This window comes from Cannabis sativa, chromosome 4 (assembly GCF_029168945.1).
Source record: "Cannabis sativa cultivar Pink pepper isolate KNU-18-1 chromosome 4, ASM2916894v1, whole genome shotgun sequence".
NCBI lineage: Eukaryota > Viridiplantae > Streptophyta > Magnoliopsida > Rosales > Cannabaceae > Cannabis > Cannabis sativa.
The window spans coordinates 18,418,588-18,529,198 of NC_083604.1; the positions used below are offsets into that span (position 1 = coordinate 18,418,588).

The window sequence follows — 110,611 nt, forward strand, 5'->3', positions numbered from 1 at the left end:
TGTTCATGATAGCCCCGATCTCATTTCTTGTATTTTTGATTGTGGCAGAGGTGAAGATGAACTTAGAACACTTATCTCCCTCCTTGATCTAGGAGACCTGAGATCTTTTTTGCCAATAGAGGGCCTTCTGTCTAAGAGCTTCGTTAAGGGACCTCCTGGTTTCCAATTCCTCGGCCCAAACTCTGGGCCCAACAGGAAGAACCTGAACGCGGTTCAGCTGACTCTCCAATTGGGCAATGCGGGAATCGAATTGCCCAAAATGGTTTCTACTCCACTGGCTAAGAGCAAGGCGAGTGGCCCCCACTTTCTTGAAAATTCTAGCTGGGGCCCAAGCATGAGACAAGGAGCCCCAGGCATTCTCCACAATCAAATCACTACGGGGGTCTCTTGTCCACCAGGCCTCAAACCGGAAAGGCCTAGAGGGTTTAGCGTCCTGGCACACAGTGCTGATACACAGGGGCCAGTGGTCCGAGTTGCAAATGTGGTAGGACTGGACAACTGCCTTCAAGAAAAGACCAAGCCAGTCCCCATTGACCAAAGCTTTGTCAAGAGCTGACTTGATATGAGCTTCACCATCCCGATGGTTGTCCCATGTAAGGCTTTCCCCTTTAACTGGGAGATCAATTAATCTGATTCTATTGATCGATCCCGAAATGAACGGAAAGAATTGATCTCTCCCCCTCAAACCAATCCGCTCGGAGCTATTCAGCACAAAGTTCACATCACCAAGAATCAACCAAGGCCCCCCAAACTTGAGGCCAAGCTCCATTATCTTTGTCCAGAAAATTTTCTTTTCATTAAAGTACGGGGAGCCATACACACACGACAATAACCAGGGATAATGGTCGAGGTCCGAATACACAATACTAGAAATATGGTTTTTCGAGATAGATACAGTCTCAAAAGTAAACCCGACCTTCCAAGCAAGAATAAGCCCACCTGCACCGCCAACCGTAGGAACAATAATATTAAAATAAAAGTGCAAGCTTTTCAAAGAATGTACCAAAAAAGCGTGATCGCTTTTGAGTTCAGAAATGAAGATGAAATCAGGCGAGCACGACCGAACTAGGGCTTTAACTTCTAGAACTGTAGAGGTCTGCCCCAACCCTCTACAGTTCCAAGTAATGCCTCTCATTGCTCCTGTGGATGAGGGTTTTCCACCTCCTCCACAGGGGTAACAATGTCAATAGGAGCGCCTACAGCAGAGCCCAAATCATCAATGAGAACATGATTCTTCTTCGAGATAGCAATATCAGCCAGTCTAGCTTTCCTCTTCCAGGTCGTGAGTCTCTTGGATTGGCCAGTAGAGACTGGTTTATCAACATGCTGTGAGCATCTAGCAGAGAGATTATTGGTGGACACTAAGGTGCTCTCATCATCCATAGACGGCTCATCCGATTCACCAAATCCATCGTGCTTCCCAGACACAACTGGATTGATGCTGCTTGGACCAACACCACGAGGGAAATCCCGAACCACACTTTTCACTCTTCTCATGGTCCATTTAGGTACAATTTTCAACGAATGATTATCAACGTCTAGCCGTCTCTTTTTAACTGAGGTGGTACTTTCATTAGTCTCTGAAGATGGTGGAACACCAATGTCACAATGACCCGCTTTTCTCTTAATTGGTCCTTGTGATGCGAAAGCAGCCAGTTCTTGAAGATAACCTTCTTGAGCTTGAAAAAATTTTGATAGGGACCTCTTCTCATCAATATGATCGGAATGATCTTGGCCTATAATAGACAATTTCGAATCACCTTCACCATCTGAGTTTATCACACTATTTTTATCTCGAATATTGATGTCATTCGGCCCACTGCCTCCCATATCATTTTTATTCTCATAAAAATCTGAGTGTTAATGTTGGTAAGATCAATTCTCGGCCCACTTGGAATTTCACAATTCTTAAAAAAAAGGCCCATAATCCTTACTATTCTTGTTACCATAATTCGGCCCACTACACACTCCATCCAGCTGGCCCACAGCCCCAGTCAAAGCCCACGCGTTGACCACACAATTCAAACCCTCACTCACACGGATACCCATATACTCACCTCCCCCATTACCATTCAAATTATCTTTTGTAATGGATAAAGGGGCAGACGGCTTTTCTAACTCCAGGTGGGGTGAAAGTGAAACAACACCCAAATAAGCACCAACTCCCTCCGTTGCAGCAGATGATCTCGGTTGCCACGCCCTTAGAACATGGGTACCACCTCGTCCCCTTGAAGGCTAGCCCCGCAAAGATCTCGAGATCCCCTTTCTCATAATCGGAGTAGCAGTAACAGGCAGGTCCTTCGCAACCATCTCTGTCACCGGTGACTAACGCACTACTCCAACTGGTTTCAGGCCGTCTCTAATCGCCACTATCTTGTTCCCTTCGTCCATAGCAGGTGAGGTTCCACTCTTACCAAAGAAGCAGTTGGCATAGAATGAGTGGGTATTCATCCACGGTCTGAACAACGGAAAAGGGGAACCTTTGTCATTCAGCACCATGACCGGAGAGGTAAGATTGCAGTCCCTCCTTTGGTGCCCCAACAAGCCACACATATAACAAAAGTTTCCCAATTCCTCATATTTGAGTTGAATCCACTGGTTAACTTCATTGGAAAGTTTGAAAAAACAACTGCAACACAGCGGCTTGCTAACATCCACCTCCACCTAGACCCGAATCCATATCTTCCAAGTGAGAGGCTTTGATTCGTCCAGTTCAATAGACACAACTTTACCCGTCAAAGTCCCCAACAAGTTAGCATTGACTCTGGAGAAGTAGTCATGGGGCAGGAAGTGAATTTGGACCCAAAAATGGATCGAGTTAAAAGCCAAAACATTGACACCAAACCCAGAAGACCACGAGAGAAGCACCAGCATATCCCCATTCTCAAACATAAACGGAAATGTGTTAGAGCCATAAAGTAAACCATCTGTAGGCTCCACTTTAACCTGAGTTTTCCAGATACTTGAGCAAGCCTTCTCCACATCCTTAGCAATAAATGTTTTGGATGAGAGTATTTTGCCAAAGAGGCAAATTTTAGGTAGAACCTTGGTAGTCACCACACTGGGGGCAAGTGAAATAGATACCTCATTTAAGGAGAGGCATCTACCTTGCTTCCCACCAGAATCACCAACAACCTCATCCATTGTCATAAATACGATAACATCCCAATCTCTGACCAGCCTCAGGGCAGGTGATGCCCTTTCTTTAGACTCTGTGGGCCTCTCAACTTGGTTGGCCTGTGCAGCCCATCCCCTTGCCATTAGTTCAACAAGGTGGGGGTCAAATGAAGGAGTTGCACGGTAGGTCTTCTTTGTTCAGGCTAGGTTTGGATTCTGGCTGGTATACAGTACAACTATAACGACAACCTCAACCTCATATGGTTTCTTCACAAAGGATGACCTACGTCCCTCTGGCAAGGTGTCTGGGACAATATATGTCCAAGAAGCTGGAGAAAATTTCCTCCAACCCCGATTTAGTTCCCAAATGAACCGACCGTAGTTTTCTCCTCCAATCCGATTAGAGTGGTGGTGGTGTTGGATTTTTGGTTTAGGAGAACCACTGCTGACTTCCAAGTCAAAAAAATTGCTCAAAGAGCTGGCCAGAGAATGGCAAGACAAAGAATCACTTGCTTGGAATGCGAGTTAATCTTCAAAGAGAAGCTTGAGTATATCTACGTCTATCTAGTGTTCACCTCCCCAATAGTCGCACAGGTTCATCTATGCAAAAGGGAAATGGAGGTGAACATTCAGACAGCATAAAGACCATACGGGCAGCATATAATCAGGGTAAAAACACCTTGAATAGACCAGTCAGGTTTCCTAACAGATCTAAAATAACCTATTCTACAAAAAGAAACCATTAAGCCCTAGTTCTTCATGTTCTTTAAGACCCATATTCCAAAATGTAGGAAGCAGAGCTAAGATTCAACCTTTTCCAGCTAAAAACCCTACATTTATCTATCCTAGCATTCTCGTGCAACCGTTGAGGTTGGGTTTCCCTAAACCCATGGCATGGAGGTTTTTTCACCTCCAACAATGGTGTAAAATCAAAAACAAATAACTTTTAAAGAGAAGAGAGAGGTTAAAGAACTTACTCACTGGGTGAATCCTTGGGTGAAGCTTGGACGAAGGCAAAGAGATGGCTGATTTTCTTCTGCGCGGTGGGAAGACGAAGGAAGAACACGAGGAGGGAAGCTTTAAGTTTTCTTAGAGCTCATCTTGATTTTTCTCTCTGGAATTTTTCAGGAAATGAAAATGAAAGTAAAAGGATTTGAGGAAAGAAAAAGCTTTTATATAGACCTCATTTAATTTAATTTCCCCTAAAAAAATTAAATAAATGGGAAATTGATTCCTAATAAAATCCTCATGAGGAAGTGAAAAGAGCAAAAAAAAAAAGGCAATTATGGGGGAGTGCAATCGTCAGCACGATCTCTCATAAAATGAGCTTTAAAACAGTCATAATGAGAACTGACATTTAATGGTCAATTGAAGAGATTGAAGTTTGACTGTTCACTTCCGCACGGTACAATTGCCAAGGCACTAACCATGTGAAGCTCACTGCCTCCCAGCACTCGTACAGGTATCAAAAGTCCCCATCCGGACATATATTTCTATGGGGACTTGGAGGGAAATATTATCCTAAAGTTGCACATCTAATGTGGCACTTACACGTGGCATAATCTAAGCTAGCTATTAAACATAACAACGATATTTTGGGTAGAAGCATGTTTAGAAGGTCCCATATAGAGCTAACATCCATAAGTTGTAGATGTTCCATAAAGCATCTATCCGGGTTATCTACCTACTGACCAGGGAAGATAGGAGCAACACCTTGCAAGGGTGATTCTACAAGCAAATCCCATAAAGAAGACAAATCTTGTAGAAGGCCTGGTCGGGTAGTAAATATGCTAGCCAAAAGAAATGCTGCCAGGGATACCAAACAAGGCTACGCAAGCCTTGATTTCTTGTTCAACAAGCTTCCACAAATATCTCAAACTCAATCCTACAAAGTCAAATCCAGCAAATCTATTTGAGAATAAAGGAGATTCAACAGATCGTAACTATACCCTAGAATATAGGGATATTTATTTTTTGTTCACTCTTTTTATAAGGTAAAATGTAACAATTTTCCCCCTATAAATAGCGAATGAATTCACAAGGAGAAGGGACCTAGACCTGAAATCGTACTTACACGTGTAAGAGCACTTTGCTGAAAGATATTCTCTGTAAATACTTTGAGAGTCGTAGCTAGATTTAACTTTGTCTTCCTTAGTGATCTGCCTGGTATTATCTCACAAGCAATACAACTAAAAGAGGAGTAGGTCAATACCTATATAAAAAAGGGTCGAACCTCTATAAATTTTGGTGTCTTTTTTATTTATTTATTATTCTTAACTCCTTATTGGTGATTAATCGGTGATTATTTAACTCCGAGTCACTTGGCTATCTTTCAGCCGACAACAACCTTTATTAACTAATTAGTTAAATAATAATTAAATCTTTTATATATTATATATAAATATTTATTCAATTCTTAATTCTTAATAATTATAAATAGAAACTTTAAATATAATAATTTATTAATTTAAAACCAATTTATCATACTGAACAAATAACAAATAAGTCTATATTCTTTTGTCTTCTCAATATAGCTCAACTTATTAAAAAAATTTAAAATATGACAAAATCAATTTTTAAATTTTAGCTAATTAAATAAATCAATTAATTGAGACATCAACGTAATATTACCCTGAGTACTGTGGGGATCATGGGCCTATGTAATCAAGCTCCCAATATATATGTTGTGAATTTTTCACTAATATGATCACAATAATCAATGATCCTCTAGTCTACATTGAGTAGGGAATAAATTATTGTTTCACCTCTCAATATATTTTATCCTTTAAACACTTAGGATGCGTTTGGTAACACTTTTTCAATTAATTTTTTGCTTTTTAATTGAAAAAGTGAAAATATTTTCCAAAAACATGGTCTATAAAACTATTTTCACTTTTTAATTTTTAATTGAGAAATAAAATTTTAAAATTTTTGAAAACAAAAAAAATCATTTTCAAAATTTTTTTAAATATTTTTTTTTCTTAGTCAATATTTTAGACTCTGGCCCCAACCTAAATCTTATTAGGACCTGGACTCCGGCCCCGGCCCCAATCTCGGACTCAAACTATGGTCCCGACCCAAACCTAGACCTAGACCCGACTTAAATAAAATCAAAAAATAAAAATGAAAATAAAGTTATAGAACACACTTTTATTTTTTGTTTTTAAAATTAAAAGTGGCTATAAAACACATTTAAATTTTCTAAAAATAAAATTTTAGAAATGAAAGTGGTTATAGAACACATTTTAACTTTTATTTTCTGTTTTTAAAATTAAAATAAAAGTGGTTATAGAACACATTTTAATTTTCTAAAAAAAATAAAAAATACAAATTTACTTTCATTTTTATGATTAAAAAATTTAAAAATAAAAGTATTACCAAACGTCCCCTTAGTTTCTTGTAAATGATATTTCTAAAAAAAAACTAATATAGTTACCAAAATGAGTGCTCTATCATTTATCGTATTTGGCCAAGCTTAAAGGAAACTATCATTTCACTTCTAAATAAACATAAAAGCTATAGATGACCATATCTATGATTAACACACCCACTCAATGGAACTATCAAGTTCCTAAGATGTAAGTATGGGATATACCGATGGATAAGCTAGTAATGAACAAGTCAAAGAACTCAAACAATACAATCAACTTAAACTTTAACAATCTTAGGATTGAGATCAAATTAATCTATGATCAACATAGTTATATAACAGTAAGTTTATGATATCTTTTTCACTATTATTGTTGGTCCAATGTTAACCACGTACATCCAATATATGTTTACTTTACTAATGTCCTAGAAAAGATATTCTACTTGTCTAAGTGTAAGTAAACTATACCGTTGATTATCACTGATGAAACTCAGGACTAAATAGTTTCAAGTATATAATCACAATTATTTTTCACTATGGTGACAACACTATAATCGTGAATAACCATATATTCAGAATTTAGCAGAATTTATATATTAAACATATGATCATGAAATAAGCATGTAAACAAAGCATATGACAAGGTCAAAATATGATTTATAATCTTTATTGATAATAAATAAGATTACATTGAAATTGAATTTTATTTAGAACATAAACTCTAACAGAATTAATAAGACATCCAACAAAAAAACAAGTACATAGATAAGACTTAAGAAAAATTTTTGAGAAATTTCACTTATTCTCATAGAGATAGTGTTATAGATATATATAAATCTTAAAAAAAAAACTTTATTAAAAATTATCAAATATAACCACATATATGTATTTATATTTAAGAAATAATAATCCATGAAAATAATTAGAAGCCTTTGTTTTTTTTTTATCTACAATACGTAGAGAGAGAGGGGGAAGAGAAAAACGTATAAAAGATTAAATTGTAACAATAAACTATACATTTAAAAAAATTTATTTATGAATGTGAAAAAATAAATAAAAAGACGTAAAATTGAATACAAAATTAGAAATAATCGTACACGTCGCAATCATCTACTTCTTGTTGGGTTTTATGCCCTAAATAAAACACTTTACAATCTGATTAGTTATCAATATAAGAAATTTGAAGTGATTGATGTTTGCATGAATTTTACATGCTAATGGTTTAATATGTTTGATATGTTTATTACATTCATACACATAAAATCAGTTAAATCCAGATCATACGTTTATTCACAATTACAGTATCGTCAACATAGTGGAATGTGATTGTGATCATATGAATCAAAAGACTTGGTCCTTGTTTCATCAGTGTTATTGGATTTACACTAATGTGATAATCAGCGATGATGTGTACTTACACTTGGAGTAAGTGTTATGTTCTTTCCAGGATATTAGTAAAGTATACTAGTTTCGAATGTATGGAGTATACATTGGACTGGACCGATATTGCAACTAAGTTAAGATATTACAAACTTACCGTTATATATATCTTTCCAAGTCAATATCAGTAGTTGATCTTAAGATTAAAAGAATCTAAATCCTGATATGCTTAGGCTCAACTCAGGAGTGCTATTCATGTTCTTTGATTTATTAGTTAAGCCTACTTTTGGGTCAGGGTGATTCGTATATTTTGGGAACATGATAGTATGATTGAGTGGGAGTGTTGAACATAAATATGGAATCTATAGCTTCTACTGGTGTATAGAAGTCAAGTGATGATTCCCTTCGAGCTTAGCAAATAGAAGTAAATGGATGAGCTCTTGTTTAACTGACTAATCATTATATCACTAAACACTATTTACAGGTAGCTAAGTGTTTTAAGGGGCAAAATACATTGAGGGGTGAGAACGGTAAAGAAATCCCATCTCGATGTAGATCATCTATATAGAGGATCTTTAAATCATAATAAGATTATAACAATGGTTAAATGAGATAGTATATTGATATCGTGGAACATACAATATGCTCTATATAAGTCTGAGAGTGCAATTCTAAGTTCTAAGAGTGGATTCAACGAAGAATTAACAAGTAGGAATTTACTTGGTAAATTTGGTTCACTTATTGGAAGCTCAGCATATAGATCCATGGTCCCCATTCTAGATGAGAACATTCTGCTTGTAAGACTCATTAATTGATTCGTGATTGATCAATTATAATTCTAAAGTTAGATTATGTCTAATTTTATGAATTTTCACTAAGCAGGGGTGAAATTGTAAAGAAAAGAGTTTCTAGGTTTATTTATTTATAAATGGACTTTATATGTCTAATTAATAATTAAATTAAATGACAATATTATTTAATAATCTATTTTAGTTATTAAATAATTAGTTTTGGCATTTAAAAGGTTAGAATTGGAAAATTGGCGTTTTTGAGAAAATAGAGATAAAATTTGATAAAACTACAAAATCAAGTGAGGCCCACTGTAACACCTGTTGGGTTTTATGCCCTAAATAAAACTCATTTCAATATAATCAGATTTACTTATTAATATAGATCAGAAATAACATTTAATGTTGCATGGTTCACATGATTTATTTCATGATTATATGTACATAATGTATAAATTCATCTGAAACCCTTTTCACATACTTGATCCTGTTTATTGTGTCGTCAACACATTGGAAAGTAAACATGACTATGTGAATAAAGTTTCCTAGATTTATCAGACACAGGGTATTACTGATATGATAATCTACAACAAGAGTTTACTTGTATTTGGAGAAATACTATGTTCTTTCCAGAACATTGGTTAAAGTAAATCTCAGGTTGGATGCATGGAGTATGCATCGGAAGGGACCGATATTGAACTTTGACTTAGATTTAATTAAACTTACCGTAAAATCTATTCAAGTCAATATCGCCTAGTTGATCCTAGATCAAATGATCTTAATCCTGTTATGATTAGGCTCAATCTTGAAAGGCTATTCTTGTTCCTTGAATTGTTAGTTAAGCCTACTTTTAGGTCAGGGTGATACGTACTTTTTGGGAACACGGTAGTGCAATTGAGTGGGAGCGCTAGCATAAACATGGAATCTATAGCTTCTATCTGGCGAATAGTAAGCAAAGGATGATCACCTTCGAGCTTGACCAAACGAAAATAAATGGTGGAGATCTCATTTCACATAAGCTGAAATATCATTTATACGGGGTCAAGTGTTTTAAGGATAAAATACATAGTAGGGTGTTACGGTAATTTAATCCCTTTACTGTGTAGATCATTCATATAGAGGATAATTGATCACATTAGGATTATAACAATGGATAACTAATGATGTGTCTATATGGTGGAACATATAGAGCATTCTATATACTGAGAGTGCAATTCTAAGTTCTATGCGTGGATTCAATGAAGAATTAATAAGTCAGTGAATTTTAGTCCTAAATTCTTGATCTACTTATTGGAAGCTCGGTTATATAGACCCATGGTCCCCCCACTAGTTGAGATAATATTGCTTGTAAGACTCATGTACTTGGTTTTGATTAATCAATTATAATTCACAAATTAGACTATGTCTATTTGTGAAATTTTCACTAAGTAAGGGCGAAATTGTAAAGAAAGAATTTTAGGGGCATATTTATTAATTATGATACTTTGTATGGTTCAATTAATAAATATGATAAATGACAATATTATTTAATAATTATTTATAGTTATTAAATAGTTAGAATTGGCATTTAAATGGTTGAATTAGAAAATTGACGTTTTTGAGAAAATCAGATGCAGAAAAGATAAAACTGCAAAATTGCAAAAAGTGAGGCCCAAATCCACTTGTATAGGGCCAGCCACTTTTGTAGGAAATTTAAACTGATATTTTCATTATTTTAATGCCAAATAATTCAAACCTAACCCTAGTGGAATGCTATAAATAGATAGTGAAGGCTTCAGGAAATTTACACTTAAATTTTCTATTTTTCCTTCAGAGAAAAAACTGAGCCTCTCTCTCTCCCTATCTTTAGCTGCCACTTCTTCTCTTTCTTGTTCATTAAAATTTCGAAATCCTTAGTGTATGAGTAGTGCCCACACACAGCAAGTGATACCTCAATCATAGTGAGGAAGATCGTGAAGAAAGACTTTCAGCAAGAAGGAGGTTTCAGCATCAAAGATTCAGAGAAAGAGATCCAGGTTCAGATATTGATAATGCTCTGCTACAGAAAGGAATCAAGGGCTAGATATCTGAACGGAAGGAGTCATATTATTCCGCTGCACCCAATGTAAGGTTTCCTAAACTTTATATGTGTTTATTTCATCGTTTTAGAAAGTTCATATTTAGGATGTTAATAAACATACTTGTGAGTAGATCTAAGATCCTGGTAAAATAATTTCCAACAACACCATGGTCGGCCACTTAGATGAGGTTTTTCAAATTAATATTTTTATTATTTTAATGCCAAATAATTCCTAACCTAAACCTAGTAGTTGCCTATAAATAGAAAGTGATGGCTCAGTCAAATATAAGTTTTCAGATCATCTTTCTGACAGAAATTTCTCTCTTCAGAAAAACTGAGCCTTCCCCACTTTCTATACCTGGTCGAAACCCTCTCTCCTCTTTTCTCCTTCATCAATTTCGAACCCTAGTGAGAGAGTAAGTGCCCACACACAGCAAGCAGTAACTCAATCATAGATTGGAAGACTGTGAAGGATCAAACTTGAAGAAGAAGGACATTCGGGCTCAGATCTTGATTATACTCTGCCACAGAAAGGATACAAGGGTTAGAGATCTGAGTGGAAGGAGACATTAATTCTGCTGCATCAATGTAAGGTTTTCTTAACTTTATATGTGTTTAATTTATCGTTTTAGAAAGTTCATATTTAGGGTGTTTAAACAATATACTTGTGAGTAGATCTAAGATCTTGGTAAAATAAATATTCCAACAACTGGTATCAGATCCATGGTAATTGATTTACTTGCATGAAATTTGGACTTTAAAACGATTTTTTGTTTGTTTTTGGATGGTATCATGTTGTATTGAGTGTTATTTGATGATTGATTGATGTTTGTAAATTTTCGTGAAAAATAATTGCGATTCTGTTTCTGGAATTATTTTTATTGGATATTATGGAAAAAGTTAAGCAAGTTACTTTTTTACAGAACTCAATTTCGATTTAATTTGAATTAGTTATGATTTTTTGAAGATTCGGAAAAATCAGAGTTGTGCTGAAATTTTCCTGCGATCGCGAAAACTGTCCGTACAACTCACAATTTTTTCGTTTTTCTTCGTTTTTTCATGCTTTTTCATGGAATTAACTTCCGATTTTTTGTGTAGTTTTGTATTAATAGATTTACTATTCCTAATTCAATTCTAATTATCATTATGAATTAATTTAATATTTTTTTTAATTTAATTCAAGATATTAGTGTAATTTGAATTTGAAATCAGTAAATATTTATCTTTTTACTTAATAATCTATCTTATTTTTAAAATTTGATTATATCTTATCTTATTTTTAAATTTAAGGTCAGATTTTAACTATTTTAAAATTATTTTTTTTTAAAAAAAATATTTTGACCTTATTTAAATTTAAAATAAGATAATTATAATAATGTAATTTTAAATAGATGTAAGATATTTTGCTAACTTTTAAATTTTGTTATTTTATTTATTTAAATTAAATTTAAAATTTGAAAAAGATATTTAATTTATCTTTTCTAATTTTTATTTAATTTTTATTTATAAAATAACATTTAATTTTTAAAAAGTAGTCAGCAAATTTTGAAATGATATTTAGGTTGGTTGAAACCTAATTTTTCAAAATTGTAGGTTTAATTTTAAATTTTTTTTTAAATAATTTCGAAATTTAAATTTATAATTTTTTTTTATTTTCGAAATTAAATTTTTTTTTAAATTTTATTTTTCGAAAATTTAAATTAAATTTTATTTTTTATTTATTTATTTAATTATTAATTTCGAAATTTATTTATGTAAAATTAAATAAATCCTACTTCCAACTATCCAGCTAACCTTGTTGCAGGAGTATGTGGTTTTAGCTTGTGTGTAAGTTTTCAAAACCTATTATTACTTGATTGCAAATAGCCATGGTTACCTTTTGCCAGATCTAATTATCTGATGGCTCTCTTGGTCAAGTTAATAATTTGTAACAGGTAAATTTTACAATCTTCTTTCATCTGTGTATGACCTAGCAACATGATAGGATCCATCCAAGTGTGTACCTGTGTGAGCCTATGTGTTTATTTTATAATATAGATGCATATAGGTTGTTGCTAAATAAAATGTCACACCATGATAGATTTTATTTAGGTCCATTTAGTTATTGGACCTATTCAATTAATAACAGTTATTTATTTTAAGGTTAAATTCCTCTCTTTTGGGCCTTGTGTGAGAGTTGGGAGCCATAGAAGTGGGTACGACATACTGAACCCAGCACCCCCTCACATGAACTACCCCAATTGTGAAGGCCCATTTGCCTGATTTGAATAACTGTACTAGGTTAATTATATTAGTTTGACCTAATAAAATTGAATTAGCAACATAATTAACTTTTAAAATATATGAAAATTTATTTTCATTTTAATATTTTAAAGTTAATTTTAAGAAAAACACTTTTAGTTTTAGATATTATTTCTAGACAAACTATTTGTAACTTTCTTGTATTTAATTAAATAAAGAATTTTAACTAACTAGATTCTTTCTCGAGCTTATTTAATTAAATATTCCTATTTAAGTTATAAATTAGTTGTATCAACTGATTTTTCTTATCTAACTTAAATTTGAATATTTGATTTAAATTTTAAATCAAGTTGAGGAATCCTAGGCATTAGTTATTAAAGATTCTTAAGATATTTTTTAAGTTAATATCTTTTCGAATATTAACTTAAAATGGAATATTTTAGATATTTTTTAGGTTAATATCTTTTCGAATATTAACTTAAAAAGATATCTTCAAATTAAGTGGTTATAACTTAATTTTTTGATATTTAATTAAATCTAAATTTGAAATTATTTAAGTTTTAGATTTTTTCTATATAACTTAAATTAGATATTTTTCAAATTTTTGTTGAAAAGATACTTAGTCAAATAAGATATTTTCTAGATAGTAATTTCTAGACTACTTATTATTTCTAATATTTAAATAGGAAAATATTATACTTTGTGAAATTAATTATTTAAATAATTAATTTTGGTACAATTTTATTAAGTATATTTTTCCTAGTATTAAACTAGAAATAAATAACTAAGCCTTCTCTACACTTAATTATTATTTCTTGAATTTAATACATTTAATTAACTTGAAAAATCTAAATATCTAAGTTGATTTTCATCATGATACTTAAATATTTATTGATTTTTCATGACACTTAATTAAATAAAAAATTATTTTTTAAGTTGAAATTTAATTTTTCAACTTAAACTTAAATAATTTTCCATATATATTTTTTCTTTATTTTCTTAATCAATTTCGAAAATTGCATTTTATTTATGCAATATTTTTTGAATTTATTTTGAAAAATAGATTGAGTTGTAAATTAATTATTTATTTTAATTAAATCTTAGACCAACTACAATCAATGATTTTTTCATTTAATTGATTAATTTAAAATAAATGAATTTAAAATATATATATATATTATTAGAAATTGAATTAATTAGTCAAAAGAATATCTAGATAGGTGATATTTTTGCTTGAAGTATTTCTTTTCTATTTTTATTATTTTCGAAAATTGTATTTTTTATATACTTTAAATTTTCGAACTCAATAAATATATTCTCAAAGGAAATTTTTAAGTTGCTAATTATTTAATTTAATTCAACTTAAATTAATTTCCTTAATATTATATTTAAGATTATTACTAAGATGGAAATAATTAATTTTATTTCAATCACCATCTAAGTATAATTTTATAAATATTATATTAAATTCTTCCTTTAGAATTTCAATTCTAAAATTTTGAATTTAATGAGAATTTATTTATTAAAATAATAAAGAAAATACATTTTAAAGAATGGGCTTTATTATTATTAAGATATTCGATCTCCATTATGGGTTTTACACCGCGTTTGTTTTAGTGAGTAATCCTCCCTAATGGAGGAATGTTCATTAGCAATTTCGCACCGTTTAATCTCGCATGATAAGTAGTTTGTAAGTGTTTTATATGGTATAGATCACCCTAATGGTGGCGACCATATTTGACTTGCAAATTGCGAAACAATGGTAGAAGCTCATGAGATAGAATAGCCTTGACTCTCGCCTAAACAGGACAACGCTGGATTTCAATCTTGATCGAATAAAAGGTTGCTACAATGTTTAACATTTTAGATGAGCTGACAACTCTATTCAATAGATGGTAGCTTTGACTCTCGCCTAAACGAGACACTGATATCAGTTTGTTGAAAAACCTTGGAAATTATTTAGGATTGAATTTTTAAGTATTTTCTCATATCATTCCTACTTGCTATGTGCTTATAATTTCTCAATTGATTTTGTGTTAAACCATTATTAATTTCTATTTGTTGATTTCTATTATTTTGTAGTATTCTGTATTATCAAAATGAATCCCATGTTATCACTGTTGACTGAAAACAAGCTGAATGGATCTAACTTTAATAAGTGGAATGAGAACATTAATATTGCTCTCATAGGAGAAAGTGTCTTGTTTGTTTTAACTAAGCCGTCACCTGAAGTGCCTGGGGATAATGCATCCAATGCTGTGAAAGAAAAGTATGAGCGTTGGCAGAAAGCAAATGACAAAGCTCTATACTTTATGCTTTCTAGCATGGTTGACACCCTCAAAACTCAGTTTTCTAAAACCGAGAAGGCTGCTGAAGTTATGACGAAGTTAAATGAGCTATTCGGTAAGGCATCACTTCAGTCACGCTTTGACGCGACTAAGAAGTACATTAATGCACGGATGGAACCTCATCAAAACGTGCGTGACCATGTTCTCCTCATGTTAAGTTATTTCCAAGAAGCCCACGATCATGGTGCTGAAATGGACAGTGCTACTCAAGTAAGTCTTATCTTGAATAGCCTGACTTCAGCATTTCTACCATACACATCAAATTATGTCATGAATAAGAAGGAAATTGACTTTCATGAATTAGTCAATGACCTTTAAACTTATGAAAATTTGATTGGAGGACCCAAGAAGAAAGGGAGTAAACCTCATAATCCTGGGAATGGTAATGGGACGATAAAACCTGAAGCAAATGTTGCCTCTGCTTCAAATCCCAAATCGAAGAGGAAGTGGAACAACACCAAGAAGCGAACTAAAGCCATGAAGAATAAAAAGGCTGCTCCTTCTGGTGATGCTACACTTAAAGGAAAGTGTTTCTACTGCAATGAGAAAGGTCATTGGAAACCCCAGTGTCCTAAACTTCTTGCAAAGAAACAAGGTATTTCCATTTATAAACTTTAAGAGTTTTAGTGAATTATTATCCAATTGGATTTATGATTCTGGACTAACTTTGTTTATTTGTTTTCTTCTTCTTATAGGCCAAGCTACTTGAACTCAGATGAGTTGGATCGGCAAAATTTGGACCAAGGGTGAAATCGTCCAGATGAAGATGAAGCTCTTCAATTTATTTTTGAATTAATTGTTTTAGTTTAAAGACAATTTGGATTTCAAATTTTAGTTAGGGATATTTATCCCTGTTTTTCTCATATTGTTGCAATACATTTTTTATTTTATTAGTAATAAAGTATTCTTTATTTTCGAAATCACCATTGCAAATTATGAGATTGAGCTTCATTTATTTTATCTTCATCAACATTTACCATATTATATTTATATGTTTGTATGTGTAAGCGTTTTTATTATTGATGCAAATTCTATAATATTTACAACTCTTCATAGAGTTATATTAAATAAACACTAGAAATTATTTCTATGTTTATCAATAATTGTTAATTCTCATACAATTATTAAGAATTTGTTTAATAAAAGGATCTTTTGATCTGATAGGGGTGGAGAAAAGTTAAGAAAACTATGTAGTTCAACGATCTTTTATATCTAATGAACTCTGGATAGTATTCAACTCCACATAAACTCTATCACACTAAGAGAATCATGATCTTTACAACCTTTAGGGGTGGATCATAATCTCTATATACTTAGGGGTGGAGGTTATCCATAGTACCCTATATGTATATTCTTAGGGGTGGAGTCCATTCCACAATTCCCTATGAAACACATATCTTGTTTAAACATGGAAGTAATATAATGAGTCAGCTATTGTCAATATAAATTCTTGATCTTGATTGTATGTTCCATTTCATTTTTACTGTTGTAAGTAAAAGTTTGATACCTTTGAAAGTTCTTTGTTAAAGTTTCACACTACCTTACTTGAGTGGGAGAATTTTAAAGTTCTATACCCATCTTCATTAGGTTGACAATTGTGATAGGTACTTAAGAACACTACTGAAAAGCAAATCTAACAATTCACATGGATAGGTATAGCTTATCAGAATTATGAGAATAAGATAAAGAACTCTAGTTCAGTCCATTCGAATGACTTGAACCAAGAATTCTTAATCCTCATAAAATTTTATGGTATTTTAATTTTGATTACTTTATCTCTGGCATGTATTTTTCACTTCAAAATACTAGTCTGCTATGTTGATGACTTAATCTTAACTTAAAGTTTCAGACTAATACAAAAGTCACAACTAGGTAACTCTCTAAACAATCAGAGGTTAAAAGTATTATTTAACCAGACATCTGCTATTGAGTGGGAGCTATCTGAGATGTAATCAAATAGGGAATATTAGAAGATATTCAAGAAAGATTTATGAAAGTGATCTATATGTCAGATATTAAGGAACTGTGTATCAGTTATCCTTGTATCTCACCATCTAATTTCGAGATTCTATGAGATGGTGCTTACTTTGGGGGTGGAGGAATTATTGAATAATAATTCAAGCTCTACCAGAGAAGAATAATAACTTTGTGTATTCGAAATCCAAGAAAGTTATATCACTAAAGAAAAGTCTACACTGTATTATCTCAATTACATATTTTAAAATATGAGAGATATGTCTTCTGTTAATTTAGATGTACTTTTAAAACAGTAAAGATTTCAGTATCCCTTGATGAGTAAAGCATATAGTAAAGGATGTTTCATAAGTGTATTTATGAACTAGTTTCCAGAAGTTTGGGTGGATTCAAATATACTACACTTGATCTGAAGATCAAGACATCAGATTGACCTATTTGCACAGTTTGTTTTATATTAGTGCAAGTGGGAGTTTGTTGGGTTTTATGCCCTAAATAAAACTCTTTACAATCTGATTAGTTATCAATATAAGAAATTTGAAGTGATTGATGTTTGCATGAATTTTACATGCTAATGGTTTAATATGTTTGATATGTTTATTACATTCATACACACAAAATCAGTTAAATCCAGATCATATGTTTATTCACAATTACAGTATCGTCAACACAGTGGAATGTGATTGTGATCATATGAATCAAAAGACTTGGTCCCTGTTTCATCAGTGTTATTGGATTTACACTAATGTGATAATCAGCGATGATGTGTACTTACACTTGGAGTAAGTGTTATGTTATTTCCAGGACATTAGTAAAGTATACTAGTTTCGAATGTATGGAGTATACATTGGACTGGACCGATATTGCAACTAAGTTAAGATATTACAAACTTACCGTTATATATATCTTTCCAAGTCAATATCAGTAGTTGATCTTAAGATTAAAAGAATCTAAATCCAGATATGCTTAGGCTCAACTCAGGAGTGCTATTCATGTTCTTTGATTTATTAGTTAAGCCTACTTTTGGGTCAGGGTGATAGGTATATTTTGGGAACATGATAGTATAATTGAGTGGGAGTGCTGAACATAAATATGGAATCTATAGCTTCTACTGGTGTATAGAAGTCAAGTGATGATTCCCTTCGAGCTTAGCAAATAGAAGTAAATGGATGAGCTCTTGTTTAACTGACTAATCATTAGATCACTAAACACCATTTACAGGTAGCTAAGTGTTTTAAGGGGCAAAATACATTGAGGGGTGAGAACGGTAAAGAAATCCTATCTCGATGTAGATCATCTATATAGAGGATCTTTAAATCACAATAAGATTATAACAATGGTTAAATGAGATAGTATATTGATATCGTGGAACATACAATATGCTCTATATAAGTCTGAGAGTGCAATTCTAAGTTCTAAGAGTGGATTCAACGAAGAATTAATAAGTAGGAATTTACTTGGTAAATTTGGTTCACTTATTGGAAGCTCATCATATAGATCCATGGTCTCCATTCTAGTTGAGAATATTCTGCTTGTAAGACTCATTAATTGATTCGTGATTGATCAATTATAATTCTAAAGTTAGATTATGTCTAATTTTATGAATTTTCACTAAGCAGGGGTGAAATTGTAAAGAAAAGAGTTTCTAGGTTTATTTATTTATTAATGGACTTTATATGTCTAATTAATAATTAAATTAAATGACAATATTATTTAATAATCTATTTTAGTTATTAAATAATTAGTTTTGGTATTTAAAAGGTTAGAATTGGAAAATTGGCGTTTTTGATAAAATAGAGATAAAATTTGATAAAACTGCAAAATCAAGTGAGGCCCACTATAACACCATGGCCGGCCACTTAGATGAGGTTTTTCAAATTAATATTTTCATTATTTTAATGCCAAATAATTCCTAACCTAAACCTAGTAGTTGCCTATAAATAGAAAGTGATGGCTCAGTCAAATATAAGTTTTCAGATCATCTTTCTGACAGAAATTTCTCTCTTCAGAAAAACTGAGCCTTCCCCACTTTCTATACCTGGCCGAAACCCTCTCTCCTCTTTTCTCCTTCATCAATTTCGAACCCTAGTGAGAGAGTAAGTGCCCACACACAGCAAGCAGTAATTCAATCATAGATTGGAAGACTGTGAAGGATCAAACTTGAAGAAGAAGGACATTCGGGCTCAGATCTTGATTATACTCTGCTACAGAAAGGATACAAGGGTTAGAGATCTGTGTGGAAGGAGACATTAATTTCGCTGCATCAATGTAAGGTTTTCTTAACTTTATATGTGTTTAATTTATCGTTTTAGAAAGTTCATATTTAGGGTGTTTAAACAACATACTTGTGAGTAGATCTAAGATCCTGGTAAAATAAATATTCCAACACTTCTCAATATGAGACTTAAAAAATATATAAATAATTACAAGTTAAAAATTATTCTTATTTATAATTAGTTCAAACTTAACATTTTATATATGTATATAATATATTTGAGATTATTTAGACTATTTTTAAATAAAAGTTCTACTATAATTATAATATTTAATACCAGTAGCACAATAGATTGATATTGAGTAACTTTATAATTTATTTGTTAGAGTTGTGTGGGTTGATTTTTAATAAAAAAGGTTAATTTATTTTTGACATAATAAATGATTTTTGTATATATTTTTAGGCAATTCAGTACATATTGTCTCAAATGGTCATTCTTGTACACTTTATTTGTAAAAAAAAAAAATTATTACTTAAATATTATTTTTAGCATAGTAAAATATTCATAATTTTAAAAATTTACGGATAACTTTAAATAAGTACTACTACAATTCATTTTTTAACAAAATAAATAATATTCGTCAATAAAATATTAATGTAAAGACACAAAAATTACAATTATAATTACAATATCTAATACCAGTAGTAGGGTAATACCATAGATTGATGTTAAGTGACTTTATAATTTATTTGTTAGAGTTGTGTGGTTTGATTTTTAGTGAAAAGATAATTTATTTTTAACATAATAAATTACTTTTGCATAGATTTTTGGTAAGGGATATTGGCGGCTAAATCACCCAAACATTAAATTTTTTTACACTTAACCATAAAAACTAAAATTTTGACGGAAAAACCTACTAAACTCAGTTTCTGTTTTGCTCTACACACTTCCATCCAAAAATCTCAATTAAGTGCCACATAGGACTATCCACGTGTACACAAATGTACATGTAGCAAATTTTTAGTGGTCCACGTAATATTACTTATTAAAATATTATAAAAAATAATTTAAAAATTATAAAAATAAATAAATTATAAAAAATATATATTTTATTTTATTTTTTCTCTTCTTTCTTTTTCTTCTCCTTTTCTTTTTTTTTTTCTTTTCTTCTTCTGCTATGTGCGAGACCAAACCCCCTAACCCTACCATTTCTTCTCTCTCTCTCTCTCTCTCTCTCTCTCTCTCTCTCTCTCTCTCTCTCTCTCTCTCTCTCTCTCTCTCTCTCTCTCTCTCTCTCTCTCTCTCTCTCTCTCTCTCTCTCTCTCTCTCTCTCTCTCTCTCTCTCTCTCTCTCTCTCTCTCTCTCTCTCTCTCTCTCTCTCTCTCTCTCTCTCTATTGCCCCGCGACGCTGTCCAGACGAAGATGAAGCTCGTGATGAGCTTCGGTGCCGTTAAAAACCCCCAAACCAGAAAAAATTAAACTCTCCATTCTGTCTCTACGATAGACGCAGAGCACCAAGCGAAGTCTTCACCATCGTCGATCGAAGCCCAACTGAAGCTCCAACCTCTGTCGACCTACGTTGACCTGCTTTGTCTGCCCTTTCTATCGATGAGAAAGAGAGAGACGGTAAAAGAAACGGGAGATCAGGGACATGAGAGGGAGTGTCATTGGGGGTTTGGGCTTCTCGGGGTTGGAGATAATAATGGCCCGTTTGGGTTGAGGATTGTCGACGATAGCTCCTCTGGAGCTGGGAAAGGCTACTGCACAAAGATGAGGGTTAGGGTTTCGGTGGGTGTGGTATGTGGAAGATGAATGGATTTCAGCAGAAAAAGATAAAAAGAAAGAAAAAAAAAAGAATAAGAAAAAAGAAAAGAATAAAATAAAATAAAGTATTTTTTTATAATTTTTTTATTTTTAATAATTTTTAAATTATTTTTTATAATATTTTAATAAGTAATATTACGTGGACCACTAAAAATTTTCCACGTGTACATTTGTGTACACGTGGACAGCCCTATGTAGCACTTAACTGAGATTTTTGGATGGAAATGTGTAGAGCAAAGCGGAACCTGGGTTTAGTAGGTTTTGCCGTCAAAATTTTGGTTTTTGTGGTTAAGTGTTAAAAAATTTAAAGTTCGGGTGGTTTATCCGTCAATATCCCTTTGGGTAATTCAGTACATATCTTCCAAAAGGGTTATTCTTTTTTGTGAAAAAAAAAAAACACAAGAAATGTTGCTTACTGATCACATAAGTAAATTGTTACATGAGTACTTATAAATTTATGACAAGTATTTATCCACACACGAACTCCATTGGGACTAGTAACAGATTTTACAGTACATGAATTACCCCATTCACATCACACGAAATAGCATAGCACACTTTACTTATAAATTTTTTTACGGTACTGTAAATTATTGAAGTTTTTTAAAATATTTACATGTAGTTTTAAATAATATATATATATACTAAAATGGACCTCTTAAGTAAAATATTTGTACATATTTTTAAGGGATAATTTTACAATTACACAAAAATAATAAAAAAAATTATAAAAATACGATTGTACGAAATTTTAAATATTTTTATAATTTTTATGATTTTATTTACAGAAAATATAATTTTTTGATGTATTTTTATGTTGTACTCCTGTTAATTTTTTGTTATTTGTATGTTATTTTTTATTGCAGTTTTGATATTATTTAAATATTTTTATGTAATTTTTTTATTTGTTTTTGTTTTACTTTTTTAGAACATCGTAAAATTGTAAAGAAAAAAAAAACTCTTAAAATGTAAAAGTGTAAAAAGTTTACAAAAAAATAATATTTTATGTAATTATCTTTATTTTTCAGGTGTTCTCTAATGAAATATAAATGTGTATATACTTCAACAATTATCGCTTTAATTAATTACAAAAAAAAATAAACAAATAGTAATTTACATTGTACAAATGTATCAAAATTAATGGTGTAATTCAATCAAGGACCATCATCTTCCTCACCCATCAAATTACAAATATCTGAACACTCCACCAGACTGCATGCACCAAAACAAAATATCTAATTATACATATTCACGTCACATACATAAATATTAGAATTCAACATTCTACCATATCAAGACCTAAATGTTTGTTTGTATTAATTAGTTAATCCCAACAATTTTTTTTTAAAAAAAAAAAAAAAATCTCAACCACCAGCACTAAAAATAGCAAGCATTTTAGTAACCTCAATAATTTTTTCGAGAATTATTCCATATATTATTTTTTAATTTTTTTTTAAAATTTACGGTTTGAGTTGTTTCGGTGGTTTCTCCAATAGTTTCTATGTGAATTACTATACGGATTTTAATTGCGATTTAAGTTACTCCGTTAGTTGCTATAATCGTAGTTGTCAACCAAGAGACCTCCTAGTAGTCCCAAGCTGTTGAGTCTGGGAGAATTCGAATCAAGCAAGAATGTCTAATACAATTCTCGCCACTAGACCTTAATCCCTAAAGTTTTTTTTTTTTTTTTTGCTAAGACTATTTAGAAGAAAGAAACAAAGAAAATGTTGAAGAAAATAATATAAAAAATTAAAATTAAAAAAAAAATTCTCATGCTTGATATAAAAAGTATTGCACAAAAATAAAAAGTTGGTTCAACAAAGTTTTTACTATGATTTTTTTTTTCTACACTTACTTCTTTCCCCATCAAAATTAACTTCCAAACATAGCCTAAATTGAAAATCAAAAGACATATAAATTGTCAAGTATACTAAGAGGAAAAATGTACCAATAACGACGGCTTCGAAATCCTTCCTTGAATACAACCAAAGGTCTGTAAATAAGATTAAATCAATAAGGTTTGATTGATTATTGTCTTTCTTTTTTCAGTCATACCAAAAAGCTTTGATCTCTTCTCTTACAACATAGATTAATCACAACAAACGACATGAATATGTAAGGAAACGACAAGAGATTGAAGAACTGATACCTCCTAACATTGAAAGGGCCTTCTCCTGGAGATCCTTCTCCACCTCTAATGCAGGTAGTGACACACTTGATGGTGCAGGACTCTGCTTTCCTCGATTTCGGCTTTTGAATTCTTGGTTTCTTGCAATCATTTGGCAAGACACACTCCCCAGACAGCAGCTGCGGTATGTTCTCTAGTGTCTCGGCCTCAGGAGGAGCCTCGGCCCCGGCTGCAGCTGATGATAATGATGATGCCACCAAGGCTGCAGCTGCAACTGCAACAAAGCTCGACTTAATGCTTTTGAGTATGCTGCTGCTATTGCATTTGCTGCTGCTGCTGCTGATGTTGATGATGATGCTCTTGTTGATGCAGCTCACTCTTCTGAATACTAGTGAGGAAGCTCTTCTGAAGTAGAGATTTGGAGCAGCAGCAATAGTAGTTGTAGGGCCATGAATTAGCATTTCTTTCTTTTCCCGTTGCTCTTTATCTTATGGATATTCAATCCTGTTTTAATCAAAGTCACCAGCAAAGAGAGAAAGACCCTTTCTCTAGGAACAGCCATTTTCCCCTTATCTCTTTACCAAGTGGTCCCCAAAAGGTACTCTTTTTTATTTTTTCTTGTTCACAAGTCAAGAGGACTGCGTCTAACAATTCATGTACGTGTCCTTAGTCTTCACCTTACGTTACATATACAAATATTAGAAACATTAGGAGAAAATAAGGATCATTTGTATAATACAGCTGAGCAAATGTCAAAAATTGTTCTCACTGTTAATTAGCCATATCACAAATGTATAGGTTTAATGGAATGAATCTCTTTGATACAGCTATTAGTCTCATATACTTTCACATTTATTGCTTTCTTAATCACTTGAGAATGCAATGAGGGACTGATTTTAAGGAAATATAATCATAAAATATTGTAACTCTGCTTTTTTTATTCATATACACTTGTCCATAAATAAAATATATTATATGTAACCCATCTACATTTGAATTTACAGAAATAAAAGGCATTACAAGTGCTATTATAAACCAACATGTATCTGGGGGCAGTAAAGATATGTAGGTAGAAAGAGAAGAAAAAATGGTAAAAAAAAAAAAAGTAAAGCATTGTATGCTTCTCTATACAAATAGGAAAAAATGGCTTCGCCCTGGAGGATCATGTGTTCTTCTCTAAAACAGATAGTGCTGGAGTCAAATAGTTATTGGCTTTGTCAGGCAAATGTGCAACCTGCATTTTGAATAACAAAATTAGAAAGACATAACATTTGAGAGAGATCTTTTTAATGATATTGGAAAAGCTGCTGAGTATTGTCCACTCACCAGCTCATAGAGTCCCTTCCCCTGCTCAGCAACATATTCATAGCATACCTGCAATGAGTACGATACGAATATCCATTAAGAGGACTAGACTATGCTTACCGAAACCCGATTTATTAACATAAAGAAACTGAAAAAAAAAACTTAGTTTTGCTCACATCAAAGCTCTTGTTCCGTGCAGTGGAATCATGCAATGCCTTCACACAAATATCAGCTACATCCGCGCAGCTGATTCCCTGATTATATTGAGAAAAGATGTTTAAGATTTGAACTTCAATAATGCTAAATTAGTGTGTACAGTGTTGGTTAGAGCTAGAAGTTTTATTATCAGATGAAAAAAAAACACAAGATGACTCTTACTTGTGAAATCCTGTTTCCTTGATCAAATATGAGTGCACGTTGGCCACCGGGTTCTTCCTGCATTTTACCAAAAAATAAAAATGAGTTTTATGCTCTCAATGAGCCATATCTAAACATTTGTATGCTTGTCTATCTATGTAACTATGCTTCATTAAGAAAGCAGTTAATGAGCAAAGTAGTCTATGTAACTACCTTAAGGGGTCCAGGACGAATAATTGTATATCCAAGTCCTGATTTTCTCAATGAATCTTCTCCAGCCTATAAACATTGAGAGAAAAAAGAAAAACATTATACGAGGACAACTTTTGTAAGTTATATGTCACCAAATTTTTTAAGTGTAAGGAAATAGTTTGCATAGTAAGTTTTAACAAAAATCAAAAAGCTCACCCTCTTGGCTTTAAGAACCTGCTCCCTTCTGGTAGGGTCTAATCCTGATCCAGTACATGAAACTAGGATAAAGTCCGTTTCTTGCCCAGTCTGCAGAAAATCAAAATACCTTAAAAAATTTATTAAAATTGAGGAGAACATACATACTTCACTGAAACACGTGGTTTAATTGAAAGGAGAAAAAAAATGAAGAACAAATAGTACATATTGCTCCTGATGCCCTTCTGACAAAGTAATTAATTTGATTTACAAGTAGGGCTGTAGAGTAGTAGTTTTAGCATGTTGTCAAAAAAATGAGAAACCAAAACATATATAACATCCAATACAGAACACTCATCAATGAAATGATTAGGAAGAAAACATATAATGTGCTTACAGGTAAAGCTTTTATGTATTCCAATATAAGCTTAAAGCTTCTAGGGTCTTGCTTAACTCCTGCTGCAGGCCCTTCTGCAGGTTTCTGTAGAAGAATATTAAAGAGAATCAGCTGAAATCATAAAATGTTTCTACTTTTAGTTTCCACAGTGGTGAATAAGTAGTTTCAACCTCAATCAATTACTAAACATGTGTCATGCTGAAAAAATAAATAAATGCTAAGGTTAATGTATACAAATATGTTGGAATTGGAAACATAATCTTAATTTTCTTTCAAAAAGAAAAAATAAATGTCTTTTGTCAAAATTTGAGGACATGTAAACGTGTAATTTTGTGTATTCTCAGAGAGAATAAAGGCATGCCAAGGAAGTTAAAATGATGAGATTACTGCTTTGTCTTAAATATTTGATAGAACTGAAAAACAATTCCAAAGATTACGCTAAATATGTTCATTTTCATTCATTCAATTTAAGTATGTAAATGTACTCTCAAGTAGGCAGCATGGCAACTCCATAATCTCAGAACAAAGTACAAACCTGCTTTCTGGGTTCAAAACGTATGGTTAATGTATGTATAAGAAATGGATCTAGTGGTGGATCATCCGGTTTCACAGGGCGAAAGGATGAAAAGGGTACCCTCACCTGCCAATTGTAGGGATGATAGAATTATCAAAATTGTGGTCATGACCAACCAAACATACCAACAGAAGAAAAAATAGAAGAATTTGGTGGCATAAAAGAAACAACACCTTACCCTACAAAATCCTACTTTTGTGGCAAATCGTGCAAAATACAATTTACTTTGAGATGTATCTGCTAAGGGACCAGCCTCAAGAATTAAAACGTAAGATTTTCCATTCCCACCAACAGAGAGAACCAGACCTTCATACCTATAAATCAAAGACAATTTATATACTTAACACCTAATGGCTAAGGCAAAAGTATGAACACAATAGAGAATGTGAACAATGCTATACATTACATACCTGTCAAGAGTCCGACCCAGAGGAAGTGAAAGCCTTTTCGTCAGCTCTACATAGCCTCCTCGACTGAAAACATAACCTGAATAAGGAAAATCAAATTAAACAAAAGTTATTTTAGTTGCTTCAAAATAAACATGAATGATTGATCAAAGTAAACATGGCCTGAGTTATATAATAAATTTTTAACCTGAGAAGACAGCTTCTCCAGTCTCTGTAAACTCAAACTTAGCATCCATTCCACCATCATACTTAGAAGCAACAACATCCTGGAAATAGGTGCCCTGACGAGCTTCCCACCCAACCAATGAATCTTCGGACTTGAACTTGGCAAGGCAGAGCTTACTTTTGCTGCTTTTGCCAGCTCTTAGCTGAGCAAGCTTATTGTTATAGTCCTGAATAAATGTAAGAAATTTTTAAAACCAAATTGGTAAAGTAATACTGAAACAAACCCATGAAAAGAAATGTGGGCAAGAACGAGTACCTGAAACGCTTTACTAAGGTTGTAAACTCCGCGCTGATCGACCCTAAAGAGGTCTCCAGTAATGGCGGAGCGAGCAGTAGCACAGTAGATGATCTTGCTGCAGCCTTCGACAGCATCCACTAGTGTGGAGGGATCACCTACGTCCCCAACAACAATCTCAACCGACCTAGGAAGCATGTCCACCACTTGTTCATCTGCCTTTCTCACCAGGGCCTATACACAATGTTAGAAAAATATTTGAAATGAATACTCAAAATTGACAAATCATAGTTATCCCTAGAATTTTGTTCTTTGTTATTGGATTTCGAATGAGTTTATTTATTATTTGAATTGATTATTACTCATCATCAAAATCACTTCAGCACATAATTCTAAAATCAATCATCAAAGACCAAAAGAACAAACAACAAAAAGGGTAATTGAGAAACCTTGACAGAGTAGCCTCTGAGCATGAGCTTACGGACTACAAGGCGTCCAATGCGAGAAGTGGGCCCAACGACGAGAACTGTGGTGTTCTGGGCACCAGGAATGGCAAACTCGCACATGGGTCCTTCCCTAATGAGAAGAGCATCAAGTGCATCCCTCTGGTCTGCTCTGCTGGTGCTCGAAATCTGGCCCAGTCCAGAGAACTTACGCCAAACCTCATCGAACAGCTGACGGGACCGCCGACCGAGTCCGACAGGATTCACATCCTCAAGATCCAGACGAAGCTGCTGCTTTTGCTGCTCTTCTTGAGCAACAACACTAGTAGTAGTAGTTGTTGTAGCAGAAGAAGAAGAAGGAAGGGTCTGTTGAGTTTGGTCTTGATTTTGAGGTTTCTTCTTGTCGTTTTTGTTCTTGTTTCTCTTCTTGTTATTGGGTGGTTTATTATTATTACCAGAAGTGTCCGGAGAAGAAGAAGAAGAAGAAGAAGTGGTAGCTCTGGGGACTAAAATAGAATGGTGGGATCTATGGCTGCTATGGCTATGGCTGTGGGAGATAAAGGAAGGTGCCCAGTTGGGAGTATTGGGCAGTGACAACGTTGTTGGCCTCAATCCCATCGATGAATATCTATGATGATGATGATGGTGATGATGATGATGGGGGCTGGTGCTGCCGTTGACGGTGGCTGCCGTAGCAGTGGAAGTCATTTTTCTCTGCAAGAGACACTAGAATCTGTGATACGTCACTACATTAAGATTCTGATGTTATATATGTATAAATGAGATTGGATAATGTTAATCTGAATGGAAATGAAAGAAATTTTATATTTTCTGGAGTTGGAGTTTGGAAATTAAGAAGGTACGAATGGTTGGAATTGGTGACAGTTGGGAATGGAAGTTGGACCACACACCACACACTTATACACATTTGGTTTGGTTATCCAACATGAAATAACCAATTAGCCACGTAGAGTTGCTCTTTTTCTCCCGTTTCACTCGCACGTGCCAACTATTCAACACTAATTTATTTATTTTTATCTTCAATAGACTAGTATTATTTTATGCTATAGTAAAGCTTAATTTGCTAAGATTAAATTTTGGTTTTGCATGTTTACTTAGGGAATTATGATAAATGATATGATATTTATACATTGTTTATTAAATTTTGGAATGGAAGGAAGTAGTGAGGCCTACACAAGGCCGGCCCAAGCATTTTGGGAGCTTTGTGCGAAATTTTAAAATTGGGCCTTTAGGAAAAAAAAAAAAAAAAACATGTACATTAAAATTACAATTCTATTAGTAGCTTTTTTAAAAAATAAATAAATAAATTGCTTCATAAATTTTCAATTAAATTTTTTTTTATTTATGTATAAATAATAGGAAAAAAAAGAAAAAAAAAATAGGCCTTTTTTTCCAAAAAAAAAAAATGGGCCTTAAAAAAATAGGGGCCTTGTGCAATGGCCCAAGCTACCCAATGCTTGGGCTGGCCCTGGGCCTACACAAATTAGGGAAAAAATAAAAGGAAAGGTTTTCTCCATTTTTATAGGGAATAAATTTTCTTTTGCTAATTTATTTTTATTTTAATTTTAATTTTATTAATTAAAAATAAAATTGACAAATATACCCTTAAAAATCTATAAACAAAAAATAATTAGATCTTTTAACAATAATAATTTTATTAAATTAAAGCATTCTGATTATCACCTCGAGCCATGATCTAGCTCGGTCTCATAGTGAGAATGGGAATAGCTTCAGCCTTAGCACCTCTTCACTCACTCCTTGGATCTTAAAAGAATCGCTCACCTCCAAGAATGAATGGAGATGGAGGTGAGGATCCTTAGTTGGCATCCCGTTGAACTGCCCCACGGTTTGGAGCATTTAAAACATCACTGGCTTGAGCTCAAACTGTAGTGCTTGTATTTCAGGCCTCACAATGTCTGGGTTGAGCTCATTAAACATGGGGGCAGCCAAGGGCGGAGCCAGAACGAAACACTTAGGGGGGCCAATTATTTAAAATTTATATTTTGAAGAAAATATTTTTATAGAATTACACATCACAAAAATTATTAATAAATACATGTTTGGATATAATTGTATAATTACTATGATATTAATTTCATAATTAAACGGTCTAATAATTATATTATATTTTAAAATAAATGGTATATTTATATGTAAAAATATAATTACATATCAATTTTTATTGTATTGTTTAGTAAAATAATTAGTAATTATATATATAAAAAATTATATTATATAATAATTAATATTTAACATAGAATATTTTTATAATAAATTTTTATTATAAAAAAGTATTTAACACAAAAAAAATTTAGTAATTATAATAAATTTTATAAATATTTTTCAATATATTGTACATTAGTAATTAATTAGTCAAAACTATTTTTCCTTCCAAAAATATTCATGCAAAGTGTTAGAGGTATATTATATTTTATTTTCTTTTTCTAGATAAAAAGATTTTTTTTTTTAATTTCTGTAAGGAGAGATCAAAAAAATCATTTTGTGTAGCCATAATAGAAATTACAAAATAATAATTTCCATAAAAGAAAAAAATTCTATTAGATATGGAATACAAAAGTACTACATGTAATTTTAGTGACCTGTTTTCTATTTACTAAATTATAATTTTTAATCATATATCTCCAAAAAAGACTCACAATAAGAGTATCTTTAAAAAATTTTTAATAAATTAATAATATCATCAAGATACATAAATATTTGTTGAGAAATTGAGGGGGAGCCATGGTCACCCCAACCCAAAGAATACCTCCGCCCCTGGGGCAGCATATTCCCGTATAGCCCTTACTCGATCATCTGCCAATATGATGGGATTAACAATTTATTGGGCAATCCCATCATCATCAAGATTCTCAGCCATGATGTATCAGCCCTTAGCCTTATGAACCCATCTTCTTCTTCGAAATGTGCATTCAATCTCGGGATCAATAGGAGCAAGTTCAAAGTCCTCTTGTTGGTTCATACACTATAGATACCTGAGATTTCAAAGAACAAACCAGCAAGATCAAAAAAAACACAAACATAGAATGTCAATTAGTTGATAAAACATAATTTAGAACTTAAAGTCCCCGGCAACAGCGCCAAAAACTTGTTGTGAAAAGTATATTGATTTATAATTGCGCAAGTGTACACAATCAAAAATAAGTAATACAATGATAAGTATATTAGAATATTTTTATTTATGGAAATTATTTTCTAATTAAGGAAATGATTTTCTATTTAAGGAAATAAATAAATAATTGATTTTCTGATAAATGAATATTTTATATTCATTAAATCTGGATAAAATCAATTATGTAATATTCTATATATGGTCAGATTTCTATATTCATTACCTGATTTGATTTCCTGAATTAATTGTCAAAATATTCTGACAATTAATGTGGCGCGAATGCGATGGAGTATCTCACCTATAAATATAAGGTCTCGGCCCCGAGCTCCTCACTCATTCTGTTCATAACAGCAAAATCCATCTAAAGAGAGTTGAGAGAGCGAGGAAGCCCGATTACCCACATCAACCAGTTTCCCTTGCAGATCAAAGCTTATGTGGGTTTGAAGCTCAAGAATCAATGGCTGGAGGTATTTCGATCCTTATTCATAGTGTATATATGTTTGATTTAATTCCGCAATTTATACATAAACATATATGTTTTAGTCTATACATATAAATTGTCTAACAGTTGGTATCAGAGCGGTTTTTATCTCTGCCTTGATTTTAGTTTGAGTTTCATATATATATATATATACTCGTATATACAGTGTTTATATATATATATATTTAATTCAGTGTTGATATATATATTTATTTTCGTTTGTGTATATATATTTATATATTCATATTCATTCAATCCCAATTATATATATACATATATATTTTCATACATATATACTTGTTTATTCATTCAGTTCATATATATATATATATTCATATACATATATATATATTTTTTCTTCATTTCATTACGTATATATGTTGTATATATATATATTATTTATATATCTAAATGCTATATACAAATATATACATATATACATTTCATGTTTATATATATACATACAGTATTTTTATTTTTCTGTATATATATTTATATATATATTGTATATGTATTAATACATTCATATATTAATATAGATTGTTCTAAGCATGAAAATCCACTTTGAAAAAACAAAGAAATCTCAAAATTATTTTTCAGAAAATTTTGGTGATTTTTAAAGTCTTTGTTTTATGTATTTTCGATGCATAAAATCTATATGAATGTCTTAATTTTTGCATTTAGATTCATTTGGAATTGATTTCATGATTTTTGGAAGTTTAAGGAAATTTTATCATGTCGTTTATGGCAGTGTATTTTTCAAAAAAAAAAAAAAGGAAAAAATTTCGATTTTTTTTTTTTTATATATATATTTTATTTATTTGGAAATATAAATTATTCTCCTATTGTTAATTTAGTCAATAAATTACATTCATTAATTTCCATTTTTAATTTAATACATATATTTAGAATTAATATGTTATTTAGTATATTTCGAAAATGGAAATTTGTTTTAATATGGTAATTAATTACATGATTTATTTAGGCATGTAATAATTGTGCAATTTGTATAATTGTGCATTTAATTATTTATTACCAAATTTATGTAGTTTATTGTTTAAATTAATAAAATTTGAAAAATCTCGCCATTAAGTATAGTCTTTAATTTTGCATTTAATTCATTCCATATAATTAATTGTACTAATTTGTATAATTACCTTATTTATACAAATTAATTATTAGTATAAATATTTAAGATATTATATGGTCATAAATGCATAATTAATTATATATTATGGAATTAAGCATTTAATTTATTATCATACAATAATTGTATTAATTTGTATTTATTTGGCAAATTTATGTTTAATGCAATTAATTTAGATTTGTATGATTTAAATGCTATACATAAATTCCTTTTATAGTGCTAGATATATTTAGAAATATTCAAACATTAAGATAGGTTGAATATTTTATATAGCACATTAAGTTTCATAAAACTTCATAAAATATTCATAAAACTTCCTAAAATGAATAAAATATGAATAAAATGTAAGTAATTTTGTGGTTTGACATAAGAAAACATGAATTTGGGACAAATGCTCATATCTAGAACGGTTTTTAATGATCTTCTGGACGACCACACTAGGAGCATTAATCTCGGTGATTTGCCTACTATGTTAATAACGAAATTACTTTTAGGTAGAGCCCAATACCTAATGTCAAAGTGAAAATATAATTTTATATAATTAGGGAGTAGCCACAACATCCTTATTTGTATAAAATTATATATTAATTAAAATTCACCTTAATGGACATAACTTGTAATTAATTATATAGGTATAATAATTTTACCCCACAGAGATTTTATTATATTTGTATAATTAATTAGGATAATATGTTAAATTAAATTCTCTTAATTTACCCCACAGGGAGTTATGGGGATTTAATTTAATAGTGTTATCACAAATTTAATTAAAGATAGATAATAAACCTTCATTTTCCAAAACTAATTGTTTAATTAAATCTATCATAAAGTTCATCTAATTTTATTAAATTTAAAATTTAGCCCACGGGCAATTTTGGATTTAGTAAAATTTTAATCTTCAATTTATACTTTGGTGTCTAGTGAACCACATAATTTTAAATAATTAGGGAGTAGCCACAGCATCCTTAATTATATAAAATTATATATATTAAGTGGATTAAGATCACATAATGGACATGAATTATGTGAACATAATAATCTTACCCTACAGGGATTTTATTATATTTACATAATTAATATGTTAAATTAAATTCTCTTAATTTATCCCACAGAAAATTATGTAGATTTAATTTAATAATTTTATCATAAAGTATAAAATTTTGAAACATTTATAAATAATTAAGTGTTTCATACCTTTCATTGAGATAGAAATATTAAACTTTAAGTTTTTCATAAATTGTGTAAATCTATCATAATCTACATCTAAATCTAATCTTATTAAATTAAAAATTTAGCCCACAGGCAATTTTTGTTTAATAAGATTTCATATGTAAGCATGTTTATTCATTGGTAAAAACATGATTCATTTAAACCTCAAAACTATATATGTAATTTTATTACATCACTATTCATAAATTTCTTCCATAACAGTAGAAATTTTCAAAATTTATTCTGATAATTTCATCTAGCATATACAGTTTTTACTGTATAATTAAGAAAAATAAATCACACTTTATTATCACCAATAAATTTTAATTTATTGTGTATGAATTCATTCTAATATAGTTAATGTGATTATTAACACATAGTGGATTATTTTAGATTGTTATTCCACATTCATAATTTCTTGCAAGGTTTACAAATAAACCTAAGAAAGTCAGTAATTGTGAGCAAATCTTATCCACAGACAAGATAAGTTCTCACATTTAGAAGTTTAAGGAACAAACAATATAGTAGTGGCTTTGTTTTAAAATTGGCAAAGACCTTTATGTTCCAAGATTCTATTGAAACTTGATTTAGACACATTTAGAGGTCTTTACTACAAATGATGTCACTCATAAAGATATGCAAGTTCAATCTGACAATAAGAAATGTGTTATTAATAAGAATTCTTCTACATTATAGCACCAAAAATTATGGAACATATCTCCATAAATAGAATAAATGTTAGTAAATGGTGGGGATCTTCATTACACTAGATTTTACTAACTTTATTTAGAACTTGTGTGAATTTCATTAAGAATATGTATTCCAACAAGTCAAAATCGGTGCATACTAGAATTCTATCATATTAGAAATCATACAAGTCAATTAATTTTGAAGACATGGACTCAAATTTTGCATCTCTTTTTTAACGATTACTCACATAAATAATTTTTCTACAAAAGTATAGATTTATATGTTTCAAAGACATTTAAATCTTAAGTAGAGAAATGGTGCATTTTGCATATTAAGATAGTGAGATCAAATATAAAATGGAGAATACTACATCAAAATTCGTGAGTATGGATAAACTCCCAGTGTATTTGTAAAGTTTCTTTAAAAGCATGGGTTCATTGCCCGATACATATGCTTGGTACACCCAAATTATAGTGTGTAACAGATTTAAGAAACTAAGCATTTTTTGGACATGGGGTGGAGCCTACTCCAATCTTTCCTAAATCTTTCTCTATTGATACTCTTCAATGGGGTGTACATATCGAATCGTGTTTTAACCAAAGTTGTTTCTCAAACATATTTTGAGTTGTGATAAGGCTGAAAACCGACTTGATGACATGTGCACATTTTATAAATACCCATATATAGTTAAAATGCAATTGTCAAAGAAAAGATCTGGGCCCAAAACCATAAATGAGCATATTTCATTTGAAAGCTATAAGGTTTAAGGGTTACATATTTTATTATCCATCTCACATCACTAGAACTGTGGAATTAAGAATTGACTTGATCAGTGGGAGTGATCAATTTAGGAACCTAGTTTCTGAGAAAGATCATTCATATTTTTTCAAACTTCCACCTCAAGTGATAGATTAATTATGATTCACAACAACCCTTAAGGTTAATGGTTATTGAGAATTCATTAATAATCTACAAGTCATTGATAAAATTCTAATAAGTTATGTTATTTAGTAATTGCTTATAATTTCTAAAATAACATGCATATTGAACCATTTGCTCTTTTAAGAGTTTGTTGGTCCATCCTTAAGATGACTTATTAGAACAATAAGATCAATGTTTTCTAGTGATTACTTTTTGTACAATAAGAGTTCAACTACAATATTAATTTGAGACACAAATTAAATTATAGAATGATAAAGAATTGAAGTTGTAGTACAACATGCCATGAATGAAGAAATGAATATCTTAAAGAGCAATAAAGTTTATCTTTAGTAAAGTTGCCTAATGGGGTGGAGAACATTAATTAAGCATAAGTTTTTTCACCAATAATATTCATTAGGCAACATTGAGAAACATAAAGATATAAAAGAATATTCATTGCTAAGAAGTTCATTTTGAAATAAGAATCAATAACAAAGGAGATTTACATTCTCACTTGTTTTTATAAATGATTCTATTATAGACCTTGGCATTTGTTGCTCGTTTCAATTTATTAATCAATTCCAAACAGTGAACTAGAGGAGAAGGTATACAGACTGCCATAAAATTTTTCCTCTAATAGTGGTGAACATATGCAAGCTTAAGATGTCTACCTATAGATTAAAACAAACATCTCACAAATTGGTATTTTCATTATCTTTTCCTTTAGATTTGAAAAGAGAATTATGAAAATAATTATATACCAGAAAGTTAGTGGGAGTAATGTTTGTTTTATGCGTAAACAATATGTTACTTGCAAATGATGATAAAAGTTTTCTATATAAGTTGAAATAATTCATATCTCAAATTATTATTTTGAGATAATGAATATAAATAACATGTATAATTTTAATTAATTAGAGAGTAGCCACAGCATCTCTGATTAAATAAAATTATGTATTATTCATTTGATATAACTTTTATCTTTAAGTGTGATAAATTCAACTCGAACCAGCATCTGAAAAATGATCTGGAGTGAGAATAAATTAAGAACATTCATTTGCTTCTATTTTAGAAGCCTAATGTATGCTCAGGTGTGCACAAGACCCGACATTGCTTATTCTGTCGGAATGTTAGGAAGATTTCAGAGTAACCCGGGGATAGACCACTGGAAAGCTGCAAAGAAAGTAATGAGGTATCTTCAGGGTACTAAGGATTACAAACTGATGTTCAAACGAACTGACAATCTAGAAGTAGTTGGCTACTCGGACTCGCATTTGCTGGTTGTACCGATTCACGTAAATCTACATCTGGTTACGTGTTTATGTTTGCTGGTGGAGCTGTGTCATGGAGGAGTAACAAACAAACTTTGACTGCTACTTCTACTATGGAGGCTGAGTTCGTTTCTTGTTTTGAGGCTACATCACATGGTGTATGGCTAAAGAGTTTCATTTCAGGCCTTAGAGTGGTTGATTCCATTGCAAGGCCGCTAAAGATGTTCTGTGACAATTCAGCTGCTGTTTTCATGGCTAAGAACAACAAAAGTGGAAGTCGAAGCAAGCACATCGACATTAAGTACTTAGCTATTAGAGAACGTGTTAAGGAAAATAAAGTGGTCATTCAACACATTAGCACTGAATTGATGATTGCCGATCCTATGACAAAAGGCTTGCCACCTCATAAATTCAAGGATCATGTAGAGAACATGGGACTTGGTTCCCTTATGTAATTTGTACAAATAAAGTTATTATTAATGAAACTCTTATTTTTGATTTTCTCATATTTATGCGCATCTTAATTTTACATTTGAGAAAAATTTCAGAGGACCTGAATAAACATAAGGTTTAGGGTTTATTCACTTAAGTACATTGCCACATAAAGTACATTGTTATATAATAAATGTATTGTAATACATGGAAGATAATACTCGATTCATAATGAGGACATGTCGCTATGATTCGTATGTTTATTATATAATGAGGAACGTTGGGTTTGAATATTTTAGTTTAAATGCTGACCAAGTGGGAGAATATTAGAATATTTTTATTTATGGAAATTATTTTCTAATTAAGGAAATGATTTTCTATTTAAGGAAATAAATAAATAATTGATTTTCTGATAAATGAATATTTTATATTCATTAAATCTGGATAAAATCAATTATGTAATATTCTATATATGGTCAGATTTCTATATTCATTACCTGATTTGATTTCCTGAATTAATTGTCAAAATATTCTGACACTTAATGTGGCGCGAATCTTGATGGAGTATCTCACCTATAAATATAAGGTCTCGGTCCCCGAGCTCCTCACTCATTCTGTTCATAACAGCAAAATCCATCTAAAGAGAGTTGAGAGAGCGAGGAAGCCCGATTACCCACATCAACCAGTTTCCCTTACAGATCAAAGTTTATGTGGGTTTGAAGCTCAAGAATCAATGGCTGGAGGTATTTCGATCCTTATTCATAGTGTATATATGTTTGATTTAATTCCGCAATTTATACATAAACATATATGTTTTAGTCTATACATATAAATTGTCTAACAGTAATCAAAGTTCGTATCCATAGGGACTTTCACACTAAATAATGCAAAATCAACTAAAAGCAATTCAAAAATTCCAAGTAAAAATAAAGCAAAGTAACCAATTAATTCAAGAGAAAAATTCTTAACCTTAATTCTAGAGTTTAGAAATAATGTTTTAAGCTAGATAAACTAAAAATAAGAAGCCAAAAGTAAGTAAAGTTGTGAAAATTTCAGATTTAGAAAATAGACTTGGGTGGTTAATTTCTCACTGGTATGTTCCAGTTGATACAGCAATGACTTAGCAATCCTGGCAGAGTTAACAGATTTCACAAAAACCAACAAGCTTTTTCCAAAACCTGCAATATACTATTCATAACCTCAACAATGTATTCCTACACTAAATCAGGTCACAAACAGTCCAATATAGCATCAAATCTTTAGTTATGCAAGGTAGCAAAATATCCCTATTTCACTACTAATTAATACATAAAAGAAAGGTAAAAATCATGCATCAATTAGATGGGTTCAACTAGGTCTTACTTTTCCAAGTAAGATCTAGCTTACTAAATGTTAAATCTGGCCAAAAATTAACATTCAATCAACATTTCATCACATCCAATTGAACAAAGATAGGATCACTTCAATCATTGTAAATTAAAGCACTAGTTCATACAAAGGGTTTATAACCACCCAAATCTCAAAGATCTTAGTTCATATCTAAAATTAAAAACTTAAAACCAGAAAATAATATGTTCATGGAGCTAAAGAGAACAACAAAGAGTAGAAAATGATACAAAATGGAAGAGAAGAGCAAGAGAAATGAGTTGGTGAGCTCAAATCTTCTCTTTTGAGGTTGCCTTCTTCTCCTTCTTCTTAGTCTTCGTCTTCTATTCTTTGTACTCTCTTCCTTTCTTTTTTTTTTTTATGTACTTCCTCTGAAATTTTCGTACTGCCCCCTTCCTTCAAGTGCAGCCACCATTCATTGTTCCTCTCTTTTCTTGGCTGCCCCCCATTTAGGGTACTAAAGTTTACTCTAATTGGAAATCCAAGTCATTGTCCACTTGCCTTTCTTTTTCCACATATTGGCTGAGTCATTGTACACATTTTTGCCACATAAGCATCCTTTATTCTTCATTAACGCCAACTGAAATTTCTGCCACAATACACTTACTGGGCTGGCCAATTGCTACGCGATAACTGCTATAGCAATGACAGTCAGCAACAAGCCTTTTCCTGCTCTTTTTCTTCTTGTCCCAAACATTTCCCAATACCCATTTCAGCCTTTTTTCTGCTTAATACACACAAAAACAGCAACATAAGTTTATTTAATACTTACTAACACACACACACTTCCATTTATTATAAAAACACAATAAACTAAACACAATTACATAATATAGACACTAATTACTCTATTATTTAGTTTAAAATTCAAGCTTAAAAATATCAAAATAACTCTAAATCTTAGAGTTATCAACCAACTATCCGCACAGACGTCTGCATAGAGACTTGAGGGGCAAATGTTATCCTAATTTTTGCCCACCTGACGTGGCATATCTATGTTGCCAATATCAGTGCCACATGACAATAGAGCTCACTAACAAGAAGGCCAAGTCATTTACTTAGCACTTCAACCAACATAGGGTCTGAGTACTCATGCGTGATGACGAAGTGACGAACCAACCACCTCAAGGGGGTCGGTCGGCCACCCCTGGCCGATCCTATGGCTAGCATAGGCCAACCAACTTTTAGACATCCCATGGTCGGCCAGCATGCATCCTGCAGGTGCATGGTCGGCCAACCTTTGGCCTAATAGAATTTTGGTGCTCAACTTTCATACGTGGATAGTAAGCCAGACCACGAATTAGGCCTTAATGGCCCCTAAAAATAGAGTAAAAATATCTATTTTTGAGGGGTATTTTAGTCATTTGTATTTTATTAATTTAATATGTAAACAATAGCTTATTTTACCTATTTCTAAAGGATTTAAAGAGTGTAAGCTCTCTTATATAAAGAGTCTTAATCAAACCCTAAAATATTATATTCTAGAAGGGGTGGAAGTCTAAATTTTGTAAAAAAAAAAAAATAGAATTTATTATAAATATTATAGTTAAATAGTTTAAATGTTAAAAATATTATAATAGGGACTTACATATAAAAATAAAATTATTTATAAATATTAATTGCTAAAAAAGATCTTATTAAATATTTAAATTAAAATTAATTATTATAAGAAAATTATTAATTATGATTAATTTAATTCTAAAAAAAATGAATTTTTACCTATTGCTAACCTGTTATTACAAATCAAAAAATAACTACTTACTAAATTATTGCTTTTATTAAAAACTCAATGCCAAAAATAATAATTCTCGTTTTAAAATTATAATAATAACAAGAAATTTTTACACCAAAAATCTGTTTTGCACATTTTATTACTATTTTACCCCTACACGCCTACATCAATATTTTTACTTATCATCTTTCTTTTATTACAATAATACCACTTACACATTATTCACATGCACAGACACGTGTGCCATTCCCATCACACATCAATCAACTCCCACTCTCTTTCCTCTCTTTTTTCCTTTTCTTTTCATTTGATTTTCGATTTTCTTTTAGTTTTTTTTTTGTTTGGAAGATCAATAACCTCCATTGTTGAAGCATAACTACCCATTATTCATCACGGTTTTTTCCCTCTCATTTTTTGTTCTTCCAAAAATTTTCAACTCCCACTCAACCCACGATTCCTCACGTTATTTTCCCTCTCAGTTTATTCTTGTTTCCAATTTCTTTATAAAATGGCCATCACTCGTTCATCCTCATCTCCTTCCCCAGTTCAGAAAAAAAAAATCAAAAATGGGCTTGAAATCTTTAGCTAACAAAGCAAAGGGTAAACGTCCGATTGTTGAAGAGGAGGATTCTGATTTTGATCCTCCTTTGACCAAGCGTGGGAGGCCACATACTAAGAAGACATCGAAGCTCAGTGTGGAGGAGCAAATGGTTGAAGAAATTTCTAGTGAAAAACCTACTGTTGCTGCCGAAGTTTGAACAGAGGTTGGTTTTCAGTTTCATTTTCGTTTCCCCATTTTTGAACATTTTAGTGTTTTTCCAGATTTTGCGTTTTTTTGTTCATTCTATTTTTTGAGATTTTAGGGTTTCCTTTTTAAATTTTCGTTTGATGTTGTTTAATCTTTTTAGGTCTTTATTGTTGTTTTTGAGCAATTTATTTTGTTCTTTTCTGGGTTTAGCTTTTAAATTTCATTGTGTTTTCTTTTTTTACAGTGTTCGTTTGTGTTTTAGGTTCTGTATTTGTTTTCGTTTTAGTGTGTACAATCAGTTGTCTGTAGTTTCTTATTAGTTTTTTTATAGTTTAATGTTGTTATGTTTGATGTGTTTTTGGATTTTCATTAGGTCTAGTTGTTTTCTGTTAGTTTTTAGGTATCAATATGATTTCAGATGTTTGCAGTTTATATTTGTGTAGTTGTAGCTGTTTGGTAGTTTTTTTTTTGTTTTTTTATAGTGTTATTTTAGTTTCCATACTGCATTATTCACAATTAATAATTTATTGTGGCCATTTTGGTTATGTTGCAGGTCTGGGACTACAAATTTAGTCCATCTGATTACTATAGATCTAAATGTATTTGCACTAGTCTTTTTTCTGTCATTAATAATATTAAGAAAACTTTGTCTTTTAATTTACTGTCCATGTTTCGTGAAACTCAATTTGGTCATTTTTTAGATATGTCTGAGTTTGTTTTTCATCCCCAAGTTGTACATAGTTTATTACTGAGGGAAGTTGTCCAGACCAATCCTAAAGAGTTTTGGGCTAAGGTTGCTGGCCGTTGCATACGGTTTAGTGCTGAGGAATTTTATTTGATTTCTAGAATTGATTGTTTCGGTGATTGCAACAAGTTGTTGTTTTCACAGGAATCAAATCAGTTGGTAGAAATCTATTTTCGTGGTGTAAAAACCATTGACCACAAAGCTATTGAGGATGCTTTTTTGGGTAGTAGGTGGGGTTTGGATGAGTCCCTTGGATTGAAAATGTCTGTTTTGTATTTTATTCAATGTTTTCTTCTTAGTAATACTCCTGATAAAGAAGTATATAGGTTTGATCTAGATGTTGTGGATAGCGGTCGGTGGGACGGGTATTGTTGGGGTAGGAATCCTTTGAATTGACTATTGATTCATTCAAAGGTAAAATTCAACATGGTATTATAATGAAAAATAAGAAGGTAGAGAAGGGAGACCAGTATGATGGTTGGTATAGGGCTTTGGGATGTCCTTGGGTTTTTACTGTTTGGTTTTATGAATGTTGTCCTGCTATGGTCAACTCTTTCTGTAAAAGAGTTTCATCCACGATTCCAAGAATTCTGAATTGGAGCAACACCATAGTCACCAAAAATCCAACTCTTCGAGACTTGAAGGGCAAGATTTTTGATTTGTCGTTGAACAAGGTAAAATACAGTTTCTTTACTGTTTGTTTTCAGTTTTATTCCGTTGTTAATTTTTTGTTTTCTTAATTGTTTTTTTTTCATTTTTATATTCTGATTGATTATGATGTTCAGATGAAGATCAAAAACATGTGTCCTACTGATGAAGAGAGGCAGAAGCTTCAACTTGACGGTTTATTTCTTGATGAGTCTATTGATGACCGTGGTGTAGCGAAGCAATCATTTGAGAGTGGGTCATCTTCAAAGAAATCTGATTCAGAGGATATTGATTTGATGAAATCTAAGTTGGAGATGGTCATTTCGAATCAAGCATCATTGGCTGAAGACTTCATATCCTAGAGGTGCTTTGTTGATCTTAATTTCAAGTCTGTAATGACTGTAATTAAGGATATTCAGGAGAAGGTTAATGCCATTCATTGTCGTCCTTCTGATGAGGTATTTATTCATAGTTTATTGTTTCTGGTTTTTCGTACTTTGTTTTTAGTTTCTTTACTGTTTCATTTAAGTTGCATTTGTGTTGTTTGAATCAGGGAAAGTCATCTGATGAATTAGTAACTCAAGATTCTGATGATGATGGTGATGATGATGATGATGATGATGATGATGATGATGATGATGATGATGATGATGATGATGATGATGATGATGATGATGAGGATGATGAGAAGGAACTGCCTGATCCTGAAAATATTGATTTCGACTCTGATGATGGTCATAAGTTGGTTAAAGATGGTGGTGATGCTGATGATGCTGATAAGGTTGTTATTGATGTTCCTCCTTCTGATGTGAATCCATCTGAGGCTGTTGGAGGCAGTGATGAGAAGGCTAAGGATGTTGAGAAGCCAAAGGGCAATGAGTCTGGATTAAAGGGGGACAATTTCTTTGATGGGTTAAGCCAGCTTGAAATAGATGATGATCAAGTTGTGTTGGCTGGCTTGGAGGCTGTTCGTAAAATCCATGTAAGTTATCTTAATTTGTTTGCAAGAAAATTAGGTTTCTTTTTGGTTGCTTAATCGTTTTCTGTTTGTTTTGCAACTGTTTAATTTTAGTTTTTGTTTTTTAGGTCCCCCAACCCAATCCAGATGTTGCTGGTCAAAAGTCAGTTGCCCTTCATACTGATGAAGAAACTGAGGACACTGTCTCTGATACACCTCTGTTGGATAAGAGGAAGCGTGCTCCGGCCTTGAAATCTCCTTTTGTTGATTTCGGGTCGGCTGATGTGGGGAGCACTCCAATGGAGTTAATGTCCTCAGGTTCTCAATCAGCTGGGGATGATAGGGATTTTAAAATGGTTACTTATGTGAAGGGCCTTTATGCTCTTAATGATTCATTTGCTGATCATGTATCTCCTGAGATTGAGGCAAAGTTTGACGCGTGGATTGGTCAACGCTTGCTTAAACATCCTAGGTGACTGTTTTTATTAAATCTGTATTTGTATTCTGTTTTATTTTTCAGTTTTATTTTGGTTTTATATTGTTTTTTTGTTGTTTGTTTGTTCTTTTAGGCATTACAATTGTTATGTTGATGGTGCGAAGAAATTTTCCCTGGGTTTTAGGTTAGGTGTTGATTATGTGGAGGATAAAACATGGTTTTATCATTTGGCTACCTGCGACATGTTTATAAACGACTCGGTAAAGTTTCCATTTTCCATTATAGGTTATGATAGTTGGTTTTCAGTTGCTTTTTAAATGTTTTTAAGTTTAGATACTGTATTAAAGTTTTTAAACAGTTGTTCAACCTTTTGATTTGTGTTTCTGTGATGTTTTTGTTTCAGCATATGAACACCATATTCTATTACCTTAGGAAAAAAGGTAAATATTCTTCTGCTGTGAGGTTGAATTTTGCGACAACTGATTGTCTCTTTGATGATTCCATCCAAGCTTTGTACCACAAATTTAACAAAGCCAAGTCAATGAAGACTAAGATGTCGCACATTCACGCTGCCCACCCAATAGCGCATTACATTCGAGGTTTGCGCATTCCGTGTTCGAAGCCTTGGTATGAAGCCGATCATGTGTTATTCATCATCAATCTAAGGAGGGAAAGTCATTGGGTGTTTGGTCGTCTTGACTTGAATGAAGGGATTCTGTTTCTGTATAATTCTTTGAGGACTGCGAAAATGAATGTTGCAGCTAGGAATGCCATGAAGGCTTACTCTGTGTTGCTCCCGTTGTTTTTTGATCTCTTTGGTTTCTGGAAGAATAGGTCACATGCTCCTGCTTTAGGTTCTGACCCTACAGCTCCTCTAAGAATTGTGGAGATTAGTGGTTTGCCGTCTCAGCAGAAAAAGTGAGTTGTTTCTTTTAAGTTTATTTTATGTTGTTTTTTAGTTGCTAAACTGTTTTTTCCTTTGTCTGTTTTATAGTGATTGCGGAGCATATGTGGCTGCATTTGCCGAGTTCTTCATTCATGGAAAAGATGTTCCTGCGGATTTTGACATCGAAGTTTATCGTACTCGTCTTGTTGCCCTTTTCTTCTCATATGGCCAAAGGAAAATTTATGAAAGCATTGATAGCGAGGATGAGAAGCAAAGCAAGTCTTCTAAGGCTTCCAAATTGAAAAAGTAGGGTCTTTTAAGTTGGTGACAATTTGGTGTTATTGGTTGATTATATTATCAGACAATAGTTAGTGTTATTGGTTGAATATAGGTATCATATTTGGTTTTATACTCTGGATCTGGTTTTAAACTTTTAGGATATTTGACATTAATCTTTATATTATGTTTATTCTATATGTTTGTATCAGCAGAAGTTGTATGTTTTTCTAATTGTTCAAGTTTTTATATACAGTCGCACAACTATATAGAAACTATTTTCCAACTATATACAAACAATGTACTTGTATTTTAAAATTAACTATCAATGTATTTAATTCCTTGTTTTTCCATTGCTGCTTTTTCCTTTAACTACTTATGTTTTATCAATTCTTATCTGACTTTTTTTTTAAAACTTTAATAAAGAAGTTATTTTTGTACTAAATATTTAAGAAGTGTCAAAACTGTAACAAAACGATTTTGCAACTATTACCAAACTGTTTAAATTTTTTAAAAAACAAAATCCCATGTGTGTAGAATATAACACATCATCCTGTTTGAATTCTCACACAGAATTAAACAATTCAAATAATTCAGATGTATCTATTTTATTGCTTGATTGTTGCATGTCTTTCGGTTGTGCCCGTGTTGACCACATTTGTTGCACCTGTTATGTTTCTTTGTATCCCATTCAGATAAAAACCTTCGTTTCCTTGGTCTTCCGGATCTTATTTTCTGGTTTGGTGGCAGAACAATGAGATCTTTTATGTTTTGTGGTACATCCCATGTTGTGTGATTGTGTACTGGATATGTTGAGCCGCTGTATGTTTCAAGCCATGTTCTTGTCGTGTAATAACCTGAACAGTAGTTGTAAACATTCAAGTTCATCTCTTTTATAATAGCAAGCGCATCAGACACGGTAACTCGTCAAGTTGGAATCGGTTGCAACTGCATGTTTTCTCCTTGAGGTTGATGACCCATGATCTGGTTAGTTCTACGACTTCGAACATGGTCTCGTTTATTGGCTTTACCTGCGAATTAAGTAACTTTATAAAATTGTTATTATGTATAAAAAAAACTGAAAATAAACTAACCGTAATGCAACTTAAAAATTTAAGAGATTTTTACATTTTCTGTCAATGAGTCCACAAAGTTGTTGACTAATTTCTTCTCTGCTGTAGGTGTTAAAAATGTTGTTGTTTTCTGTGCCTTTTTCCTGTTTGTGTATGTCCATTGTTGTATCAAAGCTCTCAATGACTCCATCAGTGTTGTGATTGGTAGCTCTCTAGCTGCTAAGTTTGCTGCATTTAGAGATTCAACAATGTTTGAAGTCATAGTTGAATACCTGTTGTTTTTGCAGTGGTATCTTGACCATTTGTGGTATCCAACTTGTTGTAAATATGGTCTGATATGGATGTCCAAGCTGTCCAACTCGCTCATATGGTATTCAAATTTCCTCTCTGTGTATGCTCTGGCTGCAGCGAAGAATGGTTTATCCAGCTTGCTTGCATTCTTCTTGAATGTTTCTTTTAGGTTGCTTAACAGGTGGTATACACAATAGCAATGCATGATTTCTGGAAATACATGAGCAGCTGCCTTAATTATGCTCTCATGTCTACCTGAGATCAAGCATTGTTCCTCTCTAATCCCATATGTTTCTTTTACTTTTGTGAAAAACCATTTCCATGAGTTGTTGTTTTCTGAATCCACAACAGAAAAAGCTAGTGGAAAAATGTGGCCATTTGCGTCTTGTGTACAAGCAGAGAGCAATGTACCTCCATATGTTGATTTAAGGAAAGTTCCGTCAACAACTATTATAGGTTTGCACTTCTTCCATCCTTTTATTGAAGCATCCAGTGCGACAAACAAGTACTTGAAGCTGTTGTCATCCTCTGTTTGCATGTGCACTATTGTTCCGGGATTAGTTTTTTGCAACATGTGCAAAAAACTGGGCAGCAGCTTGTATGATTCGTTGGCTTTTCCTCGTAATTCTTCTTGCGCGTGCTCTTTGTTTCTCCATGCTTTCATGTAGTTCATTCTCACCCCATACTTGTGTTTCATTTCTCCTCTGATGTCTTGTGGCGTTTGAGTTGTTTTTATGTTGGTAAACAGTGGCTTGATGTAGTTTCCAATCAATTTCGTTGTAGCTTGTCTTTTGTCGGCAAATCTTATGTTTAGATCACAAGTGTGTATCACCTTCCTGTCGTACTTTCGAATGATGAATGACTTTGTTGGCCCGTTTCTGGATGTCGTTAGTGCCCACTTGCATTTTGGATCCAAACAACAAATCTTGTATGTTCTTGCACATGATTTTTTCACTTTGAATTGGAAGTTGTTCCTAATTGCATAGAAACCAAGCACACTCTGGAGTGTTTCTTTGTCTTTGTATATTTGTGCTTCTTCTATTTCAGGATGTTGCGGATCTGTGATTAGTAGTTCGTCATAATCTGTGATTTCTGGTTCCCTGTTTTTGTTGTTTTCCAGTTGCTCAACCATCTCCTCTGCCACAAGTTTTGCATAGTCCATGAAGTCAAAATTTTCTCCCCCATCTTCCGGTTCTGTAGCTTCAATTGTATGTTGTTGATTTGTTGAGTCTTCTGTTGTTGATGCATTGTATTCGATCGGTTCGAAGGCGCTTGTATGTGTAATTAATGAATTGTCATTTCCCAAGAATGATGCATTGATGGTTGTTGTTGGGTTGCTGATGACATTCACACACAATGGGTATGTTGTGAAGTCGGGGTCCTTCAGTTTGAATTGTATGTAGAAATGCAGGCTTTGATCATCATTTATCCTCAATGGTTGATATCCTTCCTTCACTTGATATTTCAGTTGCAAAACAGTGTTTTCTTGGTTGCATTCCAGGACATCTTTGAGTGTCTGTTGTAAATCTTCATAGTTACAATTGGCTGAAATGTAATGTCCACTGGCTTCATAATTTTCATAATTCATTCGATCATCGAATTGTCCATTGTAGAAGACTAGGAATGGAATGTCTTTCCTTTCCTGTGATTTTGAAATGGTTATTAGTGCAAGGCAACGAATTTAAAACTGGTTTGATTCTGTTATGAAATAGAGTACAAACTTACTTCTATTTCTGTCCCTTTGTTCAAGCATTGTATTTCATGTCCTGATTCCTGCTTTTGCCATTTTTATTTTATTTTATTTTTTTACTGTTAATAAACTATAAGGAAACGAAAATAAAACTATTAAGAAACTTCAACAAATATTTCAGAAACTAACTATTTCTCGAACTGTTTTATCCTTTCTCTTTTCCAAAATAAATTCCTGCAAAAAATGTAATTAAACTATTATTAAATGATTATGCAACTGTAAATCAACTTAAAAACCACAACTCTTTACTCAAAATTACATAGTTGTTTCTCATTGTCACTTTTCATCATGTTTATTTGAATCAGATCAATTTCCAACTATTATAAAACTAATTTGCCACCATTTACATAAATCGTACCTTGTATATCTGCTAGCTTTTGGTACACGTCAAGTGACACTTCTTCATAATTTGTAAACCATTTTAAAACTTTGAATTCGAATATCTTGCTTGGCTGATGAATTTGATAATATAAAGGCTTTTGAGGCCAAGGACGCTCCGCCTTATCTATAACGATATTGCAACTTTAAGGCAACGCAAAAAATTAAAAAAAGCCTTATTCGTATCATGTGGTTCCTTAATTAGAATCAGAGTTTGTTTTTTGTTTTTAAGAATCTGAATTGTATGTTGTACACCAGTGAATCAACCAGAATGCAACTGTATATGATGTATATCATTGTTGAAAAAAATTTCATTCCATACCTTTTTTTGGATTTGAGGGGGAGCTCCAGATCTGTTTAATACAGATTTACATTGCTTCAATCTGGATTTTCGAGGCTCGATTGAGTGATTTTGAACGATAAAAACTGAAATCAAATGTTTAATTTTAGTTTCTTCACGGTTTTCTGGTTTTTTTTTTTTTTTAATTTTCTGTTTAGATCCTTGGAGTTGTTCTTTTCCAATCAAAATTCGCCGAAATTTATGGTTGTTCTACGCTCGATCTGGTTTCATTCTGATTGCGTAGCAGACTGGATCGATGGAGGTTTCTTCATCGTCTCCGTTCGTGACGTGCGGCTGAAGGTATAGGCCAGGTGGTATTTTTGTAATATTTTCAATGTGGGCTGTATAAATGTTGATTGGGCCAGCCCACATTAATATTGTAATATTTTACCCTTTCTGGAATTTTTCTGTTCTTTTCCCTAATAACAATCCTCAAACTTATTTATTAAATATATATGCAAAAAATTCATTATCCATTGGAGAAAACTTTAATATGAATAATTGCTCTCATTTTTTTTTAATACAACTAGCTAAAATATTCTAAGTGTATTTAGAAATGATTAATAGGCAATCTTTAGCTAGTCATTCAAAACAAAACATTTGAAAAATCCACTAAGCTTCAAATTAATTTAGTAAACGACACAAGTAATCGAAAGCTTTCCCTTTTTTCATTTAATTAAACTGTGGACTGATGCAATAAACATGACTTAAAAATTAGCAAAAAGGAAAAAATGTGACTTCTACAAAATAAAGAGAACAAAAAACTACTTATTTCTTCTATCTTTAAAATACGGGGGAAATTCTACAAAATGGGTCAATATACTTACTGAAAGGAAGAGAAAGGAGGAAACTTTTATAAAGAGAAAAGGAGACAAAAAATATGTAAACTACTCCTCAAACTTTCTCTGTATAAAATATAACATTTTAGACAGATTAAGACAATTATAGTACACTTGCCACCATGGGATGGCATCTTCACAGATTACTACCAGACCATAAAATCAAAGAATCACCAAATTGGGCTACCAGGCAGATTTGCATCAGTGCTACACAATTTCGCCGATAGAGCAAGGCATGGTTAGCCGTTGTCGAAAGAGGAAGGACAGCTTCAGTTCATATTACTTCACTTGTTTTCGTTTTTTCCTCTCTAGGGATAATCTTCTTTGTGTCAACTAAGATGATAATGATGATAACCAGGAAAGGAGAATATTTCCCAAACAAAGCAAACGTAAAAACTCTGTTGAGTGATGCAGAGTGTGATGTCGTCGTCATCCCCTTCCAACCAACTGTATAATCTTCATTCCCACTGTTTCTGCAGACTGCCCGGTTTCCAGCAGTTAGCAAGGCAGTAGAAAACTATTGTCATTTGTCAAATCTTTCCCCACGTTCTGAAGGGTTTCTCAGAAACACTAATATTTACAATAACAAATTCGTTTGGTTATCCAGTATTGCTTGTAAGCTCGGCTGCTCTCTGTCTCATCATCTCCATCACAGCAGCCCTTCTTCGGGAGTCTGACTGCTGCTGCAGCCTCCTCAAATGTTCCTTCAAGTCTCTGAATAAAATAAAATTATAGTTTTTAAACTTTTGACAATTAATAAAGACTAAAAACAAATACGAAAGAGAAGAGTGAAGCAAAAGCAATATCTTTTTAGTAAGAAACCAAATCCCACTTCCATATGGGAGAGAAAGACTTTTGATTATTAAAAAAAAATAAGAGCTTAAGTCATGTACCTGCAGCGTGGTACGTGGCACTCAGATTCTTTACAAGCTCGGGCATGAAGTTGGAGGAGATACCACATTCTCTTACAGAGGACACAGCCTCCAGAAGCACGTGTTTTGCATTGTATCCCATGACGGAAAAGTCCCTTCACCTTCCGACAATTGGGGTACTGACATTGTGCAGAGCGACATTGAGAGGCGTGCACTAGAAGATCGAGCATTTTTCTTAGCTGCAAAATATAAACATCAATATGTCAAATTTTGAGTTAAAAAATATAAAAAGGAAAACCAGAACCAGAGTAAACTAAGGATATCAACTTTGCGGAGGGCACAAAAAATATTCACAGGAAGAAGCAAATATTACAGAAACAACTTTCAGCATTAGTAATACAATCTCGTGTACTCCAATCATAATTAGATTAGTGCAGAGAAAAACTCAGAAACCGAAGTTCTTAATTGAAATAAGGTGAGTACCTGCTGAACACGTAATTGCCTAGCCTCTTGATTCTGTGCATCACGATCAGCCATGGATGGATGATTTGTCAACTTATGGGGATGCTGACTATTTCCATCCTTCTGATAACAAGCATTGCATATATCATAGTCAGCACATACTTCACAACGCCATCCTTGGCCCGTTTCAATGTCAAGATGGCATATATTGCAAGTTATGACAAATGCAGGAGCAGTTGGGTTGTGAAGATGGTAAAGGACCATCATTGATGAATGTTTAGCCCGTCGAAGGGTATCATATTGATAATGGTTCCCTTGGCAAAGACTCAAAAATGCTTGTCTAGTGTCAAAGAATTCGCTCTCGAGAATCTCATCTCTGTCTTTTGTATCAACGGGAACCTCAGTAATTTCCACCTGCCGGAATATGTCATTTGAATCGTTATAAATAAATATTCATGGTGACAACTTTAATAGATAAACAAACAATCAAAAACGGGGGGAACAAAAAATAGTCTGTGTCATACCGGGCGAAGTGCATGTTTTTCCCTATGATTAGTAGGGTGCCTTTCTCTTTCTTCACGTTTCTGCTCTACTTCATAACACCTAGCAATAATAAAAGCATCACAATGAAAAACATGAAATAAGATTAAATAAAAGAATAGCATTTATATACTACATTGCATCAGACCCGTCTATAATACTTGATACCGACATAACGAAACAAATCAGCACACACAGAACGACATAAAGATAGAGAAAAAATAAAATGTAAAAGCTACACTATATCAATAAATGCAAACGGACCTTTAATAAACTTGGAAAAATGAAGTTTCAAAACAAAAGACCAAACTACTGAATGTACTTTGTCATGAAATAATAAAAAGCAATAGACTGAAACGGGAAGCAGAGGAGTCTTTGTCAAGAAAACAAATATAATGAACACCCCCTACAAAATTATGAAGGGCCTTACTTGTCACATATCTGAAAATTTTTGCACTGGTCACAAGTCCATCGATTTCCGGATACCATTAGAGTACAGCAATGACTGCACGCATGTTGCAGATGAACCATTATAAAATCCTCCTTCATTGGGCATATCGTTTCACCAAGCTGAAGAATAGTATTTAGATTAGTAAGAGAATATCTCAGTATGCCTTGCACAAAGTGCATAAAAACATTAGGGCTGAGGGTGACATAACATTAAAAAAAAAACAGATACTATTGTACACAACCTAACACCAATAACAACAACAGAAACGAGTCAGCTAAAAGGTGAAGATTGAGAAATTACTTTATGCATCAGTAGCAGATCCTTAGAGAGGTCAGACTGAGCTTTCAACGCCCTTTTATTGAAAGGCTTTTTCGCCGTTCCTTTCTTATTCTGCTTTCTCCCATCCTCTTCTTGACAGAGCTGATAAATTAGATCCTCTGCAGCCCCAGGCCAGTAGTCACCATCAAAATATGGCAGCCTGGCTGCAGTAACCTTGGCCTTGCTCTCACCAGTAGATACAAAGAAATGATCATACAGGTTAGTGAGATCAACAACAATGTTCTCCTTTGACGCTTTTCTAAGCATTGCTAGATACCTGCAATTAAAAGACATTAACGTATGTAAAAGACTATCATGCTATCTGTAATAGTATGGAGTTTCTAGATGGTTCAAGATCACTCTTTACTAATCCAACAAAAAAAATAGTAAAACTGGAATTTTGTTAACAAATGATACAAAAGTTCTATAGCTCACCACTCCCGGAGCTTGTCAGATTTTGGTGTTTTCTGAATCTCAGGGTGACAATATAATATATAATCTTCTCCCTTCAATGGAGGGCATGCCCATATATAACAGCTTGTAAAACCCCGTTTTTTGCAATATTCAAGATATCCGATCTGCAAACATGATCATGTATGAAAGTCACCAACTCATTCAAATATTACACAAGTCATTACCGAGATATATCATACACGGAGATATATAGTACCCAGAAAATTTACCAAAATTTCATGATAAACAAATGTACGGAGAGCCTCTCCAGTTACTGCCTTAATCTCAGGCCTAAAATACTTTACAGAATCCAGATATGAAAGATAAACACGGCGCTGGTTTGGGAACTGGCTTTCAGACCCAAATTCTTGAACATACATGCCAAATAGGCATACTTCTACACCTTCAATCTTCTGAAATAACAAAACCACCTAGAGTGGACAAGTGTAAATAGATTAGAACTCCAGTACTGAATAATTAGATAGATCATCTATCAAAAGAAGTAAGATGGAATATCCAGCCACAAACCTTAGATTTATAAGGGAACTCAGTTGGATAATTCTCTTCCTGAAAAATTTCAAGAAATCGCTGCTTCACTTCTAACTTTTTGTCAACTGAGGAAACAACTCTAATTACAAGTGATTCTGCTCCGGGAACCTAATGGCAGAAACAAAATTAAAAAATTATAATCAAATCATGTTCAAAAACAAAACTGCTACAATTAAGTACTCATTCTCCCTATCTTGAGAGTAATCCACTGATCAAAATAAAACATTAGCGATTAAATTCATACATCTGGTTATCCAAAGTTAATTATTATGTTGAGAAATGGCACATCGACCAAATATAAAACCCGAAAATATCATTTGGAAAATAAATAAAATATTGATATATAAAAACATTCAAACAAATCCTATGTTTGCTTTGTAAAGAAGAAACCCAAAAACAGCTCCAACAATGAATCTTGAGCCGCTAGATTAGAATATATTAAAGCCCAAAGGGACATTTGGTAATCATAATTATTATATCCACCTATATTAACCACCCATGTCCTCAAAGTGCAGTAACATTATCAGCATGGATAGCATGTAACCCAATTTTATATCCACTCATTTCAATTTATAAACAGGTTCAATAAATAATGTTAACAAAGAACATCAAGTATCTTCACCACATCCCCAATTAGAAATAAAAGGAAGATAATAAAGTACCTGGTCATAGCTTTTTCCTTGTTGTTTTGCCCTTTCTATCCTTTCATGTTTCAGCCTCTTAAACAGTCGTTGCTCAATGTGATCGCTGAGAATAGTTCTTGGCAAATCTTTAGCCCCAAGAACAGCACTCTGTGGCAAAGGCTTACGCTCTCCTCTTTCAACCTCTTGTATATAACAATTAGGACAAGTGTACTCAGCTTGCCCACCATCATTTCTTCGACCGTTAAATAAAGCACAAATTTGGTGCTGCCAAGCTTCACATTTGTCACATTGGACCCACTGCAAATACAGGCATTGAGTTGAAATGACCCACACAAAAAAAATGTCCAAGGAAACATATTTGTATACACCACAGAAAAATACATACCCATTCTTCTGTCTCCTCATCGTTTTTCTTCTTCTCTAGCCTTGCCTTAGGAATGGATGTCCCATCAACAACTATAGTTTCTCCACGTGCCTCGTTGTAGCATGGTATGCAGAAATAATGGCGTGTATCACCAGCACCCATACAATAATACATAGCATTTCTTTTTATTCGAGCACCGCATGGAGTACAGTATATTGGAGGAGGTTCAAAAGTAAGCTTCTCAACTGCACACAATTGACAGGAGTTCTCACTCATTGCATGCTCCATAGCTTGATTCTTCTCAGCCTTTGCTTTACTCTGATATAGTAAAGGAAGAAATGACTTACTAATCCAAAACAAATCTTTAATAGAGGATGTAAGTAGATGACTAAGTTGATTGTAGAAAACAATTTCTTACTACGTGCTAGAATGCAGCTGTTTTTGGTTGACAACTACTTAGGTTTATGAAATAACAACAAATAACTAGCGTGTTTCTGGGCCTAATTTAAGAAAATGAATAAAAAATATATTTTAGCAAAGACTTGAAATGCTGAAATTGTTGTCAGCCTTCATCTACAAAAAAATTTAAAATCATTCCTCAACTATTTTATTTTTTTATTTTTTAGTTTGAAAAGCAGTAGTCCAATGTCCTGGTTCTGCTATTTCCTTCTGCTCTACGTTAGAGAAAATTGAAAAATGTATCCTAAACAAGAACAGGTGATTCTACAAAATAAAGACACGAGAAAGTTCAAAATGTGTAAGGAAAAATAAATATATATAAAATATATGTGTATATACATACCTGGCCAACCCACTGCCTTAGACCAGTAATGTGCTGTCTAACTTGCTCTGGAGTAAACAATTCAGTCAATGAAACTCCCTTGATCTTTGGCTTCCCAGATTTTGTTACAGTTGGTTCTACAGGCTGAGGAACACTCTCTTGCTTAGCTGGTTCAATCTCTTTCTCATATTTAACACTTTCTTGTTTAGCTAAACCAGTAGAATCATCATATGTGACAGGTTCGGTAGGACCTAGGTTGTTGTTATCAATTATAATATCCTTCTTTACCTCATCAAAGATCTCTTGCCCAGAGCTAGGAGGAAGTTCCGACTTCACTTCTGCCAACTCAGATTTTATTGGCTCAATGTCACCTTGTTTTAACTCTTGGTGCTGTATACCATGTGACAATGGTACTTCATCAATCAAAGAAACTGAAACAGCAGCATTGTGACTCTCAGAAACAAGAGGCTGTAATGACTGCTCTATCTTCATTCGTTTCATAGAAGGTTGTATTTCTTCTGATGCTTCAACTATAGGAGTCGTTGGTATCAATTTCCCCGGGGTGTCTTTGTTATCAAAGGGTTTGGAAGGTCCACTAACTGAAGTTGGCAAAGCAGAATTAGATGTCACACGGAGGCGTGCCTTGGATGCCAAAAAGTAGTTTTTCACAGGAATACACACAGGACAGCTTGGGTCCACACAGCGCTTGTGATGATGAAGCAACACCTTGGTAGGTTGGCATTTAGGATACGGACACTGATGTAGCATGCATTTCTCAATGTGTTTCCACAATTTTTGAACAGTGATACAATTAAGTTCTTGACATTTTCCTTCAGGAGCTGAACATCGACGTGCATGACGCAAGAACAAAAGCCATTTCTGTTGATTAAAATACTGTCGCTCGGAATTTGTATTGGTAGATTTGCGTACAGTAGTGGCCGAATATGAGAGATCTCCAGTACCTTTAGAAGCAACAGCCTGGCCAATGATAGCTCCTTCTGATGATAAATTATTGCGTTGAGCTTCATCCTGCCCTGAAATCCTCTGGCGGAAATCTTCTTGCAAATGATGTTCATGCGCTATGTTACCCTGTCTATTACTCCTGTCTTGTGATTGAGGATGCCACTGACCCTGCAGTACTGATTCCGGTTGGGTTCCAGCCGCAACATAGCCTAAATCATTTTGAGATTCTGCAACCAACTCAGGTGGATGTAAAGTTTGTTGCATTTGCTGAGAATTTTGCGGCAATGATGAGGTGATATCTTGCTGTCCAGACAGAAGAGAAATATGATGTTGAGAATTCCTCATATGGTCATCGGCAGAGTTCTGGAATTGGTTCTGCATCTCAGACAACTGGAACTGTTCAGGTATTTGTGGCATCAGAACTTCATTATGGAGTTCTGCAGGCTCACGCTTTACTTGACTACTTAGGTCAGATGTCATCTGAGGGTGACCAAAAGCGTCATTATTAATAAAATGCTGGGCTTGCTGATTTTGCTGCTTCATTTGACGTTGTTGGTGCACAAACTGTTGATGTTGTTGATACGATTGCTGTTGCTGAAATTGTTGCTGCTGGTGAGGATGAAGATTGTCTCTTGAAGATACTGAGGATTGGAAACTCATATTTTCCATTTGATCCATTGGTTGAGACTTTATAAGAGCAGCTTGTTGTGCTTGCATATTTGACTGATTACCTATGAGAGTAGAGTTTGTTTTAGATAAAGGTGACAAATTAACTGAATTCAAATTCTGGGAATTCATCATTGGTCCAACAGATGTTGCAGAACCATAATAGTTGCCAGACGCAAAAGAATCAACATTGCTAATTCCATAACCATCACCTGATAAATAAATCATTCATAATGAGAATGCTTGCTGATGTCATTATAGAAAGAAAATTCTACTATTGGACAAAATATATATTGAAGATTTACCATTACAAAATAAAGAAATGTGCAAATCATGCATAAGGTTTGTCCACATACAGCTTGACGAAGAAAGGGAGAGGCAGAGATCAAATACCTTGTATAATTTGACGCTGATGTTGCAAGGGCTTGGGTGAGTTGCCAAAAGATGTGCCAGTCAGATAGCCTTCTGAGGTGCAATGTTCATTACCAAGTGGTAGACTGTTACCAATCAACCCTAGCCCACCATTTAGAGCCCCATTTGAGAACCCATAAGAAGGTTTCTGCTGTAAGGACCTTATCCCACCAGCCATTTGGCTACTAACATTGTGCAATATCCGGCTGTTTTGACCAATAATATGCTGTTTTTGCTGTTGTGGTTGAGACACCATAGGAGATTCAACAGTAGAAAACCCACCACCATTACTTGCTGATTCAGGATTCATGTATGACTGATTATTATTGCCACTTAATCCCGGAGTAGGAATCATTTGACTTGTGAGTTTTTGCCCGTTCATTGATAACATACTTGCTGCTCCAGGACCAACAGAGAAAGTGGCTGGAGACTGCTGATGATACCCATTAGATACCGAACCTGCAAAACCATATTCAATCAAGTTGCTCCAAAGCAAGAGGTAAGCATAACTCAAAAACATAATAAAACTCGATATTACCATCAGATCTATTGAAAGCAGTTCCAGCAAAAGTACCAGTAGACAAAATGTTTCCAGTGTTGACATTATTAGAAGCTATATTACCACCTCCACTTGCAGAAAGCATTGAAGTGTCCCCAGAGGAGGTAACCATCATGTTAGAGTTTCCGCCGTGTGACATACCAGGAGTTGGTATCATTGCACCAATAGAAGACGAATTATTTACGTGTTGTGTCTGTTGGTTAGGTGGACGCCGGAGTAAACTATGCAAACGGTTCTCCAATGTTTCCAGGTTCATATATTCTTCCTAAAATGATAATTGCAAAATCAGGTGAGAATAAAAGATAATAATAGTAATTGAACGAACTATGAATGCAAGAAATACTCAACAGCAGAATAGGAAAAGATGCATCTTACTAAATTGTCTGGATAGTAATATGCATACAAAACATCAACTTATGACAAACAGGCTAACCTTTGAAGTAGCCATTCTAAATACACCCTCCTCTAGGCGCTTAACAATATCTTTAAACTTCTTTTTCTGTGGTTCATTAATTGGCTGTTGATGCCGCTGCAATAGGGTATCATAACTGGATAGAGAAAACTCATTAGATGATTGGGCCCAAAAGTAATAAACTGATAATAGCAGAACACTGTCTCAATCAAACTAATTTCCACAAATATCTTAATACATACTATGTCTTTAAGTCCAATAATAACTATTTTCTTCCATATAATCATAGATAATTAATTTAAGCCATTTTGAGTATGCTCGTTGAAAAAGCCACTAAACTGATGAAGACCCCTGCTACATTGGGATAGTCAAAGCTGCCCCAAACATGGCCCAAGTTAATCCATATTTAAATTTTTCGGGATTTTACTAAACACTTTTTTTCCTACACACTTTTTACTTATTAATCTGTTACATTGACAATGAAACATAATCAACAATTGGAAAATTGAGCCTTACATCTTTTCCTGCATATACATACGAGCTCGTACAACATCAGGCTCCATATTGCTCCCAGTACGAGGAGGAGCTGTTAATGTTTGCATCTGAGAAGGATGGGGGTTCCCGTTCTGCTGAGGCATTACAGGCTGATTAGGTACCTGCCCAGAGATTTGTCCAGACATGTGAGCTTGCACATTCATCTTCTTTATTCTTCACTACAGTTCCCCTAAGTACCAAGTATCGCATTACTCAAAAACACAAGGGAATTTCCAAATGAACCACCTACAACAAAAGCTTTTATCAACAATGTATGTAACCGAGGCTACACAAACTAAATTGCCTCAGTGCTCTACAGAGCCAATCCAAATACATAATATTCTTACTAATACTTCAATATGATCAAACTAAAAAAGCTACTAACTGTCCCACTTCAATATTCTCTAGTTAATATCCCTACTGAGAGAATAATAAATTCACAACCGAGAATGTAACAATTGTTATACTTCAAAGAATGGAAATAAAAACAGTCAAACGCCTATATGTCAAAGAAAAAATCAAAATGCTTCATAGACTCGAAAATAACTAAACTTTACACCAATTTCAACTTAAAAAAATGCAGCAAATACTAAATTGAAGTGCCCAAATTGAAGGCGGCAAAAGTAGATCGTTAATGCTCTAACCCCCAATTTGAGGATAGGTAGTATGAATAATAATTAAGCGATTAGAACAATTAAGAAACGCGATTGGATAAACCTAACGAAAAGAAAAAAGAGTCAACAGCTACAAAAATCAAAATCAGATTACAAAATTAAAAAAGAAAAAAAAAACCCTAGGCACCTAAGTCATACCTTTCAGAAAAACATCGTAAGCCCAAATTGACAGAGGGCTTTTAAAGGAAACACAAAGTATCGACAAAGTTGAGAAACACGACGGCGATCGGAGATTCAGAGCAACCCCTATAGAATTTAGAGTGAGAAAGTGAATAAGAGAGAGAAAGAGAGCAAGAAAGGGAAAAAATTAAGGTCGGTCGAGAGTTGATAGTATTGAGTCGTATAGAAGATCGAATTTATGGAAAACACACGTGCGAAAATAGACACGAGCGAAACGAAGCAAAGAGAAAGCAATCAACAGAAAAGCACAGGAGTTTCGCAGAAGAGAAGAACATAAAATTGCAGACACACACAGATTTGGGGCCAAAAAAAACTCCAAGATTCAATTTGCTAACACGGAATTATAATAATAATTATTATTATTATTATTATTATTATTATTTATTTTAATGGAAGATTAAAATTATCTTATTTTATTTGTCAATTTTCAAGTGAAAATATAATATCATTATTTTTATCTTTTTTTTTTCTTTTTTTTGAGAGAGGATTATTAATTCATTTTTATTTTATCTTTTAAAAATCCAAAAATAACTCATAAAAATAAAAATTGCTTTATTTTACCATTCTTCAACTTTTTCACCACTTAAAATTTAAAAAGCAATGTCAAAAATTATAAAGCTAAAATGTTCATTGATTAAATTAATTTAAATTAAATTATTTTTATCTTGTTTTTTTTTTTTTTTACAAATAGGATGTTTTATTTAAAAATATAGAAAAGGAAGATAAAGAGTAAAGGGAGGGAAGGAATGAAAGGTTTGGGAGTACAGAGTCATCCACACACCATTGCCTCTTCGCTTACTCCTCTTATCCAACCAAATTATGGTAAAAATATACACTACATAGTACATACATATATAAACATTCAACAATTTCATTTTTCTAAATGTTCATATATAGTGCACCCACAAAAAAGTATATCAGCATACTTATTTTGTATTTTTAACACAAATAATTATAATCAACTATGTAATTATTTATTATATATAAGAAAAAAAAAATAAGAAACTAAAATTATAATAAAAGTTCAATGAGGTACACAAATTTAAAAGTTACACTTTTAGAATATTCTAATATTTTTTTTTTTTTTGGGGTTCATGTTATAGCTTATTATTTTTATGTTTGCTCCATTTCCAATGTCACCATACCAATAAATACACATGGTAAATATATAGATGAAAAAACATTAGATCATTCTCCTAAATCCAATACACTATTTACTTCTCCAACTTTTAAAAAGAAAAATAAGCATGCTTGAATTTAAAACTAATTAAATTTTGCGGTCATTATAAATAATATTTTTTTGAATGCCTGTTAACTAAATTAATTATCTTAAGATAAAAGAAATTTTTACGTGGTTAGAACGTTAATTAATCTAAATCCACGAGTCACTTGTATTAATATTTTTAAAATAATTATTCCAATATAATTTTTTGTAATAATCATTGTGGAATTCTTTTTCACCCACTCCCCTTTTCCTTTAGAAATGGGAAAGTGTCTTGGTGGTTCTAGTACATCCTTCCTTGCTAGTTAGGATCTATGCAATCATCCCATGGGCTTAGGAAATGGCATGTGGTCATGAGTGTATCAGGTAGGATTTGAAATAAGTATTTAGTGAGATAAAACTAGATGTGTTCACGATTGATGGGATAGCACTGAGGCAAGCCGTCAATAGGCGTTCATGGGGGACGTGATGTGAGAACATTATGGGCAAAATCTTAAAGATATCTTCTTTATATACATAAACCCTTTTTGTCGTCCATATGAAAAGAGTCAACAACAATGCCTTATCTATGGGAGGTTCTCGCCCCTCCCGGAGGCTAGAGTAGTTGACATTTGGAAACTCCTCTAGTACTACGCCTTGCTCCAGGATGCCAATACACCATCCTAAACCTTACATGATTTAGACTTTAATATTAACTCTTAGTTCTCCTTCAATAGGGGTCCACTAGACATGTGACTAACCTTTGAACAACCACGTATTTTGGTAAAAATAGTGGAAACATTTACTCCTTAAGTTCCAGATTGCATTTTTATTAAGTTGGGACTTACCACTGGTTAACCTTTCGGTTCCCTCCTGGAGGGGTTGTATTATGATGTCACGACTATATAGAGCGTGCATGTTTACACAAGCACACCATGTGTTGTTCAATGTGCAGTTCGTAGGCCTACATGCTTTTTCTTTCCAATTCTAATGAAGTTGATTCATTTTCTGAAACCAAATTCCGAGATGTGCAATAAATGCAGAGTGATAGTCGGATACTCGAGTACTCGAAACGTCTCTTCATAAATGTGCTTCTTTATGTCTATCTTTAGTTGTTAGATCAAAATGTGTTAACTAGGATTTTAAGGGGACTGCTGGATCATAAGTGACATGGATCGAGGGCTGAAGGCTTATAAATACTGTTAGCCTTCTCCTTTCTCACATTTACCTTATTTGTCGTTTCTTTAGAGTTCAAGTTGGAAAATTCCTCAAGTTCACTGGATTTTGTTCTGCTCTTTCTCTAACGTTATCAGGCACGATCCTACTAACGCTGCTTCATCGTGCCCTTGTCGTTGCTTCGACCCCAAATTTGAAAGTGTTATTGACATTACTCAGTTTTATTTGTAACCAACCCCTCTTATAGTTTTTGGAAAAACCATTAATTTCAAGAATGTAAGTAAAGAGTAGTAGATTTTTGAACGCTTCTTGACTTGGAGATTTTGATTCAAGCACATGGTCATTCCATTTTGTTTACCTAGAAACTGACCCTGGTGACATGGACATCTATGTTTGTCACGTGGTAAGAAAGAAAACTGTTAGAGTTTATGCCCTAAAAGCAAGTATTTGTTAGATAATATATTAGAAAATATATAAAATACAAGTATAAGATAAATGAATATGTTAGTTATAAAAGTATAATTAATAAATATCTAAAAATTTCATATTCATATAGAGTAGGTATGATCCTGCAAGGAAGTACAAGAAAATTAAGATCATAGAATATGAATAAAACTAATTGTTAGTGTATTAAAGTATGAAATTACCAAGTACGGTTTACTAAGCACTATACTTTAGTGTGTGTGATTTTATTTAGATCACATATATAACGTCCTACTTAAAGGAACGACACGTGTCGTTATTACATTGTATTAATCTTGTTAATCGGACCGATTAAGCCAAGTGAATAAACATAAAATCACTTATGTATCAAAACAACTTGTAATAGTAATAATAATTTTTAACTTAAAGCAAAACAATATAATTACATATTTGGGATCCCGTAATTTTTTTTTCAAAATATTACAAGTGGTTTACATATAAGCCGACTTAAGCAGGAAAATGAGATTTATATACAATATCTCATATAGGACGCAACCCTTGTGGTCTACCTTGGTCGGAACATGTACAATCCATCATCAAATCCTCGAACTCATGGTTGACCCGACACTGTTTTACCTTTGCTGCACATTAGAGTACCCATGAGCTAAGGCCCAACAAAGACAACAATAACAAAATAATATCAATTTATAACATGCATATTACATACAATACATCCCTGCTTAAATAATTGTGCCACCATACTGTATAATATGTTATCTCATATATAATGATGTCACCGCATCTTATGTCTATATTATATAGACGCCACGTGTTACATTCAGGCGTATATTTTATATACATTTAAGGTTTTAATAAGGTTTATCTCAGTTTTAGTTACCGAATCTAATCTAGCTATGCCTTACTCGTATAACCCTTATCATAAATTTACATAACTTATTTAGGCATGCCTAATCACAAAAACTTTAGAGTAATAACCTTAACACACATTTCTGTTGGAAATTATTTTATCAGGATCTACATTTACTACCAAGTATGTTTCATTAACATCCTAATATGAATTTTAAAACAATGAAATAAACACATAAGAGTTTAAGAAAACATTACATTGGGTGCAGCGAAATATAATGATTCCTTCCATTCAGATCTCTAGCCCTTGATTCCTTTCTGTAGCAGAGCATAATCAAGATCTAAATATGGATCTCTTTCTCTCCTTCCTTTGATGCTGATTCTCCTTCTTGTTGTTTAGATTCTCCTACAGTCTTACACACTATGATTGAGATACCACTTGATTGTTGGAAATTATTTTACCAGGATCTAGATTTACTAACAAGTATGTTGGATTAACAACCTAATATGAATTCTAAAACAATGAAAATAAACACATATAAAGTTAGAAAACCTTACAAAGGTGCGTGCAATAATATGACTCCTTCCGTTCAGATCTCTAGCCCTTGATTCCTTTCTGTAGCAGAGCATCACCAAGATCTGAACCTGGATCTTCTTTTCTCCTTCTTTGATGCAGAAATTCCATAGTCTTCCATACTATGATTGAGATACCACTTGATGTGTGTGGGCACTACTCATCTCACAAGGATTTCGAATTTTTCTCTCTATTTTTCTCTCTTAATTTCGTGGCTTTTCATGCATCTAATGATGTGCAAGAGAAGAGAACAAGGGCTGCTATATATAGGGAGAAGGGAGAGCACAACTTTCCAAATAAAACAGTTTCCTTAATTACTGTGTAATCAATCAACTGCCTTATTTAGTGTGATCCACCACTTTCCTATTTTTGCTAGGCTTTGATTAGCAATTACATGGCAATTAAAAAATAAAAATAATGATTGGGAAACACAAAGGAAGTGCTCGACCATAGAGGGAAATGGGCCTCACTTGGATTTTGCAGTTTCCTCAATTTTATTTCTATTTCTCCAAAAATGTCATTTTTCTAATTCTAATCATTTAAATGCCAAAACTAATTATTTAATAACTAAAATAAATTATTAAATAATATTGTCATTTAAAATAATTATTAATTAGACATACAAAGTCTCTTAATTAATAATTAAACCTAGAAACCCTTTTCTTTACGATTTCATCCTTAAACTGTGAGAATTCATAAAGTAGACATAGTCTAACTTTTAGAATTATAATTGATTAATTAAAATCAATTAACTGAGTCTTACAAGCAGTATGGTCTCAACTAGTATGGGGACCATGGGTCTATATAACCGAGCTTCCAATAAGTCGAACCGAATTTACCAAGTAAATTCCCTAACTTATTAATTCCTCATTGAATCCACACTTAGAACTTGGAATTTCACTCTCAGTCATATAGAAACGCTCTATATGTTCCACGATATAGACACGTCATTAGTTATCCATTGTTATAACCCTAATGTGATCAATGATCCTCTATATGGATGATTTACACTGTACAGGATTAAATTACCGTAACACCCTACAATGTATTTTATCCTTAAAACACTTAACCCTGTATAAATGATATTTCACCTAAGTGAAATGAGATCTCCACCATTTATCTTCGTTTGGTTAAGCTCGAAGGAAATCATCCTTTACTTCTATTTGCCAAATAGAAGCTATAGATTCCATATTTATGTTAGCGCTCCCCCACTCAATTGTATTACTGTGTTCCCAAAATGTACGTATTACCTTGATACAAAACTGGGCTTAACTAACAAATCAAAGAACACGAGTAACACTCTTGAAATTGAGCCTAACCATATCAGGATTTCGATCATGTGATCTAGGATCAACAGTTGATATTGAATTGAATAGATATAACGGTAAGTTTTAACATATCTAATCAAAGTTCAATATCGGTCCCTTCCGATGCATACTCCATGCATCCGATACTGGTAAACTTTGCCAATGTCCTGGAAAGGACATAACACTTTTCCAAGGTGTACGAATACCTATCGCTGATTATACCATGTCAGTCTAAATCCAGTGTTCTGACAAATCAGGGAATCTACTTTTGAACATATAATAAAGATTATATTCCACTGTGCTGACAACACTATAATCTTTAACCAACTCATATGTTCTGGATTTAAAAAGAATTCATACATTATATACACATATAATCACGAAATAAATCATGTGAACCATGCAACATAAAATGTTATTTCTGATCTTTATTAATAAGTAAATCTGATTATATGAAATGAGTTTTATTTAGGGCATAAAACCCAACATTGATGTGTGTGGACACTACTCATTCACTCAAGGATTTTCGAAATTTGAAGAGAAGAAAAGAGAGAGGAAAGTGGCTATGGTTTTTTCTGAAAGAAACAATGTGCAAAGTCATGAGTTTCCTGAAGCCAACACTTTCTATTTATAGAAGGCCCTCTAGGTTTAGGTTAGAATTGTATGGCATTAAAATAATGTAAAAATAAATGGTAAAGGGCTTGCATAGTGGGCGGCCATATAAGGAAATTGGGCCTCACTTTGCAACTTTCCCATTTTGTTATTTTTATTCCCATTTTCTCAAAAATGCTAATTTTTCAATTTAACCATTTAAATGTCAATTCTAATTATTTAATAACTAGAAATTAATTATTAAATAATATTGTCATTTAATATATTTATTAATTTAGACATATAAAGTCTCTTAATTAATAAATAAACCTAGAATCTCTTTTCTTTACAATTTCGCCCTTGCTTAGTGAAAATTCATAAAGTAGACATAGTCTAACTTATAGAATTATAATTGATTAATCAAAATCAATTAACTGAGTCTTACAAGCAGTATGGTCTCAACTAGTATGGGGACCATGGGCCTATATTTCTGAGCTTCCAATAAGTCGAACCGAATTTACCAAGTAAATTTCTTAACTTATTAATTCCTTATTGAATCCACACTTAGAACTTGGAATTGCACTCTCAGTCATATAGAACGTTCTATATGTTCCACGATATAGATACGCTATTAGTTATCCATTGGTATAATCCTAATGTGATCAATGACCCTCTAATAGATGATCTACATTGAATAGGCACTAAGTTACCGTTACACCTTCAATATATTTTATCCTTAAAACACTTAGCTCCGTATAAATGATATTTTAGCGAAGTGAAATGAGATCTCCACCATTTATCTCTGCTTAGCCAAGCTCGAAGGATATCATCGTTTCACTTCTAAATTCCTATAGAAGTTATAGACTCTATATTTATGTTAGCGCTCCCACTCATTTATACTATCATGTTCCCAAAATGTACGTATCACCCTGACCCAAAAGTAGGCTTAACTAACAAATCAAAGAACATGTATAATACTCTTGAGATCGAACCTAATCATATCAGGATTAAGATCATTTGATCTAGGATGAACAGGTGATATTGAATTGAATAGATATTACGGTAAATTTTAATATATCTAATCAAAGTTCAATATCGGTCCCTTCCGATGTATACTCCATACATCCGATACTGGTAAACTTTGCCAATGTCCTGGAAAGGACATATCACTTTTCCAAGGTGTAAGAAAACCTATCGCTGATTATACCATGTCAGTCTAAATCCAGTGTTCTGACAAATCAGGGAATAAACTTTCGAACATATAATTAAGATTATATTCCACTGTGTTGACAACACTATAATCATTAACAAATTCATATGTTCTGGACTTAAATAGAATTCATACATTATATACATATAATCATGAAATAAATCATGTGAACCATGCAACATAAAATGTTATTTCTGATCTTTATTAATAAGTAAATCTGATTATATTGAAATGAGTTTTATCTAGGGCACAAAACCCAACAATTTCTACGTAAATATACATATATCCTATATATGCGCTATTGTGCTATACTCTAAGTGCTTAGTTTGTTGTCTTATCTGAATTTCAATCCACATGTGATCTCGAGCAAGTGTTGGTAATCCTAGTAACAATCTTAGGTTTAAATATAATAGGGTTAATGGATAATACCTAACTCACATCAAATATTTATTCATAATTAAGACTCCAAACCGAGACCAAGTAATAGAGCTCGTCATGAGCTTTTAACGATATAAAGAACATCCAAAACGAATTTTAGAGTTAAAAGTTATGGCCAAAACAAAATTAGAAAAAATTGGAGAATTGACGGCCACGGTGCATGCTTACAAAAATGATCCCCTATTTTTTTCCCAATTCATATCTTTAAAAAATAAAGTTGTAATCTTGTTAGTTTGGTATTTATATTGGAACACAATAATTTCCAACGGATTATTTGTTTGAGCATGAAATCTAAAAGTTTATGTCCATTTTTAGTAGGAGTATTCGTGTAACGTCCCCGCTTCAAGCCTCCATTGGGCCCTTACACCCACGGAATGAATGGCTCTTATACACGAGTACGTCACTCTGGCTGCTTCATGGATTGATGACTGACCCTACAGACCAACACGAGTGTTTCCAGCGTGCTTTGTCCTCACTCACACGCTTCCTGGACAAACTTCCCAGGAGGTCACCCATCCTTGAAATTGCTCCCAAGCCAAGCACGCTTAACTGTGGAGTTCTTTCGAGATGGGCTACCGAAAAACAAGATGCACCTTGTTGATATAGGTAGTACCAATCAATTCATTTAAGCTCTCTTTAACTGTGTAGTCCCATACCCACACAGTCTCAGAATCATCCTACTTGACCTTCCCCAGGCGGTGTGGGATTGCACAGCTTACCCGGTGTTTTCCCTTACGGATCACGGGACTATTGACTGTCACAATCACCCCCTTACGGGTCCGACGTCCTCGTCGACCACACTTCCGGCTGGGTCAAGGCTCTGATACCATTTGTAACGTCCCCGCTTCAAGCCTCCATTGGGCCCTTAGACCCACGGAATGAATGGCTCTTATACACGAGTACGTCACTCTGGCTGCTTCATGGATTGATGACTGACCCTACAGACCAACACGAGTGTTTCCAGCGTGCTTTGTCCTCACTCACACGCTTCCTGGACAAACTTCCCAGGAGGTCACCCATCCTTGAAATTGCTCCCAAGCCAAGCACGCTTAACTGTGGAGTTCTTTCGAGATGGGCTACCGAAAAACAAGATGCACCTTGTTGATATAGGTAGTACCAATCAATTCATTTAAGCTCTCTTTAACTGTGTAGTCCCATACCCACACAGTCTCAGAATCATCCTACTTGACCTTCCCCAGGCGGTGTGGGATTGCACAGCTTACCCGGTGTTTTCCCTTACGGATCACGGACTACCGATCGTCACAATCACCCCCCCTTACGGGGTCCGACGTCCTCGTCGACCACACTTCCGGCTGGGTCAAGGCTCTGATACCATTTGTAACGTCCCCGCTTCAAGCCTCCATTGGGCCCTTACACCCACGGAATGAATGGCTCTTATACACGAGTACGTCACTCTGGCTGCTTCATGGATTGATGACTGACCCTACAGACCAACACGAGTGTTTCCAGCGTGCTTTGTCCTCACTCACACGCTTCCTGGACAAACTTCCCAGGAGGTCACCCATCCTTGAAATTGCTCCCAAGCCAAGCACGCTTAACTGTGGAGTTCTTTCGAGATGGGCTACCGAAAAACAAGATGCACCTTGTTGATATAGGTAGTACCAATCAATTCATTTAAGCTCTCTTTAACTGTGTAGTCCCATACCCACACAGTCTCAGAATCATCCTACTTGACCTTCCCCAGGCGGTGTGGGATTGCACAGCTTACCCGGTGTTTCCCCTTACGGATCACGGGACTACTGACTGTCACAATTCGCGATGCGGGTGGTGCAGTTTTTGACCATTTTTTAAACTAACCCGCACATGCGGTTTTTCTAATTTCTCAAACTGTACCCGCACCGCAAAACTAAAAAATCGCGAAAACTGCACTGCAAAAAATGGTGCGGTGCGAAGTGATTTTTGCGGTTTGGACTATAACTAATAATTGAACTATCACAAATACAACAAAACTTGAGTAACACTTGTCAAAAATACCATAAGACTTGAAAATAAATATAAAAAAAATTAAGTTTCAATAATACAATAATTAGTGGGTTTTGGGTTGGACATTCACATATTGGACCTAACTAAATATAAAAATTGATATTCTTATAATGTGCGGTGCGGTGCGGTATAGTACGGACGGTTTAAACAGTTTGATGAACACCCCTAATTTTTAGTTTCATGCATATAGGAGTTGAAGTAGTGTTTAAGCTATTTACTTGGCTTGTTTTTGAGGTTGTAAGGATGAGAATTATGAGATTAGTGAGGTTGATTATGTGTGTATTGACCATGTAGCATTTTGTTGTGAATTTTGCATACATGCACTCTATAAAAAAATACTTCTTTATAGATATATTTTTTAAAGATATGAATTGGAACGAAAAAAAAAACTAATATAATTAAATATGTACATTTTATATAAAATAAAATGCATGTATAAATTTGTAGGTAGCAAATAAAACTCCCTTTAATCAGTTTATACTACTACTAAATGGTTATTGTACCATATCACTATACCTCTAATTATTTTACCCCATTGTATTTTTTGTTATACCACATAACACCATACATTAAACAGCAATAACATCCTAAAATAGTTCAATATTATTCTTAAAAAAAATTATGCATATAAATAATATTTTTGGTAAAAAATTAATAATTTATAACACATATGATATTAATATATTCAAAAATTTAATAGGTGTATATTTTATTCTTTTATATATATTTACATATAATTTAAACAAAATTAAATATTTATTTCTATATACAATTATTTTTTTCTTTAAATTTATTATTTATTATTTTATTTATTTTAATTTGTTATTAAAAACATAAGACAACAATCGTTTGTTTTATTTTGTTATTAATTATGTGAAAAAATATTCTTGATAAATATTAAAAAGTAATTAATAAAAAATAACCGATCAAATTCACATTTTTGAATTAGATTTAAGTTATTATGCAAATTACATTGAATCCAAAATATAAAATCTACACTTAATATAAATTGAATGCACTATATACAAAATAATACAAATTAGAATAAATAAACAACCCTACATCTTAGGATATAATTCACGTAAATTCATATATTGGAGCTTTGGTTAGTTTATGTTGGTTAATTTTCTGTGTGAATATTATCTTTATGTAATGAATTATATTCTATTTACCCATTAATAAATATTTCCTTTACATTTTAAAAAATAAAAAACAAACACTTTCCAACTTTTGTTTAAATAAAGAATAGAGAAATCACACGGAAAATCAAGGAGAAAAAAAGATGTAAATGAATACACTTTCAAACAAAAGACTATCAAATGAATACATACAATTACAAACACTATCCTGCTACTTCAAAACTACCAAAAAAGAAATCCTTAGCCATACCCAAAATGGCAGGAAATATTTACCTCCCATAATGATATTTACCCTTAATATTCTCCCTCTCAAAAGTTTAAACTAATCCTGTGCCAAAGGTATGGACCTCTTTCCAAGCAATGCACAGAAGAAAATCCATGGCAGCGGGTAAGTAAAGTAGATCAATTATATGTTGCAGATCGAGGTTTAGGAGGTAAATAAAGAGAATTTCCACAGTCAATAGGTGTGTGCATTAATGGGTTCCATCTATCGAAGATTATTCGGCCCCCACGGCCAACTCTTCCTCTAAATTTACAAGGTGGTGATGTAGAAGCTTCGTCTTTTGTTGAAGGATCTGATGGTACAGAAATGCCTGCAGCTGCCAACTTTTCTGGAACTAAAGGTCTCGCAAACAACAAAACTGGTTCAAGGGGATCCTGCATTAACCGATAACAAATTAAATCCACAGCTGGAGCTGTACTTAGAGCTTTACTCAGGTAATGGAATTATAAACAAGAAGCAACAGGAAAATTACCATTTTATGAAGCCATCCTTGTGGTACTTGACGCCGCCTAAACTCTTGCTTAATGTGTCCAGTGGGTATTAATACCAAGTTGGAATCTGCCAAAGGCTGATTGTTCATTGCAGAAGGCCGTATACCAGTACGGCTGTTTACAATGTCATCTGAATCAAGAAATTCCTCTTCACCTAAACTGAACTTACTAGCAGAAGTCGGGAATCCAGGAAGAGTCAAGCTATCATCCATAAGCTCCGTTTCATGCTAGAAATCAAAGATAAAAAGAGTTCCACATAGTAAGTAATAATAATAGTCTGATCAACTTAGCAAACATGACGGGAGTATTGCCACGTAAACAATAATAAATTGGAATCTTACCACTTATTAAATGTACATGTTCAAAAAAAATAAATGAACCAGTACTACCTTAAATGTCAAGGTACACATAAATAGAGTTTCCTATTCTGAGTAAGTCTTATACAATAACAAGAATACCTTAATATTTATACTATTTAGGAGCACTGTGTTTGTCTTTGGAAAGGAAAAAAGAAAAAGAGAATTATATTTGTACTTTACGGTCCTAGCACAAGGGCCAGAATGGTATATTTGTTTTCACTTGAATAACAAGTATACCTTAGAAGAAAATAGTACCACTTGAATAACAAGTATTAACTATTAAGTGAAAGTCTGATAGTCTGATACGTATTAAGTGTCAAGTGAAAGATTAGGACCACTTGCTTGTTTCAATCAAAGCAAACAATTATAAGCATACCTTATATTTCATTTGGATCCTTTGAAGACTAACTTCAGCTTCCATGAATTCTCTCTTCTTCTCTTCTCTCTGCATGTGTACAGTCATAATTAGTAACCTTTAATACACAATTTTCTCAAGGGGCAAAAAAACAGCCAGGAGGAACACAAATTCTAACCTTTTGAACAGGAAAAAAAAACCAAAACACAAATACAAAATTATGAAAAGGTATTTCCAACTCGTCAACAACAAAAGCAGTCATCCTATAAACGAAGACCTGAAAAATAAATTGTAAACCCTCTCCAAATAATTCTTCAACCTTTAACCAAATCACCGATTTTTTTTTTTTGTCATTTTCCAACCAAATTATCTAACAAACTCTCCATAGATCATATAAACTCTATTATTAGTACTTAGGAAAAATATACTTAAATTTTTTTATATGACTTTGTACATTATAGTTATAGCTGACACTGCAACTGTTTTCAAAAATTTAGAGTAATTTATAGGGTCAAAAACAAGATTCAAACATTCAGCTGCACGAGTGCGAAAAAAAATAAGCACATTCATGAATGTTGAAACTTTGTTTCCGAGATTGTAAATTAATCAGAACTTTTCAAAAACGGATAATGGATAATATGGCTATAATATAGACTATCATATAAAAAAATTAGGTTATGATTTCTTCAAATAACGAAAACATAGATGTTCCTACTGGTACGGACAAAAGTGGTGTCCCTACTATAATCATGTCCGATATATTATAAATAAAAATAAATGAATACAAGTAATTATGCATTCTCTCTAGTCTCTAGAGACCATTGCCACATTCTGCCAAACACCATTAAGGGCTTCCCTCTCACAGTATGAAGACTGAAATTTGGAAAGCTCACAGTAAAGACACTTTTACTTAAATCTAGACTAGATGACTATGTTGAATTTACCAGGTTCAATTCCTATCCATTTCATAAAAACAATTATATAACCAAAAAAATGCAGCAGTATATGACAACAGAGTTGAAGTAAAGATACCTTAATTAAGGCCTCCAGTAAAGTCTTCGCTTGGTCCAAGTTGCGCCTAACCTTTTAAAACAAAATTTAGATAAAAGTTATTACTATGCTAACCATGCTTTATAAAGTCAGATAAACACAACAATGAATCAATTTTGATAGATAAGGAGAGTTCTCACTTCTCATATAATAATTGCACTTGTAGGAAAATCAGTATATATATATATATATATATATATATATTAGGAATAAATCTTTTCTATTCAAGTTTTATTCTTTGTAGAGTTGTCACGCTATTATTTAGAAAAGTTATAATAGGGTTTAATTCTCTATTTTTATTCTCTGATTTTTTCCTTAATAGGAATTCTTGTAAAGCTTATACATACACGATTTCTTGTAAAGCTTATACATACATGAATTCCTATCATATGACCTATTCTTCTAACTCGTTTAACTCTTATATACCCTGCCCATGTAGTAAAAAAGTTAAGCTAGCATATGGTAATTTCTCATCTATTGCAGGAAAATATTTAATTTAAATTTTTGAAGGGATAGATCTTAAATCTGTTCTTCATGTTCCTCAACTTTCTTGTAGTCTCTTGTAGGTTAGCAAACTATCTCGAGATTCTAATTGTTGTGTAATTTTCTATAAATTTCATTGCCCTTTTCAAGACCGGAGTTCGGGGAAGACGATTGAAAGTGTTAAGATTATTAACGGTCTCTACTATTTTGAAGATAAGAATTTTAATAATGAAATTGCTCAAGGGTTTAGTAGTATCATTTCTCTTTTTGTTCATGATCAAATAATGGTTTGGCATTATAGACTAGCCATCCTAGTTTTTCTTATTTAAAACATTTGTCACGTTAGTGAATAACTTACCTTGTCACGTTATATGCATAATGCATGTGCAATTTGGGAGTTGTAAAAATAATATGGCATTACACACTACACACACGTGAGAAGTTTACTAGCATGCTCTATGAACAAAAATATGAAGTTTTTCTAGTGTTCATATCAGCTTTTCTGTCAAGGTGGCACTAACCTGGCGAAGCTTTTCAAATGACTGCACATTGTTTTCCCTTCTTTGCATCTAAAAGAAAAACAAACAAAGATACTCATCAACAAAAAGAAAAACATATGCACTTATTTCACGAATTATATTTAAACAAAGAATATATCTTCATGAGTGATAGTATTATGAAAGAAGAGAAATCTATCACCCACCCTTCTTGTGTGAAGTCTGTGAGCCTTTTCCCTTGGCCTAAAGACATTATACGGATTAGTGTCATTAACAGGTGGAGGAGGCTGTACAAAAAATATGATTGTGATCATTAGTTGGCAAATCGGCTATCACATTCACATTGTTTATTCTGTTAAAATCTTCCATGAAAGCATTAATCAATAATTGAGGAAAAAAATAAGCAGCTAAAATAAGAGAAAAGAGAAAGGATGGATTCTTATTATGTTTCTAAAATAAGAACTAGATTTGAAAATGAACTATAAATTCCTCCTTGTTTTAGTCTTTTCAGCAAGATGGATTTGACATATTATTTGGCAATAATAAACATAATAATAACAGAAATAGAAGTAGCAACTCAGCAGCAATAATAAACTACTGATACTAATACTAACAGAAGTCATGGCAATTGAAAAGTAATAACACAGTATCAGCTACAAATCCTAAGCATACTATGTAATTAAACTACACACAGTGTATGAAAAAGAAATAATAAGGATGCAGCATACCTGTAAACGTCGTAATACAGGCTTTTGCCATCGCTCACGCTGTGTAAAAGAGAAAGAGAGGAAGAGATAAAAAATGGTCATTGTCCATGAAAGGGAAAAATACCAAACATTAAATGTCATTATCAAAACATATAAAATAGCATCAAACACTGAAAACAATAATTATAATTTTGCATCTTTATCATCTTAGCCTTTTGGAATATGCTACACTTCTTTTAAAAAAACACATGTTTGAGTAACTCCAAATAGTAAAGATGAATGATGAGACACAAAATGCAGCCATACGTTCAGAATGTGAGAAGGGTGTAACAGGTGAAACTTTGTTTTAATTTTAATTTACTATCCCAATAAGAAGGTTTTTTTTTTTTTCGAACAAAGTTTAAAGGTACAGAAACATTTACTTTCCTTGGAATGGAAAGAAGCAAACAAAGACTATTTTTTTCAATTTTGTAACTTCTGAAGCATTTTAAATCACTCTTACGCTTTACCATTTTCCACAGAAAAACAGTTTTTGTGGCAGACTTTTTTTCCTTCTCCAAATTCCTTTAAACTTTCCCACTGGAAAGCAGTTATTTTCTTTCTATGTTATGGTAAGGGAAGGAACAGATAAGGAGGTGCTTCAGAATAAATAATGGTTTGTTGTTGATGATCTTAGGTAGGAAGAGTTATTATAGTGGTTTGTGGATTGTTTTAAGCACTTTTGCACAAAGCAATCCTCCAGAACAACCAAAAAAACACAACTAACAATGGCAATTCAACAGTTCATAGTAGCTTTAGGCTTTGTCATGAAAGTAAAATTTCCATAATCACTTCTCTCCACCGGTATTTAATCCATACCTTCTCTTTCCAATAATTATAAACAGACTGGAGAACAGCATATCTGATAGATGGAGCTTGAGCTTGTAGAGCCTACATGAAAATGATTCAAGATCAACTCGATACTAACTCAAAGCAATAATTACACAAGGCCACGTCTCTAAAATTGAAAAAAAAAAAAAAAAAAGCTTCTCAAAATTCAAATGACAAAAGTGGCAAAAAGTGTTATCACACCCAAAGATGATATTACTGGTGGTTGGAAAATAGAGTAGCACACCTCCATAGCAGTATCCTGCTGCAGGAGAATAGGGATTGGCGAACCAAGAGTAGGTGTTATCACTCCTGCCCTTTCCCGAGCCTTGTGATCCAAAACTTCTAACTTAAACAGAAGAGACTCAAACCTGTATTGAAACATCTCATTACATAATTTGAATAACACATTATATGTGTGCCCATGTATATGTACATATGCGAGAATGATTACTTGTCGGGCGCAAGAATTTTGCGGTCTCTGTTAAATTCTTCAAGCCAATCCTCATCTTCATTGTCAATGTCGTACTCCACGAACTCTCCGAGCTCAGCCCGAGCTTCAAAGTAGGAAACCAACACAAAAACAATGAATTCATTAGCAATGGGGATTGTACATACATGCATATACGAAGTTATACAAATATAGATATAATTCATGTGGTGGGAATTGAAACAAACCTCCCCTGCCACGCAAGTAAGAATTGGGCTGAAAGAAAGTGCGGGAATAATCTCTCTCGTAAGTGTCGACGATAACAAACTGAGGAGTGGGAATTTCAGAGGCTGCAAGCCTTTTGGCAGCAGCGACGGCAGCAGGGCTGGGGTGGACCTCATTGGCGGAGTCGAAGCTTGCAAAGCGGAACAACTGAGAATTACGAGTAGAAGATGAAGTAGGGGCGTCATCATCCTCTAAGTCCTTAACAGACTTGACTATGGGAAGCTTCTTGTGAATGTCCAATGGCCGAGGCCTTATCGACGGCCTGCTCATCCTTCTTCTTCTTCTTCCCTTTCTCTCATCAACATCCCAAAATCGAATATTAGGGTTTCGAAATTAAATCCAATACATCGAACAGAACTCCAATTCAATTCTATTCACTACTATTGAGCCCCTTTCAATTCAAAAAAACCTTCGGATTATTCGTCGTCGTCTTCTTCCCCTCTGCTAATTAGGGTTTCCTGCACAATGTCACGTACTTGTTTGGGGACAAAACTGAAAAATATAGCTTCAATAATAATTTTCTTTCTAAATATCTTAAAAAATAAGCTCCTTTTTTGAAAATATTCAAAAGTACTATGTTCCTCTATACAACATTTTCGTGAGCTTAACCTTCTTTTATATTTTTTCTTTTTATTTATTTTATTTTGTATTTATTTTTCTTTTATCTTTTAATATAAAAGGCCCAATTTTTATTTTTGTCTCTAACTAAATTTCCTTTTTGGATAGCGGAACAAATACATGTGTGTGGGGACCTCTCTAGCGGGTTGCATCCTGATCTTCCCTATTCTGGATCTCATCCTGTGTTTCGCCTTAATGGTATCGTTTTGATCTCGTCCTTCCCTTTGTTTTCTTAGCCATTCATACTTGTCCTCTCATCGATTTGTCTCCCCATCCGTTTCTCTCTCTATACATTTATTGTATCTTCTTGGGCTTTGTCTTTTTCTATTCTATGATCACTCATTTATTACTCCTTCACTTCACTCCTCGTTTCATTTATTGTGCTAGATCATACTGAGTGTTTTTAGATTTAGTTTTTTTGTTTTTCTTCATTTTTTCTTCTTTCTCTAGGTCTTTTCCTGTTTCCACCATTTATGGTTGTTGTCGTTTTGAATCACTCTAGGAGGGAGGCGATGATTATTCCTACCATCTACGGGATCTGCCTAGATTTTTTGAAAGGACGAATAAAGCATTTCCACTCTAGCTTCCACAACAAGTCTTTCATCTCCAGGTACACGTCTCTCTTTTTCTATTTAAGGATCTAGATTTTTTGGGGGTCCCTACTTCTCCATCTCTCGAGTCTTGCTTGCCCTATTTTTTCTCTGTGTTGTTGTTTATATTTAGTAGCCCTTATGGATTCTCTAGCCCTTAATATCTCCCAAATCCTCAATCTTACTAAAAAGAATCAATCGTTCATGATCTCGTTGAAGATGTAGAGGGATAGCCAACCAAAAAGGTCTTTTTGTTTAGTCTTCCGTGTCTTAACCTCAAGAACCATCAAGCCTGATTGGTTTGAGGATGCCATGCGAAATGCCTGGATCACCTGTGCACCCCTTACCTTATCTGATTATGGGTCTGGGATGTTTATGGTGGAATTTGCTTGCGAGGGGGACATGAGAAGGGTCCTTGAGGGTCAACCATGGCACTTTGATCACTGCCTGGTCACCTGTGCCAACCCCCAGGGTCTTGACACTCTTTTGCCTGATTAACTTCGTTATTCTCCTTTCTGAATTCAAGTTCATTCGATCCCGTTTGGTATGAAATCTTTCAAACTAGCAAAAATGATTGGGATGAAGTTGGAGACTTCTTAGAAGTAGATAAGACTACCATCTTTCATGTATTTGGTTTCTTTATAAGAGTCAGAGTCTTTGTTGATGTGTCTAAGCCCATTATTGTTGGGCTTTGTGCCCTATAAAACTCTATTTCAATGTAATCTTTTCTATTCAATTATCAATAAAGAAACAGATTTAATTTCATTACTTGTTTAACGTGTTATTTGGTTCATGTGATCATTTATTTATTTATTTGATTTATAAATTCATCCAAATCCTTATCACACTAATATTCTTGTTTATTGTGTTGTCAACACAGTGGAAAGTAATCAAGATTGTGTGATTAAATGTGTTCCTATGATTTATCAGTACACAGGATTTAACTGATAGGATAATCTACAACGTAGTTTACTTGCACCTTAGATAAGTGCTATGTTCTTTCCAGGGCATTGGTTAAAGTAAGCTTGGGTTGGATGTATGGAGTATGCATCGGAAGGGACCGATATTGAACTTGGATTAGACATAATAAACTTACTGTAATATCTATTCAATTCAATATCATCTAGTTGATCTTAGATCAAATGACCTCAATCCTGAGATGGTTAGGTTCTAGTTCAATTGTATTATTTGTGTTTTTCAATCTATTCGTTAAAGTCGACCAATGGATCTTCTCATGACATATAGATTAAGGACATGGTAATTGAGTGGGAGCGCCAATCATAGACACGACATCTATAGCTTCTATCTGGACATAGAAGTAAAACGATGATTTCTTTCGAGCTTGGCTAAATAGAGATAAATAATAAAGCGCTCATTTTAGTGATTATATTAGTTCACTGAAATATCATTTATAGTTTGCTAATTGTTTTAAGGAGAAAATACATTAAAGGGTGCAACGGTAATTTTGTTCCTACTCAATGTAAATCATCTATAGAGGATCATTAATTATTAGGATTATAACAATAGATAACTCATAGCGTATTTATATCGTAGAACATATAGAGTGTTCTATATAATTGAGAGTGCAATTCCAAATTCTATAGTGGTGCAAGGAGAAATTAATAAGTTAGAGAATTTACTTGGTAAATTCTAGATATGCTTATTGGAAGCTCGGTTATATAGGCCCATGGTCCCCATACTAGCTGAGACAAACTGCTTGTAAGACTCAGTTAATTGATTTTAATTAATCAATTATAATTCTAAAATTAGACTATGTCTAGTTTATGAATTTTCACTAAGATATGTCTTGATTATGAAGAAATAGGATTTTAGGGTTAATTTATTAATTAAGAGATTTTATGGAGTCTAATTAATAAATATTATAAATGACAATTTTATTTGATAATTAATTTAATTATTAAATAAATAGTTTTGGCATTTATAAGATTGAAATTGCAAAAAGTGGTATTTGTGAAAAATAGATAAATGGTTGAGAAAAATGGCAAAAATCTAACTAGTGTTGGGCCCACTTCATGGCCGGCCACTAGGTCCTTATTTTGCTCCATTTTTATCCTTTTTTATTCCAAATAATTTAATCCTAACCCTAAGTGAATTAGTATAAAAAGAAAAGAAAGGTCTCATCATCCAACTAATGCTTCTAAAGACTCTTAACCTAGTTTCAATCTTGTCAGACAACTAGAGAGTTTGAGACTTCTTCTTTTCTTTTTCTCTTCTTCTAATTTGAAATCCTAGTCTTCTTCACCATTAAAATTCAAGCTTTAGTGATTGAGTGCATGCCCAACCATAGCAAGTTAGTCATCAATCATAGTGTGTAAGACTGTGAAGAATCCAAACAACTGAAGGAGTTTCAGGCTCAGATCTTGGTGATACTCTGGGACGCAAAGAATACAAGGGTTAGAGATTTGAGCGGAAGGAGTCTTTTTATTCTGCTGCAGCCAATGTAAGGTTTCTATACTTTATATGTGTTTATTTTCATCATTTTAGAGATTCATATTTAGGATGTTAAAAACATACTTGTTAGTAAATCTAGATCCTGGTAAAAGATATTCCAACAATTACTATCTTACCCAACATATGCTTCCATTGTGGCATGCTTGATCACACACTCACCAAGTGTATTACTTATCTTTAGAAGTGTGACGATCATGCATTCTCTCCTCCTCTCCCATATAAAATACCTCTCAAGGCCCCTTCCAAATCCAACTTCAAAAGAAATCCCTTTGATCTTACTAATTCCATTCCTTATGATGAACTTGGCCTAAGAAAGCAGCAGCAACCTAGAGCATTCTTCATCAATTTTACCATTTCCTAGTTGAATCAAGAAGGACTAGGAGTTGTTTAAGCTTTGAGGTAAGCTTATTCCTCTTTGTCTCTTTAAATTTTGAGGTTTAGGTTGAGTTTGGTTAGGGGATTTTGTGATTTCGGGACTGTGGTGTTGATTTAAGTTCAGAGCATGCTTTTGAGTTTAAGTTAGGTTGTTTAAACTTGAATTGGATGGAAATTAGGGCTGTTAGGTTTGAGTTGGGCTAAATTGAGTTTAAGAACTCAATTTTCACTCAACTACGGTGTTTTGATCATTTTGATGAATTTATGAGTTTTGATTGATTGTATACATTGTATTTATGATATAGAACTGTTCTGTTAAGTTTGGGAACAATTGGTTAGGTTTGGAGCAAGTTTTGGAACTTTGAGGATCTAGAATTTTCGAGTTTCTGCTGTAGTGAACCGGAATTCCGGATGGTATAGGGCTGCACCAACCGGAATTCCGGATGATCAATTTTCAGGAATCGCCGATTTTTGTATTTTAGCCATAACTTTTCATTCGAGTGTCTGTTTTAGACGTTCTATATACCATTTTGAAGCTTATGAAGAGCTCTACAATATGAGACATAGATTAGATCCAAAAAATTCATTTTAATTGAGGGTGTTTTCACCATAAGTTTCGGTTGAAAACCATAAGTTATTTTATGTGGGTTTTAGATAGTTTTTTTTTGTAATAAACCCTTATTGATTTACCGCTGTTGTGACATAGGACCCGAGATTGTCAAGTATTATTCCACTCCAGTTAGCCCGCGCACCTCACTTTGGAATTGAGGTAAGAAAAGCTATATGCACCGCTAAGCAAGTAATGTGAGGAACGATTATGATCGAGGTAATGATGAGAAACGATTATCATCGTTTGTGACTCGATTATGATTGAGGTAACGATTATTATCATTTATGACTCGGTTATGATCGAGGGAAAGATACGGTCATTACCGTTAATGAAAATGAGTAATTATTGTTGGGGCCCTAAATAAAACTCTATTTCAATGTAATCTTTTCTATTCAATTATCAATAATGAAACAGATTTATTTTCATTACTTATTTAGTATTTTATTTAGTTCATGTGATCATCTATATGTTTATTTGATTTATAAATTCATCAAAATCCTTATCACATTGATATTCTTATTTATTATGTCGTCAGCTTACAGTAGAAAGTAATCAAGATTAGGGTTGTTCATTCGATCCAATCCGCACTCTTTTTGTCAAACAACATCCAATCCGCACTAAGTGCGGATTTCATTTTTTGGATCCAATCCAATCCGCACAATAGCTCAAATCTAATCCAATCCAATCCACAAAAATGCGGATTGGATCAGTTACTTTTTAATATTAAATTATTTAATATTTATAAAAAAAATATTTTTTTTTCACATAACTAGCAACAAAATAAAATAAATCATAGTTATTTTATGTCTACAACAACACATTAAATTAATAAAATAACAAATAACAAATTTAAAGGGAAAAAAATTGTATATATAAAAAAATATTTAATTTTATTTTAAATTGTATGTAGAAAAAAAAAATATAAGAATAGAATATACATTTTATCTATTAAGCTTTGCAATATAATTGTATTATATGTATTAGACTTTTAAATTACTATTTTCTTTACATTAAAATGTTATTTGTATAAATAATTTTTTAATTTTGTTATAAATATGTGTGGATTGGATTGGATCGGTTACTTTTACATGTCAATCAACATCCAATCCGCACAAGTGCGGATTTTGAATTTTCCAATCCAATCCAATCCGCACAAGTGCGGATATCCGCACTTTGCGGATTGGATTGGATTGGATCGTGCGGATTGGATTGGATCGGCTATTTTATGAACACCCCTAATCAAGATTATGTGATCAAATGTATTCCTACGATTTATCAGTACACATGGTTTAACTGATATGATAATCTACAATGTAGTTTACTTGCACCTTAGATAAGTGTTATGTCCTTTCCAGGGTATTGATTAAAGTAAGCTTGTGTTGGATGCATGGAGTATGCATCAGAAGGGACCGATATTGAACTTGAACTAGATATGATAAATTTACCGTAATATCTATTCAATTCAATATCACCTAGTTGATCCTAGATCAAGAGATGGTTAGGTTCTAGTTCAGTTGCATTATTTGTGTTCTTTAATCTATTAGTTAAAGTCGACCAAATGGTTCTTCTTGTGACGTATAGGCTAAGAACATGGTAGTTCAATTGAGTGCGAGCGCTAATCATAGATACGGAATCTATAGCTTCTATCCAGATATAGAAGTGAAACGATGATTTCCTTTGAGCTTGGCTAAATAGAGATAAATGGTTGACTACTCATTTCAGTGATTATATTAGTTCACTGAAATATCATTTATAGGTAGCTAAGTGTTTTAAGAATAAAATACATTGAAGGGTGTAATAGTAAATTAATCCCTATGCAATGTAAATCATCTATAGAGGTCATTGATTATTGGGATAATAACAAATGGATAATCTTATAGCGTATCTATATCGTGGAATATATAGAGCGTTCTATATAACTAAGAGTGCAATTCCAAGTTCTATTGTGGTGCAATGAGGAATTAATAAGTTAGAGAATTTACTTGGTAAGTTCTAAATCTGCTTATTGGGAGCTCGGTTATATATGCACATGGTTCCCATACTAGTTGAGACAAACTGCTTGTAAGACTCAGTTAATTGATTTTAGTTAATCAATTATAATTCTAAAATTAGACTATGTCTAGTTTATGAATTTTCACTAAGATATGGCTTGATTGTGAAGAAATAGGATTTTAGGGTTTGTTTGTTAATTAAAAGACTTTATGCATGATAACACTTGAATAAAGAGTTATTTGTCATATTTTTTTAGCTTAATTTGTGTATGTATTTTACATATATTTAGTTTTTTTCCTCCTCTTTTGTGAGAATATATATTATTTTGTATTTTTATATTCTTTTGGATAATTTAGAGTTGTTAGTAGGAATTATTAAGTTTTATTTGGGTTTTGGTAAAGAAAAGGGCTTAATAGAGAAAGTGCAATGTTTTGCTGAAGTTTTGCAGGAACTTTGTTGCAGCAAAAGTAGCAGGGCTGATTGTTAAAACTAATGTAGAAAAAGATGACGTGGCAATTCATTAATTTATGTGGCGAAAAATAGCTGAAGTGGCGTTTTAGGAGTGGCTGCTGGAGCAAATACTTGGAGATGCTAGATTTATGACATGTGTAAGGTTTATGTTGGGAAAAAGATACAAAACCTAAGATTTTATTTGGAAGAGGGCAGCCTCCATTATACCACAAAAAAAAAAAGGAACACATTTCTTGGCAGCCATTATTCAAAGAAACTCAAGAGGATGAAGAAGAAGAAAAGGAAGAAATGGAGGAGAAGTACAAGAAATGAAAGAGATTGAGATTATGCTAATAGTTTCTTCTCTTTATCTTTTACTCTTCTTGTGTTTTATTTTCTATTTCTAAACTTTGTAATAGATGATAGAATTTTGGGTATTTTTGTATTTTTGAGCATGAACTAATTTATTTTAGTTAGAACTTTTAATGAACCTTGGATTGTGAATTTTGTTAATATTTTATGAATGTTTTTAGTAAAAAAGTTTTGTTCATTCAAGAATGCCAAATGTTTGTCTACCTACTTTTGCTTGATCACCAATTGTAGGTTGTTAGCTAATCTTGATTTTGGAAAAAATAAGATTAGAGGAAATACTTGAATGATGCAAGATTATCACCTTGGAAAAGTATGATTTGTAGATGGTATAGGAATATGATATTTACCTTGTATGACCCATGGGAAATTGGTGCTTAATTTGTGTTCTCTAGGTCTAGATTTGCATAGGAATATGTTAATTTAATCTTGAGAGCCCATAACATATAGGTTTGGAAAAATCATATGTTCATTTATATTTTCGGTTGACAAAATTTAATTATTAATGCATTCCTCTATGACATTTACATTGAATTTGCATTCTAAGTGGATTTGATTGTTCTAGCTCACCATTTTGCTCATTTTCCTTTCTCATTTTACTTATTTTCTTGTTTAGTTTTTAGCCTAGTTCAAATCATCATCACTTCTTGTTTGTTTTACCCAAATTGTTTAGTATTGATTTTTGCATAATTAATTTCTAATCAATCCCTGTGGAGACGATACTCTTTTACTTATCATTATATTACTTGTTTGTGACTACGTGCACTTGCGTATATCTAATTTTAGCACAACAATGCAGTTTAATTAATAAATATTCTAAATGACAATTTTATTTGATAATTATTTTAATTATTAAATAAATAGTTTTGGCATTTATAAGGTTGAAAGTGCAAAAAGTGGTATTTGTGAAAAATAAATAAATGGTTGAAAAATGGCAAAAATCTAATTAGTGTAGGGCCCACTTCATGGTCGGCCACTTAAGGGAATTTTTGCTCTATTTTTATCATTTTTTTATTCCAAATAAATCAACACTAATCCTAGGTGAAATTAGTATAAAAGGAAAGTTATGGTCTCATTATCCAACTAATGCTTCAAAAGCTAAACAACTAGTTTCCTTCTCTTTGATAACTAGGTTTATGAGACTTCATCTTCTTCCTTTCTTCTTCTAATTTCGAATTCCTATAGCCTTCTTCACTATCAAATTTGAGCCTTAGTGATTGAGTGCATGCCCTTACATAGCAAGTTAGTCCTCAATCATAGTGTGTAAGACTGTGAAGAATCCAAACAACAGAAGGAGTGTCAGGCTCAGATCTTGGTGATACTCTGCTACAGAAAGGATACAAGGGTTAGAGATCTGAGCGGAAGGAGTCATTTAATTCCGTTGCAACCAATGTAAGGTTTCTCATACCTTTTATGTGTTTATTTTATATCGTTTTAGAAGTTCATGTTTAGGATGTTCAAAACATACTTGTTAGTAAATCTAGATCCTGGTAAAATATATTCCAACAATTACTCCCTTGAAACCACAGATAGGTTTCTTACTTATCGAGTGCTTTATCAGGCAATGATAGTGACATACATAGCTCGTGGACAACGAGTGGTAAGGATGCTTTATGAAGCATCAAAGTGGGATTGTCTTATAAGACAATTAATTGATTGTGTAATGTGAGATTATGTATAGGGTGAATATTTATTTATTATGATGATGAAGTTGTTGGCTATGAATTGCTATGATTTTCTCATGTGTTTGTATTTACTTTCTTTTCTTGTCGAGTCTTTGTGACTCACGAGTGCTTCGTGGTGCATGTAAAAGGAAAGGAAAACGTGGATCAACCATGAGTCAGAGGTCTCCCAGCGATGTACATATCAACCGTGGTGTCTAGGCTTCCACTGGGCAGGATCCACCCTTTCAATTATATTTTGAATAATGAAACCCTACTTTTGTAATACTAGTTTTGGGAAAGATTGTAAAAGTTTCTAAACAGGGGATCCCCGTATTCTACAGTATTTTATCTAAAAATTATGTTTTTAGTTTAATCAGACAGTTTTAACTAAACCACACTTTTCTTAAACTAATAGATTGACTATAAATTAAATTGTAAAAGCACACACGTGGTGTCCCTGCGGTTCAGGGCATTACACTAAGCTTCAATGCTTCTGATTATTGTGGTGAGGTTCATGCTGGTGTCCTCTGTGATATGCTGACTACTGTTGTCTCTTCTATTGCTGTCACTGTCCATGAGGACAATGGAAATGCCATTCCTTTTGCTGATCATGTCTCAAGGATCTCTGGGAAGTCCAAGGGCAAAGTTGTTGTTGGCTCTAAGAGAGCTGCTTTTACCCCTCAATCTGTTGTTATTGGGGATTCCTTAAGGAGCATACTCAAGAGAGCTAGGGCTGGTCCTACTATTGCTGAAGTTTTATCTGCTGACAACTCTACTTTGGAACAGGCGGGTATTGTTGAGCAACCCTGCCCAAAAAAATGAGTCTTTTATGTTGGAATGCTCGAGATTTGGGGTGCCCTCGAGCATTCTGTAACCTCTCCTTATTTGTTAAGAAGAATAGGCCTACTTTTCTTTTTTATGATGGAGTCTAAACTTCTTGCTGGCCGTGGTGATAATCTTAGGTTAAGGTTATCTTTTGATTATGTTTTTGAAGTGCCCAGAAAAGGCTTAAGAAGAGGACTTTTGTTATTTTAGAATCCTGATGTTAATGTAAATATATTGAATTTCTTCTCTAATCATATTGACTGCACTGTGAATTTTAATGATAATATAACTACTCATATTTCTTGCTTTTATGGGTCCCCCTATATTAATGATAAGGTTCATACTTGGAAACTACTTGAAAGACTGTATGATAATGCTCCCTCACTCCCTTGGCTTATTTTTGGTGATTTTAATGATTACCTCTCTATTAGTCATAGATCTTGTAATAGTTCTCCTCCTTCTTATGCTATGGTTCATTTCCAAAATTTTGTAAATAAGTTTTCTCTTTGTCCTTTGCATCCTATTGGTGATAACTTTACTTGGAAACATGGTTCCTTATTCGAGCGTTTGGATTGGGGAGTTAGCAATAGTTGGCAGTGTCTCTATCCTAAAGCTGCTATTTATCATCTTGGCTTTTACGGATCTGATCATAGTCCTTAAAATTGTCCTAGATGATGAGAGTATGCATGTGTCTCGGGTTAAGAGATTCATGTTTGAAATCAATTGGCTCACTGATGCCTCTTTTTTTGATAGTGTTAGGGTTTCCTGGCTTCAGACTAAGCCTTTTCCTAGTGCTAACTACCTTGATCAAATCCTCTCGAAGTAACAGTCTTGCATCAAAGCTATTCAAAAGTGGAATTCAACCTCCAATAGTCTCTCTTATAGTATAAATGCCCTTGAAAAATCCATCAATGATGTTAATTCTAATCTGCCTATATCTGAAGAGGAAATTAGGAGGGCCTCTCATCTTCAATCTCAATTGGATTGCCTTCTACAAAAACAAGAAGTTTTTTGGAAGCAAAGGTGCAAAATTCATTGGCTTCAGGCTAGTGACAAGAATACTAGGTACTTCCATAGCAAAGCCTCTTCAAGGAAAAAGGGGAATTATATAGAAGCCTCAAATGTGATGACGGGAGAGGAGTTTCTTCTTTCTCTGACATTTTCCAGGAGGTTTGCGGTTCTTTTACCAACCTCTTCAGATCCCAGGTTTCAAATAGGGATGCTACTCACCATATTTTATCTGTTATTGACAAAACGTTGAGCACTGAGCAAATTAGCTTTCTTGATGCTCCCTACTCTGAAATTGAGGTTCAACAGGCTCTCTTCCAACTTTCGAGAGACAAAGCTCCTGGTCTAGATGGCCTCAATCCGTTTTTTTATCAAAAGAATTGGAATGTCATTGGTCAGGACCTTACTTTAGCTATTCTTGATATTCTTAATGGTAATACTGACCTCTCACCCATAAACAATACTCTCATTGCTCTTATACTAAAGAAATCACATGCCTCTTCCCTTAAAGATTTTAGGCCTATTAGCCTATGTTCTACCCTTTATAAAATTGTGGCCAAGACCATTGCTAATAGACTTAAAGTTGTGCTTGGAAGCATTATTTCTCCTAATCAGGGTGCTTTCCTCTTTGAGCGTATCATCTTTGATAACATTTTTATAGCTCAAGAAATTGTTCATGTTATAAATCACAGAAAGTAGGGTAAACTTGGGTGGGTTGGTCTTAAACTCGATATGGAAAAAGCTTTTGATCGCGTTGAGTGGGACTTTCTCATTATCCTTCTGCATCACTTCCACTTTCTTAGCAAGTTTGTCAATTTAATACATCAATGTGTATCCTATGTCTCCATTCGTTTTAATATTAATGGCTAGATTTCAGACGAAAGTCACCCTACCCGTGGCATTAGGCAAGATGACCCTCTTTCCCCTTACCTTTTCTTACTCTGTTCTGAGGGTCTCACTGCTGCTCTTAGGCTTCAAGAAAGGTTGGGTATTTTTAGGGGCATTTCTATTGCTCGCATTGTGCCTTCAATTTCACATTTGTTGTTTGCAGAGGAAACTCTTCTTTTCACAACTGCTTCCATTTCTTCCTGCAATGCCCTTAAGGAAGCTCTTACCCTTTATAACCTGGCTTCTGGTCAAACTGTCAACTATGGGAAGTCTTCCATCCTGTTTTCACCCAACACTCATCCCTTTTTTTCCACATACTTTTTTGAAACTTTGGGGATGCATTCTAAACCGTTCATAAGTAAATATCTTGGGGTCCCTCAAAGTTTTGGCCGATCCAAAAAAAGCTAGCTTTGATTTTATTCTTCATCGTGTTAGTGCCCACCTTAATGTTTGGAATGGTAAATTATTCTCTCGGGCAGGTAAGGAGGTGCTTTTGAAAGCTATTATCTAGGCCATCCCTTCGTATGTCATGTCGTGTTTTAAACTTCCTATTTCCATCTATCATAAAATTGAAAATTTAATGTCCCAGTTCCGGTGGGGTTCAACGGGGAAAGGCTCCAAAATCCATTGGAAAGCTTGGCATCATCTCTACATGATCTTTCAGCTCTTTCAGATGTTGTAGACGACATTAGAAGCTCTTTGTCTCACTTCCCTGAAGTTTGTTTTAGACATGCATGTAGCCAGAAGTTGCAACCAAAATGCTCATTGCCTGGGTAGGAAAGCTTTAGGGCTAGATAAAGAGTTAAGCTGGAATGCTCCTGACCAAAAGCCAATTGTAATGGGGATAATTTGTGATATGATGTTGGCCTAATGCGTACAAGTGCCACAACATGTAAAATAGCATGTCCCCAAGCTAAAATTGGGAGTTTTGTTCTCATAAGTAATGGTCTTGCGATTAACTGGAGGGGCTTAATAAATGATTCTTTTAGACCATTTTGTGTATGTACATGAGCAACAGAATATTTTACATTTATCCCTATTGACATACAATAATCATTAAAAGCCTATGATGTAAATTCACCAGCATTATCAAGGCATATTGTCTTGATTACATAGTCTGGGAATTGTGCTCGTAATCAGATTATTTGAGCAAAAAATCTTGCAAATGCTACATTACGAGTAGATAATAAGCAAACATGTGACCATCTAGTTGATACATCTATCAATACCATAAAATATCTGAATGGTCCACATGGTGGGAAAATAGGCCCACATATGTCCCCTTGAATTCGTTCAAGAAATCCAGGGGATTCAATTCCAACTTTTATTGGTGATGGCTTAATGATTAACTTTCCTTGAGAACAAGCATCACATGAGAACTCACTGGATAATAGAATCTTCTGGTTCTTCAATGGATGACCATGTGAGTTCTCTATTATTCTACGCATCATGATTGAGCCGGGATGGCCTAACCGGTCATGCCAAATAACAAATTAATTTTTCTGGTTTGTGAACTTCTCGTTCACAATAACATGAGTTTCTATTGTACTTATACGTATAACGTACAAACTTGAAGACAAACTAGGTAATTTTTCTAATATGCACTTTTTTCTTGTAACAATAGACGTAATGCAAAGATGCTCAAAATTATTTTTGTCTATTGTCTCAATATGATATCCATTACGACATATATCTTTGAAACTCAACAAATTCCTTTTTGATTTGGTGGATAATAAGACATCATTTATAATAATTTTTGTACCTCTAGGCATCAATATAATGGCTCTTCTAGAGCCTTCAATTAAATTTGCAATGCTTGATATTATATTAACATTTGCCTTCATTATTAATAAATTTGAAAAATATTTATCACTTTTAAGTATTGTATGAGTAATTGCGCTATCCACCAAACACATATCCTCACCATTATTTGTAGAATCATGTATAGGATGACAAATGTCCATGACTTCATTAATTAACAAAAAAAACATAACAAGTTCAAAATATAAATACTTAAATAATAAAAGTTCATTAAATAAACATGCCAAATAAAATAAACACCTTAAAATAAATAAATAATAAAAAAAAAAACATAACAAATAAAAGTGACTGATTGTGGACATTCCTATCTCCATTATCGATATTTATGTTGCTATTAATGGAATCTTCATTAAAAAAATCTGCAACATCCAAGTGCGTAATATCCAAAGGCTTTTTGAAAAAACCATCATCTTGATAGGCAAAATTTGCTTCTATTTTCTCCTTTCCTTTCACAGATGCTTGATAAAGATCAACAAGGTGTTTTGCTGTACGACAGTTACGTGCCCAGTGTCCTTTTATTTCTCATCTGAAACATAAATTTTTCAAAATTTTTACGATTATTATTTTGAGGATATTTTCCCTTGTTCTCAATAGTTGTGCTTTTCATTGGAGTATACAAATTTTTATTTTGGCCATTACGATGCCAAACATTGCTTCAACTGCGACTACGACTTTGATTATGGTCACGACCACGTCTATTATTTTGATTATGATCACGACCACGACTATGATTATGATTGTCAGAAATTGTAGCATTCACTTCAGGGAATGGGGCAGACCCAGTTGGGCGAGATTCATGATTTTTCATCAAAAGTTTATTATTTTTTTCAGCTACTAGAAGGCATGAAATCAATTCTGAATATTTTTTAAATTTTCGTTCTCTATATTGCTGCTGTAGGAGCACATTAGAGGCATGAAAAGTAGTATATGTGTTTTTTTTATAACATTTCATAATTAGTAACTTTTTCTCCACACAATATTAATTTAGAAGTGATATTAAATATTGTAGAATTATAATCACTTACTGATTTAAATTCTTGCAACCTCAGGTGCAACCAATCATTCTTAGCCTTTGGCAATATGACAGTTTTCTGATGGTCATATCTTTCTTTCAAGTTTTTTCAAAGCACAAGAGGATCTTTTACGGTTAAATATTCAGATTTTAACCCCTCATGGAGATGATAGCGAAGGAAAATCATAGCATTGGCCTTATTTTATTTTGTTGCAGTATTTTAATCTTTGATGGTGTCTCCAAGACCCATAGCATCTAAATAGATTTCATCATCAAGAATTCATGATAAATAATTTTTTTCGAAAATATCAAGTGCCACAAAGTCAAGTTTTGAAAGATTTGCCATGAAGAAAACTTGGTCAGAGGCTCGTGCTAATAACGTATTATATAATATTATAATTTAGAGAAAGAAAATAGAGACGAGATGAGAATTTTCTTAGTGTTTTATTCCAATGAGTGATCTCCTATTTATACACATATAAGAATCAAATATTAAGAAACTAAGAAAAAAGGAATATTGATTACAATTATTAATATTAATAAAAGAAAGATTTGGACATTCACATAATTATTAATATTTATAACATTTTATATTTTCTGACACTTTTTTTTTTTTATGAATTAGCTTTAGTAACACACTTTTGACGGTTTGATATGACTACATGTTTCTTACACATTTTTTTTTATTTCTTTCTAAAATACTCATTTAATAAATATTATTTCCATTTCTTTGATTTGCTTTTTTTAAAATATGGCAAACTTCAAACGCGCTATTTGGCGCGTCCTCCTTCCACCACCAATAAATAGGATTCACGTACATCATCTTTTTCCTTATAAAAATATTATACCGTATAAAAATAAAAACAAAAAATATAAAGATTTAAAAAAGAAATAAAACACGTGTTTCAATAAAAAATGTAATATTTTAAGCATTTTAGTCATGTAAATTTTCCTATAATTATTAGTTAGTTTTACATTTTTTTTTTCTCTTCTCTCTATTTTTCTTTTTTTTTTTCCTAATTCTCTCTTTTTATTATTTTTTTTCTCAATTTTTTTTTATCTTTGTATGTATAATAAGTGTATATTTTTATATCTCATTTTTAATACTTTCTCTCTCTCTCTCTCTCTCTCTTACAAAAAAAATTAAGAACACTCATTCTATATTTTTCTATCTTTTCCATGATTAATAAAAAATAATATATATTTTTAGATGTTTTGTAGTTTATTCAGAGTTAATATATGAATGATTTACATATTTTAACAAGATTGATGTCTTGTTATTTTTTCTGTTGATTTATAATTTTTTTTTTTTTTGTTATTTTCTAGTTATTCTATAATTGTATTTATGTTGTTGGTTAGGCGTTCTATATTTGTTATATAATTATTTTTATGTATTTTTTTGTACAGTTATTGTTTAGTTTATTTACATTTTTTATTGTGTATATTTTTAGTTTATTCCATACATTTTTTTTTTGTATATATGTGTATTTGTTTTGTTATTTTTATGTTATTTTTCAGTTTATAGCTATTTTTAACTATCATTAACTCAAAAAGGAAAAAACAATGAAAGAATAAAATTGTAACAACAAATTTTATGAAAAAAAAATATTGTAATAGTAAAAATAATAAATCAAGTTGTCAAAACTAAGTAAAAAAAATTGTAATACAAAACATATTGAGGAGTTGATATTATTTTGCTTGTTGAATGTTTTGTTATTTTTCTGTTGCTTTGTATTTATATTTTGTTGTTTTATAGTTATTTTCATGTTGTTTATTAAGTTGTTCTAGGGTTGTTTTTGAGTTATTTTTTTATTTTACTGAAACAAAGTATTTTTGTAATTTTAAAATTTTAAACACAGTATTTTTGTAAAATTAATACAGTAAAAATATAAAAAACTTCCTATTATAATACTTTTGTACACTTTCCCTAATTTTATAATATTCTTGTAACTTCCTTTTGTATTCATATTTAGGGTTGTTCATCCAATTCAATCTGCACTATTTTACTTATAGTGCATCTGATCTACACTAAGTGTGGATTTCATATATTAGATCTAATTCAATCCGCACAATAGCTCAAATCTAATCCAATCCAATCCGCAAAAGTACGGATTTGATCAATTATTTTGGATTGGTTGCTTTTTTATATTAAATTATTTAATATTTATGAAAAAAAAATATATTTCTTTTTTCACATAACTACCAACAAAATAAAATAAATTATTATTATTTTATGTCTCCAATAACAAATTAAAATAAATAAAATAACAAATTCAAAGGAAGAAAAAAAATTTATGTTTAAAGAAATATTTAATTTTGTTTTAAACTAGGCAACGATACCGCGCCTCACGCAGTTATTTAGAAATTTTTTATTTATGTTATAAAAATAAAATTTATATTTAATATATTAAAAGAAAAAAGATGTTAATTAATTAATATATTAATATTCCATAAAAAAAATAAAAATTATAATTTTTATATGTTAAAATATTAAGTCACATTATTGAATTGAATTATTATTATTATTATTATTATTATTATATTAATATCTATATATTAACTACAAGTAAAATTATTTTTTAAAATATGTGAAAGATTTAATTAAGAAAAAGAAATTATTTTAAACTAAACTAACCACAAAATAAATAATTTAAAATTAACAAATGTTAGAGACTCAAATCATTATTTTTGTAGTTTGCATTATATATATTAGGAGCATTGAAAAATAAAACACAAAATCTAATAAGTAAAATTAAATTAGAGGATGAATAATTTAAAAATAAATATATCATCAAATATAAGAATAATAGAATATCTCTTTTTTGATAGAAGCATATATATACATATTTATAGGTACGAGATTAGTTATTAAGTAAATGTATTACAATAATAGTAATAATAGTGAGAGTTATTAAAATAAAAAATCACTATTGATAATGAACAATTAATTAAAAAAATACTAACATAAATATTATCTTTCATTAGCAAATAATATCAAAAAAATAAAGAAAATTAAATAAATTCAAAATAATAAGAAAATAGAGAACATAAAGTCCAATGCGTAGAGAATGTCACATGACTTATATTATGCTTTCCTTTATATATATAAGATTATTATTATTATTATTATTAGAAAAAAAAATATAAACTCTTGTGTATTCTTTTATATAAATATATATTTAGAGAATATTAATTTTTATAACTTACTTTTGGAATAAAATAAATTTAGAGGAAAAATTGTTTAGAAAATAAATAGTTTTTTTTAGTATGTTATTATTGGTTTTAAATGTATTAAATTATATTAAATGGCAAATAGATGGTAAATTATTAAAATGGATTAAGAAAATGAAAAATAATAAAAATGATGAGAATGCAAAGAAATTGAAATAAAGCTCATACACATTATAACTCTGATACTTTCTTTTATATAGATATAAATTTAATATTTATGTCTTTTATTATAAATAAACACCCACATATTTATATTTTTATATATATATATATACATATGCATATGTAAAAAAGAAAGAAAAATAAAAAAAATGAATCTTACAAAGCAAAAGTAACAAAAGAAAAATAATAAAATTACTCAAATAATATAATATATATCCAATTTCAATTTGTTCTCTTGCCATTTGTCGTTTTCTTCGACCCAAGTAGTGTTTTTATCCATTTGAGAGTCATTTTTGTTGATTTTGACTGCAATTGAGTTTCTCATTGGTACGTCAATCCTGTACCTTAAAATAAATGAATTTGAGAATAAATATATGAGTGTGTGTCTTGCAAGTGCTTGAGAAGATGGATCATATGTGATCTACCCCTAGCTACTTTATATATTTCAAAAGATGATATTTTGGAATTTTAAATTGATAAGTAATAACACAATATTAATATAAAAATAAAAGAGAATGAGTACTTATATATACAAAGAAAATAAATACTATGAATGATAAAAGTTTTAGAGAGTAGTTATAGCATACCTAGCTACGATTCCGAACCAACTTGATGAAGAAATTAAAAGCATGTATCAAAAACTTTCAACAAATTATATATATTGAATTCTTGTATCTAAAATGAAAAAGAATAAGTTATAACAATGTACAACTTACATGTAATTTAGCAAGATATATATCTTATTAAAACTTAAAGAGAAGAAATTGGTATGGTGTACCGGATGCACAAGAGTGGAGATGCATAAACACCAAAGAAATATTTACTGTCATCTTGTTTAAACTCCATATATAATTGGTGGCACATACTACCTTTTACTCTTTTATTTTATATCTATATATAATATGGTGCATCAAATATCACATAAATAATAGTTATACAAAGAATATAAATAGTTTTTTTTTTTTTAAATACAAGAATACAAAAGGTTTTTCTTTTCTTTTAATAAAAGAATACAAATAGTTTTTGTATAATAAAATTAATGTGAAAAAATCAACCTATAAAAGAAGAATAATGATATTGATTGTACATTAATTATATTTGGGTCATGTATAATAATTAAATTGGTAAATATATTTTTTTTAACTAAGTTAATATATATTTCTTTAAAAATAAAAAGAAAAAAAAATAATTAGTATATTTTAGAATAATAATAATAACATATAAACAGTCCTTTTAGAAATATATATAGTTATTAATTTTAAATTATTATTAATATTATTATGTCATTACTATTGATGAGTAATGAATTGATAATAAATATAATATTTTTTTCCAACTTTTATTTTTTTGGTAATAATATATTATTTTATTAAAATAATACATAATAATCAAAATTAATTATGTGTCTTTTGGTTTCTTTTCTTTATACGTTTAATGATATTTAGTAAATAATAACAATAATTATTCTATTTATTACTACAAAATTGATATCACTTTATTCATAAACAAATAATTAAATGAGAAAAATAGAACAAAACTAATTAAATCAAAAAATTTGAGAAAATGAAAATTAGAGAAAGAAACTTATTTAGGTTGCCACATCAACTCCTTCAAAACCCTCCTTTATATTGATATGTATATTGATTGTATGTAAATAAAATTATATATAAGAATAGAATATATATTTTATCAATTAAATTTTGAAATATAATTGTATTATATGTATTAGACTTTTAAATTATTGTTTTCTTTATATTAAAATGTTAATTGTATATATAAGTTTTTATTTTTTATATAAATATGAGTGGATTGGATTGAATCGTTTACTTTACACGTCAATCAACATCCAACCCACTCTTGTGAACATCCACACTTCCAGATTGAATTGAATTAAATAGTGCTAATTAAATTGGATACTATCATCAATATCAATATATCAATATATATATATAAAGGAAGGTTTAAAACCTTCCATGTGGCAGCCTAATTGGAATTCTTTACTAATCTCTCTTTTCCTAATTTTTTCTAATTTTTCTTAATTTTCTGATTTAATATGTATTTTAAACCTATTAATTATTTATTTATTAAATTTTATAATTTATTGCACTTAAAAAACTATCACAAGAAGGCGAGGGGAACGTTTTTGGAACTTTTTTGTTAATATTTATGTACAAATGATAAATAATATTGCAATATAAAAGAGGTTTAGCTTTTACTCCAATAACTACTTTTAGGTTACAATTAGAATCAATATCAATATATCAATCTATTTATCTATCTATCTATATATAAAGGAATATTAGAAAGGCTGCGTGACATCCTAAATTTTTTTTAGCCTAGCTTATCTATTTTATGGAAATTTCATATTTTCTTAAAAAAAAAATACACATATATTTATATTATCAATCAAATCTCATAAATACAATTAATAATGTCTTTTCATTTTTCTAACTCCCACATATATATAATACTCAATAATAAATAAAATTAATGATGTCTTTTCATTTTTATAACTCTTAAACATATAGTACTCATTATTATTAACATTACTAGGAAATTAAGCCGCGCTTTGTGCGGTGTTGCTCAATTTTTGTAATCTCTATATATATAAATATTATATTAGTATTGAGTGATATACTTTAAAATATAAAATTTTGGTGTGTGTATTATAAAAATAAAATAATAGTATTGAAATTAGAAATATAATTTTTTATTTTAAAATGTATAGAAAAATAGTGATTTGGTGGAATTAACAAAAAAAAATTGCATGTATTGTTATAATAAAATAAATAGAAAAAAATAATTATTTTTGATGAATTTTATAAGCTTGTCTTATGATTAATAATGTAGTTTTTTAAAAGACTATTTAGATTTTTTTTTTAATAAAAAATTAGAAATTTAACTACTATTTATAAAAATTCTGACATTATTTCATGGTGATGTTGGAGTGCACAGAGATGAGTATAGATTATAGGATGATAACTATAAAAAAAATCACCAAAACATTATTTATTTTTAAAAATTAATTAGGCAACATTCAAAAAAAAATATATAATTTCAAAAATTTAATAAACTACTTTTATTTGTTATTTTTTTTTATATTAACTAAAATTCAAATAAAACTGTATGTATAGTATCAATAAATATATGAAAAGTTTCATAAATATATATATATATATGGAACACTTTTTAATGGGTAATACTCATTGATAGGAACTAAAAAAAATTAATAAGGTAATAATCCAATAACCTTTTTATGGAAAGTTTCTAAAAATTAGATTTTTTTTAATAAAAAAATTATATTTATTTTTTGTAAAATTGGAAATAATAATTACAACTAATAATTTGAAAAAAAAAATTATAAATTATTTTTAAAAATTAATTAAAATTACTACTTTATTATTTTATGAAATTATGAGTTTATTAATAATTTATTATTATTGTAAAACTAAAAATCATTTACATGTATATTAATGTATTTTTTTTATTAGAAGAATATGAGCTTGATTGTGGAATCCAATTGTCTTAATATTATTCATATTCTTAAAAATAAAACGCTACAATACTTCTTAGTTCTTACTTAGGCTATCATTGTTAGAAAAATATTATTACCATCCAATGATTTTTTTGATATTACCATGAATCATTCTCCTAAAATAACTAATGAGGTGTTGTTTATTATTTATATTTTTAGGATTGGAAGATGATAATCTTGTCTAGGGGTCAAATATAATTTTTTGTGCTGAAATTCTTGTGTTGGCAATTGCCATTATTCAATAATATTTATGACACTTTTTTCTTCCTTCATTTTTTTTTTTGTTAAAATTTTCTTCATTGGTTTTGTTCTTATAGATTTGGTAAGCTCAAGTATTTTTTAAAAAAATAAAAACATATAAATAATTGTTAATTATTATAAAATTAAAGATTTTAGGTTTTAAAAAAAATCTTATACATTTTATGTGTATTACAGTTTAAAGTTTAAAATTATTATTTTTTTATTTTCAGTAATGCAATTTAGAATTCTAGTATGAAGAAATTTTATAAAAAGATAAATATACACTTTTTTTCTTTTTAATCTTTAAAATGATTTTTATTAAAAAAAATAGTTTGTTAATTTTTTTAGTTGTGTTTTATTTTTTAAATAACAATTCTATTTATAATTTTTTTTTTCTATTAATAGTTTTATCTATTTTAGGAATATAGAGAATAACAAAATAGGAAATATTAATTTTTTAATATTTAATTAATGATTATAAATATCAACCATTAGATATTTGATCCAATGGTCAAGAATAAAATACCCATACATGGGTAATACTCATTAAAAGCATACCCATATCTTTATATATTAAAAGTCCCTATCTAACGGCAATTCTTGGTTTAACGTTTTGTTATTTTTATTCCGTTAATTTTAACAGAATCTAACCCCTCCGTTAACTCGTGCCGTTCAATCCAAAACACACAGTTGATTCCTCTTTCTTCTCCCTCAAACTCAAAATCAAAATTATTTTATGCGATATTCTTGATCCTTCCATTCTTTTTTTTTTTTCAAAACTCATATTACTGTTGCGATTTTTTTTCTCTTCCAAACCAATATTGCGAAAAATAACAATCGGACCAATACAATACCTAACATTTAATATGTCGCTCAAATCTCCAAGACTAACAATATAATTCTCAATCTCCAATGCTCCCTTCAAATCTTCAAGACCACACAGGATGAGCAGTCCATTTTTTTAAGAGTAAGTTTCAATCGTCATTGCATGCGATTTGAACTTCACCGTACAGTGTATGGGGAGTTCTTGATGACTGGGTTGTAGATTGGTCCGATTGAGTTTTAAATTGAATTTTTGGTCGGTTGGTCCGATTTTTAATTCTAAACCCATTTGAGAATCTTCTAGACCATCACGATGGGCAGTCGATTGGACGAGGTCAGTGAGTCAAACTACAACAGAGTCGTTTGGTAAGATTTATTGGTCCCATTGGTCAATTCGTTCAAGCCCAGCACGATTAACAATCAATTAGTCGAGGCTCTTCAATACGATGGAGAACGATTGATCCGACTGGTCCGATTCGTTCAAGGTCAACACGATTTGTAGTCGATTGGACGAGGCGAGCGAGTCGAACTACAACAAATTCGTTCAGTAAGATTTTATTTTAAGCTAACTCCTCAACCACAGTTCAATTCGATTCAATTCATTTGGATCCTTTCACTTTTTGTTTTTCTGTTGTAGAGAGAACAATAAGAAAAAATAGAGGAAAAAGTCTGTGGAGGGAGTGAGATTTGCTATAGCTATAGGAAGTTAGAAAATTAGAGTTAAAGTAATATGTATTTTTCATTTGGGAGTTGATATAAGTCTTGTATGTACAATATATTGCTGCAACTACTATTGGTTGTAGGAAACTTTTTTATCTGTAGGAGCAGTATTTGCAAAGTATTACTTAAAAATTGGGTATTTGTTAAATGTCAAATAAGACTTTCGCAAAGCTTTGGATTATAGCTTCTTTAATAAGGTCTTATAATTTTTATTTTTTATAAGGTAGGAATCCAATCTTTTATAAAAAGTTTTAACAATTAAAAAGAAATCTTTTATTTTTTTACCTAAACACTATCAATAGTGTTTTTTTTTCCATAATTCTATAAGACCACTTGGGCTACAAGGTTACAGGGATCAAAGCCCTATTATATCTTATCAAAATAGAATTATCGATTTTATGCTAGGTATTTTGAGTTTATGTTATTTGCTTCTTAGAGTGAAAGATTGTAGTTTAGTGATTTAGGAATGAAAACTGGGTGATATCTGGTTATTTTGAGTTTATGTTATTTGCTTCTTAGAGGTGCATTTATACATTACTTTTTCAGGCTATACCTATCAAGGATCCATTGGTCCTCTCGAAAATACACCAGACATATCGAGTTGGGTATTTGAAGGTTGGGATCTTTTATGCCAAACCTTTTGGTTCTTTAGTTGGTTGTTTGGTTTTGTCATTCTTACATAATGTTACTTTTTTAGGATGTCATTTTGGCCAGTGTATTGGATGAGACGACACTTGGAAATCTCAACTCCATAATTCATTCAAACAATGCTGTTGTAAGATTTTGCTATTTACATATAAATGCCAAGATTACACCACTTATTTATCTACGCGTTTTGTTTATTTTAACCTTTAATCTTATTTGTTTGTAGGTTGTTTCTTTATTAAAGGATGATAGTACATTTATTCAGGAATTGTTTGCCAGGATCAGGTCACCCTCCAACTCAGAAGAATCTGAAAAGATTTTGGTAATTCTTTCTCCAGAATTACAATCCCATAAACCCAAGAAATGACCCAAAATACAATCTTCCATTGACAAAGTATTTACTTGTGATCGCTTCTATAATCTATGTAATTTTATTTTATATCCTCTTTAGTTTAGTGTGGTTCGGGGACAAGCGAGGGGAAGCAAATTATACCTGTCGTACTCTATGGTTATTAGAACTATTATTGAAAGGAGATACGAAGAACTAAATATTGTTGGACCTAGAGATAATTACTGTTAATTTGGTTGATGCATGATTTATATTTTGCACTAAAAAAATATTTTCTCAACCATATTTTATTTATGTATTCTGCAGAAAATAATATACTTTATATTCTAGAAAACTTGGCACTCTCATTAGATGATAATGAGGATTTAATATATTGTTTGAAGGTAAATAGTAGTTATAGTATCCAAATGGCTTTTGGGCCATTTCTTCCTTCAAATCTGTATGATTACTCTTTAACATGGATAGTCTTCAGTTATTTTATTTTATTTAAGAAAAGGCAAGGTTTGTAACTGTACTTATTGTTACTTTTGTTACCAGTTTATAATGTACGGTACTTATTGTTTGTAACTATTTGGATTCACAATTCAAAAGTAAAGAGACGTGAGGAAGGTTTCTCGATTTAGAATGTATATGTGTATCATATATTATATTATAATCTCACCTAATAATTAATAATATTTTTTCTTCAATTATTTTTTTTTTTGAATTTTTTTTCTTCAATTATTAATTGTATCACTTTTAAATAAAGTAGAAAATACCTAGCATAAGGCACGTAACTTTTTACTAGCTGGAACTTGTGCAATAATAGTTGTATTAATTACTGAGTTTTATCGATTTCTTCTCAACAAGCATTCAGTCTGCCGGCCGATACACAGTAAATGATTCAAATAATCATACCACTTTAGTTATCATAATTTAATAAAAAAAATCTTAAATAAAACTAACATTTACGTGGCTCGGCACGTAACATCTGCCTAGTATATATATATATATGTATATACTAGGTGAATGTTACGTGTCAAAACCACGTAAATGTTAGTGTTATTTGAGGTTCTGTTATTTTTTTTCAATTTTAGTAACTAAGTGGTATAATTATTTAAACTATTATTAGTTTTATAAAAGTACATTGTATTTAAAAGACAAACCTGATTGACCCATCATCATCAAATAAAATTACCCATTAGAACCAAATAATTACATGGTTACCTTTAGCACTTGCTGCTCCACGGAACGCCTATAAGTTGCAGCTCTTCCACCCATATAAGCAAGATACCGCATAAACATCTTTGTACTCTCTGTTTTACCTGCTCCACTTTCTTCACTTACCAAAATTGATTAGCTGACTCTCTCATTAATCATCAATCTGAATTGTTTTTTAACCATCAAGGACACCAAAAAATAAGCCATTCTAATAAGTAAAATGAAACAGACAACAACATAAAAATACACATATGCATAATCTGTAATGGCAAAAGGATGTGGACTTAGCTCACCAAAAGCAGCCCTTTTATATTGTTATGCATCATGTGATTATTATATAAATGAGGTAGTCTTCTGAAAGGGTTAGCCGCTATTAATATATTCCCTGTATAGGTCTGCAAATACCATTACATAGTTTCAGATAGAAAACGACATGCAATTTTAGATAAGAAAGTAAATCATATCACCTACATAAAATAATAATATAATGAACATAAATTCACACACAATTAAGGCGGTAAAAGGAGACAAAAATCACAGTACTCGCATATATTTCATTCATGTCATATGCTACCCTAAACCTTTAAAAGAAGAATATGCCCACCATATTTTGAAGCCCCAATTCGCAACATCCTAAAAAGAGCACATCTACACATATACAACCTTTAATACATATAAAGTAGAGTGATAAATACTTAAAAACATAGAATAAAATTTGTTGATAGAGAAAATTATCACCCATCACCTATCAAATTTTTCCCTCATAATTAAATATAGTTCCAATATGTGAGCATCATAGTTCTCCTTCCTTTATACAGTTTGGGAGTTATGCTTGTGCGAGATCAGGTGCTTGGATGACGTCTGTGAGTGTCATAGTGCTTTCCTTCATTTATAATTTTCATTTATATAATTCTAGACTATATAAAGCAGGTTAATAAATATAATTATATAAACAAAATGGAAAGAAGGCTGAGGAAGTGTACTGAGGGAGCAGCGATGGAAGAAGAATTTATATTCTCCAAATTAGTTGAGTTCATCGTGAAATTGCGATTAGGAAATATTAGGGATTTTACTTCAGAGAGTCAAGATCGGGAGGTTTGTTATTTACTAATATTTTTATATAATTAAATTAATTTTTTTTATATATAGGGATTTTACTTTAGAGAGAGTCAAGATCGGGAGATTTGTTATTTACTGATATTTTTATATAATTAAATTAATTTTTTTATATATAAAATAATTAAATAAATTTTATTTTTAAATACATATAATAATATTATAAAAAGAATATTCTGTTAAGTAATTGAGATATTCTGTTAAAGTTAACGTAGAAATCAAAAACTTTCGTTAAACCAATAATTGCCGTTAGATAGCCACTTTTAATATATAAAGACTAGGTGATTGTTACGTGCCAAGCCACGTAGTGTTAGTTTTATTTAATATTTTAGTTTTTTATTTTAATTAATAATTAAAATAATATAATTATTTGAACGATTTGTTTTATAAAAATAAAATATGTGTCAGTATATTTAGTAAGTAAAACATAATTGTGTTATAATAATGTATGTTATTAATAGTAAAATGTACATTAATCTTCTAATTGAAAAAAGTTCTATTATCTCATTTCATATTTAATAATAGCTACACAACTATATATTTATAGACTTTCACATTCTTTGCAAATTACTAATAAGCACCAATAATATTTTCATATTCTAATATTTTTCAACATTCTCCTCTTGGTGGTAAAATTAAAAATAAAACTAAAAATAAGCACAAACATATAAGGTAAATACTAATTACAGCCCATTTCATCTTTTTTTTTTATTATTTTTTTAAGCCCAAGCCCAAAAATCTCTAAGCAAACACAATCAATCTTCTTTTATATTATCTTTTCTAGATATTTTATCTATATTTTTCTTTTTTAAAAAATAAATAAAAAAATTATTAATATTCTCCCAAGATAGGTTTGTTAGAGAGATATGTGGGTAAGATGATTTTTTTAATTTAAAAAGAGATTATTAATATTTAAAAGATTGTTTATTTAAAAGATTATTTAATTTTTTGGGTTTAATTATTGGGTTTATTTTTTAACGGGAGATCAAACCTAATCGTTAAATTTAACAGAATATTCTTTTATTTTTAAGTATATTCTGTTAAACCAAGAAATGCCGTTAGATAGCCACTTTTAATATATAAAGATATAGTACTTTGGGTTATTTTATCAATTTTCAAAGTAATCCGGATGATAAGAAAAATTAATGTATATTAAAATTTGTTAAAAAATAACAAAAAGAAAATAATTAAATTATTAATTAACTATTCCAAATAATTATTTAGGATTGAGTATATTGTTTGTATATCTTTATATATTAAAAGTGCCTATCTAACGGCATTTCTTGGTTTAACATTCTTGGTTTAACAGAATATACTTTAAAAATAAAAGAATATTCTGTTAAATTTAACGATTAGGTTTGATCTGTCGTTAAAAAATAAACCCAATAATTAAACCCAAAAAATTAAACAATCTTTTAAATAAAAAATCTTTTAAATATTAATAATCTCTTTTTAAATTAAAAAAATCATCTTAGCCACATATCTCTCTAACAAACCTATCTGGGAGAATATTAATAATTTTTTTATTTATTTTTTAAAAAATAAAAATATAGATAAAATATCTAGAAAAGATAATATAAAAGAAGATTGATTGTGTTGGCTTAGAGATTTTTGGGCTTGGGCTTAAAAAAATAATTAAAAAAAAAAAGATGAAATGGGCTGTAATTAGTATTTACCTTATATGTTTGTGCTTATTTTTAGTTTTATTTTTAATTTTACCACCAAGAGGAGAAGGTTGAAAAATATTAGAATATGAAAATATTATTGGTGCTTATTAGTAATTTGCAAAGAATGTGAAAGTCTATAAATATATAGTTGTGTAGCTATTATTAGATATGAAATGAGATAATAGAACTTTTTTCAATTAGAAGATTAATGTACATTTTACTATTAATAACATACATTATATAACACAACTATGTTTTACTTACTAAATATACTGACACATATTTTATTTTTATAAAACAAATCGTTCAAATAATTATACTATTTTAATTATTAATTAAAATAAAAAACTAAAATATTAAATAAAACTAACACTACGTGACTTGGCACGTAACAATCACCTAGTAATATATAATAACATTCAACATTTAATAACAGAATGTAATGTATATATATGTAAATATCTTTTGATGAATTGATTGATCAGCGAAGAGCACACTCTAGCTATAGTAGTATAGAATATAATTATATGTTGATATATATATATCACATATAATGCGACATAAAAGGAAGAAATAATGATCAATATAGTATTTTTCGTCACACACGAAAAAAAGAGAAGAATATATATATAAATGTTTATTTTTTGATGACGAACTTCTTGACTCCAGGAATGTGAATATTGATGAGGTAGTCTTTCCAATCAATGCACTTTGGATCGAAGTTGAACAAATCCACTTCATCATTAGAACTGCTCATCTCCCTTGCTTTTCCTCGGAGCCTCTCTGAGTTAGTGTCATCAAAGCTGCATTTATATATAACAATATAATTAATTAATTGTGCTTTTTGTGAAATTAATTATTAAATTGAATCGTTGTATATATATACTTACATGCCCTTGAATAGAACATATGGTTTGTAAAGTTGCACCAAACGCGTTACCAAATTGAATTTTCGCATACTCGTAACATACAAATCTCGAAAATACGACGGAAAGGCTTTGCTCAACAATTGCAGTATCTATATATACATATATTAATCAAAAGAAATTAAATTAAAACAATGAAATATATAGATAATTGATGACATATATAATATATTAATAGAACTCTACAAACCTGTAACGGTATAAGGTAGCATAAAAGCATGTAGATTCTGAAAATAGCCATATTAGAAACTGAATATCTTTTGAACACAAATGGATACAAATTACACGGCTTCATTCAAATGTTATTATATACTATGTAAAATATACTATGTAAAAATGGATACAAATTATTTATTAGATTGTTGTGAACTAATTTATTGAACACAACTTATCTCAATGTGATTTGTAGGTGAACCATACTTTCACTACACTTCATCATGTCAACGAAATTGATGTAGTATAACACTTCGAACAACATTTGAAAGAGAATTAAGCTTCCTTACACAAGGAGAGTAAATATTAATATCATACCTTATATTAAATATTCATAATATAAATATACTAATATATTACCTTAAAAATTTTGATGATACGACTAAGTAGTGCGTGCATTGCACGCACCTTCTACCTAGTATAATTTTAATAGTTATATAAGTTAATCGTAATAAGAAATATGCATACATATAGTGTTATTTGTTTAATTTAGTTATTCTACATATATTATAAATCATCACACATCATTTTATATAACATTAACATTAAGTAAAACAAAAATAATGATCAACTTAATTTTTCAAATGAAAAATGCTTGAAAAATGATAAAGACACTATGTAAATAATAAGAACCAAATAAAACCTTAAACGGAAAAAAAAAAAAAGAAATAAATTTCTTTAGGTGAAAAAAATTAATATAGATAAACTTTAAATTTATTTTCAAAAGTAACATGAATATATATATATACTAGCAAAATGCTACGTGCAAGGCACGTATACTAAATTTTATGTTAATTTTTTTCTATGTTAGTTGAAAGTGATACAATTAAAAATTAAAGAAAAAATATTATTAGTTATTAGGTGAGATTATTATTATGTGTATCTAAATATTATAGTTTATAATGTTGTCAATTAAAAATGAATACCGAATGCAATATATTAATATTTAAGAAAGCTTGGTGATTTAAATATGTTCTTAAGTTAATCCAAAAATAAATTAAAAATTGATGTTCTAATACTTAAAGAAACATTACTTAAATGGGTGTAAGATAAAAAGAAAATTAAAAATCAATCTCTAAATTATTGATAATTGAAGATAGCATTTGTCTAAAAATTGTAGATAAGAAAACTAATGATAGTCATTGGTGGATTTCAATCTTCATTTGCTTCAATAGAGACAATAGTGTAATTTTTGTATTTTGCACTTTTCATTCTAGCCGGGTCCGCATATATCTGGATTGTCTATTTTTACATTGATAAATTAAATATGGTAGTGTCGACAAAGCGGCGGTGTTCCTGCAAACCGTGATGTATTTTCATTTAAAATGATTAGACATGGTGTGCATAGCTTATTTAATTAAAAAAATCAACTTATGAAAGGCATGTAAAACTATTTTATTTTTTTAAAATTACACCTTTGCAGTATATTTCATTAGTTGGGCAGCAGTACACGGAAATATTTTTTCCACAATATCTGCGAACATGACAACAGATAGGCTCTTTGTATTGTCATCAAGTTCAACATATGCTATAGCACTGTAAAATGCATAATAAGATTGTTAGTATCTTTTTTTTATTATTATTTTAACTTAATTTCAATAACATCATATGTTTTTTGTAATATACCGTGGTGTAGAAAATCCTTCCTGGCTGCATGATGGCTTGTCACATATAATTTTTTCATTGTGATTGTATAAATCTATTTTTTTATGACATGCGTCACATGACATGTAATAAAAACTCTGAACGGTATCAGTTATTTTTATTGCCGCCTCAATCTAAAAATATTTTTTTTACATCCAAATCAAATTGTGTTAATAATAGTAAGATATTGAAACAAAATTTTTATAAAGTAAATATTGTAGTAGTCTTTACCTCATTCAGTTGCAGATTTTTCATCAACTCTGAAATTTGGATGTTAGTCACTATTTCGCTAATATATTTAATTGTGCTTCTAATTTATGAGCACGTGATCAAAAACAGTGCTGTAATGTACTCTCTGATTTGTTTGTTTTTTTTTTTTTTTGCATCTAATGCCTCAGGTTTAATTATGATAAGTTTTCGTGAGTTTTTGTAAATGTTTTTCTTTTTCTGGTTTGCATTAATAGCTAGAACATGGAGAAATTAATAAGATTGGCATTCTTTTTTGTCGCAGCATGTACAAAGCAGCATAATTATAATAATGCTTTAAGTTGCTATTATTTTTATTTAACAGAAGACGAAATTATAAATTTTATGGCTTCTTAATTATACTGTATGTGTTAAAATATAACTTTTTCTTTTAATGAGTGTTTTTATAGGAAAATGGTAATTCTAGAAGAGAAGAAGAAGAGAAAAATCGTAGATGTATAACAACAAAAATCCAATCGTATTTTTTAGATTTAATGAGATTTATTTTATTTATTTTATTATATATAAATAAAAAGTGATCCATGAATTTCTCATAAACTATTTTATTTTTAATAATAAATCATTTTATTTTTAATATAAATAAAAAGTCACCCATGAATTTCTCATAAAATATTTTATTTTTAATAATAAATCATTTTATTTTTAATATAAATAAAAAGTCACCCATGAATTTCTCATAAACCAAAAATTCGGTTATATAAGCACACTTTATATAGAATAGATATATCAAAACAAAATGAAAAATAAAATTAGCAAAATAAAATTTTTTAGTAGTTTTATTTAAGGGATGGTTTATTTTCTACTTTCCAAATTTATAGCATATAAATTCATTAAATTAATTATAATTAAAATATGTAACTTTCACTCATTTTTTAATTAATACTTTGTAGTAGTTAATAATTAATGTATATTAATTAGTTTTTAATATAGTTATAAATATTAATCTTTCTAAATTCTTGTAACTGAATCAATATTAATCTTTTCATGTGTATACAATAATAGTGATTGTTATTTTTTTTTCATATAAAACTAAATTAATAATAAAATTAAATAATTAAAAAATAAGAAATCGTATTAAATAAAAAAAATTAAGAAAATATTAATGTATCAAATAGTTTTTAATTTAAATTAGATACAATCAAATTCGAAGTTTACCTTTTCAAAAATTAGTCTTTTATATGTATCTTTAATGACTTATATAGTTATAGGGTCATTTCTTTTTCCTCAGTTATTAAACTAAATTAATAATAAAAGTAATTTAGCATTAAACAATTTTAAGTTAATAAAATAGTATTTTTTTTTTTGAATAAAAAGGGAATAAAAATTAGAAAAAACTACAATTTAGAAAAATAAAAAATTGATAGGGATGATAGCCACTTCACTTTGTTTTGTATCAAGATTGTATATAAATATAGGAAATAATATATATAGATAGATAAATAGCTCGATCCATTTTCATTTTTCCATTAAATGAGCAATTTTAGTAAATAATTAATACTTTTATAATTTAAATTTATAATTATTAATAATTAATAATAAAATCAAAAATCAATTAATAAATTAATTAATTAATAGATTTTATTAACTAAAGAAAATAAAAAGAAAAATGACATGACAAAAGAAGAAGAGAATTGATGACTGTATTCCATTGGTTTTCTTTGTAAAAATCATTGTCAAACAGTATGCAAAAAAGAGAAGACTCATCATGAAAGTTTAGTATGATAAAAGTTAATTTATCGCACAGATATAAAAATGTGAGCAGTAAATTTTATTATTTTTACATACCTTGATTAGGAGGTGGAGGAAGAGAATACAAGGAAAACTTTGGTGCATGGTGATCCAAGTAATGTTAGACATTTATATGTATAAATTGAAATATATATATGTTTATGTATAAAATGCGGAATTAAATCAAACATATATACACTATGAATAAGGATCGAAATACCTCCAGCCATTGATTCTTGAGCTTCAAACCCACATAAGTTTTGATCTGCAAAGGAAACTGGTTGATGTGGGTAATCGGGCTTCCTCGCTCTCTCAACTCTCTTTAGATGGAATTTGCTGTTATAAACAGAATGAGTGAAGAGCTCGGGGACCGAGACCCTATATTTATAGGTGAGATACTCCATCAGTATCTGCGCCACATTAATTGTCAGAATATTTTGACAATTAATTCAGGAAATCAAATCAGGTAATGAATATAGAAATCTGACCATATGTAGAATATTACATAATTGATTTTGTCCAGATTCAATGAATATAAAATATTCATTTATCAGAAAATCAATTATTTATTTATTTCCTTAAATAGAAATTTATTTCTTTAAATAGAAATATATTTCCTTAAATAAAATATTCTTATATTCTCCCACTTGGTCAGTATTTAGACTAAAACATTCAAACCCAAACGTTCCCCATTATATAATAAACATACGAATCATAGCGACATGTCCTCATTATAAGTCGAGTATTATCTTCCATGTATTACGATATATTTATTATATAACAATGTACTTTATGTGGTAATGTACTTAAGCGAATAAACCCTAACCCTTATGTTTATTCAGGTCCTCTTACGATAATTTTCTCAGATGAAATTAAGGTGCACATAAATATGAGAAAATATCGAAATTAGAGTTTCATTGAATAATTTTTGGTTGTACAAATAAAAAACTGCATATGGGTTAACTGAATCCCACATTTACTTTATGATCCTTGAATTTGTGTTGCGGCATGCCTTTAGTCAAGGATATGCGATTACCCAATTCAGTTTGCGTGATTAATGACCACTTATCACGCTTTTTTATGGCTAAATACTTAATGTCGATATGCTAGCTTCGACCAGTACTTTATAGTTATTAGCCATAAATATTGTAGCTGAATTTATCGCAAAATTTTCTTAATGGCCTAATGAAACTGTAATTCTGAACTCTAGGCCTACTATGAAACTCTATAATACATCATACGAGATGTATCCTCAAAACAATAAATGAATCTGACTTCTATAGTGGAAATAACAATCAAGATTCTCTACAATATAACTT

At 31.5% G+C, this 110,611-nt stretch overlaps 6 protein-coding genes across 8 annotated transcripts; all 6 read right to left on the reverse strand.

The window, feature by feature from the left end:
- Positions 1–22,301: 22,301 nt before the first annotated feature.
- LOC115713036 (uncharacterized) lies at positions 22,302–24,134 on the reverse strand. Its single transcript, XM_030641510.2, has 3 exons — positions 23,467–24,134; positions 23,266–23,310; positions 22,302–22,529 (listed from the first exon to the last, which is right to left on the reverse strand). The coding sequence occupies exons 1-3, from the start codon at positions 23,904–23,906 to the stop codon at positions 22,472–22,474; spliced, it is 543 nt and encodes a 180-aa protein (XP_030497370.1). The 5' UTR covers positions 23,907–24,134; the 3' UTR covers positions 22,302–22,471.
- A 229-nt stretch (positions 24,135–24,363) lies between these two features.
- LOC115713035 (protein HIGH CHLOROPHYLL FLUORESCENCE PHENOTYPE 173, chloroplastic) lies at positions 24,364–28,750 on the reverse strand. The gene is made up of 13 exons (XM_030641509.2): positions 27,782–28,750; positions 27,354–27,566; positions 27,060–27,264; positions 26,876–26,951; positions 26,644–26,779; positions 26,427–26,531; positions 25,892–25,975; positions 25,516–25,605; positions 25,321–25,386; positions 25,129–25,185; positions 24,927–25,004; positions 24,772–24,819; positions 24,364–24,679 (listed from the first exon to the last, which is right to left on the reverse strand). Exons 1-13 carry the CDS (start codon positions 28,481–28,483, stop codon positions 24,608–24,610), a joined length of 1,932 nt encoding a protein of 643 aa, XP_030497369.2. The 5' UTR covers positions 28,484–28,750; the 3' UTR covers positions 24,364–24,607.
- A 16,629-nt stretch (positions 28,751–45,379) lies between these two features.
- Positions 45,380–46,461, reverse strand: LOC133036838 (uncharacterized). Its single transcript, XM_061113599.1, has 2 exons — positions 46,021–46,461; positions 45,380–45,923 (listed from the first exon to the last, which is right to left on the reverse strand). The coding sequence occupies exons 1-2, from the start codon at positions 46,459–46,461 to the stop codon at positions 45,786–45,788; spliced, it is 579 nt and encodes a 192-aa protein (XP_060969582.1). The 3' UTR covers positions 45,380–45,785.
- Positions 46,462–49,472: 3,011 nt separating this feature from the next.
- LOC115713076 (histone acetyltransferase HAC1) lies at positions 49,473–59,736 on the reverse strand. 3 transcript variants are annotated; one of them, XM_030641559.2, is made up of 17 exons: positions 59,355–59,736; positions 58,525–58,788; positions 58,030–58,144; positions 57,576–57,861; positions 57,020–57,496; positions 55,019–56,838; positions 54,238–54,534; positions 53,871–54,149; positions 53,188–53,316; positions 52,890–53,090; positions 52,642–52,784; positions 52,189–52,483; positions 51,868–52,007; positions 51,422–51,500; positions 50,919–51,311; positions 50,457–50,674; positions 49,473–50,277 (listed from the first exon to the last, which is right to left on the reverse strand). In XM_030641559.2, the coding sequence occupies exons 2-17, from the start codon at positions 58,704–58,706 to the stop codon at positions 50,163–50,165; spliced, it is 5,169 nt and encodes a 1,722-aa protein (XP_030497419.1). In that variant the 5' UTR covers positions 58,707–58,788; positions 59,355–59,736; the 3' UTR covers positions 49,473–50,162. The 3 variants fall into 3 exon arrangements, with proteins under 3 accessions (XP_030497419.1, XP_030497421.1, XP_030497422.1); XM_030641561.2 differs by having other exon boundaries at positions 58,525–58,664; positions 59,355–59,726; XM_030641562.2 differs by having other exon boundaries at positions 55,019–56,691; positions 59,355–59,726.
- Positions 59,737–70,453: 10,717 nt separating this feature from the next.
- LOC115713965 (uncharacterized) lies at positions 70,454–76,717 on the reverse strand. The gene is made up of 11 exons (XM_030642461.2): positions 76,097–76,717; positions 75,873–75,975; positions 75,666–75,789; positions 75,410–75,481; positions 74,573–74,611; positions 74,051–74,131; positions 73,869–73,916; positions 72,847–72,897; positions 71,836–71,904; positions 71,082–71,327; positions 70,454–70,983 (listed from the first exon to the last, which is right to left on the reverse strand). Exons 1-11 carry the CDS (start codon positions 76,401–76,403, stop codon positions 70,729–70,731), a joined length of 1,395 nt encoding a protein of 464 aa, XP_030498321.2. The 5' UTR covers positions 76,404–76,717; the 3' UTR covers positions 70,454–70,728.
- A 28,305-nt stretch (positions 76,718–105,022) lies between these two features.
- LOC133036463 (fatty acyl-CoA reductase 8-like) lies at positions 105,023–105,681 on the reverse strand. Its single transcript, XM_061113016.1, has 3 exons — positions 105,631–105,681; positions 105,405–105,532; positions 105,023–105,317 (listed from the first exon to the last, which is right to left on the reverse strand). The coding sequence occupies exons 1-3, from the start codon at positions 105,679–105,681 to the stop codon at positions 105,152–105,154; spliced, it is 345 nt and encodes a 114-aa protein (XP_060968999.1). The 3' UTR covers positions 105,023–105,151.
- Between the last annotated feature and the right edge of the window lie 4,930 nt (positions 105,682–110,611).

Bases quoted from the DNA above. Each gene is read 5' to 3' on its own strand.
- LOC115713036 (XM_030641510.2), bottom strand. From the start codon at position 23,906: ATGCTAATTCATGGCCCTACAACTACTATTGCTGCTGCTCCAAATCTC. The intron at 23,311-23,466 runs GTATCAGTTCTT...TCTTATTTACAG, and splicing joins GGCCCTTTCAATGTTAGGAG to ACCTTTGGTTGTATTCAAGG. The intron at 22,530-23,265 runs GTACATTTTTCC...TGGTGCATGCAG, and splicing joins TTTCGAAGCCGTCGTTATTG to TCTGGTGGAGTGTTCAGATA.
- LOC115713035 (XM_030641509.2), bottom strand. From the start codon at position 28,483: ATGACTTCCACTGCTACGGCAGCCACCGTCAACGGCAGCACCAGCCCC. The intron at 24,820-24,926 runs GTGAGCAAAACT...TACTCATTGCAG, and splicing joins CACGGAACAAGAGCTTTGAT to GTATGCTATGAATATGTTGC. The intron at 24,680-24,771 runs GTGAGTGGACAA...TTCAAAATGCAG, and splicing joins GGAAGGGACTCTATGAGCTG to GTTGCACATTTGCCTGACAA.
- LOC133036838 (XM_061113599.1), bottom strand. From the start codon at position 46,461: ATGCATTGCTATTGTGTATACCACCTGTTAAGCAACCTAAAAGAAACA. The intron at 45,924-46,020 runs GTAAAAATCTCT...CTTAATTCGCAG, and splicing joins TGGACTCATTGACAGAAAAT to GTAAAGCCAATAAACGAGAC.
- LOC115713076 (XM_030641559.2), bottom strand. From the start codon at position 58,706: ATGAATGTGCAAGCTCACATGTCTGGACAAATCTCTGGGCAGGTACCT. The intron at 56,839-57,019 runs GTATTTGATCTC...TTTATTTATCAG, and splicing joins TCAGCGTCAAATTATACAAG to GTGATGGTTATGGAATTAGC. The intron at 52,008-52,188 runs GTAATTTCTCAA...ACTATTCTTCAG, and splicing joins ATCTGCTACTGATGCATAAA to CTTGGTGAAACGATATGCCC.
- LOC115713965 (XM_030642461.2), bottom strand. From the start codon at position 76,403: ATGAGCAGGCCGTCGATAAGGCCTCGGCCATTGGACATTCACAAGAAG. The intron at 74,132-74,572 runs GTATGCTGCATC...TTTTTTGTACAG, and splicing joins CTGTATTACGACGTTTACAG to CCTCCTCCACCTGTTAATGA. The intron at 73,917-74,050 runs GTGGGTGATAGA...TTTTTCTTTTAG, and splicing joins ACAGACTTCACACAAGAAGG to ATGCAAAGAAGGGAAAACAA.
- LOC133036463 (XM_061113016.1), bottom strand. From the start codon at position 105,681: ATGGCTATTTTCAGAATCTACATGCTTTTATGCTACCTTATACCGTTA. The intron at 105,533-105,630 runs GTTTGTAGAGTT...ATGTATATATAG, and splicing joins GCTACCTTATACCGTTACAG to ATACTGCAATTGTTGAGCAA. The intron at 105,318-105,404 runs GTAAGTATATAT...ATATAAATGCAG, and splicing joins TATGTTCTATTCAAGGGCAT to CTTTGATGACACTAACTCAG.